The following is a 116,047-nucleotide window of genomic DNA, read 5'->3' on the forward strand; positions in this document are numbered from 1 at the left end:
ACTCGGTTGATATGACGTCATGATACTGATAGTGCTACTACAAGTCCTGTTTTGGGTATCAGCTGCACAGATGATTCCAACTTGGTTAGCTGAAATGGTGCACATCTTGTACAACATTCTGGCCAGACCTCCACCAAATACTCAGAGACTGTTTGCAATTTTAAAAGACATTGACTTTGAAATCTAACCATCATTTTAGTTTCACAGGATCCTCCAGAAAGAACCATACCCCCATGACAGCTGGAAGTAATTATAGAGTACGATGTCCCCTCTCTCAGCAAAGTTTGTCCTCAGGTTTAGGAACAATATTTAGGGATTGATTATAATTAGTATATGGTTGAGAGTTGGGAAAGGAATTTTATAAGCTCAGGGATCTTTTGGGGAAAAAAAAGGGGGGATAATTGGATAGATAATAATGATATTTGTGAGTTATTGTTTATAGATAATTACATCAGCATATATTGAATGTTGTATGTATGCTTGCTTCTACCTGTTTAAAACATTTTTTATGTATTGATATATATTGTATTGATATATGTATACCATACTGCAGTGTACATTTCTACCTCTGATTAAGATACTCATATATTGTTTATGTATTGATATTTATTGTTTACATTTTGAGGTCATTGTCCTCATTTATTGCACAGTTGTTTATTCTCTTAGTCTTTAAGTTAGATACATGTTAAGAATTGTATATCAATAGTCATCTATGTCTGTCATATTTATGGTTAGACTAATCAGGTTCTTTAGATACATAGGGATTATATATATAAATAGTCTTCAACCTCTTCGAAGAGCTGTAGAAAATGACATTTAATTTAATCTTAGAGTTCTGTGTAGTGAGACACAATCACTCCTGGCAACATCGACCTATTCCCAAGAGATTGTTGAGCACCAAAGACACTCCACTTGGAGCTTGTCTTCTTGACAAAACTGGCCTCTGGGTAAGGAACTGCCCATACCTCAACTACTGACAAATACATGGTATCCGGAAATGGATAAACAGAACTGTCAAATCTTGCCAAGACAGGGTAAGACGGTTTTGAAAAATCTCTTGCCTGTTAAAATCTGGAAATGGATAAACAGAACTGTTAAATCTTGCCAAGACAGGGTAAGATGGTTTTGAAAAATCTCTTGCCTGTTAAAAATAATCTGTCAGTTATTCTAGGCCTTAGTCAAAGTTGGTTGCTTCAACACTGCAAACAGATCTTTGGTGATTGCCCAGGTAGCCAGTTGTCTCTGTGATTTGTTGCATGTTTTGGAAGTTCTTTGATTGCACTTCCTAATTACTCAGGTAACATTATTTCCCTTCTCGGATCTTCTATGGGGTTGAAGACTAGATAAATGTAGCTACTTTCCTCTCATGACTTGGCCAAGTTATTTATTATACAAGACTTTAGCTAGTTAGAATAGGATATTTGTACTTATTGTATATAGTTGTGTAGGCTTGTACTTACTGTATATAATTTCGTAGTAGGCTTAGAACTCTCTTACTTAAACAAAAGGGGGAGGTGCTGCGGGAGTATCTTCCGCCGCTTCAGCCAATAGTCGCTGAAGCACGAGCCCATGGTGCTGCGGGAGGGCCTTCCACTCCATCAGCCAATAGCCGCTGAAATACCAGCCCACTGGGGCGTGGTATATTTCTCTTTTAAAAAGAGCCACAGATCTCAGCTCGGGCCTCTTCGTTCCGGCGCTTGGTCCCAGCTCCTGCTCCAGCGACTAGGCTCCCTTCCTGACGGTTTATGGTGTATGTAAGTTTTACCCCCAAAATAAATAACCCCTTAAAACATAACTGGTGTGGGATTGATTCACCGTTACAGGGGGACCTTGGGGAAGGGCTTAAAGGGAAGGGGAGAGATAGGAAGGGGAGCATAAAAAAAATGTCGAGCTCAATCAATATCAATAAAAAAACTGGATAAAAAAGAAAATCCAAAAAATAATTAATTAATTAATTAAAAAATAAATTTTAAAAAAGATGTAAGGGATAGCTAGGAATACACCTAAGCTATTGGACAAACAATGTTATAATTAATATAGTTTCTATGTGATTATTTGGGTCTGAGCAGCCAAGAAATGAACAAATAGTCTCCTTCTACAGACTCAGGCAGAAAAAGATCAATAAATGACCTTGCAGGTATAATTTATAAGAAGATAAATTGGGGAGGTCCTTGTTAGAATGGGCTAAGATGCAGTGGTATATTTTGATTGGGCATGTTCATTAGGTGAACCAAAGGGGGCTTTTGATTGCTGGACTTCAATACTTTGATAGTTGGACCTTGGTAGTCAGCCTCAGGAGGAGGAAGCGGCCAAATAAGGGAACAGACCTTGATGGCTAGCTTTAGGAATGTAATCTAATGGGTTTTAGTAAGACAGAGGGAATGGGGAGAAAGTCAAGGCTTTCATGAGCCATGTTTGCCACGTTCAAGTTGGCCAGAGTCCCTTCACAAATACTCAAAAAACTATGAACCTATGGGGGTCATTCTCATTCAAATCACCACACCCATATTCCTATAAGTAACCCTAATAAAACTAATTGGGCTTTGGAATCTATACTTTGGTCTATCATAGGCTCCCTATCTGGGGCGAGTAGTCATATGTATTGGGTCTTCCCAGGAAAAGTTTGGTCACACAACATGCTGCTAGGATGTGCATGGATGTAGGACCATCTACTTAATCATGGGCAGCCTCCTGGGGTAGGATTCTTGACAGAAGCTGACTGTCCTCTCCTAGCCATCAGTTGCTCATCAGCTAGTGGTGGAGCTTTGTGACCACTTCCCACCTCCATGATGGAATTCTGTCTAGTTTGAACTGCCCAGGTCTTACAACTTGCTGTCCCAACTGCTATGAATTCATATGTGCACCTGTCCTGTTGTGTCTTAAAAAACAGTTTCACTATAGTCACTGCCACCTCTGGCTCTTAGTCTTTCAACCTTCTCTTCTGAGATGATGCCCAACCTTTGCAAGGGGTTATGTGCACTCCAGATGTCCCATTTACAACTGAGCACTCCTCGGTCTCTTATTCCATGCGTGTTGACCAGTTGTGGTCTCCGTGTCAACCACCATCTATTGCAAAGAGAAGCTTCTCTGACTAGGTTCGAGAGGTGCACATATCTGTAGGTGTTAGAAAGCAGCTTGGCATAGCTTGACCTACTCCACCAGGTCATTATGCAAAGCCTTTCCCTTTGTTTCTCAGGGTCCCACTAATACATAGTCCATCCATTCAGGAAGATCCTGTAACTGAATTTGCAAAGCACAACTTGAGCCTGTTAGTTTTGAACTTGGATTCCTCCCAGAAGGCACTCTTAGAGGGCTACATTCACAATAATGGTGTTTTTGTCTTCTTTCTGCATGTTGCATGCAGATAGTTAACTTCAGTTAACTATGAAGATAGTTAACTACAAATATGAATGAGACTGTAACAGCAGGTCAACCAGGATCTCAATATGAGAACTAATACCCTGAGCCTGTTAGAGAATAAAGAAATGAGCATCAACTTAAAGGCACAGGGAAGGACTCCCTGAGAAGAAACGCCGGAGAACAGACATTAAGATGAACAACTCAACAATAGGACCTCATGAAACTAAAAGGCTCTGTGCAGCCAAGGACGCCATGGTTTGAGTGAAGAAACCACTTACAGAATGGGAGAAATCTTGACCATCTACATCGAAAAGAGCGTTAGTCTCTGGAACATGTGAAGAACTCAAAAGCTAAATATCAATAAAATGACCCAATTAAAAATGGGAGTATGGAATAAAACATAAATTCACAAAAGAAGACATACAAATGGCTCTCAACATCCTTAGCCATCAGAGAACTGCAAATTAAAACTAATTCAGGATTTCATCTCACCCTAGTCAGAATGGCTAAGATTAAAAATAAGATGAAATAAAATCAAATAAAAAGACAGCTGGCCTAGATGTGGGGAAAGGGGGCCACTACTCACTGTTGGTGGGAGTGCAGGACTATGGGAATTGGTGTGGAGATCCATCAAAAAGTTGAAAATAGAGTTACTACACACCCTAGTTACAAAACCCCAATACAAAGATTCCTACTTGACGATGCTCATTGCTGCCCTATTTACAATAGCCAGGAAATGGAAACAGCCTAGATGTCCATCAACTTATGAACGAATAACAAATATGCAGTGCATTTACACAATGGAATATTATCTAACTGTAAAGAAAAATTGAATTATGGCATCTGAGGAAAATGGATGAAACTGGAAAATGTTATCCTAAATGAGCAACCTAGACCCAGAAAGACAAACATCACATGCTCTTTCTCATCTATGACATAGCTTTGAATCTTTATATCTGATGTTTAAATTGGAGTGCCCCCAGAAATCAGGAGAGTAACAAGGACCTAAGGGAGAATTTCGGGGCAAGGGGAGGTAGGACAGGAGGTATGAAAGGGGGTAGGAAATAATGGAGCAAGAAAGATTAAGGGGATGGTGTATGAGCATGCAGGGGAGAGAAGTCAGCATGGAAAGAAATAAAGACCTCTGTATGCTGGGCAGTGGTGGCGCATACATTTAATTCCAGCACTTGAGAGAGAAAGGTAGGCAGATCCCTGTGAGTTCCGGGACAGCCAGGGCTACACAGAGAAACCCTGTCTCAAAGAAAATAAACAAAAACAGCAGAAGACCTCTGCAAACCCATATGGAGAGCTACTACTGCAGAAGCATCTTAAAATATATTACACAGTTTAAGTGGAATTAACCTGTAATAGGGATGGGGGAACAATACCGCGGGCTATCAAATAAGAGGCCTAATGCTAGGTATGGGTTACCTCTTTTGGATTTGTTGGTTAGTGGGGTCTCAGAGACCCCTAAACATTACAGGCTTTTCTTAGTAACCCTCTAGAACTAGAAGGTAAGGCCCTATTGCTGAAGACACTGCACACTTGAGTCATGGAATATTGAGGAATCAAGCTGGTACCAACCGGGAATGTTGTCCCCTCCTGGCTAGGTTCTTTCATAGTGCTGGGAAGATCTATGTACACTGCCAGGGGAGAAAAGGAATCTTACCTAGGTGTGAGCCCTGCAGGTTACAATAACAACTGGTCCAGAGAGATCTACCCATCATGCAGTGACCACATGAATGTTATGGGAACAATTAACCCCTTTCTGATTGAATGTAAGGCCCTCTCCAGAGAATATGGCTTATGCCTGGCACAAGCCAAGAATCCACGGCTTGGTAGACATGGGCCCTATGGGAGAGCCTATATTGTTATTCTACTAAATGGACATAGTACAACTATTCACAGATTCACTTACCCCTTGCTGTGTTTACTGAGAATTTAGTAAGTGTTGGATGGTGGTTCTCATGAGACATCAGAGTTCTCAGCCTGGTGCAGGTCATGTGAGTGTTCAGTGTTTGTGTTTTGACAACAGCTGCAGAGGGTCGGATGGCCCCTCCAAAGAAGTATTAGAAGTCAGTGGAAGAGGGGAGCCAAGTCACTTTGACTAGGCTCTGAGGTACATTCAAACCATCCCCGAAGACAGTGATTGAGGCCCGTCCAGGGGCTAAACTCATTTGTCCTCTGGCTTCTCCATGCATTCCTGGCCCCACAAAAGCAGTGTGCTAGGCATGTACCAGCAATAGAGACATGAAGTCACCATGGTCTGCCCATCAAGGAGCACACAGCTTAGCAGCAAGCCAACCCCACATTTCAGTTAGTGACTGGATTCCCACGTCAAACATTTAGGAGAAAATCAAGTATAACCAAAGTCACCCTTGAGGGGCAAGGGAATCCCTTGGGGAGGTGGGGAGTCAAGCGGAAAAGCAGCGTGCCTGTAAATATCACACAGCCAGTTCCCTCCGTGTGCGAACAGATGGCAGTGTGTGGCAGAGCACCCACAGAAACACTCGACTTGGCTTGTGTTTGGAGGTCAGGTCCTCCCAGAAAGACATATTGTGGCTTTAAACACTAGTGTGCGGGATGCTCACAGTATGGCGGCTCGGGAGAGACTGCTGCAAGACTCTGTTGCCAGCAGATGCTCACTGTGGGGCAGTGCCTGGCACTTGCTGTGTTTACATTGTTCTTAATCTTGACTTTCTTTGAATACTTAACAACTGAATTCATTGAAGTTGCTGAGTCTCTATATAAGATTTGACTGAAAAAAAAAAAAAAGGACAATGACACCAGTTGAAACCGTGATGCTCCTCGGAGGACGGAGCTGCCGTGGGAACGCCTCAAGGCACCCAACATTCCAAAGAATTCGGGAGAAGGGTTCAGGTTTAGTCTGTGCCAATGAGGTGGCAAAGGGTGAGTCCCAATTTGTTTCTCTCTGGACCTCATCAAAAGACCCTGCAAAAGACAGACCTCCTTACCGGCCTTGCAAAGAAGAGAGAATCCTAACCATCGCAGGCCACTGCATCTTTCCTCTTCCCTCCTCCCATAAGGTCCTCTGGGAAGACTAAGCCTCAGATTCCTCCTCAAGCCAGGCCAGGAGCACTGAGCACAAGGTTTGGTACAAGGGCTGCCCATTACCCCAGTTTCATTGTAAACCCTGAGAAGGGTTGGGTCAGCCTCTGCTGTTTGGTGCCCCTCCCCAAACCTGTATGTGCTGGGTGATTCCAATTTTGACCCCCACTGATCTGCCTCCCCTCCTCCTGGGCCCTCTCTGGCAAGTCCACACACACACACACACACACACACACACACACACACACACACACTCCAGCCCCATCCGTTTACCTGCTATTAGTTCAGGTGCCATGCTTTGCCGATGGGGGCACCGAACATGTCACTTTTCACTCCCATTTTCAACAGACATAGCTTGGCAGCCAGTCTCAGCTTTAACAAAGAAGACACTTTGAGATTTCGGGGACGAATCAGCTCTCACTCTGATGAGTTCACCCACGGAGGTGACTGGGTAACCATTCTGTTGGGGACCAGGGATCTGGAGACACTCTGTAGCTGTTTGCTGATCAACAGGAGACATCAGTACATGCAAGAGAGCTGGGGTGGCCTGCATGGGAGGCGAGCTACAGGACAAACCGGTGTGCCCACTGTTCCAAGGAGTTTGCTGCCTAGTGGGGACACCGGTATGCACTTCCAGGATGGTTCTGCTACCACCCACCCCAGAGAGGAATGGCTTGCGTTTTTATACTGTTTCCTGCCCAGGCAGATTTCCTGTCCTTCCTCATAGGAGAAGCCAGTAGAGCATGCCTCGGCCCTCCCCCATGAACAACCTGCCCAAGGCCCACTGGCTACAGGAGGCTAAGACCATTTCTCTTGCTTATTTGTGTGCAACTTTGATTTATCAATGTCTCATGAGAGGACGTGGTTATCATTTAAGGGGCACATCAACACCAGTCTGGTAATGTTTTCTGAGCTGAATTCTCCAATCAGTTTCTTTCTGGAAACCCCAATATTCAAAACAAAAACAAAACTCAGAACAATAACACATGTGTACGCAAGACACAGGCATGTTCACGTGCACGCACACACATACAGCCACAGATACATCCAAAGACACAGAGAGGAGAGAAAGAGACCTACACATATACAGACATACACATATAAAGACAGACACACGTACACGGACACACATAGTCATACACAGAAAACAAACATGAATGGAGGAGATTTAATGGTGCATCAGGGTATTCAAAGCTCTTGGAAAAGTTCTGGAGGCTCCCTGCCCCTCAATCTACCCATCTGACCAGAAGAGACTCAACCTTTTCTTAAGAAACAAGAGAGATCCAGGGCTTGTACTCTCAAGTTAAATTCCCAGCCTCCTCTCCTGCTTCACTGAACCCACACCTTCAGCCTTTGTTAAGCTTCCTTTGTGGTTTCTATGACCACCAGCAGCTTGCTATTGTCTGCTGAACAGGTAGGCATTGTGTCACCACAGCAGATGACCCTGGAAGCAGATGGTACTTCAGAGACGCACAGTCCACGAATGCATCACTGTGCTACTTGTCCTGGGAGCAGAGTGTGGATGTGAGTGTCTGCCAGGGGCCTTCCTGGTAAACACTTGGTCTCCAGGGGCGTGTAAGGAGGTGCTGGGCACTTTAAGCAGTGAGTGTGCCCTAAAATGGGATAATGCAGCCTCAGTCCATCTGTTTTGTCTTTGGCATTGTGGCCATGAGACGAGGGGTTTTCCCTCACAGGAGGGAGCATGGGCTGGAGGAGGCAGTATCAAGAGGCCAGGTGACATTAAATGACTAAATCCTTTCTCTCCTGGAGCTACATAAGAAAGACCTCAATATATAGGGACATGGGGATCTAGAAACCTTAGCAGATGCCCCCAGGACTCCAAAGCATTGGAGCCAAAATGATCACAGCTGAGAACTCCCAAACAAACTGTGATCCCAAACACTCCTTCTCTCTCTGGAAGTCAGTTATCTCCGGCACTTGCAACAGCGCCAGAAAGCTGATTGTATTGTATTAGTTATTTTTCTCATTGCTACGACAAAATACCAGAAAGGAAGATTTATTTCGACTCATAGTTTGGGGGCATAAAATCCATCACAGCAGGGAAGGCATGGTGGCGACAGTGGCTCTAACTGAAGCAGAAGGAGAGAAACATTTTGCTCATAATCTATACAAAGAATGCTGGTTCTCTGTTGGCTTTTCCTTTCCATTCAGTCCTGAGCCCCAGTTCATGGGATGGAGCCATCCACATTCAGGGTGAGTCTTCCCGCATCAGTTAAATGTCCCCACAGCACTCTTCATGGCTCGTCTGAAAATTAATTCTGCGTCCTCTCAAGCTGACAATCACGATGAACACACTGTGCACTCCACTTGAGAGGAATACAAGCGCAGGTGCTTCAGGCAGAGTGAGTGGAGACTGTGGCCAAGTTAACTCTGAAGGGTAGAAGATGCTTTCTTCAGGCGGATAGATGCAGCCCAAGATGACTTTCCTTCCAGCACCTCTCTCCAGCTTGCACCGTCTCCGCAGTTCCTTCCCCGCAAATACATCCAACCCATCGTGCCCATCACATACAAGCCAGAGCTAGAAAATAAAGCAGGCCTTCCCCATAGGTAAGAAGTAAATGGGACAGCAATGAGAGTGGGAGGGAGGAGGGAGGGAGGGAGGAAAGGAGGGAAGGAAGAAGGGAAAGACAGAGGGAGAAAGAGAGAGAGAGGGACAGAGAGAAATTAAGAATGAAATTTAAAACCTGTATGTTAGCTAGGCAGTGATGGGACACGCCTTTAATCCCAGTACAAGGCAGGCAGAGGCAGGTGGATCTCTGTGAGTTTGAGGCCAGACAGGGTGGTCAACAGAGCTAGTTCCAGGACAGCTAGGACTGTTACACAGAGAAACCCTGTCTCAAAAAAAAACAAAATAAATAAATAAATAAAAAATTAAAAAACTGATATGTTGGAATGAAAGTGAATTAAGATGGGGAAATTTTTAAAATGGATAATAAGAGGGCATAAGCTTTGAGAAACTGAAGCAATTTGTAGGTCCTACTAAAAGGAATGAAAAAAAGGAAAGGATGACAGTGAAGATAAAAAACTTCCAAGAGAGCCAGGGAGGTGGTAAATGCTTGCTGCACATGCCTGATGATCTGAGCCCGGTCCCTGGAACACACTTTAGAAGCGGGATGCATCGGTCTCCATCTATGATCCCAGTACTCCTGCAGGAGGATGGGAGACAGAGGAGTGGGCCAAAAGCTCAAAGGCCAGCTAGCCTGGAATATGATGCCAAATAGCAGAGACAACAAAGATCCTGCTGCAACATGCAGGATGGACGGCAAGACTTGGTTCCTGACTACCACACGTGCACACACAGACTCACATGTTCACAGAAACACACACACAGATAGACACATTCTCATACACATACACACACACACACACACACACACACATACATACACACAGCGATTAAGTATAAATCTTTTTAAAGTGTGTGTGTGTGTTCATATTCATGGGCATGTCCCCACGAGTACAGTGGCCAAGAGGCCAGAGAGGGTGTGGGATCTCATGGAGCTGAATTACAGGGAGTTAGGAGCTGCCTGACCAGGGCTCTGGGAACTGAACTGGGGTCCTCTGGAAGAGAAGTACACTCTTAACTGCTGAGCCACCTCTCTACCCTCCACATAATTTTTTAATTTAATTTTTTTTAAATAGAAGAGAATTTGCATTTTTGAACAACAGCAGGAGGGAAGTTTAAGCGGTTCAAATGAATGCAGTTATGAAACAATGACCAGAAGCTTTGCAGAACTAGGAAACTTTAAATTATTTAAAGATGACAGGCAAAATAAGCAACAATTTCTATATAAACTGATGAGCTAGTTCAAACAGTACAGTAAAAATGAAGCTTCTCAGGTTTAAGTGATGGACTATAAAGTGGTCAGTCAATTAAAAGCCAGAGGGTGGGAGTTCCTGCAGAGGGTAACTGAGGTCATCCTGCGCTGAAGGGTCCCTGGCAAGCATTAATGGGACCTTGCCTTGGGTGGCTTGCCCAGCTCTTTCCATTCCTTTGAGGTGCTGGTGTTGGTGGGATCTGCGGGAGGGGAAAGTCAGTTGTCATCAAGTGTCGGCTTCCCTCATTTTGGTTCAAGCCACAGAGCTGGAGAGAGCCCGTACCGGGAGCAAGAGTCTCCTTGTAATGCTTGTGGCCCCAAATGTAGTTGGGAGATCCTTCTTTGCTCAAGGAAGGAGAAAAAAGGCAAGCGCTGCGATAATGGACTCATCTGTCTTACGTGCTGTCCACGCGGGCTGGTTCCCACAGACACGCCACAGTGGCCCTGCTAGGTGCGGAGTTAGAGTGTGTCCCTGTACACATGGAAACCGGAGGCCTGTAAGCTGTTTCTAACTCCTTTTAGGTTCCACCACACAGATGCATCTTGCCGACCTCGAAGTGGCCACCTCTGATGCTCAGCGCTCCTGTTTCCATGGAAACCACATTGGGTTTCTTCTGATTTCTGCCCTATCCTCAATTCTGCACGGCACTCAGCTTTCCTCGGCGCATCATATGCACCCTGTATCTCAAATAAGGAAAAGATGAAATCACGGGCATAGGGTTTTAAATGAGGCACCTGTACCACCTCCTGAGAGAGAACCCTCTGCTGTATCTGTGCAGGTAAAGATTTCTGTGTGGAGCAAACACAATGACTACCCCACTCACTAATGTTTTTTAGAAGATGCGCAACCCAGCTAAGAGGAGAGAAGATGCCAAATCAACCATGGAGGGAGTTTCAGGCTTGCTAGAAATTGCCTCTGCCTGGGGGAGTCTGCCAGTGAGTTGGGGAAATGTACAAAGCAGCCAACTAGGGGAGATGTACTTATAATGTAGAGAGATGACACTGTGGGTTAAGGGTGGCTCAGGACCACCTTGCCAAGGGTTTCTGAAGTCCATGTTCCTTGTTCATATATCGGAGTCCACTATGACTAACCAGCAGTTTCCTGTGCCTTCTTCTATGGTGCAGTAATGACACACGAAGTCACTCAGGAAGGGCAGCTGTGGGAGTCTGAAGGAGAATGGCCCATAGGCTCGTATATTTCAATACTTGGTCCCCAGTTGGTAGAATTGTTTGAGAAGGATTGGGAGGTGTGGTCTTGTTGGAGGAGGTGTATCACTGGAGATGGGCTTTGGGGATTCAAAAGCCCCCACCGTTCCCAGTTAGCTCTCTCTCTTGTGTTTGTGGCTCAGATGTAAGCTCCTAGCTACTGCCCCAGCACCATGTCCACCTGTCTGCTACCATGCTCTCCACCATCACAGTCATGGGCTCACTGTAAGTACCCGTAAACGTTTACTTCTATAAGTCGCCTTGATCATGGTGTTTGTCATGGCAATAGAAAAGTAAGACAGCAGCTTTTGAACCACGTGATTTGAAGGGGGACTGGACAGTGTAGACCAGTGGGAAGGACTAGAGGGAAAGTGTTGGGCCCAGGAGAAAGGGGTGGGACTAGGATCGTGGCTCTCCTGGAGGACAGCCCAGTGACTGGTTTCATCAGCTCAGGAGTCCTCAGTCAGGGAGGAGGGAGATGTTGTCCCCCATTGGATATCTGATACTGTCTGGAGACATTTTTGTTGCTGTGACAGGGGGAAAGAGTACATTACTGGCATTTAACGGGGCCCTCAAGAAAAGGGATGAAGCACAACTAATAAAAACTCAGAGGCAGAAATTGGGGTTCAACCTAAAGACCAGAAAAGCAAAGCAGTCAGCCACTGGCTATTACCTCGTCCTCAGTCCAAAATGGCAATCCTGCCTCCAGGAATCTCAGAATGAGACTGTGTCTGAGAGCTGTCTCCTCCCATTTTATAATCCTCTCTAGGACTGGGATTAAGGTGTATGTTACCACTGCCTGGTCTATAAGATTGACCAGTGTGGCTGTTTTACTCTCTGATCTTCTGTCAAGCTTTATTTATTAAAATACAAATGAAATGCCACCCCATTTCCCCTTTTTTATCTAAAATAAAAAAGGCAGCTATAACTAATATAAGAAAAACTATATACAATAAGTACAATGACTATATACACTATATACAGGCAATAAATACATCAACAATATCTATTCCACTTGCATTTGGCAAGTTCAGAGAAAATACTCCATAGGAGGTGGAGGCAGGAGGATCATGAGTTTGAGGATATAAATATGATAAGATAAAAAGCTAGATTATTGAAGGAAAGTCTCTTAACATTCCATAATGCACAGGGAAGCCCCCCCCCCTTTTTTTGAGAGTTCTAGTTTAATCTTTAATCGCCGAATCTGTGTTTACAAACAACTGTGGGAGGATTCAGGTGACGAAGGGTTTGTTGGGACAGCTCTTGCACATGAAAGACAATTACATGCTCCATTTTTTCCCCTGTAACTATTAAGAGACATTGCCACAGAAACGAAAACTGAAACTTAAAAGCAATAGCTCGCTGCACTTATATTTACAAAAAGTCACAAGCAGACAGACATGCATTTCTCCTTCAGCCAGAGGGCTTAATAAATGCTTGAACATTAAGGCAGTGATGAGTCCAAAACACAATAGAAAATCTAAGTTAAGGCTTCAATGTCTTTTCTGAACTCACATTCACAGGCAACTGTGACCCAAACCACTGTTTAGCTACTAGGGTGCACTCATCTGCCAGGACTGTTATTAGCCCATTATAGAGGCCTTCCATCAGGTGGGCGGGACACAACAGCACCAATGTCACCTATTTACTTAAGGAATCATCAGTCCCTTTAGGTTTTAACGGTTCTGCTTTTGGCAGCACAAGTATATGCTGCAGAAAGAACAGGGCTTCCCAGGGTGGACTGGACGGTTCCCCAGGATGTGTGCACTCGGATTTGCCTAAGAATCCATGACCTACTCAGCACAGAGAGCCCGCAAGGCATGTTTGACTGCGTTCACCCCTCAAAATGCAGAAATTACTCTTGGTTATTGAAGCAAATGGTCTCCAACCTTTCCTCTTTAAAGAATGTCTCAGCAGAATCTAGACTAGCATACCTTCGATGGATCTATTCTACAATTGCTAGGGAAGCCCCTTTTTAAGGGAACTCAAATATCAGCAGTGCTGAGATTGAAGACCCTGCACTACATGAAGCACATGACTTAGCTGGTGTTTATTTTACTAGGCATGTTTTCCAGGATGAAAACATTGGAATTCAATACTGAAAATGATTTCCCTAGGACCTTGAACCCACAAAGAAAATGACCTGTTCTTATATGAATGGATAATAAGCATGCCAATAAACATCACAGGTGCTATTTCTAACATGGTTTTTTTAATTAGAACCAAATAGTAAAGATTGAGGTTTACATAAACAGTCCTCCTGAGCTCAAAGCTTTCACAGAAGCACTTTAGACGATTGCCCTCTGGTGGACAGTGGGAGAAATGCAAACAATATCAGGGAACTGGATGATGGAAGGCAGAAAGCCTAATAAGCATTCCTCACTCAGAAAACAAGAAAGCCACTAGTATGAATGGATTTGCCTTCTTCTAAAGTGCACATGTTGAAGCCCTAGCACCTGTATTCAATTATATAGCCTTAGATAAGGGATCAAGTTAAACAGGGCCCTAATACGATCTGACTGTGCTCTCTCTAAAGCTATCTGGACACTAAGAAGTATGCTAAGGGCGTGCCTACAGAGGATGCGGCAAGAAAGAGACCACCTGTAATGGGTGAGGCCCACCACAGAACGTTTCATTAAAAATATGCATTTCAATCCAGCTCCCGTGAATCAGTGTTACTTGCTCAAATTATAAAGTACTCCTTCAATAGATGAGTGGAGACAGAACATGAAAGATACACACATATAATGGAGTATTATTCAGTCCCAATGATGAAGAGAATTCTCACACATGCCGTGCTTACATGGAAGTCCAAGGGAATCATCCTAACTGGAAAAAAGCAAGATGAACAGTAGCAAAAGTGTATGACTTCACTTACAGGCTGGTTCACAGTAGCAGAACGAAGGATGGTGGTGGCTGTATACTGGGTACGGGGTTTTTCATGCCTTTAAATCCAGCACTGGGGAGGCAGAGGTGGGTGATCTCTGTGAGTTCGAAGCCACCCTGGTCTACAGAGCGAGTTCCAGGACAGCCAGGGCTACACAAAGAGACCTTGTCTTGAAACACCAAGAAGAAGAAGAAAGCAGAAAGAAGACGAAGTGAAAGTGTTGAATGATGGCTGGGGAGATGGTTGTAGAATGGAACTGATACCATTGGATCGTCACTGGATTTCACAGTGAATTGTATTCTCTGCTGGATTTATACATTGCACTGTAGCAAATACAACACAGAGTCTCTCAGCAGACCCTGACAATCTCCACCCCTGAAGTGAGTGAGGCTGATGCAGGTAGTCCCTAAGTCCAGAACCATCGCCCCCCAACCCTGAGACATCTGGCTCCACCGTCCAGCCACAGCCGTGCACTGTGTTAGCAGCTCCCTGAAGACAAGCCTCTCAGCTAGTTCTGTTGGGACAACAAAGGCCTCTGCAGCCCCTCTGTGTTTGAGGAATGACCTCTCTTCTTTAAAGGCCCTGTCATTAGCCCCGCCTCCATCACCTCTTTACTGGGTATTTCTCTAAAGCAGCCTGAGGAATACTCCCTGGGTGCAGGTTAATGTCTGAGCTTTTCATAGACAGGAAGTTTAAACAACTCAATATACAATAAGAAACACTTTATCAGGAAAATGACCCAGAGTAAGTACAAAAAATCAGTTAATAAAATAAGAAATATAGGGGCTGGAGAGATGGCCTGACAGTTAGGAGCACTGGCTGCTCTTGGAGAGGACGAGGGTTTGATTCCCAGAAGTCACACAATGGCTCACAATCACCTGTTACTCCAGTTCCTGGGGATTTGATGCCTTCTTTTGAACTCCTCAGGTACCAGGCATACATGTGGTACACAGACACACATACAGGCAAAACACCCACCCATATAAAAATAAATAAATCTTTTTTAAAAAACCATCCATTTAGAAAATTTAAAAAGACACCGCCCAAGTTAGTGTTGATTTGAGTATAAGGAGAATGCCCCCCTTTTTTTCTCAGGTTAGACAGATTATAGATTAATAGCTTTTTTGAGGACATAGGCAATGTGTATCAGAAGTCGTACAGATACATACCATCTGTGTAATTCTCTCCAGCAGGTGATTCTCAGGAAACACCGAGTAAGTTTACCAGGTTGCTGCTACAACCCTAACAAGCAAGGATGCCCCACACATCCTAAGGAACGCCTACACAGATTATGTGCTTGGGCTCTGGGGGACCACGGTGCAGAACACTGTAGATCAGAACTCTTCGTACTTATTCAGATAGATGTTTGGCATGAAGGAACCACAAAAGCAGTGTAATAGGAATCACCTGTTTCAAATGCCAGATACACGAGGGGACATCTAGTGCATTGCTTTTGTGGTTATACCTGGGTAGAACTATTTGGGGTTTTTCTTAAGTATAGTCATTGCTAATTGCTTATCTGTATTACTTTCTTTCTACGGTGATTCCCAGAGGATTTGTTGTTAGATTTCTGTGTTGGTTTCTGAAGAAGAGTGCTTTAAAGGAACCACAGTGATAACAATTGCTGTGTCTGCCAGCCTGACCACGGGCACAGTATGAGATTGCTGGTGGGGCTGGGGTGGGAAGGAAGCTCCAAAGGCAGAAAATGGGTTCAATGTCAAGGCATAAACCCTTCAGAGAAGCAGAGATCCTCGGAGAAGAAATGGGGGATTCATGTGTACCAAGTTTTCAGACACCAAATTCAAATGAATTCACAAGTGGCAAGATGCTATCGCAGAAACAGCTTCCCTTATGTTTCTTGTTGTCTGCCATTTACTGGGCAGCAGTGGTGTGTTAGGCCCCACCCTTGGCTGTATGTATCTGCTCATCAAGGAGAACTCTATGAGATGGGGTCATGTGACGACAAGACGATGATCAGAAGGTGCAGAATTTCTTGGGTTTTTAAATTGTATTTTCATAACAGCATTTTCATAATTGCAAAGATATATATAATGTATAAAACAAACACATATAACTGCATTTTCAGAATTGTGCAAAGATATACATAATATCTAATATAAGCACATTGTATAATATATATACCATAAACACATTGTTTTGAAATACATATTTGTATGAACTGGCTAAATTGACCTAATTACCTTACGTCTATCACATTTTTTGTGATTGAAAGTCTTTATAAACGTGTTCCTATTAATTTCAGGCAAACACTAGATTGTTCTTAATTCCAGCCACTGTATTCCATGACAAGTCCTTGAATTTCTTGATCCTGGCTGAGATATCACATCGTTACTGATATTTGCCTCTTTCTTCCTTCCTCCCCAGGCCCTGGCAACCATCCTCCTCCTCTCCGCTTCAGAGTGTAAACGTTCTGGTTTCCATGTGTTGATGTGGTCATGCAGCATCTGCCTTCCAGGTGTGGCTCTTGTTTGCGCTGGTGTATTGCCCCCAGTGCTATCTCAAATGACAGAATGCCCTTGGTTTCAACGACAAAGGCAGGGATGGTCACAAACAATCTAGCAACAGCAAAGGTTCTGAACACCCAGTTGTCAAAACTGCATTCAAGGGGCTGAAGAAATGTTCCAGGGGTTAAGAGCGCTGGCTGCTCTTGCTGAGAACCCAGATTTCATTGCCAACACCTAAATGTTAGCTTACAGCCCTATAAAACTCCAGTTCCCGGGGATCCAACACGCTGTGGCTTCTTCAGGTACCAGGCACACATATGGTACACAAAGATACATGTAGGCAAAACACTCAGACATGTAAAAACAAAATCCAAAAGAAAAAGAATTTAAAATCAGAACAAATAGTACATCTGAGGTGTTTCTCACCACGTTATTCCTGTTGCACCACGGGACTTGGTCCTGAACATGCAGCACTGAGCGGCCCTGGCTCCACGACTCACCAACAGACACTGGCCTGGAGCCCTTGGCTTTGGCTTGAGACTACTGCACGGCCTGAATTGTAGTGCTTCCTGCTCTTATAGACACAGGATGACTTAATGACAGAAGCAAAGACTTCTAGCATTTTCTTATCATCATTCCAGAGCAGGTATCAAATTGGTATATCTTTATATCAATTTTATCTTTATACATATATATAATATATAGTTTATATATATATATATATTTATCTTTATACATTCTGTATGTATCACACTAGAATATTTGATTTTTAAATTGCTGACATCAAGAAACTTGGGAGGTGGCTCAGTACTTAAAAGTTGAGCCTGAGTTTGGATCCTTGGAACCCACCAAAGGCTGAGTGGCTGTGGTCATTCGCCTGAAATTCTAGCACTCAGAGGTGGAAATGGGATTCTCTGAGTAATCTGGCCAACTAGAACATCCATTGGACAAGGTCTAGGTTCAACTGAGAGACCCTGTCTCAGTGAATCATCAGAGGTTGGCAAGATGGCTCAGTGGTTAAGAGCTCACGTTGCTCTTCCAGAGGATCCAAGTTCACCTCCCAGCACCCATACCAGGTGGTTCACCTGTAACTCCAGCTCCAGAGTAGCTGGACGCCCTCCTTCAAGCTCTACAGGTAAATGCACTTATGCACACATACCCATCACATACTCCGTATCACTCATACCCAGAGGGCTTTGATCTGCTGTTAGATATAAACTAGGGTAAGGTGAGTAAGCATTTCTCTGTGGCAATTTTCGGCCTGGTCAGACAGATGTAGTCTCTTTGGTTCAGGAGTATTACAAACACGCTGTCTGTGTTCATTGGGGCTTGGCCAGTGTCCCCAATTTTGCCTGTACATCAGCTTGCCTCATTGAAGATTTCAGGGTCCACCTCTGACAATCCAGAGTCGAAGATAGGACTCTGAGCTCTTAGGAAGTTGGCAAACTTGTTTGGTGTGGCTGTCCAGAATCGGGGCCCTGAGGAGTACTGGGTTAAATGGTTTTGTCTCCCAAGGGAAAACCATCCATGATTTTCATAATAATGGATTTTCTGATAGACCATGGAGCTTTCTCAAAGTGTTGTTGAGTTTATAGGGCCAAACTTCAGAATTCCTCATTCTTCAGTTCAAAGCCAAGACTGCACTGTTCCTTTGATTTGAGGATGCTTGGCTCTGGGGATTACCTCCTGTTCCCGAAGCAGCTGGAAGGTCAAAAGCACCAGCCAGGCTTCCCAAAGGCTGCATTCTTGGCATGTTTGAGGATGAACTCCCTGGGACAGGAACACGACTTTGCCTCATGAGCATAACCTTGGTCCAGCCCGTCTCTGCAGATGCCTGGAAACAGCTGTGAACATCTGCTTGCCTCTACGGCCTGGGGAAACCTAAGATGAGTCCATTGTGTCAGGCCAGAAGCCAGCACATGACTCAAGAGCTATTGTGCCTGTGCGTGCAAGGGATCTCCTTGGGGAGGTCAGACTGTCCTTCCTTGTCTGTTTTAATGTCTGACCTCGGTTTCCGTCTTAAAGAAAACAATTTGAACTCTTATGGCTGAGTTATCAAGGTAAGCACTGCTCTACATTTCCACATGTAATACACAAGCATAGTCCATATATAAAATTATACATAATATATATGTCTATCTGTTTCCTGTGTCTCTCATGTGTAGTCCCTGGCATTTATCCATAATTCCTAGTTTCCATCGGAATCATGGCCCTCTTTTTCAGTATACCACCTTGACATAAGTGAACTACTTCCCACATTCAGTTAGACAGAGGTCTGTGGCAATCAGCATTAGAAGTCACAGTAAGATTATTTCACTTAGTGGAAATTTTGTCTCATGACACATTCATGAGATATGGAGAAATATATTTGATTGACCAGAATGCATCCTATTAACATGGAGTTCAAAAGGATAGCCTTTTACAGGCTGAGCCCAGGACAGTTGAAGCAATGTTTGTGACAACCTAGATGGAGCAGAAAGAAGGCAGGGGATGAGCTTAAATGTCCTTGGAGCTCTTCGTGGGAACTAACATGTAGTCAGAATTCAGAAATCCCTCAACAGCTGCCTGGGACTCCCACTGCCCCAGAAGTCCACTCCCTCGTAAAGCTGAGCCCTTGCTGAGTTTCATGCATGAATCTAGAAGCAAAGGCAAGGATTTCCTGGGGTAAGTGCAGCACACAGATGAACCCAGAGACTCTCTGCTGTTTTATAAGGACAAAACACATGCAAGGGCCTGTGAGAATGTGGACCCCAAGGAACACAGCTCTGCTGGGCCTTGAAGGGGCCTTGCTAATGTTGACATGACCCTAGCTTCAGAAAAAATGTGGCAGAGTCAAGAGGGACAGAACATTATGACATCCCATCAAAGGTGTCTCGAACATCATTGTCCCAGCTTACCTCAGGCCCCTGATGTGGAGGACAGTCTCTCCCTTAGTCAGAGCACTCCTCAGCCTGGGAAGCATGTCACCCTTTGGGAGAACCACGCACATAGTTGGTATCAATTTCATCAGTCCTATCTATGAGTCATGCTGTGTATCAGACAGTTATTGGTAGCTGCAAATTAAGTGTGGAATGTTGGTGTGTGTTTGTGTGTGTGTGTGTGTGTAAGATATTCTGTGCCATCTGTGACCACATGGTGGTTTCTCGTTCCAGGGGATCCAGTGCTCACTTTTAGCCTCTGGATATCAGGCACATATGTGATGCACATATATATACACAGGCAAAAGATTCATACACATAAAATTAAAGTAAATCTTCAAGAAAAAAAGGCATAAGAAAGACCTACATATATCTGTTGGAATTCACAAGTTCCCCATGCTTTCTATGAAAACTGTGTTTGTTTGAGAATCTGATTAGGGGTGTGTGTGTGTGTGTGTGTGTGTGTGCCCAGAATGGGCCAATCATACAGTGGCTTAGGCCACCCACATCAAATGTTTCCTTCTTAAATAATTCTCAATGAGACACAATGGTACCTGAGTTCCCTCTACTATGGTTGTGGTTTTGTTTTTTCCAGCTAATTTATTCCATACTGCTCACCTGCAAGAACCAGAGGACGAGCACAAGAAAGCTGGCAGTTTGGAAGCCCCGGTGACTATGTTAGATTTATTAGCTGTCTCTAGTGCCAGACCTGCAGCATGGCTTGCAGGGAGGCTGATGAAAAATGAACGTCCTGCACAGTTTGCTTTTCAGAGCAGGTGCTGGTGTGGTTTCCCTACCATGTCAAGCTATTGAAACAAAGTGAATGCAGATGCAATTGGTCTAAAAAGCAGCTCAAACCTGTCCTGGGACACAATTTGTTTTTGCCACCACAAATCATTTGTGGATTTTCTGTTTAAGATCTAGACAAAAGAAGGATATACATTCAATCTCTGCTCACCCCAAAACTTGTCAAGAGATGCAGAAGTAGGACACAGAGAACAGGAAAAAGCACAGAAATACAAATCAGTGAGATATTTATAGTTCAGGAGGGGACCAACAATGGCCTATTAGTCCGTCACTCACTGCAACTGACAATACCCCAATTGTCAGCTGTGTGGGAGTTTCAAAGGGCCTCAAAATGAGAAATGAGTTCCTTACTCCCAGGGAGACCTCTGCCCCACCTAGAGGGAGTTAAGGCATAATCAGACAGATTGTCATCAGAATCAGCTTCATGGGCCACTCTGAGATGCTATTCTCTCTTCTGTGTTAAGGAGTGACTTCATTCACTGCTCAGAAAAACACCTAAGACTAATTAAGTCCCTAGATTACCATGAGGCAAAGGAGACAATGGTGTGTCATGGGAAAATGTTCTGAGTTTGTAGTTCATAAAAGAATCTGTGGGAGAGATGAGCTCCTTAGCTTTGGAGATGGGCTGATTGAAACAGGCAGAAAGGAGGAGACAAGGCAACTCAAGCCAAGTAACAAGGACACATTAATGGTAGAAGGGATAGGTGAAGCTGGAAATGGTAAGAATCAAGTCATTGAGAGCCCTAAGCTAGACAAAAGGTAAACTTCAGTTGTAACCAAAGGTGAGATGTGGCAAGCTATCATCCATACATAGGAACCTTCTTGCTTGGTTTCTGATCAACTGGAGAACTTTCTAAGCAATTCTGGAGACCAGAAAGCATGACAATGGCTAATGATACTCTAAACTATGGGAAGGTAGTGACAATTGAATAAAAGGAAGCCAGGAGTTGCAGTCAAGTAGAATGTGTGGATCCTGAGCTCAGAGGAAGCCATGTCCATATTACTGGTGGCGGCTCCTGCAATAATACAGGAAAGAAAAAGGCAAATGAGAGTAGATGACAGTGGCGCTGGTGAGGTCTCTTCTGTGTCTTGTGTTGACATGAAAGAACACCAAAGACAAATAACTCATAACAAACAGAGATGTACTTGGCTCCCAGTTCCAGTAAGTCCAAGGTTGCAGGACATATGTGGTGCACACACAAGATACAGGCCCAATACCTGATCACATGGAACTGTAAGCTAGGAAGGGTGGCACACGTCTTTAATCACAGCACTCAAGAGGCAGAGGCAGGCAGATCTCTGTGTATTCAGGGCCAGCCTGGCCTATGTAACAAATTATGGACTAGCTGGTGCTACACAGTGAGATCTTCCCTCAAAAGAAAACAAAATCTTAAAAATAAGATTAGGCTTTCCATCTGTCTTAGGGCTTCTATTGCTGTGGAGAGACATTGTGAGATATTGTAACCACAGTAATTCTTATAAAAGAAAATATTTAATTGGTGTGACTTACAGTTCAGAGGTTTAGTCCATTACCATCTTGGTGGGACATAGTGGAATGCAGACAAACATGGTGCTGCAGAAGGAGTTGAGAGTGGAGAAGGAGCTACACATTGATCTGCAGACAACAGGAAGTGAACTGTCTTACTGGGTATATAGCTTGAGCATAGGAGACCTCAAAGTTCACCACCCCAGTGAAACACTTCCTCCAACAAGGTCACACCTCCTAATAGAGCCACTTCCTTTGGGGGGCATTTTCTTTCAAACCACCACACCATCCTAGGATTTTTTTTTCAGTCTTCGGCCAGTTCTATCTAGTCTGGTGATAACTGCCTTTCTGGGTAAACATCCACATACAATTTTACCACTGACTTTTCTCTGCAGAACCCAGCCAATGCAGATGACGCATTTCTTCCTGTAAAGTTGGACTGCTTTGTCCATTGACATCAAGTGACCTCCGACAACCTGAACCTCATCACGCTTTCAGCTGAGCATTGACCTAACACTGTATCTGTCTCATCTCTTTAGACAAGAGAAGACAAAGACCTTCCTCCAGGTTTGAGGTGGCTGAAACACCTGTAATGCTTCCTGCTTCCTGGTGACCGGGGGCATGGAGTACTTTATCATATATCAGTTGGTACCTTCTTTATAGAATGGCCTCTCTGGTCCTTTGCTAGATCTGGATATTTGTTTTGCAGTTTTAATCCCTGGTGCATTCTGTGCGGTCACCCCTCATCAGCTATTGGCAGAAAGTATTCCCACCGTCCCAAAAGTTGCCTTCTAATTTTGTTAGGTTCTTTATCTTACCGTGCAGAAGTTTTTCAGCTTGGATATAACCTCATCTGTCTGTGGCCCCAAATACAACATGATATCTTTTCTTACATAGGAGAAAATTAATTATCCAGTGAGACATGGTCACAATCATTAGATATGAAATTTGGTTCAAGGGAAAGCATGACCCTAAAACATTTGGCTTTTCTTTTCTTAAAGATGTTCAAGATGCGCTCTTTCCTAATTCCTGACACAGTCCCTGCCTTTCAAGATGATGACTTCATATTAGAAGCCTTCACAATAAAACCGCAAGAACAATAAAACATCATTACCATGTTATGAATGTGTCCTGTGTAGGTTCACAGACACACAAGAAAGTACAAAAGTTGACAAAAGAAGAGGGGCAGGCACATCGACAGAAGACTAGGAAAAAAGGATGTTCAACCAATTCCAGGCCCAAGAGTTTGATTGCAGAACATTCCATAATGACCTTCTCACATCTCTGAGGGGCCATGGGCTGTTGAAAGCAAGGAATTTCATAGCATTTAGGAATGATGAGGAGAGAGCCACCAGCTAACTGGTCCTAGACATCAGACCCAAATCCTTTGCAAATGTCATGAATGTAAAAATCTATTGCCAGTTAGATATCCCAGCAAAGATATTCAAAGGGCAGCTGGTGATGCTTGGTCCAGCCTCTGGGCATCAACAGAGTTGACTAACATACTTGGACCTTTTTTGCTGAGATTCAGGGTGGAGAATTCTCATGTGCAAAACCCACATTAAAAACCTGTTTTCCTTTCTTTTGAGCATAGTGTTGTCAGTGGTTATAATGGTCCCCAACGGCAGACAAAAACCAGTTATCTTGACCTCAAAGGTCAGGGAAAGGTTACTCTGACTAAACATTTGCATGAGGACCATTTTCACTGCCATAGATCAGTGTAAGTTAGAAACTTTGATAGACTTTGATGATATTTCAAATAAGTCACATGAGAATCTAAAAACTGTGATGGGAATAATGACAATTTCTCAGTATGTGCCTCGTTCCCAGGGAGAAGGTAGAGGTCATACAGTATCTGGTGGTACTGGCTATCTTGTTGGGAACTATTAACTTGGTGTTCCTATTTCTAAGGCTCTGTGATGTGAAGAGATGTAGGTTGTGAGAGAGCCTGTCTCTGAATCTCTTGGGAGAAAAACAGCAACAAATGTCATGGTTAATATATGCTGAAGTGGGTTGGGTGGTGGTGGCGCACCCCTTTAATCCCAGCACTCTGGAGGCAGAGGCAGGCAGATCTCTGTGAGTTCAAGGCCTGGTCTACAAAGTAAGTTCCAGGACAGCCAGGACTGTTATATAGAGAAACCTTGTCTCAGGGGGAAAGAGGAGGAGGAGGAGGAGGAGGAGGAGGAGGAGAGAGAGAGAGAGAGAGAGAGAGAGAGAGAGAGAGAGAGAGAGAGAGAGAGAGGACATGTGCCAGGCATTGCACAAAGAACCTTGGAGACCCACTCTCATTATTCACTGAAAAGAACTTTTATTTGAACAATTATCTCTACCATCTCCATTTTACAGATTTGAAGCTTACAGAAGTAGCCTGGGTTGGTGAGATGGCAGAGTGGGTAAAAGTATTCGTTGCCAGGCCTGATGATCTTGAGTTTAATACCCAGGACCAACCCACATGGAGGAAAGTGGACCCTGAAAGTTGTCCCTTGTCTCTTCAAGGTCCCTGTTAGCGACTACTAAAGTGATTGCAAATGTCCACTTGTAAAATCTTCAGGGCCCTGTGAAAGCAGGTGGTGGCTGGGCGTGGCCCCAGGAGAGCAGCTCACAATCCCTTGAGCCAGGTGCTCAGTCAGGAACTGTCGAGTAAGTGAGCTGAAATCCAAGCGCAGCCTTCTTTAACACACTTGATCCTCTTGGATTCTTGGTGAAACTTCGGCTTCTCAGAAATCAGATTTAGATAGAAACGGACCTGTGATTGAGTAAAAGATCACCAGGTTCTGCAGAACCTTTGCCTCCCCCTGTCTCTGACGGGCCACGAGAAGAAGAGGTGGAGTGGAGAGATTCTGGAACCGCTGGCTATGGCTTCCACTTTCTTCACACAGCCTCCGTCACTGCGCCAGAGGGTGCTCACCTCAACACCAGTCACAGCACTAAAAGCAGGGCTGTGCTAAGGAGAGCACCCAACCCACGGGGAGGCGAAACAGCAGTACGTTCTCAACAAGCTTAGGCTTCCGTGGGCTCGTGCCCATCTTGCATTTTCTACAGTGCTACATCTAGAACTCTCACAGTTGAAGGGCACACTGTCATACACCAGGGCTTGTGTACCCTGAACAAAAGGTAGGAGATGTGGCTGCACTTACCGCCCCTACTTTGAGAAGATCCCTCCCGCCAGCTTGACAGTCAGGCTGAGCAGGCCCTCTCAGAGGCACCGTTCTTTTGTTTTTAATCACTCAATACATTAAAAAGTGAAGGTCTTCCAAAAGCCAATTAAGAAAAACAGTGGTATACTTAAACATACAATTTTCAAGCTGACATACCATGCCTTCCCAGACACCATGCAGAATAATTATGCCCCTCACAAAATATCACTGCATTTGGGAAAACAGCTGCATGTCTAGAGGATGGTTGGTGTGTGGCCTGAGTCTGGCACACAGTGGCTTTAGGTGAATTGGCCTTCCTGAAGAATGCCCACTCCTAAAGTGACTGACAGGCCCAGTTGGGTTAACTCCTTTAAAAAAAAATTACTTTTAATTATGTATATGGGGGGGTACCTGGGGGAGTGACCAGAAGACAATATCAGATTCCTTGGATCTTGAGTTACAGGTGATTGTGAGCTACCTGATGTGAGTGCTAGGAACTGAACCTGGGTCCTCTGCAGGAGCAAGCCCTCTTAACCACTAAAACATCTCTGCAGCCCCTGGGTTCACTCTTAAGAGAGGCAATGAGCTGTCATGACTCCACCCAGGGCCAGAAGCAGATTCTGGTTAGACTTCAAGGAGGAAATGGCTTACTCTTCAAGGCCTTTAAGAGAAGAGCCCTGATATCCCCCAAGGCTACTTTAATATTCCTTCAAGAGTGGAGACTAGGGGCAAGGCCCGTCCCCTTAGATACAAATCTCTCAGTGGGTCCTGGATTGCCTTTCCAGTTTCAGCTGGCTCTGGGGTGGGGGGTGTCAATGTCCCCTTAGTCCAGATAGCTTCCCATCCCTGCTGACCAGGAAGGCAGCTCAGCATTCCATCAGGGCTGTCTCCCTTCTTGGTAGAGACTCAGGCTTTCTTTAAAACACCTGCTGTTTTCACCTATGTATTGGCTGTTCTTGACCCACAACAAACCAAAGCCATTCAGGACGGAAAGCAATCTTCTGTGGACTCCAGAGGCCTGGTCTCTGCCTCTGAGCTCTGAGAGCCAGGGAAGTAGATGCTGGCGTTTGCAAGACTGCCTCCTCTTTAGATCCCGCACACCCTGAGCATTGCAATCCCCATTTCCCAGGAAAGCTGAGCAGGGAAAAGGTTGGCTCAACACCAAATCTTTTGAGCATTTAAAACCATTTTGCTCTCAAGCCGTGCTCAATGAAGGTCACCTGGCTGTGTAATTAGCCTTCGGATTCCTGCTTCCTCCTATCCCTGGGGCTGGTGACTCCATCAAGTGCTTCCAGGTGGATGGAGACAGTGGTTTCTGTTTAAGAATAAGAGTGTCATTGAGACTTCGGCCAGGACTGAAACAAGACATTTCTAAGTGGGTCAGTGCCAAGTGAACACGGTAGGCTCTTTTCCCAACAGAGGGACAAGGCTGGGATTGTGCAGCTCCTAAATAAATAAATGAGCTGAGAAATGAGTGCCGAGAGGGCTCAGAACTGGAGAGCAAGTCTGCAACGCATCGCCAGGAAACAAATGTCACCTTTGTTTCCATGCTGAGTGAGACTTTCATAAACTCTCAGAGGCAAAGAATAAACGCAGAAGCACAAAGAGGAAGCAAAGCCCATGAAAATTAAAGCAACAAGATACATTTTTAAGACTCAGAAAGTCCATTTAGGGGCATGGCTTAATTTTCAACTGGTATATAATACTCACCAACTAAACCTGAATTAAAGGAGGAACAAAGCACATTTGTAGGGAGTGAGCCAAAGAGGTACCCATAGTAAAACCCTGTCTGCCCCGGTGTGCCTGCTGCTTTCTGTTGAAAATGGCAGAAGTCAGTTAAAACAGCTCAGAAGGTAGAACATTTACTTGCTTATGTAACTTGAAAATCCAGTTACTAGGATATGGGTCCATATCGAGGCCCCTGGGATTTTAGGGTCTGTCTGCTCAGCTCTCCAGCCTACATTATTAGCTTTATTTATCCCAGGATAAGCAGGGGAGACAGTGAGAGGAAGACAACAGCCTCCAGCATTGCTCAAAGTTTGTAAGATTTTCATTATAAAACATCAATATGGCCTTCAGCTTAATTTGCTTTCAAACCAAGCACCATGGATGTATAGGAGGGTACTGTATCTACAGATGTGGCACACAGCTATGGGAAGGGACAGGAACAGGAGAAGTCATTTTCCTACCTATTTCTCTTTGGGTGCCGTTAAGGCAGACAGCTCGGTGTGCTTACTAGAAATGCTCAATGTTTTGAATTGAGGTCAGAATCGAAACAGCCACAAGATTTCCTCTAGGGAGAGAAAAAAAAGAACTATGAAAATATATTTAAAACCATCACAAGGTTCTAATATTCTTCCTGCCTCTCATTTTTCCTCTTCAGTTCAGTTCACTCTTTGGGGGAACACCTCTTTAAAACCGCTAGCTTTACACATCATCTTCCTCAATCAATTTATTTCACTGGCTTTATTTAATGATCAAGCTACCCCTTTCCTTCCTGTGGGCCATGCCTGGTGCCACTGGAGATGTGTGTAAAGCTGAGGCAAGTCCCAGAGTGGCGGGGGATGCTATGGGTGTCACCCCAGGCCCTCTTAAAAGCTCTGTTCACCCATGCAGATAAACCCAGGGCTCTGTAGAGACACAAACTCCCCCTGTGCAAATGCAGCTCAGCCCCTGCACCTTGCAGTCCACACCCACCTGCTTCAGCAAGGCAAAAATCTGGGAACAGAGCTAAACTGCAGAAACTGCAGCGGGTGAGAAAAATACAAGTTTGCTCCCCAGGGCTTTTTCTTCCTGCTCAAAGAGCTATAAGCCCAGGGGCCATCTTAATCAAACTGCATTCTAATATTCTCGGAAAGGCTGCAAATATCTTTTCAAAGCTTTCCAAGCTGATTGGCAGCCCAAGGAGAGAGGATGCTGTAAACATCTTGGTTCCAGAAGCATCTGCCTCTGGAAACAGAAAGCAAGCACGCAAAAGAGTCTCAAGGATGTTTCCTTTATGAGATGCATCTTTTAAAACTCCTTGGCTCAACACGCAGTAAATGTCCTTGCCTATGAAGGATGAATGCCTGATGTGGGAGGGCAGGTCAGAGGAGTCCATGACGTTCTGGTTCGTGTCAGTGCTGGACCATCTGTCCTTGGAGGCCCCACTGGAGAGGAAAGCTGGGGTGTTCTTCGGTGATGGGAATGCGATGGAGGAAATCCTCTTAAGCCAGGGTATGCATGAAGCTGCAGGCCCTCGCTGCTGCATGAGCCAAGAGTCCCATGTTCCTCGTAACCAGCGGGGTCAGCAGCCCAGAAAAGCAGCTGGTTTTCTGTCAAATAAAAATTTCATGGGCTGGAGAGACGGCTCAGTCAGTGCTGAAGAACACACACTGCTCTTGTAGAGGAACTGAGTTTGGTTCCCAGGACACACATGGGGAAGGAGGCTTCCCCACCACCTGTAACTCTCCCTGTAGAGGATCGGATACCCTCCGCTGGTTTCCAGACACACACATTACAACAAATTATTTAAAAAATATAAAAGCAGAAAATAAAGTCCTCTAAATTAAAGAAGAGACTGGGAGTTTTTACTACATGGAAAGGACCTTGCGACCCATCTGAGCAATGAATGCGCCAACTCCTTGACCCGGTTATACTCTCGTGGGGCCCTGGAGGTTTTCTGGCATCGCTTCCGAGTTTACCACATTACTTCCACTCTACTCCTTAGGGGTAGAACAAAGACATCTGTGGACCATGGGAAGTGATTCAGGCTGAGTGCGATCTGATATTAACTGAGGACTCCTCCTTTGAGCCACTGAGGAACTGAAGACTTGAAGTGGCAAATGGTTCCTATCTGAAAGGCTGCGGTCCGCACAGATCCTGTGTGGTCCCACCACACCCTCTCTGCTGACTTTAAATACCAAGTACAATGTAAATATTATGTAAATGGTTATCTTTCTCAGAAAATAATGACAAGAAAAGCCTGTACACATTTAGTCCTGACACAATAAATACACAGCCAGTACAGCAAGACACCTATTCAATCCCCAGGACCCACATAAAGGGTGAAAGAGAAAGCTGACTCCCACAAATTGTCCTCTGAAGACCTCTCCCGATGAAGGAAAATGAAAAGATTTTCATTTGCAATTTTTTCTTTTTTCCTTTGTTCCATTAATCTGATGCAATAACATTGATTGGTTTGGAATCCACAGCCATACTAACTCAGACTACACAGACTTTAAATGCAAAGCGTTATAAACAGTATTTTAACAAAAGGTTCAATGTAACAAGAGGATCTAAGTTATTAACGTGTACACTGAGTAACAGACCCTGAAGTAGTATGTGCCTTGCCTATTCACCCTTTCAAATCCATCGAAGTGGTTCAGTTTAAGAAATCAATCAATGGTATTGCAAAACAGTGGATACTCAAGTTCTTTATCTGCAAATCAACATAAACCTTTTCTGTGCAAGGTGCCTACTGCCAGGTGGCCTGTTACAGCCAGAGAAAATGAACAAAGCGAGTCTAGGTTACTAGAAACCAGAGAAAATAGCTGCTTGTCTACTTTTAGCACATTTTGTGCCAATGAAGAAACTGGATTGGGAGAATTATTGGACATTAATCAAACTGATTTTAGAGCCTATTCAGCTAGCACATTTTTGTTTGTTTGTTTGTTTTTGTTTTTCAAGACAGGGTTTCTCTGTATAACAGCCCTGGATGCTCTGGAACTCACTCGGTAGACCAGTCTGGCCTCAAACTCACAGAGATCCGCTTCCCAACTGCTGGGATTAAAGGCGTGCAGCTAGCACATCTTTAAATCCATAGAGTTAAATGGTATTTTGGACAGGTGTATATAGCAACCAGCAAAATACAAATGCATTTTGTACTCCGACAATAACAGGTCAACATTCCTAACAAACTTTGTAAATAAGACAATCCTCATTGGCCCCCACGCTCACCAATTTTTTAGCTACAGCAATTAGTGCCTAGGTTACATGTTGCCCTCTACTGAGTGGTCACTTGCTTGAGTATGACCACCCAGGCTTATGACTTCCTCTGGAGCTGGGCAGCTGGATCAGGGCTCAAATTGGAGCTAAATTCATATTTATGCATACACAACTTCTCTGAAGACCATATTCCTCATCTACAAAAAACGCTTTCATCATAACAGTTATGAGAGAATTGTGTGGGCACTGCTCAGCACAGCGCCTAGTTAGCAATTAGAGTTAGTTTATGAAACTGTGTCCAGTGACCCCATTCCATGAGTTCTCAGGATTCTGTGCAGCTCAGCCAGGGCCTCATTTACAGTCACTGGCATGGCCAGTGCTGCTGGTACTGCTGAACTCAAGGCCCACGTCAATTTTAACCTGTCCCAGGAAACACTCTGGACATGCTTATGAGGGAGCACCCCTATCGAGGAGGTGACAGCACAAAACTAGGTGAAGAGAAAGTCAGATCAGGGCACGGGAACTCCAGGAAGGCCGCACAAATGAGCGCCAGGAAACAGGAATGTGCTAGATCAACATTTTCTAGGAGTCTGAAGTGCTTGGACTGGAAGAAGGAAACAAACTGGGCTGTTCTAGAAAGCATTAGGTAATGCTGACCTTATTTCCATTGTGATGAAAGACCACTGAATGATTAAAAACATAAAGTGAGCATTCTTAGAGACTTTGTGTCTGTTAGAGTCGGGGCCTTGCTACAGTCCTGGCTAGCCTGGATGGAACCGTCTCTGCAGAACAGACTAACTTGCTGTGCTGCCTGTCTCAAACACTGGGATCACAGATGTGCATCAGCAGCTCCTTTCATTTACTCTCTCAGGAACATCACTGGGAGGTGAAACGGCGAGGGGAGGAGTCAGAAAGCTACATGATACAGAGATGTCAGTGGCTAGGGAAGACAGATTTTTGTTGTTTTGTTTTTGTGACAGGGTTTCTTTACGTGTGTTCTGGAATTTGCGTTTTAGACCATGCTAGTCTTGAACTTACAGAAATCTGCCTGCCTCTGCCTCCCAAGTACTGGGATTAAAGGCGTGCGCCATCATGCCTGGCTTGGGAAGGCAGATTTTAAAAAGTTACTTTACTTGGGAAGTTTGGAGACAGCTAATGACGAGTTTCACAGCTGAAGATATTCATCCTCTGGCTTCGACCATCTTGTGACCTACATCTGAGTCAGATGTCCTGTGTCACTGGTGTGGCCACCTCCCCAACCTGCCAGCATATATTCTTAATGATGCCTTTCCCCCCAAAATGTAGGATAATTTCCTATTTTTTTCCTATGGTAAGTGAAATTGTTTTATATTCCTTTTCTTTAAAGGCACCTCCACCACACTACACAGACTTAGTCCTTTTAGAAAACTAAAAACAAGAGGGTGGTCTGTGTGCATCAATTTTAAAGGAGTATCTAAGTTTTGTAAACAACCTCACTTTGCTGTTGCAAAGTCCATACATTCAATACTTCAGTCCCTAAATGCACAACAACCTTTATGCTTCCCATGGTTAGTAAGAATGAGGGATTTCATTCTGAAGTAATAAATCTGGCTAAACACCATGATTTCCAAGAACTCAACTTGTGGAGTTCAAAGAGGCAGGGACACTGAATTTAGACCTTACAGTTGAACAGTTTAAGCTGAATTAAAAGGGAGGAAAAAAACAGTTCAGAGACATAAAAGTGGTACCAGTGATGAGTGTCTCAGGAAATGGGGACATGACTTACTTATGTATTTGAGAAAGTATTCTATCCCCATTCCATTCCATGAAAACAAACTAAAATGTCCATGGTTAATAAAGTTATTTTGAATAGCTTCAGTTGTTAGTTGACTGTTTAAAGGTGCATTCTATCAGTGGGAAGGCATGATGGTAGGAGAAGCTCCTGGCTGTGTTCTTGGAAGTGTGAGGCGGCCCATTATATTCTGTCGGCAGCTGAGAGCTCAGGCCTGAAACAGAGCCAACTACTCTCAGCGCTTGTCTCCCAGTGACCCATGCCCTCCACGTAGGCCCCACATCCTCAAGGTTCCGACCACCACCAAGGCAGTACCACCTAGAAATCAAGTGGGACTCCAACTCTCAGGACGTTTCACTGATACTCTGGCATCTTCTTTTAATGTAAGGCATTAAGAGCATCCTCCGAAATTTCTCTCTGTTGCAGAGGAGAAAGAACTATAGGGTGTGCCTATTATTGCGATAAAGAGCAGGCACAGGGAAGAGGATGCTGGTGTGTAGAGGCAGGACACCAGTGTCCATGTGATCAAAACAGAAAGGAATACTTTTACTGAGGGCAGTAGAGAAGATGCAACAAGGCAATGCCTGGCAGCCCTAAGAACTGCAAGGTGCAGTGGGGCTGGAGGATCAGAAGACAGATTACACAAGAAGGCACCAGGATTATATAGGTACTTGTAGGGGACAGCAAGGTCTTTGCTTTTACCAACATGTTTTGGAGGGATATGAGCAGAGGACAGACATGACCTCAGCATTAAAATGCTCGTGTGGTCCATTGTGTTGAGAAGCCTGTGGGAGATGAGGAAAGTAACATGTAGGTTAATGAAGTAATTGTCAAGTAGCTGCATGGTCACAAGAGACACGAAAACCTTCAGTGTGGTCCTCGCTAAGCTAGACTGGTCAGTAACTACAGTGTACTGAATGTAATTTCCATGTGTGTACTACTCAGGATAGCTTTATCAGCATGAATTCAATCTGAGGTCTAGAGGAATCTTTGTTCACACTTCTACGTTTACCACTTTTACTGGGCCAAGCTACAATCACTGTGTTTCTAGATTATTCCCACTGTGCTGCCCAGTGCCCCAAGAGAGGGCTGTACTGTGAATGGCCAGCCTTGGAGAAGCTTGAAATTCAGAGCTTTATTGAATGCTATCATAAAGTTAAACTACAGACCATATTTACACTTTAAAGAGAGCCAACAAGACACATCTCTGAAAAAGACATATGGCCATGTGAGAAAGGATAACACTGGATTTTGCCTGGCCCTCTGACAGGGTAGGCAGCTACCCTGGGACACGGTTGGGTCTGAAGGAAGCAGAGAGTACACTGGTCTGAGATAGCTGCACTCAATATCACCAATAGCAACAGGTCAGTCAGGACAGGTGGGTCTGGACTGGAAATGTAGGGATCACCAGCCTAACAGAATCACATGTCTGCATGACATTATCCAGGAGCAACATGGATACAGATGGGACAGGTCCTGCTCTCAGGAAGCTTCCATTCTATGGGAAACAGATTTGGCCAGTCGTGTGATAAGTGCTACATAGCAAAACAGAGATGAGGTATGGGATAGAGACAGCTGGCAGGGTGATAATATGGATGTCGTCCGTAAGAGACGCAATTACATGAAGGGAATGGAAGTTCCGGAAGTAAGCAGGCGAGGTACGTCAATCTGTTAGACACCACGTTTCACACAAGATTGGACAGGCTCACTGAGGGAGTAGGTGATGGCAGTGAAATTCAGGAAATGTGAGAACACAGCTCCTAGGCATTTCTGACAGCAGCGTGGAGCTTGTTATAATGGGTTTTGGTTCTGGAACTCCAAGGAGGAAAAGGAGATGGGCTGTCAGTACAGCAAGGCCCTCCCTCAAGTCACTTAAGCGCTGCTGTGGCTCAATCTCTTGCTCACTGTCAACCTGAGTGGCTTTGGAATAGTCATTTTTGTTTTATTTTGTTATTTTTTTAAGACAGCGTTTCTCTATAGCTTTGGAGCCTGTCCTGGAACTAGCTCTTGTAGACCAGGCTGGCCTCCAACTCACAGAGATCCGCCTGCCTCTGCCTCCCGAGTGCTGGGATTAAAGACGTGCGCCACCACCACCAGGTGGAACAGTCTTTTTTTAAGGTTTTCTTTCCTCAGTGCTTTGCCTCAGTGTACTATCACATATGTGCAGTACCCATAGAGGCCAGAAGGAGGCATCTGGGACCACGGTTACAAATGGCTGTGATCTGACATATGGGTGCTTGGCACTAAACCTGGGTCCTCTAGAAGAACAGCCAGTACTCTGAACTGCTGAGTCATCTCTTCAGGCCCTGAGAATGGTCTTTCTTAAAACACTTCTCAGACTGATGTTTCAGAAGTAGAGGAGTTTGTTAAAAGGGAGCCACATTTCTGATCTACCCAAGTTCTACTGAATCAATCTCTGGAACTAGATCCTGAGGGGGAATGTAAAGAGAGCCCTCACAGTCACTGAGCTTCTAGGCCGCTTAGCAAAGGAGAGAAACACTAGAAGACCAAGCGGAAGGGACATAAGAAGCACGGTGAGAGGTAAGGTTGACAGAGCCAAACCACAACCTCAGGAGGCTTTAACTCCACTGTGCACTCACGGTGGCAAGGAGGATTAGGGAGGGGAGCTAAGCGATCAAAGGCGTGCAGTATAGGAGTGACCTGGGGTAAGAAAACTCAAATGTCACTCCTAAAAAATCACCCTACTGTTAGGGTCAGACCTATCAAAGTAGTGATTCCTCAGTTCTGAAATGTTCTAGAATGTTTTTACAGGAATGGTCAGAAACAAAGAGTAACTGACTAGAGCAGGGTCTCCCCGCACTACAGGCCTGAGCAGCCGCCCAGAATCCATACCTTTGCCTAAGTCTCACTAGTTCACAGCACAGCTGGAAGACAGACATCACCAGTAAATGACAGGGAAGAGCTATACAGAGGCACATTTTTAAATCACGAAAGGCCCTTTGTGAGTGTGAAAAATATAGCTGACTCCATACATTGATTTATGAAAAATAAATTTATTACATAACACCTTGTTTTTAACAATGTTCAATTTTTTATTCAGAATACTTGTGTCATTCATGTAAAATAGTTTGATACAGTACGTTGTATGTTATAGCTTTTTATTTTCCCCTCAAAAATTCTAAGGCTCTCCTACTCCTTCTCCTTTGCTGAAGTAAGGGCACCCTAAAAAAATGTGCGAACAACTTCTTAAAAAGAAAGTCAACTGAATAAAATTTTAATAGCACTACACTAACCAGCTTTAAAATCAGGACAAAAGAATGTGAATTGGATGCCGTGCCTTTTTAAGGAGGTTATCACTCATGCTTTTTTCATCTGAAAGCATGCTCACAAATCAGCAACACCAACGAGAAAAATAAAACACTGTCTGTGACAATCATTTTAGTTTGTTTGCTGAACCAAACAGGTTTATATCATGACAACATATTTAATTACTATCAAATAGCAGCTTTAAGACCAGTCAAGTCATAGGTTGAAAATAAAAACAAACCTCTAAGTTGGAAATTAATCTTTGGGAGTTCTGAAACCTGTCAGTAGAAACTATGTCGTTCTTTTGTACTTTCAAAATAATCCAAGCAATATTCTTGGTCATAAAACACTGATTTCTGTAGAAGATGAATCAACCCACTGATAAGACACTAAAAAGAAAGGTGTACCAAAATAATCTTTTAAGTCTCAGTTATTCTGTTAACATAATCTGTGTTTCAAGTACCAGTTAAACCTTACGTCTGTGTCCTATTGGTCAGATAACGCTGTTACACTCAAAGTCACCACACACGAGGACATTTCACAGCTTCAACTGCTACAGACTGTCACTGAAAACTATGCTTGGTCAGTCTGAACCCTGTCAAGTAAACTATGGAAGTAGCAAACCCACAACACAACTGTGCTAGCACTTTTCTTTTCAAGTCTAACTCCAAACTTAGGTACAACCTGGAAGCTACCACCCCAATCTGTGACAACTGGTGGAACTTGGCTACTGGACATTGTGAAGATGTGGTTGTACAGTACATTCTCATGGCCCACACCAGGTTCCCGCAGAGGGCTGCAGCATGAGCAACAGTGCACTGACAGACTCCAGCACGGCTCAGTACCGATGTGTCTGATGTGAGTACTGTGGAGGCTGCTGGGAGGTAGCTGAGTATCCCATGCTGCTCTGGGGCTGTGATGTGCTTGGTCCAGGGTTGGGATAAGCAGCATGTGGATTGGAACGCTGGAAAGAAGACGAGGAAAAAACGTGATTCAGAAACTTCTCAAAGTAGCTTGGCCCCATGCCAGCATGGAGAACAAGGGATTGAAGTGTTGTTCCAAGGAAGCAAAGATGTAAAGTTTCTGCAAGGTACTAGCTTTAGAATTAAAATAATAAAAACAAATAAACAACAACAAAAACCTTACAACTGATCCATACAGAACAAAAGCAAATAAAGCTGAAAGGTTTCCATTATTAGCTTCTCTTTAGGAATGTCAAATATAGGATATAAAAGACACCAATTTACATGCTGGGAAGACTTTACACCATATTTTGATACATGGGCATTTAGGACCTTAGTCTGGATATCCAGAACCCATGTTAGTCACGGCAGCTATCTGTAATTCCAGCACTTCAGAAGCAGAAACAGATCTCCAGGGGAAGCAGCTAGCTAGACTAGCCAACATGTGTAAGCTCCTAGTTCAGTGTGAGACACTGCCTCAGTAAATAAAAGAAGAAAAAAAAATCAAGGAAGACACCTGATGTCAATTTAGGGCCTCCACACGTCCATATACATGCATACCCATGCCCTCACATCCACACATGTGTGTCCAAGTATATAAACACATAAAGTACAAAAGCCAAAACACAGTTAAGTATTTAATGAGCTGTACCTAACCATGTAAGGCCACTTACTATTCTGTGAATGACACTAAGATTGTCGATGATAATAACAAAATAAAAATAACCGGCACTGTCTATACCATGCTTCTTTCTATACATAGGCAGGCCATCACGTTCAGCACACACAGCCAGTTCAATCTTTCCAAACTTCACATTCTAAGCACTGTACCTACTATGCAAATGAGGATGCTGTCTAGAGGGAACATTTACCTTACTTTTCTTCTCACATTTATCTAGATCCCTTCTTATTCAAGGCTAAAAGAAGTAAGTGATAAGGTAAGGCTGGGGGTGAAAAGCAGCCACTCAAGTTCAGATGACTTGCTAAACTTAGACACACCATGTCTAAGAAGATTTTCCAATTTCATTTTACAGGCCAAAAAAAAAAAACAAAACAAAAAACTAAACAAACAAACAAAAAACCCACAATAAAACCAAAAAAAAAAAAAAAAAACCACTGAAGCCAAGTATTTTCAGAGTGTGTGTGTGTAGGCCAGAGGTTGATGCTGATTGCTTTGCACTTTATACTGAAGCAAGGTCTCTCATTTGAACCCAGAGCTCACTGACTTGACTAGAATCCTGACTTTGCCTTTGAAATGATGGAACAAAAGGGTACAGAAGGGCCACCAAGCTACCCAGCACTTACATGGGTGCTGGGGTGGGAATGTTTTACTGGCTGCTTGTCTCCCAGCCACCGCAGATGTTCTGTAATGTGCACAGAGGTCTCAAGTTACTAGATTGCCAACCTTGGACTTTCTACTCAAAGTCTATTCAGAAGTCTGATCCCTTCCTACTTTCCATGCCTGTGATCTTCCATACCTGGAACATTCCATGCTGACACATCTTTCCAGGTACACCAAGGCTACTTTAGACCACACTTTGCAACAGAAACCCCAGAAGAGCAGATCAGTATGAAACACTTGTAGTACCTGATAGTCGGAGGTCATGATGAGTCCACCTGAGGTAGTGGTAGGAGGGACAACTCTCACTTTTTTCAAGGGTGGCCCCTGTGTGTGGCCGCTGTCCTGGTTCCCTGGATGGCCAGTTCCGTTAGTGTGGTTATTGCCCTGCTGCTGCTGCTGGTTCTTCTCAATTGGTTAAACAGAAAACATAGTTCAACTCAGAAGGAGAACCAAAGATGGCAACATCCCAGGGTTACAGAAGCAGTCATAAGAAAGGCACTACCAACTGTAATTTAATACTTACTTTGTCTCCTTTGTCATCGGGTTCTTCTTCTGTTAAAAATTCTCGTTTGGGGTAAGGGATCTGACAACCGGCAAAAACACTATTCACAAGAGAAAAGAAAGAGCTGACTCACAGGCTGCCTGGTAATTCACTGTCACATACTAAGGAGAAGACTTTGTCTCCACAGTTACAGATATAAGCATCTTTCATGCAAACCTGATACAAATAAACATTTAACCAATGACACTGCAGCTGGTGGTCAGAAGGTCCTTCCCTGTGTAACCATAATTAATAATCATCCAATAGGACAGCTCTCATTGGTGCAAACAAAGTATCTACCTCTGCTCAGTGTTTTACCTGCCCTTCCTTCAGTTGAAACAAAGACGGTAAAGAGAACGTAAGTTTATTTAGGAACACCAGAGCCCCTGAGTGTAGCCAGTCCTACACAATGCCAGTGAGCAGAAGGAGCCACAGAAGAATGAATCCATCACTAGTAAATGGATGACTATCGAAAGGAATTCATTTCAGTATTGCCTCTGAACCACAGAGACCCAAAATGACATATTACAGGAACAAAGCTCCATTTCTTCAGGGCCCTCAGAGGCATGGCAACTTTGTGTGACAACTAAGGGGAAGAGTGCTCAGGGATGCCAACCAACATGCAGGGGGTCAGCAAATCCACCACTTACTCTGATGTGGGAAGTGGGTCTTCTAGGAAGTAGGGGTCCTGCATGGCCTGCTCTGAGGTAATTCGCTTTATTGGGTCCATAGTGAGCAACTTCTGAAGCTGAAATCACAAGTCACAGGACTATCAGCGCAAGCTCCCACATTAGTATACTGTCCCTAAAGTTTTATGTCAGTACCTATGGGGGTAAAGTGCTTCTGAAAACCAATACAATATCATTTATTCTCCCAAATTATCAGTAAAAAAACACAATTATCAATGTAGCAGCATACACAATCATCTCATGTTGACTACATTCACACTGCCTGACCCTCCCCAGTGCTTTTCCCTTCATTATCCACACAATTAAGAATGCCTAAACTTGCATTTTCTACTCCTTTTAAGAGGAGAAAATGTTGTAATGTAAACAACACACAAGCCACATGCAATTAGATTTGTACCTAATTCAGCATAGCTGCATTATAATTTAAAAATAACTCCCGCAGCCATACCAGGTAATCAAGTGCTCAAGAGGCGGCTGGAGCTAGTGGCTGCCCTACTCCACTGCTCAGTCCAAACCCTGACTCAGAATTTATTGGCTGAAGGCACCGGGAAGGTCAGTTCACCTCTCTGTAACCATATCTGTCCAGATGGAGAATAAAAATAGTACCATGGTAATTGGTTTCATTAATTAGTTCTCAGTATTCCTAGACCCAAGAGGTAAGAGAGCTAAGCCCTGTTCCTAGAGCCTGAGAGATAAGAGAGCTGAGCCCTGTGCCCAGAGCCCATCACACATCCAGGAAGTGTTGCTTTTTAACCAATTGGGGGCTTTTGGTTTTTCCTTTTTGGCAGTGTCTCCTGTAAGCTGATCTTAAACTTTCTAGTCTGGCTGTGAGCTCCTCCTGTTCTTCCTGCCTCTGAGAGACAGATGTGAACAGGAACCTAATGACTTGCATTTCGAACAAGTTCCCAGCTGTTCCCACCTGGATTGGTTTGAAAAGTAATGAACTGCTGGGCAGTGGTAGCACACACTTTTAATCCCAGCACTCGGGAGGCAGAGGCAGGCAGAACTCTGTGAGTTTGAGGCCAGCCTGGTCTATAGCATGAGTTCCAGGAGAGCCAGGCTACACAGAGAAACCCTGTCTTGAAAGACAAAAACAAACAAACAAACAAAAAACCAACACTTTCGGTGGGATTAAAGCTTTCTGGATGAAACTGAGATTATCTATAATTACGACAGCTCACCCCAATAAAATCAGACAGAGCTGGGGTACAGCCTGGAAGTAAAGCACATGCAGACACAAATGAAGTGCTGGGGTTAAAATTGAGAATTATAAAAAACAAATTTTTTTTAAAAAAATTAAACACATTAACTAAAAGGACAGTCTCTCAGACTCCACAAGTCTTAGACTGCAAGGAAGGCATGGGACTTGGGGATGGGTCTGGCATGCCTTTACACCTGCCAATATTTTGTTAGGATCAACAAGTTAGGATCAGATCTTGAAGGATCTGACCTAATTTCCTAATTTGGGTTCTGTTGCAAATATATTTGAATAAATCATTACCATACATCTTGGATGTAGTAATATGGTAAGTTAAGCACTACCTTGCAAAATACGGTAAAACAGCCAGGATAACAAAGAAGCAGAGACAGTTGAGGGAAAAGGAAACACATAGGCAGATCAGAAAGAGCTGCTTGCCCAGTGGTTTAGCTGCTGTGAAGCAAAGTCAAGGGATTCCCATCTAAGACTACATTGGAACACATTGTAAAAGAATCTTAGGTCAAGTAAAATGCATGCTTCCCTAAACCTTTTATATATTATAAACCTTTTGTGGAAGCCCAAAACTGAAAATCATTTTCAGTTATAGCATCATAATGGACATTCTATTACAAACAAAGTGAACAACAGCTGAATCCAACCAGCCTGCAGGTGCACTGGCTCTGTTAGAGTCTAGCCTATGTCCGTTTACACAGCATGCATGCCATCTCTCCAGAAGATGGAGCACGACTATCAGCAAAGGGATTTCAAGACATAATCTGATGAGGTTAACTTAGAAGTTAAAATTTTGTAAACCATCTTTAAGTAGCTGTCAGTACAAAACTATAAGTGTTGCTCAAGGTGAGTATCTAAGGACAAGGTCGTGGCTTTCATTTCCAAAAATGAAATGACAAGAAGAACTCAAGTGCAGAAAATGAGTCGATGTGGTCTCTGAGTAGCAGGAGGGCTTCTCTTGATACTTTTTGGAAATCACTCTGAGAGTGCTAAGTGACCACATGAATTCATTTGTGCTGCTGTCCCAGGCTTACCAAGTGGAATGCTTTACTATCAGGTTTAACTTTATGCTTTTCCATATACTTGATAAGGCTGCAGTTGGTGTACCTGAAAGAGAAACACCATGAAACATTCACATTAGATCAGAGGTGAATACTACATTGGCCGATAGCTTCCCGCACACAACTATTTTGATCATAACCAACAGGGAACACACATCAAAGATGCTTTGAGCAGCATAAAATAGCAGCATTAAGCCAATTTTATATTTTATTCCTTTAAAGTCCACACTAGTCTTTGGGTGTTTTTGTTTCTTGAGATAGGGTTTCACGTAGCTCAAAAGCTGGCATCCAGCACTACGTAGTATGACCTTGAACTTTTGACCCTCTTGCCTCCACTTCAAGTGCTGAAACTATAGGCATGTATGCACCACCACACCCAGCCTTAATAATGACTCTTTTCTTTTTTTTCCTCTTGAGACAGGGTGTATTGTATCCCAGGCTGGTTTCAAACTCACTACAATGCTGAGCATTACCTTGAACATCTGATGCTTCTGTTGGGATTGCAGGCATGCGCCACCAAGCCCAGTGCTGGGGATCAATGCATGCTAGGCAAACACTATAATACCAATTGAGCCACACTAGTCACTTCATAGTGGGTACTGATGGTGGAATTCAAGACAATTTCATGAATACATCCTGGATAGTGTTTTCCCCACATGAATTATATCTTAATAATTATTTTAAATAACATTTGTGCTAAAGGTTAACTCAGGCTTACCAGTATTAAAATTCACTTGTTATATGTGTAAGTACTGGATTTTGCCTACCCCTGGTCTTTAAATACTTGTTTTTCCCTAATTAATACTTGCTTTCGATTCTATACGCTTTAAATGGGTAGGCAGGTGGCCACAGGCAAGGCTTGCATAATTGTACTGTTTTAGCTACAGTACTTCCCTCTATTGTCTGGCTTCCAGAAAGTAGTAAATAAAAAAAAAAATGAGTTGATTTTTCCTCATCTCCAAATCAGCTGCTGATGAGAGCCACCTCTGTTAAATTTATTATCTCACAAAATGAGAACTAAGATCATAACAGTATTTATGAGTAAGTAAAATTCTTTGGTAAACTTAGGTGAGTGCTGTGGCATGCTGAACATTTAATTTTATCATGACTATTCTGGAAAAGTTAAAAATCAACAAAGGGTCCATTTTCTTTCCAACTTACGTATTTCTTCTGAAATCTTTCATTAATGTTGAATGTTCGGGCATCTTTTTTATATCTTCCCAATCTTTATCTGTGAAATACATTGATAAATGTTTATGTTGCCTAGGCTCCTAGTCTCAAGAATGCTAACAAAGGTTACCTTACTTTGAAAGCTTTCTAAGAGCTTGGCTCTCACAGAAGTGCTCACTGCAGCTACATCCTGAGCTGTAAGGAAAACCCATGGCTCCAGCTCTACCTCTACTCAAATGTCAGTCTACACTTGCTCTGTTCCACTACAGCCTGCCAGTACCACTCTATCACTAAAAGGAAATTAATCACAAAATATTTGTTACTATACAGTCCAATTTCTCTATTAGTAATCCTACTTATTTTTCCTCGTGCATCAAATTTCTTGGTTCCATCTGCAAGTAGTATCTTTAACTGAGAAATCTAAGATCTTTTCTCTGACTGGCTCACCACACTTTTCTAAACCACAGCCCTCCTTTCACACCTTTAAAGCTGCTCCTCACATCAAGTCAAACGGTGAGATACCGGTACCTTGGCTACTCTTACTATTATTGTTCAATACAGTGTGAGCTCTGGAGACAAGAACAATGTTCCAGTTAGTCTGGGGCAGCAGAAGTGCTGTGGATATATGCTAGCTACGCTGCCCTTTCTGAAGCTGTCGGTGGCTGTTGTCAAGGATCTGGTAGGTACACAGTTTGTGCACCAGGCAGCTGGGAACACTGGCTCTGCATCTTCCACAGTCATCACCCAGTGTAAACTAAATATATACTTGAACTTTAAAATGGAAGTTTCTCCTCAACTACTTATTTGTTCCAATTTCTCTACCTTGCCAACTTCTCAAGCTAAAAATTTTAGGGCAACCATTTAGTTTTCCCTCAATTATATATTTCTTTTAAAAAGTTATCTATTTGTCCTTACTATATGTCTTTACAGCTGTGGTACATGTCGCTGGTTTCCTGACCTCACTTACCCCACTATCACTGAAAATTTTAGTGTTCCACAGTCACACTAACCTTTCTGAAACTCCGTCTACGATTCTAGTGTCTATTATGGATCCTAGCTCGCTGCTGCTTGTTTTTCCTGGCTTCTCATTAACTGAGCCATCCTAACTATTAAACCCATAGCAAGAGTCATCTCTGACTATGGTCCTCATTATTCCCAATCAGTCCCATATCTCCTTCCCATGGGCCTCAGAAATAGTGAACTAACCTGGATACAAGAAGGAAGAAGCAATTCCTCTCCAGTCACTCAAGTCATGTCTATTTTTACAACATTCTAAAAATGTTAATGCTTAAGACGGTATGTATCTATCTGCCTGTCTATCTATCTGTTTGTCTAATTTGGGTTTTTTGTTTGTTTTTTGAGACAGGGTTCCTCCATTATGCTGTTCTGTCCTACAACTGGCTATGTATACCAGGCTGGCTTGAACTCCTTGGGAGCCACGTGCTACTGCCTCTGAAGTACTGGGTTTAAAGGTGTGTACCACCATGTTAATACATTTTATTTAAGATAGTAACTGGATCACACTAGCACCCCAACGTGCAATGAGTAAATGAAATTCTTATCCCAATGAGGTCTTCACGAAACTACTGGGTGGTGCTGAAGAAGTGAAGTCTGTGTAGCTGCTGTTCTGCATTTGCTGATACTTAACAATCCTACAAGGAACCACGGATGCAAGCTCCCAGCTATCTTTATCAGTCTTAAGCTGTAGTGACCTAAGGAGCAGTTCCCATAAAACATGATTTCAGTCACATGCCTGACCAGTCAACATTATTTAGGTGTTCTCCACACATTTTTATTATTCTGGACCCATGGATAGTTTTCAATGGCTGGTGAATTACTGTTCTGTGGTATAACTAGGATCTGGGATACACCCAGAGAGATGTTAACTCTAAAGAGGGGAACACCCATATATTTTCTCTCTGCTGTAAAATCCACGCCTGTGACTTTCACTCACATCCTGGCTGTTTTGCAAAACATTAAAAAAAATAATATTAAATAATGACAAGAGTGCTGGAGCAGAAGTGCTATTACTCCACAGGATCTGCTCTGCACAACTCTCCGTAAGCACAGCCTTCAATCTGTGTACTCAAGCAGCAGCTAGGAAATGCGCTGCCAGGAGAAAAAAAACTTTCTATTGCTTATTTTAGTTTACACCGGCAGGAATAAACGGTATCAAGTTAACTGTTAACCCAGCTAATATCTCATTATTTCAAATACCAAACAACAAAACAAAACAACAAACCAAAATGAAACAAACAAAAACCTCATCAAATTCAGAAAACCCCTAAGTATTTTAACGCTGATATTTGAATTCTATAAATTTGGCTATTTCTGTGATTCTTTGAAAAATGAAAGTCATAAAAACTAAGAATCATGTAATTCAAGCTTTCATAAGCCAAAAATACAACCTTTCCAAAGAAGATACCAAATAACAATGATTGAGAACAAACAACAAAAGCAAGTGTGTACCTGCAGGGAATCCCATTACATTGAATATTCTGTCCAGCTGGTCATGGTGATAAGGATTACTAGTTTTGATGTCCTCTTGTCGACAGTGAAATATTGGTTCTGACGTTAGTAGTTCTGCAAATATACACCCTATAGCCCAAATATCTTTAAAAGAAAAAGAAAAGAAAAACAAAAACAAAAAACAGGAAAGAGAAAATAAAAAGGAAAAAGGAAAGGAAAAAAGAAAAAGGAGGAAAATAAAGTGCTTCTTTCCAAAAGAAAATGCATTTTTAATTTAATGGGGCGTGTTCTTTATCTGTTTCTTGCACATTAATAGTAATCCCTGGGCAAAAATAACCACTAAATAACACAGGACCCTGTAAATACACCCCCACCCACCAAGCTTTCATTCCTGTGTTATCTCATCCACCCAGTGACTTCATAGAAGCCTCTGTTTATTTGTTCAATCTGGGTGAGTTCTAAATGCTTCAAACATTATCATAGCTACACAGTCTGCAAATGGAACATGGGAACCACAAACAAATGAAACTAAAACAAAACAAACAGAAAATCTACATAACCCTTGAAATTGGGCACTTGCCAGAATACAGGAACATTTGTCATGATAAAATAATTTCATCTTGTTTATTTTCAAAGCCTATTCAGTATCATCTGTGCTAACACTAACAAGAAAGACATGTATTCTATTTCACCTCTTCCTACTACAGCAGCAACATCACCTTTGCAAAGTTAATTAGAACACAGGAAAAAAAAAACCACAAACCTATCTTTAAAATGGGCATGCAGGCTAAAAATTAGTAATAGTTATTTACAGTAGACAAATTGCAAAGTAATTCATGAGACATAAAATCACTTTCATCCATACCAAGTTTGTACCCAAAATAACTATTAACAGAGACAAAAACTATCTACCTTCTTAGAGCACAAAGCTGAAAACATCCTGCTGTTTGACACATAGCTCGTCTGAAGGTGCTGTCTAACGTATATTTAACAGTTTGTGTGCAGTGCAGATGCTCAACAAGTGGTTTCTGAATGACCTACAGAAAACCTCGGGCAAATGTGAATAATCACAGGGACAAATTACAAAACTCATGCTTATATTAAAGCTGATTACTCAGGTACCTGAGAAACTATTATTTAAGCAGAAAATGAGAAAAATGCTAATTATGAGGATTTCTAAACTTTACTGGAATGTATTTACTACAATTGTGATGTTTTTATTTTCATACATAAAATTATCATTTTATAAGTTATCACATTTACATTTTGGGGTGACAAATTAATCTACTTGCATAAGGATTCATAATTTGACAATGTTTTTTAATCACATAATTTTTTCATATCAGAAAACAAAGCTGGTCAATACTATCACATTGAGAAAAAGTTTTATCAAGAATCAGATGGAGCTAATTTGTTTTAATATCAGAGGGAACACAGTAAAGGTATTCTGAGATTAATATGGATATATATCTACCTAATACAAACCTAACCTCTGACCATCTGAACTGTTGCATGGATAGGTAAGCTAAGGAGGATTAAAAAATGGGAAATGAATCATTGTGCACACTTAAAACTCAATTCATAATATACCCAAAAGACACTGTAATAATTCATCTGGCTAGTTACTAAGATTCTGAAGACGAATGGAGTAGTTTTTCCAGGATATTCTGTTTTGAAGGAAAAGCACGGTGGATGGGACAACAGCTACTCAACCTTGATTGACTGAATCCTAGTCATTCTAAGTTTACTATTTTCATCTGTCTCTTGTCTGTACCAATTTTCTGCCTTTCACTTCCACAATTTTGATTTAATCACCAATCAAACTCTGGTCAGATGACTGTGTATTTATTCCCTAAAACTCCCTAATTCTTTCCAAGAAGGTCTCTCTTTTCCTTGCTCATGTTTTAAAATAAGCCGAATCTACAGGAAGGCTCTTTTTTCCGTTTACCCACCTGCGTAACTCCTTCCCTGGGAAAAGTGCACCAACTTCTCAAAACCTACAGCAGCTACAATGTAACTGTCACCCATAAACAAATGGGGTAGAAGGACCTGTTGAACACTGCAGTCAATAGTGCTGATTCTGACAGGAGAACGAGCTTCTTTCCTTTCCCCATTTTCTCCCCTCTCCACTCACAGAGTAACGCAATCAGCTCACACTCAGCAGCACCTGGAGGAGCAGGCCTCACGCTCAAGTCTACACTTCAGAAAAACTTTCATAACAACTCTAGCGATAGTTCACTGGTGACTGATCATACCTCTCCTTCAGTTTCCTTCCTAACACCAAACAAGCAAGACTAAAAACCAAACACTCAAGTCTTTGTCTTCTAGATAACATGCTCACTGGCCCATTATTTCATCTCTGGTTTAATGATTCCGCTTCCAGTGCTGTGCAAATGGATAAATGTCCACACTGAAATCTGTGTGTAGTGGAGCGTGTGGAAGTGGCAGTTTATCATCATCCAAGGCAGATGTGCTTTCTGTGCACTCTCTTCAGTCTACAGAACTGGGATCCCAGCAGCAGACTCCTTCTGAATAACACTATGAAGATGGACACGAGCATAAGCGCTCAGTGCTGTGATGTGTAACTCCAAGGACAGTGTAGCTGCTTACACTTCAGCTACCAGAGAGCAAAGTCCAAATGCTACTAGAGTTCTTGCAGGAATCTTTAAATGGTGTGGGGAATTGGAGTACTTCACTGAACAAGCATTGAAGGCTACCAATGGAGGTAAGGGGTAGGAAACGAAAACTATGAAGTAAAAACTAGAACTGAAAGTTTCCTCTTATACCACTTCACTCTTATTTTAAAATGTTGAAAATGGCAAATATATAATCTCTCAGATTCAAACAACATCTAAAAAAGACACTTATGTTATAGCTCTTTGAAGCAATGTATTTATAGATATGAAGGAGTCTCCAAAAGGCACTGTGGTCAAATCAGGTACACATGGCCAGTGATCACCACTGCTGAAGAAATGGCAATGGCCTTGATTCCAGCCATTTGTAACCAAGTCAGTTCCCTTTCTGACTCCTACTGCATAAGGCAAATGTTTCTATATAAAGTCATAGACCTTGCAGCTCATGGTACTTCTTGTAAGTTCATGCAGTCCATGTAAGCATTTGACCCTAGCTGGATTCTCATTCTCAGAAATAACACTGAAGGATTAGATGGCATGTCTGATTGAACATACTCTCCAGGGGTCAGTAATAAAATCACAATTCCTCTAGATAGTCACTGCTACTCCCTTTACTCAAAAACTGACAATTCACTCTGTGTATATATTCCTACTTTTCTTTCACGAAGACTGAAAACATGTCTTTGGGAAAAGGTTAAGAATTTTCATTCATATTCAAGTTTATACACTAGCTACCTATTTTTGTGTAGAGGAGGAGAGAAAAAGCGAAAAATAAATATAATTAAAGCTGTAGTCTCCCACTCAATTGCTATAGTCCAGCAATTGAAACTGCTGAACTATAGTAGGGGAGAAACAGATGAAGTCTCAGGTGCTCAGTGCATGAGGGCTAAACTTTGGTAATCACATCACTATTTGTACAGTGTAAGAGCCTACCAGAAGTAACAATGGTCTGAAATATCAAATTCTTTGATAAGAAAAAATAACTGTCATATTAACTGAGAAAATCATCTTCAATCTGTTCTAAGAGTATTTTCACAAGATTTAAATGTGTTTAGTTAACAGTACATATTCAAAAACAATAGTTTAAATTTTTTTCTAATTTTTAAAAAGTAAATATTTTGGAACAATTTTAGATTTATAAAGCTGCAGGTAGAGAGATATTTTTCATATCTGACTTATCTTTATACTTGTTTTTCTACAAAATAAAATGTGACCTCAAAGAAGATTAAGAGCATTAGTGAACTTAATAAAGTTTTTGCCAAGAAAAGAGACACGATAGATTCAAGATTAACTCAGAGGAGGATGATAAGCGGTCCCCTTTTCCATCTAGAGACTACATAGGAATATGAACAAAAGCTTAATAGATATAAAACCATAGTTTTAGACAAGATAGGTTCACCAGTCAACAGAGACAAGGCACTAGCAAGTGAGCTCAGTTTGGTGGATTCTAGACACTGTTTGGAGCAAGGCTGACAAGAAGGTGAGACTATGGCCTGGTGGTGGTGGCACACTCTTTTTAAACCCTGCACTCAGAAGGCTGAGGCAGGTGGATCTCTTTGAGTTGGAGACCAGCCTGATCTACAGAGTGAGGGCCAGCTCAGTCAGAGCTGCAAAGGGTAACTGTTTTTAAAAACAACAACAAAACAAACAAACAAAATCAAACAAAGAAAGAAAGTTGTGAATGTGATAGGGATGAGGGAGCAAGGTTATCCCAGACATCATGATCTCAGAAGCTCTTTGTGATAAGACAGAATTTTGACCAAAGTAAACAGATGCAGCAGACATTTCTGAACCATGGAAAGCAGATGAAAGAGTACAAAAAAGACCTCAAGTCTACAGCATGGTACCTGAGCAGCACTGTCCTTCAAAACTATACAGACATGTCAACGTGGGAAAAATTGTTGTTTCAACACAGATAGCCCTTCTCCCCACTGACTACCAATGTCCTCAGCCATTTGATAATCAGCAATTGTGCCAAAAGCCAGGAGATTCTGAAGTCTGACTGGCCTCAGAACACAGACTCTTCCATTCTGGCATCTGGGTCTCCCTGGGGATGATAGCTGGCTGTTGTAGAACTTGCAAAGCATAATCACAGCCTATGAGCCCCATGATCTAACAGAGTACACAAGTAGTTTTTGTAACTTAGGTACGAATAAGAGAAACTAGGGATCATCTAAGTATTTAAGGGACACTTAGAACCAGAAGAGAAATGAAGACACAAATGGAAAACACAGAGCCCAGAAAGAAAACACAGGTTCTTTCCTCAGGTTGCTGGGGAAACAGCTGACATTCAGATGAGTGTGTTTACTAATAGCAGTCCAAACTTTCAAGGCAAGAGGGGCCTGCTGGAAGAAACTGGCAAGAAGAACTTTCCTCGCTACTACAGGAACATGGGTCTAGGCTTTAAGACATTCAAAGAAGCCATGGAGGGCACCTACACAGACAAGATGTCTTTCACTGGTGTGGTGACCAAGAAGAAGATGCCGGACTTCCTACTACATCCGCAAGAAAATTGCTTCAAGAAGCACCACAATAACGTGTCTGTATACCTGTAGTCTATCCCTCAGTCTACCCTTGCTCCATCCCCCAAAATGGACATGCAGACAGGAAAGACAAAAGCATGGCTTTGAGCAAACAGTGAGCTTCGGTGTGCTAAAGGCTTCAGCGTTACAGGCACTAAAGCAGTTTCAGAAGCTCTGAAAGGACCATAGCCAACTCCCCAGAACACAGAACAATTATCTTCCAACTCAATAAATTAAAATAAAGACCAGGCAGGTAATAACTTAGGGTGCAGTACAAACCACAAACAAGTGCTGTGATCCCTTCAAAAGAACTAACAAAACTTTTCTTCTCATAAACCAATACAAGATGCCACGAAGAGTCACTGTCAGAAAAGGAGCACCCAAGAAAGGCAGAAAGGCATCAGGAGAAAAAGCACAGTGGAAACCACCAAGAGGCAGCATCTCCTAAGTGTACATTCAGGAAGAGAGAAACAGAAATCTCCGAGGGGAAATCAATGGACCATATACCTTAAGAATTGTCCGGAGACACCAGATATGAGCTGAATGACTGTGTCCAGAAAATCGCTGTTAAATGTGGAAATGAGAAATGGCATTTATCTTCAGAAAGGGACAAGCCTAGGTGATCCACAGTAATCTGAGAAGACTGGCCTGAGACTGGATTAGCCACACTGCTACCTAAAGGCAAAAGAAATATCAGAGCACAACTTGATACCTATGACTCTAAACCACCAATAAAGGTTTTTTCCAGAAATGCTATGAATTAGACAATTTACCTAAAATATTCTCCCAAGGAAAGTCACAGGAGAAGAAAATAAAAGACACAATCATGGGACGCAGAAAGCACAACAGCCTAGAGGAATAAAAATAAAAATGTCTTGGGGAGGTGGCAGAGTAGGCCCAGGTTATAAGTCACAGGAGAAGCGGCTGCAAGCCACCCTGTACAACAGAACAAGCCAAAGGCCATCAACATAAGCGGAAAGGGCAGAGCATACTAAGGGAAACAGCACTTTACCGTAACACTCACCCTGGGAAAACAAAGAGAAAAAGACATCAGTCATGGGGAAGCAGCGGGTCTTCCACTCACTGGACCGTGTAAGCTATCAACAATTTGCAATGGTAGCTAGCAGAGGAACTGAGGAAGAGCTGCTGGTGTCATCACACCACTAACACGCCTGATAAATGGGGACATGAGAAAGCAAGACTACCAGGCTCCTAACTTTGAAAAGATCCTAACTTAAGTTTGTCTACTTTGTTTAATTTTGGAGGATCTTTTGGAAGTTAACATTTCTTTTGGTGGCAGAAAGAACATTTGGATGAAGTTCTAGAAGTTAAACTTTTTAGTTTGCTCTTTTCATATAAAATTAAAATTTTTACTCAAAACATTCTGAACCTTTTTTGAAGAGACGTGTGAAATTCTATGCTCCTGGATGCTAATGCATATATATATATGGGTGGTAGAATTCTGGGGTTTTGTTTTTATAATTTAGTCTGTTACTTAATTTAAACATGTACAAAAATATGTCTTTCACAGAAAAAAGTTAAAGTTCTATAATTTTAATTAGCCCTACTCACCAATTGCTTTGGTATAATGTCGTGCTCCAAGGAGTAATTCTGGAGCTCGGTACCAGAATGTTACAACCACTGGATCCAAATCTGCTAAAGGCTTCAAAGGTGAATTAAATAATCGGGCAAAGCCCATGTCAGCTGCAACAAGAAAACCACATAAGTAAACAGACAGGTCTACTTTACTTACACAGCCCCACTTGCCAGTGTTGTTTATTAAGAGTGTGCTCAGACCTGGGGCAGCAAATGAAGCACCTTACTGCTTTTACTGACTGAAATGTAAAAAAGTTTGAGACCACAGTCTTTTTGAGTAAACTGTCACTCAGGTTATGAACTAGGTTATGACAAGCTCTGTTGCCAGACCCCCAGGATAAGGCTGCTACTCTGGCAGATTTCTTTCAGAGGGCCATAGTTTGGGGAGGGGCGGAGAGGGGGGACACACAGGTTGGGATATTAAGCTGTACTTCAGTTCTCAAAGCACAGGCACAGCAGAGTGGGGTTTTCCGCTGTTGGCATCAACAAGTCTACTCGCAGCTGCCCTCAGGGCTGACCACATTGTATTTTAATACTATTTTCCTTATCGATTTGGCCAGAGTTTCACTAATTTAATTTTAAAACTCATGGCACTTAAGTTGGAAAAGGCTTTTCCTCAGTCTTACGCTTCTTCACATGAGACAGAAGTTTAAAAGATCACAAATCCAAGCCCCCAAGTTGGCCCTGAAGAGAGTTCATGGCAAGTACCATGCCATCAAACTACTAGGTATGGATTTACCCTGCTAATCCATGATCTGAGGCTTTGCCTTTGTATAACACCACATACAGGGTCACTAAAGACAAAGACAGGATGACCCCTATTTACCACCCACTCGGAGACGTCAAGATTCACAATAATCTGGACAGGTTTAGGTCTGTTCTAACATAATTTTAATGAAGTGGATTCTCCTTTAACTAACAATTACAGATGAGGAAAGCCAAATTTTTGGCAAAGAGTAAAAACCCTGAATCAGATTATCAAATGTTTTCTTTGAAATGTGAATGCTCGAAGACACAGTATCACCCAAAACTCCCAACACTATGCACAATTACATAAAAGTGTAATTCTAAAGGAGGTCTTAGAGGTGCCATACAAAATCTTTCTAAACCAGACAGTAAAAGACAAATTTAAGGGGCTAGAGAGATGGCTCAGAGATTAAGAGCACTGACTGCTCTTCCAGAGTCCTGAGTTCAATTTCCAGCAACCACATGATAGCTCACAACCATCCATAATGAGATCTGGTACCCTCTTCTGGCCTGCAGAATACATGCAGGCAGAACACTGCATACATAATAAATAAATAAATAAATCTTAAAGAAAGAAAAAGAGACACATTTAAAATTGTTCTTTGGCTGGGCCTAGTGTATTCTGCATACCCTGAACTGGTATTTGAATCTGACATTGCGACATCGGACTGAAGAGATTCCCTCAGAAGCTTATCTAAGGCCAAAAGCATTTGGTAGCCCCAAGATAAGCACTGACAGGGTCTGACATCAATGACAGCCAATGGCTCAGAGTACACCAAGTACATCACTTATTCTCACAGCTAAAAAGTTGCCAAGTCTGAATCATAAGAGAGCATTTAAAAAGTTTATTGAAAAGTGGAAAGTGAATTTGGGGGACTAATAAAGTAGGATGGGGGAGGTGAAGAGCTGAATTTTACTGGGCTGGTGAGGAGGAGACACAGCTACAGGTGCCTCTACTTCAGCTGTTCTCAACCTTGGGTTCTGACCCCTTTGTGGGTTGAACCCTTTTCCACAGGGGTCACCTAAGACAACTGGAAAACACAGATATTCACATCACAATTCATAACAGTTGCAAAATTACAGTTACAAAATAGCAACGAAAATAATTTCATGGTTGGGGTCACCACAACAAGAGGAACTGTATTAAAAGGGTCCTAGCATTAGGACCACTGAGAACCACTGCTCTGCTTTATATCAAACGATAACACTGCTAATTGTGTTCTTACAATTCTGTATCGGAATTACACTAATTTATAACTTAGTTGCATGTCTTCCACCCCTAAACCAAACAAACCAAATGCAAGTGACAAACACTGCTTGGCAAAATGACAATGGAAGAAGCAACCACGTTAGGATAGATTTGATTGTCCTTACAGAGTGTCACCCTGGAGAGATCTGATACAGAGGATGCTGAGTGCCAAGAATGACTTTGCCCTTACACAAGGCCGGGCACAGTCCTGCAGGTCAAGAGCTGTGGCTGGGGACAGAAGCTGCCCACTCTACAGGCTGTCTAACTAAGGCAGAGGGATGGAGAAAGCCTGTGTGGCTTACTTTACAGCTATAGAAGTTGGTTCTCTAAGATCGTCTGACACCTGGGAAAGGTTTTCCCTTTTATGTACTCTTTTGAAATGTTTTTGACAGTTGGAACTATGAATATGTATGTGCATCTCGATACAGAAAACAGTGATACAGCTACCTACAATTTTAAAAGTGTACTGAACTGTGACTTATCAAAGATATAACATACCAATTTTTACTCTTCCTCGCTCAGGACCTTCACCCATAACTAAAATATTAGCAGGTTTCTGTGGAAACAAAAAAAAAATTCTTTTCAATAGACAGTAGTTTTCCTTTAATTAGACAAATATGTCAATATAACATAAATCTACTTAAATAAAAATTTTTACTAAAAAATTAAAGTTAAATGCAGGAAGTCATGGCAGAAACTGAATGTGCATACAGTAAAGCCATACACAAGTCCCAGTGCAGCAGCAGCAGCAGATAGCTGAGGCCCTTAATCATCAATAGGTCTTCACGGTGGAGCACTGGAAATCAATCTCTCCCTCTCCCCCCACCCTCATCCCTCTCTCTCTGTTTTGTTTTCCAGACAGGGTTTCTGTATAGCTTTGGAGCCTGTCCTAGAACTCACTTTGTAGACCAGGCTGGCCTCAAACTCACAGAGATCTGCCTGCCTCTGCCTCCCAAGTGCTGGGATTAAAGATGTGCGCCACCACTGCCCATCTTCTTTTTCTTTCTTATTTCAGAGTCTCATGATGTAGCCCTGACTAACCTGAGTCTAACAATGTAGACCACAGTGGCAGCCTTCAACTCCCAGAGATCTACTGCTCTCCGTCTCCTACTTTTGGTTTTATTTTTGAGAATCTTATTCTGAAGTCTTGGCTGGCCTAGAATTTGAGATGTACACAGGATGGCTTTGAATTTATGGTGATTAACACCCTGTCTTCCTGAGTGCTGGAATTCTGGCAACAGTCACCGGGTCTGATGCATGCTTTCAATTATATAAAATGCTCTAAGAGTTTAAGAAAAAAATTAATCTCCACAGATCATTTAATACAAAGTAGCAAATTAATTTCAGGCAAGAATTCCACCTGATATTCCCTTTTGGAAGCCACAAAATACAAGCCTATGTTTAATATAAAAAAAACTAATATAGTCTTTTTCTAAACAAGTTGGCACAGTAATAGTAATTTTACATTTACAACAGTTTTGAGGGTTTTTGTTTTTAAATAAAGGGGAAGATAATGTTTAACCGTGAGATTTTGCCAAAGTGGAATTTTAGTTTTAAATCCTAAAAGCCACACCAGACTGTCACCTACAACCTGTTAAAAGTGGCACATGAGCCTCTGGAATTTGAGGACTGCCTTCTCCAGGAAGATGAAGGAAGTGGCATTTGGCTTCTCCCTCAAACCTTATCCTGCTACCCTTCCTATTACTGGCACAACTTTAGTTTTACCAATCCAATAAAGAGAAGTGACACTAGATTAGGCTGTCTCTCAAATATTAGTCTAAACAACTTAAAAATCAAATTAGAGAAGCTGGAGAGATGGCTCAGTGGTTAAAAGCACTGGCTGCTCTTCCAAAGGATCTGGGTTCAAATCCCAGCACCAACATGGCAGCTCACAACTGTTTATAACTCCAATTCCAAGGGATCCAACACCCTCATACAGGCAAAACTCCAATGCAAATGAAATATAAATAAACAAGTATTAGAAAAATCAAATTAGAAGTCAAAAGAAAACAAATGCTGCTGTCGAAATGGCAGGCTATGGCATCAGAGGTTACAAATTCCTAGTTTCTAAGAGGAGGCAACTCAGCACCAGAAAGCAAGTGCCTGGAAGACAGATGCAGTGCAGAGACTACTGTCAACACTACGATCCCTCCTAACAGCACTGTTTTCTGAACAGTCTAAAGCAGAGAGCTCTTTGGATCAGTGTGTCTTGCTATCATCATCACCACAATCTTCAACTGGGGCATCTAGCAAAGTGCCAAAAATCACATTACTTTTAAAGTGGCTTAGACTTATTTGGACACGCTATATCTATGCCTGTTCTCCCTCCTTCCCTTCCTCCCTCCCTCCGTGTGTGTGTGTGTGTGTGTGTGTGTGTGTGTGTGTGTGTGTGGAGGGAGGAAGTGAGGAAGAGCGAGAGTGTGCTTATATGACTAGCCTTGTCAAACACTTGATGTTATTGTTTAGTCAGAACTGAGGAAGCCTCCGAAAGACTGGATAGGTAATTTTACTTCATTGCTCAATGCCATATTAAGATAATAACCTAGTTTCCTATAAAACTAGTTTTTTCCCTTCCTGTTGTCAGTAGAAGAATCTGGAAGGAGTAGGACCTGCCTCCAAGCAGTCCTAGATGGAACCAAAATCTGTGATAAATATTTTTCATGGTGTGCCCTGGTTACCTTGAAAGAAGATGCAGAACATTGCTGGGTGACACTGCGAGGGGTGCACACTCCATGGAAACCAAATGTCCAATGAGGCTTAAGATATTCTCACATCATGGCAATAGAACAGAATGAGCATCACTGCCCAGTGGGTACTGACAAAGACTCAAGATGCGATACTGTTTGAAGTTACAGTACCTTTCCCTTAAAAGCACTAACAATTCTCTTTTACAACTGGATGGTTTTTCTGTTTTCTACCTTGTACCTAACCTCCCAAACCCTAACCAGCATCTCCCACAGCAGATACCTGCACTGCAGACATCACCATTCTTGTACATACACCTCCAGGGCAATGTGATAATGGAAGTGAAACACACATCCTGAACATCATGAGCCATTCCTAATGCTTTCTATGAATCTTTACTACAGTGTCTACATATATGTGTGTGTACACATGCCTAGCTCATTTTACAGATGAGAAGAATCCAGCTCATTTGGGTGGGGAGTGGAGTTCAATGGTGGGACATGTGCCTACCAATTGTGAAGTTATAGGTTTAACTCTTAGCACCACAGCACATGAAAGACAACAACAATGCCATCAGTGGCTAATCCTTCCCATGGCTACAAAGGTGGAACCAAGATCCAAACAAACCTTAAGCTCAACACAACCAGGACTTAATTTGGGGGCTTATTTTTTTTTCCTCTGATGACAGAAAAATCAATTATTTTCTAATATATCCTTCTATTTTCCTTAATTTCTTTTCTACATCCTTTGTCTCTCCCCAGTTTTTACCTATTTCTTTAGTCTCAGGTTTTCCTCTTTAGCATCTGATTTGACAAAGATCAAAGTTCAAAGTGCTGTAAACTGCAATTCTACCCTAACAGGTGACAGTCCTGTAACCATGTCTATGTTGAGGAGAGAAAACCAAGCACACTGGGGCTATGTAAGGAGGTAACATGGTCATCCCTCAAAAGGTTTTACCAAGAATTAACCAAGCAGGCAAGAGATTTGGGTACTTATATAGATGGTACCTTTCAACAGGAAGCTGGGGAGTATAATAAACAGACAAACAAATAAACGGGTTTTATTTCAAATTATCTGCTCCTATGAAGAGATATTTAGGCAGAGTCAAGACAAACTAGTCTGTCCTCCATATCCCTTATTTTTGTTAAATATGGATGCTAAATGGTATTGATTGAAATTACAAGCTTATCTATAATTTAGAAAGACTGAAAATTTAAAACTATGAGCTTAGAACTTAAAATAGGCAGAGCACACACAAGCATGTCCTGTCATCCCTCCCCCTGCACGCACACACACACACACTGACGCATTAAAGCCCATTCAGTTACACGAGTTAAAACCAGAGCTGATGCAGGGTCAGCACGATCACTGTACAAAGGGAAAACAAAGCCCAGTACATGCACTGAGGAGAGGCCAGACAGCAATATGCATCCTTTCAGTACTTTCAGTAGTCCACTAAGTGCCGCTGATTTTGCATCTAATTGTACCCAACATACTTTCAGTTATTAACTCAAAAATAACCTTGTGTGTTGACTCAAACAACATTTACAAAAATTTAGACGAGTTCAGGGGAAATCTGCAATTTTGCAATGTGGCTAGCTTCGCAAGCTTGCTTCTATGGGAACACTCACTCACCTTTGCCCTCTATTTGATTATTTCCCATGGACAAACTGGAAAAGACATTATCAAAGATTTCTGTGGCTCTGAGCTTTAAAATAGATTCAGAAATAGTAACAGGTTCGGGTGCTGTCCTCCTTGTTTTTAAAGACAGGATCTCTCATTGGCCCAGAACTCACTAAGTAGGCTAGAGACCTAGTGACCCATCCATCTCCACTTCCCTAGGGCTGAGATTACAGGCATGCACCACAGTCCTGGCTTCTGTATTTGAGTGCTGGGGGATGAGCTCTGATCCTCATGCCCTAAGACAGGCACTTTACCCTGGCCTGAGAAAACTTTAAAAAACTAAAACGTTTCTTTGGAAATAAGGGATATATATGTATGTATGTATATGTCTTTAGAAATCTGGACTATAACAAAACTCTAAGGTTTTTGCTAAAAAGTTAGACTGGGTGGTCTACTTTTTAGGCTTTTTTAGTAGCACAATTAAGACCATTTTTATAAGCTTTTCAACAGGATAGTTCATAAAAAATTTAAATCCTATTCAGAAAAACTATTTTATGGTGTTTTGTCTATTTCTCTTTTGTAATGTGAGAAGTCTAAAAGTCATAAGAAAAAAGCCTGGGAGACCACCATTGTATCACAGCAGGTAACACACAGTTTATATCAGGTAAGTTGAGTCCTGGAAAATTATCCTGTCTAGTAACAAGAAGCCTAAGAAACCCACACGCACTGGTCCTGTTTTTGGAAACATTACTGATATCTACTTTGTTCAAAAAATAGGAGCAGTCACCTAACTTAAAATACAACAATGTATTCCCATAGGTCATATGGAAAATGGAGAAAACATGTCTGACTCAAACAATCCTCTGTATTTCATCAGTTTCAAGAGTCATTCAACATCATCTTCAAGTCTACTTAAAGAAATGATGTCTTTAAGACATCATTTAAAATAACCATTTTCATCTCTCCTGGAATAGGTCCGTGTACACATACACACCCACAGTTTGCAGCTCTAACTCTGAGGAAAACATTACAAAGGACAGAATGCAGCTCACTATGCATTTTCAATATCAATGTTAAGTACATGGAAAACACTGATCTAGATATCAAAGTGTTCTTCACAATCGGTCACAGATACTTAGAGAAGGAAACTATCTACACCTAGCTAGTCATTTAAGTAAAATCCTGTTGGTATAAGCCCAATATTCATAAACTACAACCAATGCAAACCTCATATTAAGTTTGCCTTCACTGTTAGCATGTCTATTTTACCCTTTTCTAAATTGTATAGAAGAACTCATGTTTTACTTGCTACCCAATTAAACAAACTAGAAATCCATAAAATAAATCTATGGAGTACCAAATAAATTCCCAAAAATGACTATAACTAACAATTACAAAGTCTCTTTCTTCCAAAAAGCTGTTTAAAGAAAAATGTTTAATACACTTCTGATAATCTCAACTGTAATAAAGGTCCTCAAGCCTCATCAGTATTATATCAGAATTCCCTTCTCCTTTAAGGCTGAGTAATATTCCACTATGTGTACATAGTAATTTTTTTATGTGCTCATCTATCAATGGATATTCATGTTGCTTCAACCTTTTTGGTATTGTGGATAAATGGTTCTAAGAAAAAGAATTCACAGGGCTGAGGAAATATCTGTCAGAACCCACATGAAAAGCTTAGTGTGGTGATATGTGTTATTAATTCCAGCTCTGACAAGGTAGAGACAGACCCTGGGCTAGCCAACCAACCCAGGCTAATGAAACCCTGTTTCAAGTAACAAAGTAGAGGCTGGCCCGAGGAAGAGCTGAGGTTGAGTTCTGGCCTCCATGAGCACCTATACACATAAATACACACACAGAGAGGCTGAACCCTGTCCTCCATGAGCGCCTGGACACATAAACAGATATACACACAGGCTGAACTCTAGTCAACATGAGCGCCTACTCAGACAGACAGACAGACAGACAGATGCGTATACACACATGGTTTTAAAAAGGTATTCACAGACAACTTTCTGAGACTTCTTGAGTTCTTCTGGGCACATATCCAGACGCTGAGGAACTGCTGTGTTTTGGTGACTCCGCATTTAACTGTGGGAGGAACTGCCACTCTTTTCCATAGCAGTTACATCATTTTACATTTCCACCAGAAGTACCAATAGGCTAAACATCCTCACTGATAACTGCATGGAAAGTTCCCATGAACTCCTCTTCACAGTCAAAAGTCATGTGGAACATTTTCTATGGATTACCAGATAATAGGAGAGAAACATGGAATTAACTTATCCCAACTACTTGAGCTAGAACCTCTGGGGATTTGTTTGTATAGAAAGTTTAACATTTCAGCTTGGCTGGGCCACAGTGCCCAGGTGTTTGAGTCAAACATTATTCTAGATATCTCTGTGAACTACAGACCTGAAACCAATTCTGGGAGGTGGCAGACCTTTCGGAAGGGTAGGCCCGGTGGGGAACCCTTGTCATGGCTTACTAGAAACTCACTCTTCATGGGCTTGGGAGCTGAGCCTCACCACTTCCTCTTCTACTTCCTGGCAAAGGTTTTATTCCATCTCTCATTCCCCATCATTGTCACCTAACCAACCAAAGGCCCAAGACCTGTCTACTATGAACTGAGAGATCCAAAACCATGAACCAAAATACATCTTCTCTTTTCGTAAGTTAATCATGTCAAGTATTTTATTACAGTGCTGCAAAGCCAATGCCCTCCTTCCTGTGAGAAAGTATCTAATTAAACGATGGCTCTCATAGAATGACTGCGAGCAACAAAGGATGCACAAGCAGGGACTTAAATGTCCAACTTAATTCTACATCTTCCTGGATCTCCACCTTGCAGTCTATCTTGCAGATTCAGAATAACTAGGCCTCTAAATTACACAAACCAATTTCCCAAAATAAACTGCTTTCTATATGTCTCTATGCCCACACCTTGTGTGTAATGCTGCTCTGGAAAAGCCTAACACGAACAGGAGCAGCAGAGACAGAATTGTAACTGCTACAAACATTCTCACTGCCTAGAAGTGGGGAGAGGATGAGAGGGAGCCACCAACACAGGGAGAGGCAAGATATAAGACATGTACCTTTGCTTTAATTTCTCTCTGCTTCATAGTGACTGGGGAACTTAATGTTCTAATATGAAAAAGTTTCATTTAGATCCATAAATTACTTCAGAAAATAAATACTATCTGTGCTTCCTTCCTATCAGATCATTTTCCTTCAATTCCCAGCACTATGACAAGAAACTAACAAAACACATCCATGCAAATGTCCTTTTCTTGCCCTGAGCCCACACAGGGCTCTTCATGAATGACTCTACATTCCCTACCAAAAACAAGACTAACTATTAGCCTCTGCTGTGTGATCATTAATGATGACAATATAAATTTCCACTTATCAAACAGGAGTATTAGTGGTAAAAGCTCAATATTTGTCTCTATCATCTCAACAAAAGAATGTTTCCACATTTATGTTTGAGAGCAAATGTAGCCAGAATGGACTCAAAACTGTGATCCTCCTGCCTCTCTCTGCCTCTTGCATGCTGGGATCACAGGTATGCTCAAACCAGTATTTGTATTAATAATAAACCTGATTTAATTACACAGAAAGTTCAGTAAATCCTTGGTTATTATCAAAAGGGCATTTTCAGGGTATGTGTATCAGCATCCACCTTACCACGTAGTTTCTTGTGACAAGGCAGAACATTCCACCAACTAACTGATCAAAGTCCTAACATCAGAAATCTACATACACGTGTTTCTACATCACTGTCATCATTTATCAACCTTACTTCAAAGCAACAGAAACTATAATGGACTATTACAGTATTTGTTTTGATAAGTGTTTCATCTGCATTAATACTTAAGAATATAAAGCTAAAAGCTACATGGCTTCTGAACAGAGTCTGAGAGTAAATATTTTAAATATCTTATTACCACATATATCAGCATCATATGTAGCTACTTTGAAAAATTATAGATCCCAAATTAAATCTAAAATTTAAGTTTTAGCTAACGGCAAGTGCTTACACTTTTAAAAATGTAATCTTTCACTCCAAAGGCAAGGTTTAAGAAGTTGGCACCTGAATAGTGGCCAACTTTAAGGGAGCCAGCTGTGCTAAGTGTCCAGACAACAGCTCTAAGACCTGTGTGCCTGGGAGACACAGGACTGCTAGATGCTTAAGGATACCACAAGAAAACCCAGAGAATCAACTAACCTGGGTCCATAGAAGCTCAAAGACACTGTATCAACAACCAGGGAGCCTGCATGGGACAGACCTAGGTCCTCTGCACACAAGGCGTATCTTGACCTTCTTGTGTGACACTGAACAGTGGGAGCAGGAACTGTCTCTGACTCTTGCTGTTTTTTAGGACCCTAACCCATACTGGGTTGCCTTGTTCAGCCTGAATACAAGGGGAGGTGCTTAGTCTTACTGCAACTTGATATGCCATGTTTTGTTGACATCCATGAGAGGCCTGTTCTTTTCTGAACAGAAATGGAGGAGGAGTGGATTGGGGGAAGAAAGCAGAAGAGAAGCGGTAGGGAGGGACTAGGAGGAGAGGAGGGGGGAAACAGCAGTTGGGATGCAAAATAAATAAAATTTATTTTTTTAAAAAAGAGCACTGATACACCCAGCAGAGAACATCAGGGACATCTCATTTTAAGGAAGGAAGTCACAAGAGGAGGTGCTGCTATATGAAGAACATTCTGGATACTAGCCAGGTAGTGCTGTGTATAGAAGGATAATGGAGTGGAGCACAGTGCCTCATTGTAGAAGGCTACATTAAGACTGCTCAGCATTGCTAGCACGCAATGACAACATCATTAACTTTTGGTATTCGTCATTATTATTTGGACAGCATCTACAGGCAATAGATTTTTTCTGTTGCCTTCTGTTAAGGTGCTCTGGTCTCCCAAACGCTTTATGCTTGAGAAGGTTTTACCAGAGCCTTCTAAAAGAACCTATTCTTCACTAGTCCACGTCACAAAGAGTATTTCTACACTGTATAAGAGCTTCACCAAAAAAGAGAGGGGAAACTGGACCTCTAGCTACTTTGTTACTGTTTTTAGTATATTCTACAGTCAAGTGACAAATTTAAACACTGATTAGGAAAGTCAAAATTTCCTGAATAAACATCTATTTTTAAGTGAATTACTAAAAAGAACAAACAAAACTAAACAAAATGTAGAGCTATTCTAGCTTAATTGGTTTTATGAGAAAAATGTCCTTCCACTGGAATTTTCATTCTTTTACAAGTCACGAAGAAAGCTGGCAGGACAAAACAGACAGAAAAAACAGAAATGTTTCTGTTATTGAGATTTATCTTCAACTTCATAAAAAACTGATTTATCTATTTTTGTCCTATAAACCCACTGTGTCTAAGTACAATATCAGTTCCATTAGGAAGGGAGTTTGCATAAAGAAAAGGACTCAAGCAAACTTCTTTGTTACTGGTCCTGAAAGCACTGAGGTGAAGGTCAGGACAAAATGACTCATGCTCAATGCTCTTGACAGGACTACCTCAGGCTACAGGAAAGCAGCTCACTGGAATCACTCATGCAGACTAGAGACTGAAAGAACCACAGCACAGTGGTCCTGCGGCTCCGTTTCAGTCTGTGAATTTGTTCTTATGTACACATGTGGTGAGAGACAAAATTCCTGCACTGTGCATTAAAACAAGAGTGCTGTTCTAAAGCTGACTTAAGTTAACACCTTTACAAAGAAAAGAACTAAAAGACAAAACCCCACATTTACTTATATAACAAGAAAGCATTACGAGTAATTTAAACCTATGGAGACTTAATGAATTAATGAATAATAATACTTTAGATTTTTTTTTTTAAGCAAACAGGGGCTGGGGAAACAGCTCAATGGGTAAAGTCCATGCTGCACATGCGTGAGGCCCTGGACTCCTGGCACTCATTCAACAGCCAAGTGTGGCTGTAACTCTACAAATGGAGGAGACAGTGGGTGTCTGGGATTCTCAGGGCTAGGATTCACTAACCAGCTAGTCTAGTGGAAACAGCCAGAACTAAGTCCAGTAAGCAGCACTGTCTAAGCTAACAGTGAAGATAGCAATAGAGGACATATTTATTGTCCACCTCCTGTAACTGTGTCCTATCAACAGCACAAGGACAAGACTACTGCATGCTCACACACCACCACACCACCACGCCCCAAGAGTTGCCCGCCTACTTACCTATGGCAAGATTTTCTACAGACAATGGGGAAAGTCCCCACTATAAACATATTTCCTGGTTGAACCCAACTGTGACTCACCAAATCCCTGTGTAACACCCAGTTGGCATGAAGATAATGAATCCCATCTAGGATCTGGTACAACAGTGACTTCACCATTCCCCGAGGTAACTGAACTGGCTTCTTGTTGGCTTTTGAAGCTCTGTGAAACTTAATTATATGCTGAAAGAAAGAAAATACCACAAGAAGCTTTACGAGTAAGAAAAGGCAATACCGAGATCACCCAAGACACTGACAACAAAAATGGTCAGCTCCACTTTTAAAGTTAGTAATGGGATCTCAGGAAACGAAGACACCAGGAACTAGGGTGCTCTACACTTTAAAATATAACTAAAGTTGATTATATTGGGGGCACTATGGACCTGTTTATCTGGCAGGAATTTTCATGAACAAACCACTTTTATTCTGTAAAGATTCAATAAAAAAGGGGAAAAGACAAAATTCTGACAGATGGAACAGCACGGGTGTGGTGCCAATTTCTGACACTCACACGTTTGAAATGGGGATTTCAGTAAAACAGACCCAACATATAGAAACTAAAGAAATGGTAACAAGTACAAAGTTAGTTAAAGCTAAATATACTTAGAAGTATATTTAGAAGTATAAAAGATCCAGATGAGGAAAAAGCCTGCCACCCTGCAAAGCTTTCTCTGTACACGTGACTAGACAACTAGAGAGAACATAAAGTACAACTTTTCATCAATTAAACACTTCACAAATAAATGTACATGAAAAGGTTTCTTCCTCTTCAATGTTTCAAGCTCACGATGAGTTTCTTTATTTTCTATAGAACACCTGTAAATTTCAGGACATTTCAAGTCAGCTCTGCATGCTAACCATTGCACACTCATGTCTAGCACATACTGCACAGGGGTTCTTCATCAATAAGCTGATTCTTGTGGTTAAAAAAGAGAGTAGAAGGGGGCTGGAGAGATGGCTCAGAGGTTAAGAGCATTGCCTGCTCTTCCCAAGGTCCTGAGTTCAATTCCCAGCAACCACTTGGTGGCTCACAACCATCTGTAAGGGGATCTGGTGCCCTCTTCTGGCCTGCGGGCATACACACAGAAAGAACATTGTATACTTAATAAATAAATAAATATTTAAAAAAAAAAGAAAGTAGAAGTGTGATGCTTAACACTGCAGGCTAACATCTGATCTTCTACCTGATGTTATACAGCATAACAGACAGAAGGAATAACTAGTAAGCTGTGAGCCAAAGAGCTGTATTTCCAAGGGGGAAATGTAGCAGAGCATTTGCAGTGAGACCAGAAAAGCACTCGTTGGTACATGCCTGTCTATATTTGAATAACAGAACCAGGTTACCTTAAGTTTCTTCTCAGTTTTTTACCTCAGGCATTACTTAATAATTTAGAATATGTATCACCTATCTTAAAATATGCTATCGAGTTTGTGCCAGTAAGAAGAAAATCCGCTGACTCTCCAAATGTAATAAAAATAGGTTTAAGTAGAGTACATTAAAGAACTTAAAAGCTTCAAGTTTGCCAGAATAAAAACCAAGTAGCGGAGGTAAGAGAATTGAAAGTGTATTTCTTCAGGTCACATGCCAAATACTACAGTGATTTAAAAATAAATAATAAAAATAAATAATAAAAAAATAAAAAACAACTAGCATTTTAAAAATAATAAATAAATAAAATCCTATAGCATGGGAATTTCTTGCTTCATATTCTTCATATTCCAAGGCTAAAAAATCAAATACACCGTAAACAGGCTATAAATCTTACCAATGCCTAAATGATTTTCAAAACAACTCTTAATTATAGCTTTTGCTACCTTATGTCAGTCAATCCACATATAATTCCAATTAAAGTAGGGGGAAAAAGTAAAGTTTTAGGGAATGAACTATCCTGTTTTTATTATAGTAATGTTAAAATATTCATTTGCCTTCATAAGTATTAGTAAAATGAAAAAGGCAATTATGAATTACTTATGTATATCAAATTATATGCAATATAACATATATAAATTACCTGTTACATCACACTATAATATATATCTTTAGACATCCCCTCTGCTTTTATGTCCTATATTGTGTGTGTGACTCACTAACTTTAATTAAGGTTGGTTGCATGAACATGAGTGACAGTAAGGCAAATATTTTTATTTTGTCTAGGTAAGATGCATTTACATTCTTATCAATATAGTATGAGTCTTTTATGAATTGGACTAAACCAGTAAACTGTAATCACTCATTTGAGAAATCTGAAATGCACAATTTGTGTCTAAATCTGTAAAAATGCCATAGGCCACACAAACCTAAGAAACAAACCCACAAGAGATGCTGCAACCTACTTCTGCACAAATTTTGTTTTGTAGTGTGACTCTCATCAGCAATGATTTTTTTCCCTAAACAAAAACATGCCCATTTAAACAGTAAAGCATATTATTGCCAATGAAAATGAAATACATTATATTAAACATTTGCTGTGAATAACTAAAAAATGATTAGTTAAGTTTTCCACACTTAGCTTATACAGCATGTAACAGCTTCAGGACTATTAGGAGACTTTCCTAGTGTCACAGGACAGGGGCAGGGACAGTAACTAGACCCGTTTATCCTTTTATAGTATGCTTACCTAACAAGTACTGCTTCATTTTAAAGTCCTTCACATTACAGAATAAAAGAAAATAAGTTCTTTCAAAACCTTATAGCAAACAAGCTCACCTTTTAAAGTCAACTCTGTAATTAGAAAATAATATTCGGAATTGTTCACACTCCTCTTACTTTACTGTCTGTTACAAAGACCAACATGCCACGAACAAAAAGAACAGTCTCCCTAGTCTGAAGACTCAAAATGCTTCAACATCCAGAACTTTGTGAGAGCTAACATGATTCCACACCATGAAACACTGTTTCACACTCAAATTATAAACAGTGTATGAAATTTCCTTCAAGCTATATGTATAAGGTAAATATAAAACTGAAACACAAGTGAATTTCAAGTTTAGACATGGATTCAGCCTCTAAGATGTCTCATTAAACATATGCAAATACCCACCCCACATCTGAAACCCTTCTGTTTCCTAGCATCTTAGTAAGGCAACTCGATCCACTGAACAAAGCAAAAGCTTCCAGTGAAGAGATTTCTAGTGCAGTGGAAGCTGTTTAATCACTTCCAAGCTGACTGAACACAACAGTCCTGGCTACCAGCAGTCCACCTTACCCAGAGGTCATGTTCAGCATAGTCAAAGAGAAGCCATACTTTCCGATCAGCATGAGACAGAAACACCTTCTGAAGAGAGATGACATTTGGGTGCTTAAGCTCTCGAAGTAACTACAAAAGAAAGGAGATTCATTCAAAATTTAACACAAACATCAAATTAAATCACGCGAAATTAAACTAGGTGTGGTAGCACATACAGATATCTACTCAAGGATTATGAGCATTCTCTGCTACCGCCATGGCAGGCATTTCTACCTGGCCGCTAGGAACTGAACAAAGATCTCCAAAGATAAATGCTGAAGCAGAAAAACCACCTGAAGCCCAGGAGTTCACAGCCAGCCTGAGCAACAAAGCAGAGCTCCACCTCAGACCTTACCCATCCTGCCCCCATCCCAGTTGCAATTTAAAGGCAACACAAAGCCAATGCTTACTGATATTAAGCATTCAGTAAACACCCACATACTGTGATGTGACACAAAAACCTGAAGAGAAAAAGATATTGAAAAAGGGTAACCATAATCTGTCATTTGTTGCTTGACTGGTAATTTTAACTTTTTATCAAAAGTACAATTTTAGCCATTTTTAAGTCCACAGATTGGTGGCATTAAATATATTCAATGCTGTTGAACCATCACTACTATAGAATTTTTTCAACATTCCAAGCAGAAATGCTGTATCTGTCAACGACCCAGTTCTAGGTAAACTCTAGAACCTATTCCTAAGGGTTTCTATGGTAAACACCTAGTGTTAGTAGGTTCTCCTAACACCTTGTCTTTCTTATTTGTGTTGACAGGTGTACCTGTACTATCGGTACTGAGACGCCGGCAGGAGGAAGGACAACTATGGGTATCACTTTTGAAGTGCCATCCATGTGATTGACTGATTTTTATGTGCATCTGTGTGTCTGCTACATGTGCAGGGCCCATGCAGATCAAAATCGGGAGCCAGATCCCCAAGAGTTGAAGATATAATAAACGGTTGTGAGCCACCTGATGTGGGTGCTGGTGACCAAATTCATATCCTCCAGAAGAGCAAGTGCAATAAGCCATCTCCCCAATCCATTTATTTAGTAATCCATGTATCCATGCATCCACGTATTTATTTTTAAGAAAGGATCTCTCACTGGCCTGGGTTTGGCACATAGGCCAGGGATCCATTCATCCCCACCTCCTCTGCACTGGGATTACAAGCACTGGCATGTACCACAACACCTACTTTTTTTGGGGGGGGGGGGGTTGATCCTAGGGATTAAACTCAGTACCTTGAAAGCACTTTATCTACCCAGCTTCACACTTATCCTTATTGTCTGGCTCATTCACTCAGTATTATCTTCAAGGTTTATCCTTGTTGTAGCGTGTAGCAGCTGTCCCCCCACTCTTTTATAGGTGAAAACATTCCATTATATATAGAGACATTCCTCAGCTTACAATAGATTTACATTCTGATAAAGCCAACCTAAGTTAAAAACATCATCATCAATAATGCATTTATTAAGTCAGACATGACATAGTAAGGACATGCCTGTATTCCCAGAGCTGATTAGTGAAGACAGGTGGATCCCAGGGACTAAAAATTTTTAACTTTTCTGAATATTTGCCTACTTTGAATATATCATTCACTATAAACCTGATTTACTGAAGTTATATTTAACTTAAACTTGTAAAGTATAAAAAATAGTAAAATTTAGAAACATACAATGCCAATCTATGTCTATCAAAGTGAAGAGGAAGAAACTGGGTAAGAAAACGTCTAATATTTTCAAAATGACAGTGTTTTCTTTTTTCTTAAAAAATTATGAATTTGGGGCTGGAGAGATGGCTCAGTGGTTAAGAGCACTGGCTGCTCTTCCAGAGGTCCTGAGTTCAATTCCCAGCAACCACATGGTGGCTCACAACCATCTGTAATGAGATCTGGTGCACTCTTCTGGCCTGCAGGCACACATGGAAGGAATGTTGTATATATAATAAATAAATAAATCTTTAAAAAAAATTATGGATTTGTACGTGTGTGTGTGTGTGTGTGTGTGTGTGTGTGGGCATGGATGCGTGTATACAGGCCAGAGGACAACCTCTGGTGTCTTCCTCAGACATGCTGCCCACCTCCTTTGAGTCTTCCACTGCTTGGAGCTCTCCAACTACAGTACACTGGACAATCAACAAGCCCAGGGAGCCTCCTGCCTTTACTTCCTGGGCACTGGGATTACAAGCATACCTTGCTGTGACTATAGCAGGCATTTCTACTTGGATGCTAAAAAGTAAATAAAGGTCTTTGTGATTGAAAGGTAAGTACTTTGCCAACTAAACCATCTCCACAACCTTGACACTGTATTCTAACAGCTTCTAAAAGCAAAACCAGGTTTTAAAAATGTATACCTTAATCATGTTAATAGTTAAACTGAGCCTTAATTATGTCAAATTATTTTTTTTTAAAAAAATTGAAAATCTTTCTTCAACCAAACTCTTAAAAACTGATTTAAAAAAAAAAAAAAAAACAGAAACACCGAGGTTGACGTGCAAGTGCATTGTGAAAGCCGTCTAAATATGGACCCACCCCATCTATCAAATACTATCCCATATACCGGTGGTAAGCAACTGATACCTGCTGTACAGTTAGCCAGTACACTAAGTTAAAGGGATTCCAGCCCACAGAAATTCTGGAAATGAATGTGGCAAACAGCTCACAAAAAAATGAGAGCTTTGAAAGAATCTCTCAAAATTCTCTCCTAGGCTACGCTGATGATATGTGTCACAGGCTAGCCCAGGAAGGGGTGGCAATAGTTTAAAGTGAGCAACAGAAATCCTAAGGTTTTATTTGTAATAAATATTACTAAAGAACCAAACTGAGCCGGGAGATGACGGTGCATGTCTTTCTAGCTCTTAGGAGGCAGAGGCAGGCAGACCTCTGTGAGTTCGAGGCCAGCCTGGTCTACAGAGTGAGTTTCAGGACAACCAGTACTACACAGAGAAACTGTTTTGAAAAAGCAAAGGAAAACAACAATAACAATGACAAAAACAAACCACAGAAAACCCCAAACAAACAAAACATAACAACGACAACAAAAGAACCAGACTGAATGTGAGCAAGTTACTAAAAGGGAGAGTCAGAGAGGAACTGAAGGGTTTGCTAGAAGGCAGAAGGCAGTAAAACAAAGATGGAATTCTTTTCCTTCCTTACCTTTTGTTAAGCCTGCCACTCAGAGTCATTTTTATCTACATTCAAGCTCATTCTTCTCTCCACCTCTTGAGTTATTCTGAATTAAATTCCAGATATTATACTATTTCACCAGCAAGTATTCCAGTATGTACCTCTAAAACAGTCTTTCTCTCTCAACACACACAAAAAGAGCAATCAACAATGACAACATATCCAGAAAAGCTTCACATTAAATTATACACTTACTGTGTTGTTTTGCCTGTCTAAGACACCTGCCTGGTCTAGCTAAAAAGCTAAACAGCCAAAGGCTAGGCAGTAGAGGGTTGGGGGGGGGGGGGGAGACAGCGAGAGAAAAAAGAGAGAACAAGGGAGAAAGGGGCCAGCCAACCAGACATGGAGTGGGACATACAGAATGAAAGAAAGATAAAAAGCCCCAAGGCAAAACGCAGATGAAGAGAAACATGTCAAAATAAACTGTAAGAGCTAATGGGTGTGGAGGCCCAAATTGTGAGCCTATTCCACCTTGTCTGAACGTCAGAGTTTTGACTTGCTCAAAGTTGTTGACACAACTATGACTACACACCCTGATCTAGGGTGTGGCTACGTGGTATTTTGGACATTATTAAGATGGCCCATAGAGGTGTATCCTCTCCACCCTGATCAAAGAATACTTCTGCCCCTTCTTCTGATATAGAAAATAAGACCTAGGACTGGCTGCCTTCAGGATACTTGATCTACGGTGGGTTCACTGCTTAAACAACAGAATATTTTTCTCAAGAATTAATAACTTGATGTCAAGCATTGGGGCAAGTAACTGATCTGGTTGTTCTCTGTATTATGTTAAAGCAGTCTTTTGCCTTCTTCCCCCTTTTGTATTGGGGTATAAAAAATGTATAGAAAAATAAACGTGGGTGTACTCAGAACTCAGAAAAAAGAATTCAGCATTCAGTATTCGCAGAGTTGTCCTCCCAATACTATCCTAAGTGTCTGTGTTTCCTTCTTATCTCTGTTCCTCCTACCTAACTTTTCTAAGCTCCACGCCCCTACCCTGGACCTTATGAACCGAACCCACACAGCTAGGAGCCTGGCAAGAGTCATGCCAAAAAGGTGGCACCTGACATATCACAGTCCAACGTGGTGTAGCTTGCAACAAGTGGGACAAGCCTAAATTAAGGCTGAGCATTCATAACTCATAAGTTTCCATGTCTTTATTTGGGAACTGGTTGGCAGTCCCAAAAGAAAGCCTGCTACATCTGCCATTGCTCTGGGTTGCTCAAGAGAAATGGTTAGGTCCTATGGCTGAAGGCACCATGGAGATAGATCCCTTGCCAACTCTCTACTCAACAAGCATTCTTTCCTTTCCCCATATATTTCTATCATAACACCAGGCTCATTTATTTGTACTGTTAAGATTTATGAGTCTCTTTTCCCAGCAGTGTAAAAATACTCAGAAATAGAGACCCAAATTTGTGTATCTTAATTTTTTCTACTTTAATGTCCTGTCAACAAATGGCCGACTTTGAAGATACAGTAACATGAATCTGTGAAATGAGTGTGATTATTTAAACAAGTATTCCTAGATTACAGAAGACACATTTATGTACAGACAAGAAAATTAAAGCAATAACACAGGCAGACACTGTGACTCATGGTATGAAGGTCTGATTACAGAGTCAGGAAACATGCATTTGGAATCACAATTTTTTTAAAATTTATTGTTATTGTGTGTGTGTTTGCATCACTGTGCACGTGTGTTTGAAGGTGAGAGGGAAATTAGTGGGAGCTGGTCCTCTAATTCTACCACTCAGGTTTGGGAACTGAACTTATAGCTTGGGAGTAAGAACCTTTACCTACAGAGCCATCTCAATAGCTCAGAGCCAGAGTTTAATAAAAGAAAAACCTCAAGTCAATCTCAAGGATGCAATATTTAGTTTAAATATATGCACAATTATTAACCGTATTTATATGAGAACACTTCCTTTGAAGTAAGAAGATTCTAATTACCACATGGAAAGCTTGTGTTTCCAAAAGAAAAATGGACATGGTGATAATAAAACAACAGAATCTCAATTTTAACAGGTGCTCATGAAGACATCAATCCCACCCTAGCCATAGAAAACTGTTAGCTTGATGTAACAACTGTCACTGACCAGAATTAAGTAACAACAGTAAGTTTAAGAATTAGTGATATTTATTGGAGGAGGTGTTCACATAAACAACCGAAATTAATTTTACCCCAAATAAATGTATACATTGCAAGAACTACCTGCCACCTTCACTTCTCCTTAATTTTTTTTCTGAAAATACTTGTCTAGAAAAATATTTAGCAGCTTTCAATTTATATGATGGCAAATACAACAGAGATCTGCACAACTGACATTCCTAAGTCAACTGATATGGTAATAACAAAAACTTCACTTACTGCTATCTCTCTGCATGCTGACATAGAGATTCCAGTTCCTTCTATTTGTTTTAAAGCGTAGTCTTTATCGTCCTTCCTGTAAAAACAAAGTTATTTTAATATACAGGCAGTTCTATGTTTGCATGCATTTTAAAGTACTACACAGAAACAAACCATGTGTTTAACACCAACATCAGACAGGAAAATCATCTTAGATATGTAGGTCAAGGTAATTACCTGTGGAGGTGTTAACACCAGAATGCAAAGCCTTGTCTGGGACTCCAGTTATGTGTACGAGATAAAGTCAGATATTGTGCTCTGGATTTACAGACAAGTTTCCTTCTAATTATGATATAAACCCAGTTTACGTGACAAAGTATCAGAAAAGTCAAAATACATCACTAATGCAAAAAACGGTTGTAACTCTAAAAACAAAGCACATTATAATCATACTCTCATATAACTTAGGTCACATCCAAGTACCTTCAAGAGATACTCTCTTAGTATCTATTTCTAAGTATCATATATCAAGAACTGTTCTAAAAACTGGGGATACATCAGAGTTCCACCTATCACAGAGTTTCAAGTATCTACTATATTGTATAACTACTCTGCTATAACACAATTTGAGTGTTACAACAGGCCAAGTGTAAATTGACTGTCAAAGACACAAACAAAAACTTCTCGGAAGTATCATCTAAATGGGGAATAGCTCAGGCATGGGGACTCTGATACCCATTACTTTCCTGGATATTACTGAGGACTCTGAAGATCAAGAATGAAAAAAGTTAAACATGATTCCACTTTGATGACTTTTATTTAAGTATCAAGACACCTTAACAGGAAATGCAAGGAGAGTACAGTGAGGGACTGATTGCATCAACCGTTTTAAAACCAGTTAAGGTCACTTAATGCTTTATTCTTTAAGTTATTAAAACTTACAGCTGGGTGGTTGTGGTGCACACCTTTAATCCCAGCACTCAGGAGGCAGAGTCAGGCGGATCTCTGTGAGTTCAAGGCCAGCCTGGTCTACAATGAGTTCCAGTACAGGCTCCAAAGCAACACAGAGAAATCCTGTCTTCAAATAAATAAATAAATAAATAAATAAATAACATTATTTTTTTCTTTACAACATTTCTAACAAATCTCAATTATTCAATTATGACGATATTCACCATGGGGAAACTGTTTTATAATAATGGATTTTACACCATACTTCATAGTAAAAGCTCCAAAGGCTTCATAATATAGGAAAGATATTAAGGATAACTGTAATTTAATATTCACAAGTCTAAATGATTTTTCAAAGTCCAAAATAAGTAAAGACATAAACACACTAGAACCAGGATGAGTCTACTAGACACATTTATATGCGGGGTATTAACTGATTAAGTATTGTACAATATATTTTGCAATGTCCAAGGTAGAAGATTATCATCCTAACGTTTAATGCTCTGGGGACAAATAGTGTGACAGGCATGGAAATACTAAACTCAACCAAAGATTCACTCATTCACCTTAACATCCTGTTATAGCTTCACCTTGGTGGCTGTGAAAAATTTCATGACCAAGAACAACTAAAAAGGAGGAAAAGGTTTATTATTCCAGCTTCAGGATACAGTCCATCATTAGAAACGCAAGCAGGGATTCAAAGAGAGTCCCTCTTTGAATTCATGGAGAGTCCCTGTTTGCTGGCTTACTCACAGGTTCATGCTTAGCTCATGCCTTTTCTTTCTTTCTGTGAAGATTTTCATGTCTGTGTCTGTGAGTATGAAAACATGCACACCAGGTGCCCACAGAGGCCAGAGTGGGAATTATAAGAGTTCTGTGAGTGCTGGGAACTGAACTTGGGTACTCTGTAGGAGCAGCAGTGCTCTTATCTGCTGAGCCACCTCTCCAGAACCTTATTTAGCTTTCTCATACATCAAAAGACCACCTACTCGGGGAATGGCATCACCATCCCCAGTAGGCTGGGTCTCTATATTACTAATTAAAACAGCCTGCTGAAAACATGTCCACATTATCAATCTGATCTGGCACTCCCTCAACAGGGATTCCTTTTCTTTTCTTTGACTTACTTTTTTTTTTTTTTGAAACAGAATTTCATTTGGTAGTCCTGGCTGATCTGAACTCAATTCATAGACTAAGCTGGCCTCAAACTCACAAACTCACCTGTCTCTGCCACCTGAGTGCTGAGATTAAAAAGTGTGTGCCATCCTGCCTCACTATCTATACATTTTTAAAGTAAAAAAATAGACAGGAGATTAAAAAGATTTACTCACTGGTTTCAATAATGACCCAAAGCAAGCAGTAAAATTATAAATATATAGTGCTTTAAGTATAGCCTGGTCTACAGAGTGAGTTCCAGAACAGCCAAGGCTACATGGAAAACTGTCTCCAAAAACCAAAACAACAACAAAAAACCTGAGGGCTCTCCTCAGATGTGGTATGGAACTGAAGTTCTGTGTACAAATAAAGAACCATCAACTATAATGACAGACAACAGAATATTCCTTACATACACACCTGCACAACTCCACACACAGCTTTTTTAGTTCTCTTAATCCCAATTTCCTTATCTGTTCCCTTCCAAAGGAATTAAAAAGTGTTAGAAATATATAATCAGGGGCTGAAGAGATGGCTCAGCAGTTAAGAACACTGACTACTCTTCCAGAGTTCAATTCCCAGCAACCACATGGTGGCTCACAACCACCTATAATGAGATCTGGTGCCCTCTTCTGGCCTACAGGCAGGATACTACATAAATAAATAAATAAACAAACAAATAAATAAATAAATCTGAAAAATAAAAAAGAAATATATAATCTTTATGTGCCCCATCTATAGTAATTAGTTCATATACAGAAAATTCAAATAAAAAAATCAATTAAAAAATAGGAAAAGTCCACAGGTTACCTGAAAAATGATGATTTTTCTAGGAAATCAAAGAGGTTTAGAAAAGCTATAGATGCTGGGCAGTGGTGGTGCACACCTTTAATCCCAGCACTCGGGAGGCAAAGGCAGGTGGATCTCTGTGAGTTCGAGGCCAGCCTGGTCTACAAGAGCTAGTTCCAGAACAGGCTCCAAAGTTACAGAGAAAAAGATGGCATTCCATATGCAAGGAAAATCCAGACAGGAAGCTGGCTTTCCTACAGACTGCCAACAGAGCCTCCTCACTGGAAAGAATCAGAGCAAGCCACTTAAGGCCTTATTAGCCTAACAGTGAGACACGCATGCCACACTGATGGCATTACTAGTCTAACAGTGAAATACTCACACCACACTGACAGCCTTACTAGTCTAACAGTGAGATACCCATACATACTGGGACTAACAGTACTTAAGCATTAGCTGAAATGGTATAGGGGAAAATGTGGGTGATAGAGAAAGGTTACCCAATGACCTGAATGTCCCTTTAATTCTATTATCACAAAAGAAATGTCTAAAAAAATGAAACACTAAGGAACAACCTCGTTAAAAACTGGATGATAACACTAGGAAATCACCACTGACTATCAACAAACTACTTAGTGGCCTGCTAATAACCCATACCATTGTCTACCCACAATTCCTCACCTCAAAGATTGAACAGAGTAATAGTCTCTCAAACTTTGTGATGTTTAAATTGGGTAATTTAATTTTGGAAGGGGGGATCTACACTGCAAAATAAATCACCCCCTTAAATCTTCTAGTTTTCCTCTTCTTAAAATTTCCAAGGTCACCCTTATTCAATAAGTAGGCCATACCTAATTTGGACATTGTTTATGGATTCTATATTTAAACAAAATCTGACTTTTTGTAAACAAAAGGGGCATGGAGGTAAAAACACAACTCTAACCTCAAAGAGGGCAAGAGACAGTTTATTCTGGAACCAAACATGAGTGACTGTATCCTAGGAACACAGGCTCATGTTACACTGAGTGTCAATCCAACTCCAAACTAGTTCCATGAAGTTTAATATTACAGAACAAATTAAACCATAAATCAAGGCACTTTTAAAATACATTGATGGAAACATCAGGGAGGTAGTTACCGCAAAGATGGGAAATCTATAAACACCTGAATCTGTCTGAAGACATTCTTAGGTTTGGAGAAGCCAGGGGTCAGTGAGGCCACATACAGATGTGGGCAATAGATGGCTGGGGGCAGAGGACTAAAGGTAGCCTAAGGTAACTTTGGCTTTGAACTTGCAATATTCCAACCTCTTCACATCACTGAAGTTCTAATCAAGTCAGTATCTGTAGCTGCAGCTTCTTTTCTGCAACTTTGTCTTAAGGGGAAAAGATCTTCTGATAATTGCACATTTGTGAAGACTGAATCCAAGCATCTGCCCAGCTTCAGACTGTACCTTCTGGAAGTAGAAGCTAACAGGAAGGCTGCACAGACAACAGAAAGGGGACAGACGCAGATCTCAGGGTTGTAAACAGATTATATTTCTGTCTCTGCACCCCGGCTATCCTATAAACCCCAATCCCAACATTTCTGTTTATTATTTGTGGAGACAGGCCTTATGGTTGTTCATACTGTCCTAAACTCACTATGGAGCTCACACTAGCCTCCATCTCTGAAGCAATCCCTCTGTCCCAGTCTCTTAAGTATGGAGATTACAGTTATACACCACTGCACCTGACCTGCACACATTCTATCTTTAGCACGCTGAAGGCTGCGTGTATTTTCCCAATTATCTTCTTTGATGGGATAGATCTCCAGTGGGGAGAGTGAGCAGTTCCTCAGGACACCTCTGCTCTGAGATTTTCCACAAGTACCTTTAATGTTTTCAGCAAGTCCTAGAGCGGGACCATATTCTGGCATCTACTCCAGTGGACCATCAGATGATGCTGTCTGAATATAGGAATAGGCGGACCCTCACACTTACTTTCCTATCTAGGCTCAAAGACACAAGGCAAGCTGAGAAGGTATACACCCAGTATACATAACTAAAAGATAATCACAAAGATTCACTGACCATCAGGCAGAAGGTTGCCATCATCCCATATCAGGTTGGTATTAAAAGGCTCCTTAATACCCAAATCTATTTCCTGGGAACAGATCTTTTCCAATTTAAAATGAAAATTTAGCAGCTTCCTCCTCTGAACATTATTAACCACCATAAGAATTTCCAGCTACTCATACATGAGATCTGAAAGTTTTGGTATTGCTTCCAGGGAATCAAGAGATCAAAAGCCTCATGACACACTCTGAGAAAGTCAGAGTCCACCCAACTAATGAAGCTTTACTGACTTGGTTTCAAGGTCTTTTTTTAAAGTTCTAGCTTATTTTTAGTTACATGTATGTGTGCATATATGTCACTTGAGGACAGACGCCAGCAGCCCAGAAAAAGGCATCAGATCCCCTGGAAGTGGGGTTACAGGCAGATGTAAGTTGCCTGATGTAGGTTCTGGAAACTGAATTCGGGTCCTCTAAAAGAACAGTAAACACTCTTAACCAGTGAGGATTCTCTGCAGTCTAGTTTAAATTTCAAAGCCAAATTTTGTACAATCATTTTGTACAATCTTTGGGGCTCACTGAAAACACTCAGCAAGAAAGCTTCCCTCATATAATATCCTATGACTTTATCTCTCCTATATCTCCATTCATGTTATAATGTGGAATGGGTAATTTTAAAATCAACTTGTCACAAATCAGCATCCTCTGGGTTGGAGCCTCAATTGAAGAACTGTCTTGATTGCCTTAAATGATGTGGAAAGACCCACCCCAGTGTGGGCAGCACCTTCTTATAGCAGCCCGCATAAAGAAGGACCATGGCAGAGGGAAGATCATTTGACTTGCCTTTTCCAAGCTTGGCCCTCCCTGTCACAGCATTGGTTTACCCTGTGGCTGCTGCTGCTCTCACTGATTTCAGAACCAATATTTCCACTGTTGAATAAAGACCTAGGGCTCTCTCCAGGAACATTCTGAGGCCAGAGTGGGGCTTCTGGGGCACCTCGGCTTGTGGATTAAGCCAACTACTGGGTTGTTGGCCTTCCCAGTGAGACAGCCACCAAGACACCAAGCCTCAAGGACCAAAAAACTACTGGGTTCTCAGACTCAGGTATGAGACCCTAGTTGCTAATATTTTAAGCTGACTTAATAAAGTCTGTATTTTTTTTATCCTATCACTTTTATTCCTGTAGAGAATGCTAGTACAGCAAGCTAGTATTCAAGAATTAAGTTCAGTTTACGGCCCATTAATATACTTACTGTCTACAAGCTATGCAGGTTTTTTATATTTTTAAACAATGGCTTAAAATATACCCACCTATTCACCCCCACATCCCACAAAAAAGGAGACTACATGTGACCCATCAAATCTAAACGTTTATTCTCTGGCTTTCTTCAGGGAAAGTCTGCTGATCCATGCTACTCTTCTACTTCCTAAAAAGGGAGAAACTAGTAGTGATAAACTATGCCCTAAATAGACACCAGAAACACTAGAAAATTCACCCTGGGTTGGTTGTTGATGGGTCATAATTTAAAAACCAAGTAAGAGGGCTACGTCTATAGCTCAGTGGCAAAAGCACTTGTTTAGGACAGCCCAGAGTCTGGTCCCTAGTACTACAAAAAGCAGCTTCTGGTGAGCTTAGGGTAGGCCCTTTTATGGTGCCAGTAGTTTAGAAGTTGAATCTGAAAAAAAGTGTTAAAGTTATATACTCTGGTATGAAGAGAATAGATGACTTCATCTATTCATATTACAAGAAAAGCTTTTTATTAAAACTGCAGAGCACATAAAGGTCCAGGTCTCATCTCTCATAAGCATAATCCATGATTAAGATAATAAAGATCTCCAGGCAGTGGTAGGGCACATCTTAATCCCAGCACTAAGGAGGCAGAGGCAGGGCGATCTTGGTGAGTTCAAGGCCAGCCTGGTCTATGGAGTGAGTTCCAGAACAGCCAGAGTAACAAAAAAACCCTGTCTTGAAGACCAAAACCACAAAAAGATAATAAAGTCACTCTAACAAGAGTCCAAATGTCAGGGTTTTCCCAAGACAACTTAATGACCATGTGTTTTTATTGTGTCCTGGCTACTATTTTCTTTATTCTTCTATTAGACTTGAAATCTACAGCTCACCAGGAAACTGTTAAAAACAGACAAACAAACCTACTGACCTACTAGCTGGGGATGTGGAGTGAAAGTCCAGAACTAAAGAGTTTGGGCATGAAAATTCAGAGTTTGAGACTGGTCTATGTGGCACATGAGACTTTGCCTAAAAACAAAAAGGGGAGAAGGGGAGGGGAAAGGGAGGAGCCCTTACCCAATTTTGTGTTTCCAGCCTAAAAGGTGATACTACCCACTCATTTTGCAAAGCGACTGCAATATTCAAGAAAAGTGGAAAGAACAAAGGGAATTCTGAATTCTGAGACTACTATTTGCCGAGTATGTAGAGAGTCTTATAAGTATACAGAGGGCCTTAAACCCCTATAGTCTAAAGATCAAGACTTTCTGGGGCTCAGTCACAACCCAATTAAGAGTTAGTACAGGGTAGTCACATTAGAAATGCTATCTTCAATTATGGACTCTAAGCAAAGAAGGAAGCCTGGCCAAATACTGTCTACCAAAAATGCATGCTGTTAGTCTAATGTCTGTATCACCAGTATTACTCGGTTCTGTGTTACACAGTAGGATACTGGAGCCTGGGAAACTTGATGAAGACCGAAGTTTAGCTTAGGACAAAGTTCCAGAGGATTGTGGTTTAGTTCGCACTTCTGAGCTTCCAGGGTTTACATCTGGTCATGGCTTCTGGCTAGCAGTCTTTCAGACATCACAAAGCTTTATAGGAAAGAAGCAGAAGTTGTCTTTGTGTTCTAGTCTCCTTCTCTTGTTTTATAAAAGCCACTTGTATTCTGTGATGGTGATTATCTCCAATCTTAAACATACTCAAGTGAATTTCTACCTTTTTACAGCCTCACAATAAAATTCACTAACAAAACCTTGGGAATGATTGCAAAGCACATACCAGACATAGTACACACATTTTCCCTTTTGGGAGCTACACAGTTGCTTTTGTAATGAACCTGTTTTCCAGGGAGCCAAACTCAACTATAAAGTGGTTTTTATAAATGGCAAATCTCTGTTGGTCATACAAAAGATGATTCCCATCTTCATCAAGGCAATAGTAATGGATCCTTCATGGAAGTAAGCTCTGTAACATAACATACAACAGCAGACCTTAGCTGAGGTATTATCTAGGTGGTTTCTTACTCTTATTGATACTGAAGACACTATCAGTAGCTCCTGCTACTCTACTTCCCTGCCATGATGATCTGTAACCTCAAACTAAACAAACACTTCTTCCTTTCTCTCTTAAGATGCTTTTGGCAGTCTATTAAAGCAACAGGAAAGTAACTAATATACAACGTTTATGTGTTACCCACATGTACTTATCTTTTTATAATATGTACATGATACCAAAGTGGATTATGAATGCTCATATAAATTAAAATTGTTATAGTCCAAATCCCTTTTAAATCACAGTGGAACTGGGTTTTAAGGAGGTAAGCCCCAGCTCCAGCAGCCCTACAGGCTCAGGTTGGTCACCTGTCCCAACATACTAATTAAATGACAAGTAATGGAGAGAAACAATGAGAAGAGATTGAATGAATGCAGCCATGCTGAGGGAGCAGGTAGAAAGATCAAATAACCCTGAGTCCTTCTTTAGAATAAAGAGACAGGCTTTGGACTTAATTTAAAACTGGGACAAAGGGCAAGAGACATCACTACTAAGTGGCTAAGCCAAAGTGTGGTCTCTTTTTATCTTTTTCTCAGTTTGGTTCCACAACATGGTCCAAATAAGTCCCCCAAGAGGACAGACTAGCTCCCAGGAGATGACTATTCCTGCAATAGGCAATCTCTGCCCTCATAGAGAAACTCAAGTAGACATATAAACAAATAAAGTAATAAATGTAAAATAGCATACATCACAGGCCTGGGCTCATCAGTGTTCAAAGGCAAATCATCTACCTACAGGTTTGGCAGAACTTCTTGTACTTATTCTGTATTTATAGCTCATTAAGGTCAAATTGGCTCTAGATATAAAGAAGGTTCCTGATATTTTATTATAAAACTGAGTAGGTAGGACCACACATGTTACTCCCATACACACAACTCACAAAAGAAAATGTAATTTTAAAAAAAATTGAATCCGTACTTCAAGATTTGAAGGATTGTTGGAAGTACTTCCTGCATCCTCCCAACTACGAAAGTATTTATCTTGCAAACAGTTACTGAGATGATTGAGCAGTAGTTGGTTGAAGAGAAGTCGGATGAATATGGTAGAGAGGCTTTTCTTCATAGCTCAATTCCTTTGCCTTCTGAAGTGTTGGCTGTGCAAGGTGCAGCCTCCTGGGCATTGTCATAGAGAAGACTCAGCCCTTTCTGTGGACAATGCAGGTTGCATGGTGCCATTCTCAGTACATCTCACTGATACACTGATGAATATTCTTGTCCAATAATGCTGGGTGGGATCAGAAATCTGGATCAGATCAACAGCAGACCACCAAACCATTACTCAGAGTTGTCAATTTAGCTCTGGGACATGTTTTGCTGTTTCTTCACAGTCCAGTCACTAAGCGGTCACTGGTGGTTGTATATAATCCACTTTTTGTCACACATCACAACACAAGAGAACAGGTTCATTGTTGTGTAGAGTAAGAAAGGACAACAGTTCAAAATTACAAGGGTTTTGATTTTCACTCCGCTCATGGGCACCCACTTACTAAACTTTTCCACTTCCCAATTTGCTTCAAACAGAACCGACTGTGGAATGGCACATGCTGAATTCTTTGGCTTTACCACTCTTACCACTTTTGTAGTGGTAAGAGGATCCAGCGCTGGTGGCCGCTCTCAGTTGGTCACTGTAGGCTTCTGACGGCTGCAGCGGTGCTCTTATCTTCAGGACACTCTGACCCCTGTGAAGCCGCTTCACCCAGCACTGCACTGTGCACTCCTTAGCAGTTCCTGGGCCAGATGAGCTGCTCATGTTGTCAGGGGTCTTGCTGCTTTCTGACTCATTTTAAATTCAGATGGAAAATCAGTTGAACTGGGCAGTAAAGGTGCACACCTTTGATAGCAGAGGCAGGAGGCAGAGTTTGAGACCAGTCTGGTCTACAGATCAAGTTCCAGGACAGTCAAGGCTACAAGAGAGACTCTGTCTAGAAAAACCAAAATGAAAGGAAAAAGAAAATCAGTTGAATTTATATTTTGTCTAATATCAAGTTCATAGTATAAAAGAAATATAAACACTGAATAAAGTCATTAGCAAAAAAACAAAGTGAGAAACGTATATTCAAGTGACACATGAGATAATCACACTTATTAAGAATGTATTCCAGAATCAAATAACAAATTTAATATGCAAAATCTGCAATTAGTTTCGCACAAGGCAAATAGGTAAGCATCCTTTTTTGGACTGATGTCAGGAACTCAGGCACTGGTATACCAAAGTCCACCACAGCAGCAGCATCCACAAAAGCAAAAGAGGAGAAACAAATGAAAGAATGAACAAAATGTAGCGCATGCTACCCTACAGAAGGGCCTCGAAAGCATTACACAGAACAAGAAATCGTCAGCCAAGTCACTACATCAGGTACTGTTTATATGAAGTGGTCCAGAAGAAGCAATTCCAAAACCAAAAAAGTAGACTGAAAGTCACCTAAGTTCTAGGAAGGTAGAAAATAGGAGTAACTCAGCCCAGGCTTTCCTCTTTGGATCAGAGGGGAGCAGAGGGACAACACTCTAAAATCAGATCACAGTGCAGTTTCACGACTACATGAAAAGGCATCAAACTGTATATTCTAGGAATATTATTGACTTAAATCTCAATAAAGCTCTAAAGAAGCTTCATAAACAATGTATCTGTAACAGCTTCTTTGCAGCATTTCTACAGGTGACATTTTCTCCATGAAAATAACTAAGATTTAGATTTAGTACAATGTGACAAAAGCAAAACTATGTTTTAAATACTTTAAAGTAAACTAGCAGTCAATGTTATGTTACTGTCCAAAAGGTGTCACCCATAACTGTAGTACACCTTTCATTAAAGAACTACAAGTAGTTGTACATTCTACTGTAAGACTGGCAAGCATACTAGTATAACACAAGCAGACGGCACGTGCTTATTTAGGATGTGGTAGCAATGAAACATCAAATTCTTAAGAGCACCAAACTGAGTGTTTACCACTGAAAGACCCATTCAAAGGGAAGTATCAAGAGATGAGGTGAGCCAGACGATGGTGGCACACACCTTTAATCCCAGCACTTGGGAGGCACAGGCAGGCAGATCTCGGATCTCTGTGAGTTCAAGGCCAGCCTGGTCTACAGAGAAAGTTCTAGGGTAGGTTCCAAAGCTACACTGAGAAACCCTACCTCAAAAAACCAGAGAGACAGAAAAGGGGGAAGAAGGGAGAGAGATACCAATATGGTTCTTTATCCTATATAGACACCTAAAATATACAGATCCATCCACAGTAGTGTGGGAAAATAAAGCTCAGTACAAAATCTCCACAAGAACCATCTCAACAGTACAACTTCACGACCCAAACAGTATTTTATGCACATCCATTTCTGAGGTGCTTATTCTTGGGGTTCTAGTATGACTGAAACTGTGCCAAGTTTTCAGAAAACACAGACTGTAGTTCCATTGGTTTGAGTGTTACCCAGCATGCACTAAATACTTGTTTTATCTCCAGTGACACAGAGCTTGTCATGGTGGTTTAATGTTGCAATTCTGACAGGGATCAGGATGAGTAGGCAACCAGAAGTTCAAGGTCACCAGACTCTCTGGAAGTGTGGACAAAAGGTAAAAGAAGTCTTTTAACTTTGTAAATACAACTGAGGGAGGTTTTTTCCTTAATGGATGAAATCTCTGCAGCCTGCCAAAAATATCACCCACACCAAAAACCATCTGAGGTGCTTTGAACACCTGTGGAGCTCCACCTCTACATCAAAGTGTGCTATATGCAGGCAGGTGGGGCGATACATTCAGTACAGTTTTAGTAGCTAGAGAATAAAAACCCAAATGCATTTTGATCAGACCAGTACATTAGCATTTTATTCATGAAACAGTTGGCTCACATAGACGGACGGCTAAGCCTACCAATGGGACAAGCCTAGACATGCAGTTCATTAACAACCGCATGCATTATCTGTTTAAAAAAAATACTAACTTTTCCAGTCTACTATTGCACATATATGCTTCTACACACAAACACACAAGGAGCCATGGGCAATGGTTAGAGGGGAATTAAACCCAAGATAGAAGTGGGTGGGGAGATTTTCCTGAGTATCTTTCTGTCCAATTTGAGTATTTTATTAAAAGAATACATTAACTTTAAAAATCCAATTGCATTCAATAATAAAAATATACTGTTTAAAGTATATAGCAACTAACAAAAATATATTGTTTACAGTATATAGCCTTTGATCTGAAATCTCACCTCGACAATATGACACCACACTGGAGAACTACATGGGTGTTTATTGACATCAACTGCCAATTGAAAGCAAAATTCTGAGGACCACTTAAATGTCTATCACCAGAGAAATAGTTAAGTACATATTTATGTGCATGCATAGAAATATTCTGCAATAATAATAATAATGACTGGGAACTATATGCTTATGGAAATGGATAATTTTTTTTAAAGATTTACCCTTTTATATGTTTTGTTTACATTATGTATGAATTTGTGTTGTGTGTTATAAGTGCACATGCATGCCCTAAAATGTGCATGGAGGTCAGAGGACAATTAGGAGTCAATCCTCTTTACCACCTGAGTCATCTTCCCAGCCAAAGGAAATAATTTTAATGAAAGACATAAGGCTATTGATAGATTTTACTAATATACATTCATGGGGGGGGGTAGAGAGAAGAAAGAGTGAGTGATAATCTGGAAAGACAACCAAAATTAACTGTCCAATAGCAGAAATTAAAGGTTATTCTATTTGAAAAACTAGGATGGTTTTAAAAAGTATGTAATGAATATACATAAAAAAGAGGAATCTACAAGTTAAGCTTCCTTCAGTAACAACCAAAACTGTTCTTTCTTTCCATTGTTTGTCTCTGAATTCAGAGCTAACTATGCACTGTACAACTTTTCCTGGGAAGTTTCTATTCAGTAAAGACCATGGACAAAAGAAATAATTCCACCCAAGTTCAGCTAGGCAAACCAATGAGTTTAACTGGGGTTACTTACAGAAGCATGAGCAACTTACATGCAACTACAACACCAACACAAGTACCTCCCACAGCAATTGTTCTGTCTAGGTTTGGTTAATTTGCTTTTTTGAGACAGGGTCTCTCTATGTAGCCATGGTTGTCCTGAACTCACTATGTAAACTAGGTATTCTGCCTGTTGAATGGATGGGATTAAAGGCATGCACCACTGTAGTGGCACCCACAGCAATTGTAAGTAATTTATAGTTACTCAGGGAGAAGAGAGTCTCATGAGTTCCCTGACCCCTTCCACAAGGGAAAGGTCTTGTGCAGGCTCTGATTTCAAGACTACAACAGCAGATTTCATGCCTGGAATGAGATACTAGTTCTGTACTAGTGGGTTTTTTTTTTCTGTTCTCCTGAACAATGTCTCCTGGACCTTGGTGAGATGACATTATCGTATCCTACACATTGGGCCACTATGCCACACCAACAGTCCCTTATTCTTGGCACTCTGACCTCTCTCCACACTGAATAGGCTCCTAAGGCTGACTGAGTTCCTACATGGCCTGACCTAGAATCTAGGAGGAAATGGAGACATGTTCTCTTCTACTGTACCTGCCACTAGAGTCAGCTCCCCGAGTCTGACTCCCTGTAGTATGAAGTCACAAACTGGCATAATACCCAATACCCTAACACCTCTCTATGACCACCTGGCTGGTGATCTGGGAAAACAATTTCCACTCCTCATATACTTCTTGCAGGCAGGAAATGTGCTGCGGGAGCTCCTTCCACTCCTTCAGCCAATAGCCGCTGAGATACCAGCCCACTGGGGTGTGGTTTCTCTCTCTTTAAAAAGCAGCAGCAGCCCTCCGCTAGCTCTCTTGCTCCAGTGACTAGACTCCTTTCCTGGCTGTCATGTAGGACGATGTTCTGTAAGTTTTTTCCCCTCAAATAAATAACCCTTTGAATCCAAACTGGTGTGGGATTGTTTCCCACATTATCTGGCGCCCAACGTTTGGTTTTAGAAACACCCCACACACACCCCCATCCCCAGCTCGGCTGCCTGCCTCTGGCTCAGCTTGGCCGGCTCGGCTCCATGCCTTCCAGGATCCAGGGGCTCAGTCAGTCTGAGCAGGTTAACGCAGCACTTAGGCAGCAGGAGTCAAAGCACAAGTCGTTGCCACATCCAGCGGAAGCTCTATTTGAAATACCCACCACAACGCTTGTGTTTGCACCTTGAACTTTGTCCCGGCAGAACAATATAGGGATGCTGGGCGGGCTGTCAGCTGATCTTGCAGCCGCTGTCTCATGATCCCCTATATCGGATCAGAGCAGGACGGGGGCCGGGGTGATCTGTGCTGTTTATCAGTCTCTGGATTTTTGCACATCTAACTTCTCGAGTACTGCAGGATCTATCCTTAACCTGTTCCATTGATTCAGGTCATGACCCAGAAACAGCGCCATCTACTGGTTAACAGGTAAAAGGGCAGGTTTCATTTTTAATGGGACTCTAGCGGCTTTTGCTGCCCCTTTGGAAGAAATCACAAGAGGCCTATATGCCTATGGAGGTACCTTAATTTACTGGTTATTAGATTTCAGTTTCCTTCTTCATAATATATCATTATGAAAGTATATGGTATTAACTGATAGGATTAATTCCATGATAGGCAAAATGGACTCCTTATCTAAGGGTACTAGGAACTTACCTGAACGGGTCCAGGAAGTTGAATTTGACTTTCAGAAGTTATCACAGAGTTTTGATAAGGTAACAGACAGAATATACCTCCAGGATGGCAACTTACACAATATCTGGGGGCAGTTCAATGAGGAGATATTATCTTTGAAAGGCAACATTAAGACATTGGAATCACAGGTGCAAAATGGGGACCAGAAAATTAATACCATAGGGAAATCACTAGAAACCTTTGGAGATCAGAAGATTCAGGCCTTACGTGAGACAATGATTAAGAGATTTGAAATGACTGAAGAAATTATTGGAGCTGATGAACCAGGTGAGAAGATACAAGGGCAGGATACAATGCCACCACTAGCTGTCAGAACTGGTTTACCCAGGGTTTTAGTGACATACCCCGTAATTTATTCTGACAAAGAGTCAACTTCTAAAGGCTCAAAAGGAACCAAAGAAGCTAGATGGATGCCAGTAGGAATGAATGACCTAAAGGAAATTAAGCAAGCTATTATTAATAATGGCTTACACTCTACATTTGTTAAGGAAATGATAAGAACTTGGGCTTCTAATGTCAGGGCTATACCCCATGATTTCTCCCAGTTAGCATCAGCGGTGTTAGAAGATGGACCTTCCTTGAGTTTGGAGTTTATTTCAGAGAAGAATCCAAACATATGGAACAGCAAGGAAGAGCAAAAGGTATGGAGATTTTGCAGGATCAAATTCTTAGCATAGGAGTGTACAATGATCCACAGGACCAAGCTCTTTATGATGATGAAGTATTGTCCCTATGCTACAAAGCAGCCTCGAATGCCTGGGATAGGATACCAGAACCAGGGAGAAAGGTAGAGACATATAGCAGGGTTAGGCAGGGACAGGGAGAACCCTATACTGACTTTTTGGAAAGATTAATTAAGGCTCTGAACACAGGAGTAACAGACCCAGAAGCTAGACGACTAATTCTTGAATTGCTGGCTTTTGAAAATGCAAACTTAGACTGCAAAAAGATAATTGGGCCTTTGGATGAATGGATCCAGCATACCATGAATTTTCAGACCTTTACTTACGATGACGAATCTTGGGTAGGAGAAGCAATTTCCAAAGCGATGAGGGGACATCAACCTGCCAAATGTTTTAATTGTGGGAAATTAGGACACCTAAAAAGGAATTGCAGGCAAGGAATTTCTAGGAATAGCACTTCATCAGGGAATGGCAGGAATAGGAAACCTCGGCCTTCAGGTATATGTAGGAGGTGTGGTAAAGGACAACATTGGACCAATGAATGCAGACAAACAACAGACAGACAAGGCAACCCGATACCATCGGGAAACTCCCTGAGGGGTCTCTCACAGGCCCAAGCCAAAAGTGGCCCAGTCATTCCCAGTAACCGTGGAGGACATGTCACACCAGGAGAATTAAAAACTCTAGAAGCTTCTGTGCAAACCTTTAGAGGTACCAACAGCCCTACCTTTAGAATGGCTAACTGAGAATCCAATATGGGTTAAGCAATGGCCTCTAGCTGAACATAAATTGCAGGCTTTAGAACAATTGGTACAGGAGCAATTAGATGATCAACATATTGAGGAGTCAACTAGCCCTTGGAATTCTCCTGTGTTTGTTGGCAAATGGAGAAGGGCTGTCAACAAGGTAATTCACACTATGGGCTCTCTACAGTCTGGAATTCCTTTGCCTTCTCTGTTAACCAAAGGATGGCCTCTTATAGTTATTGATTTGAAGGATTGCTTCTTCACTATACCTTTACAAGAAAAGGACAGAGAAAAATTTGCCTTCACAGTGCCTACTTATACTACTTCTCACCCTACTAGGTGATACCAGTGGACTATCCTACCACAGTGATGCTCAATAGCCCCAGCCTGTGTCAATACTTTGTAAGTCAGCCATTGGAAATAATACGGAAGCAATTCCCTAAGTCTATAATTAACCATTACATGGATGACATTTTGCTATCCGATTCAAACATAGATACTTTGGAAAGAATGTTTGAGGAAATAAAGATAGTTTTGCCTAAATGGGGATTACAGAATGCTCCTGAAAAGATTCAAAGAGGAAATTCTGTTAATTACCTAGGTTACAGAATAAGTTTACAGAAAATTAGGACACAAAAGGCACAAATTAAGAGTGACCAGTTACATACTCTTAATGACTTTCAAAGATTGTTAGGAGACATTTCCAGTCTACGACCGGCTGTTGGGATAGCACCTGATCTAACAGTTCATTTAAACAAAACTTTAGATGGTGACAAAGATTTGGATAGTTCCATAGAACTAACAGCTGAAGCAGAAAAGGAATTGATGATGGTTGAGGAAAAAATTAAAGGAGGTACATGTGGATAGGGTGAATCCAAATCTTAGTTGTATTCTAGTCATATTACCTTCCAGAATTTCTCCTACAGGAATTTTAATGCAGAGGGAAAATATTATTTTAGAATGGATCTTTTACCACACAAATCAAGTAAAAAATTAAAAACTTATATAGAAAAGGTCTCTGAATTAATTATAAAAGGTAAACTGAGACTTCGTCAAGTAGCAGGTATAGACCCAGCAGAAATTATAGTGCTTTTCACTACTGATGAAATAAAAAAGTTATGGGAAGATAATGAACCATGGCAAAGGGCTTGTGATAATTTTTTTGGGAGAAATTAATAGCAACTATCCCAAAAGCGGTAGACTTAACCTTATAAAGAGAACTTCTTGGATTCTTCCTCAAATTGTACGTGATGCTCCAATAATTGGTGCCCGTACATTTTATACTGATGATAATAAATCAGGGAAGGCGCGTTACAAATCAGACGAATTGAGTAAGGTGGAACAAAGCCCTTATACTTCTGTCCAGAAGGCAGAATTATATGCCATTCTTATGGTGCTAAGGGATTTTAAAGAACCTCTTAATATAGTTACAGATTCACAATATGCAGAAAGAGTTATCTTGCATATTGAAATCGCTGAATTTATACCAGATGATACAGAGTTGACTTCATTGTTTATCCAGGTACAAGGCATAATCAGGAATAGGCTTTGTCCGATGTACATAACACACATCCGGTCCCATACGGGTCTGCCAGGTCCTCTAGCACAAGGTAATGCAAAAATTGATCAATTATTGATTGGAGACGTATTGCAGGCCTCAGAATTTCATTAAAAAAAATCACGTCAATAGCAAAGGCTTAAAGATAGAGTTTTCCATTACATGCCAACAAGCTAAGGAGATTATAAAGAGATGCCCTACTTGCTCTTTATATAACCAAACACCGCTACCTGCAGGGACTAACCCAAAGGGTATTCAAAGGAATGAAATCTGACAGATGGATGTGTTCCACTTTGCAGAATTTGGAAAATTAAAATATGTACATCACACCATTGACACTTATTCAGGCTTTCAATGGGCAACTGCTTTAAGCTCAGAAAAAGCTGACTCAGTAATCACACATTTATTAGAAGTTATGGCCATCAAGGGTATACCTGCACAAATAAAAACAGATAATGGTCCAGCTTATGTATCTAGGAAAGTGAAATGGTTTTTTGCTTATTATAATATTAAGCATCTTACAGGTATACCATACAATCCTACAGGTCAAATAGTCATAGAAAGATCAAATCGAACTATAAAGGATATGTTAAATAAACAGAAAGGGGTGGAAAATGCCCCCAGAAATAGATTACATAATGCCTTATTAACCTTGAATTTTCTTAATGCTAATGAGAAAGGAACAGCAGCAGCAGAAAGACATTGGGTAAGTCTGCTGAACTAAATCAACCGGTTTATTTCAAGGATGTGTTGACCTCTCAATGGAAGCTAGGAGATGTGCTACACTGGGGAAGGGGTTTTGCTCTTGTTTCCACAGGAGAAGAAAAATTGTGGATACCATCAAAATTAATAAAGATTGGTTTGAAGAGGAGAAACCTCTTGAAAAGGAGAAATGACAGCTCATCCACAATGATGATAATCATACAGGTGGTAAGAAAAACATATAGAATGGGGGCAGGGTTTTGTTCTTATCCCTGCAGGACAACACTCATCTTCAAAAAATTCAAGTGACCCTGGATATTTGAATACTGACGGAAAAATTTACTACCCAATATGGATCACCAAGAAAATTGAATAGGTTCCGTAAGTAATAATGTTTACAAATACTTTTTGTTTATTTATATTCGTAAGTAAATAGGAGTTATTTTGTTTCCACAAATAGCCAGAGTTAGACTCTGGCTCAGTCCCTCTCTAATTCCAAGCCTGTTGTTAAGAGAAAAACCCAAAGTTTCTGTCTCATGCCAAGAGCCATGATATGGGACAGAAGGAAAAAAGGAATTTAGAAAACACCTTTGCTTTCCTTCATATCTATCATACTTTTCATTGAATATATCTATCATACCTTTCATTGAATATATGTATATCAAATTTTTGTTTATATAACTAATGTTTAAGTTTTCCACAATGAACAATGAATTTTCCTGCAGCAATCTTTGAAATTTCCAGGAAGAAGATAGGGCCCCGTAACAACAACTCTACCTGGCTGATAAGACGTCATGATTCTGATAGCCCTACTACAAGGCCTGTTTGGGGTGCCAGCTGCACAAGACGGTCCCAACTTGGCTAGCTGAAATGGTGCACATCTTTTACAACATTCTGGCCAGACTCCACAAAATACTCAGAGACTATTTGCACTCTTACCAGACATTAATCTTGAAATTTAACCCTCATTTAACTTTCACAGGATCCCCCAGAAAGAAGGTCACCCCCATGAAACTGGAAGTAATTCTAGAGGACTATGTCCCCTCTCCCAGTAAAGTTTGTCCTCGGGTTTAGGGACATCATTTACGGGTTGATTATAATTAGTATAAGGTTGAGGGTTGGGGGAGGAATTTTATAAGCTCAGGGATCTTTTTGGAAAAAAAAAGGGAAAAGTGGATGATGGGATAATAGATTGGTATTTGTGAGTTATTGTTTATAGATAATTACATTGGCATAGATTTTTATATATGGATACAAATTAATTATATTTAATATTGTATGCATGCATGCTTCTACTTCTGTTTAAAACATTTTTATGTATTGATATATATAATATTGATATATATTTACCATACTGCAGTGTAGATTTCTACCTCTAATTAAGATACTTATATATTGTCTATGTATTGATATATATATTTACCATATTGCAATGTATACTATACCTGTACATTGTTTTCATTTGGAGGTCATTGTTCTCATTTATTGCAGTTTTTTATTCTCTTAGTCTTTAATTTAGATAGGTATTAAGAATTGTAGATCAATAGTCATCTATGTTTGTCATATTTATAGTTAGACTAATCAGGTTCTTTAGATACATAGAGATTATATTCTGTATAAATAATCTTCAATCTCTTCAAAGAGCTGTAGAAAATGGCATTTAATTTAATCTTAGCATTCTGTGGTAGTGAGACACAACTGCTCCTGGAAATACCTATCTATTCCCAAGATATTGTTGAGCACCAAAGACACTCCACTTGGTGCTTGTCTTCTTGGCAAAACTGGCCTCTGGGCAAGGAACTGCCCATACCTCAACTACTGACAAAATACATAGTATCTGGAAATGGAGAAACAGAACTGTCAAATATTGCCAAGACAGGGTAAGACGGTTTTGAAAAATTTCTTGCCTGTTAAAAATAATCTGTCAGTTATTCTAGGCCTTAGTCAAAGTTGGTTGCTTCAACGCTGCAAACGTGACTTTGGGTGATTGCCCAGGTAGCCAGTTGTCTCTGTGATTTGTTGCACGTTTTAGAAGTTGTTTGATTGCACTTCCTAATTACTCAGGTAACATTATTTCCCGTCTCAGACCTTCGATGGGGTTGAAGACTAGATAAATGTAGTTACTTTCCTCTCAGCCAAGTTATTTATTACACAAGACTTAAGTTAGTTAGAACAGGATATTTGTTCTTATTGTATATAATTTCGTAGTAGGTTTTAAACAAAAGGGGGAGGTGCTGTGGGAGTTCCTTCCGCTCCTTCAGCCAATAGCCACTCAGATACCAGCCCACTGGGGTGTGGTCTCTCTTTAAAAAGCAGTGGTGGCCCTCTGCTTGCTCTCTTGCTCCAGCGACTAGACTCCTTTCCTGGCTGTTGTGTAGGACGGTGTTCTGTAAGTTTTTTCCCCTCAAATAAATAACCCTTTGCATCCAAACTGGTGTGGGTTGCTATGCCATGCCGGAAGTAAAGACCTGTATTTTGAGATCTGCATTTTGTTTACAGCCATTTTTACCTAGTTTTCTCTTCACTGCTTAAATATTCCCACTGAGGCAAGAAAGAAACATAGAGAAATTAACAGGACCATTAAGAGGAAAAGACCATGTCATCCCAGAGTCTGATTAAAATTCCCTCCCTCCTCTCCTTCCAATCCTCCCTCATCTCTCCCCTAAATCCAACTCCTCCTCCTTTCCCTTCAGAAAAGAACAAGCCTCCCAGGATATCAACCAAACATAGCATATCAAGTTATAATAAATATAGGCACATCCCCTCAAATTGAGGTTGAATGAGGCAACACAGTAGGAAAAGGACCCTAAAAGTAGACAAAGGAATACAAAACAGTTCTGGCTCCCACTGTTAGGAGTTTCACAAGAACATCAAGCTATACAACCATAACATATATGCAGAGAGCCTAGAACAGACCCACACGCTCCCTGATTGTCGGTTCAGTCTCTGTGAGTCTCTATGAACCCAGGTTAGTTGAATCTATGGACCATATTCTTGTGGTGCCCTTGACCTCTGGCTCTTATAATCCCTCCTCCCCTCCTCAGCAGGATTCCTTGAGCTTTACCTAATGTTTGGCTATGGGTCTCTGTATATGCTGTCAGTTGTTGGATAAAGCCTCTCTGATGACAATTATGCTAGGCTCTGGTCTACGAATACAGCAAAGAATGAATAGAAATTTCACTGACTTTTTTTGGGGGGGGGGAGAAGGGGGTCTGGTCCTGTTTGGTTCTATCCTAGATCTCTGGGCTATCCAGATTCTCACAGAACATAATTTTCAAAAACACACTTATGTCTCCAACAACAATAGAGGAAAAAAACAATTCATTTATTTTAATTTTATGTGCACTGATGTTAGGCCTGCACATATGTCTGTGTGGGGGAGCCAGATCACTGGAACTTGCTGAATTACAGACAGTTGTGAGTTGCCATGTTGAGTGCTGGAAATTGAAACAGTGTCTATTCTCTGGAAGAAGTGCCATCTCTCCAGCATCTCCAATTTTTTTATTTTACTTCCCACCCCTCACTCCTCTGTAAGACTGGCACTGGGATTCCATCCATTGTTTCACTTCACCAAGGCTTTCCTTCATACCTCTGCACAAGTTATTTAGTGGCTCCAAAGTTAGGAGCTTTAGCCTTCTCCCTCATAATTCACGAGATCCCAAAATTACCTCAAAAAAAAAAAAAAAAGCAGTAACAACTACTTGACTATTACACTGGTACATATTACTGTGCTCCCTTAAGAAGCAGACTGCAGTTCCCCCATGTGAAGAAATTCTGAGTAGAGCATCGTTATAGGTACATTCCTATAATCCCAGTACTTGGGACACTGAGGCTGATGGCTGGGATACTTTGGAGGACTGAGAGACTAAGGTCAGCCTGGGCTATGTGGCAAGACCTTGTCAGAAAGCAAAGAGGAGGTGGGCTTTAATTCCAGAACTCAGGAGGCAGAGCCAGCAGGTATCTATGAGTTTGAGGTCAGCCTGGTCTACAGAACAAGTTCTGTTACACAGAGAAACACTATCTCTAACTCTCCATCCCCCAAAGAAGCATAGAGAAAATAAGAGAGAAAAGAGTTAGCTAGAAAGAGAGAAACCAGAAGAAGAGGGAATGAGGGGAAGATGTAATTCTGGGGTTACAACTGATGCCATCTGTCTAGCTACACTGTAACTTTTCCGATCCCTATTCCCAAACAGTCACTGCCCATCCACAGCTGATGCCACCTGTCTACTCCAGTAGCCACTGCACACCCATTAGCATAACTTCTAATTACCTTTCCAGGAAGTTACACCTGAAATGTCACCCTGAGTCCCTCAAGAGTAGATTAGGTACCTCTATGGTAACCTGTAAGTTTATTATTTTGCAGTCTTACCCTAGTGTAATTGCCTGCCATCCTCAGAAGTCTCTAAGTTCCCTAAAGAGTTAAACCACTAGCTGTTCAACAATGAATCACCTGTATCTGACACATGAATAGAACTCGGGACATAATTGATTTCCTTTAACTAGCTACCAAATACATTATAAGAATCAAATTTACAGAAAGAACTATTGCCAAAGAAAAGCCAAAATGAGATGCAAAATAATTAACTGATGTAATTTTACACTTAAAATAACTTTCAGTGAGCAAAGTGTATCTGGCTCTGTGTTTGACGTCTTCCTTGGAAGCAGGTAGAAATTTAATTTTTGGAAACAGAGTCATATTTAAACTACTAGGTGAAGCCACCCCAGAGAAAACAAGCATTAGCAAGTGTATCCGTCCTGTGACCTAAAACCTCCATGATTCACCTACTTCCTTGTTGCATGGAGGTCGCTTGTTGGTTCCCGGCTGCACAGCCTCTCTGACTCTGCCTCCTTTCTCCCAGCATTCAGTTTAGTTTTCCCCGCCTAAGTTCTATCATGCTATAGCTCCAAAGCAATCCTTTATTAACCAATGGTATTCCCAGCATACAGAGGGGAATCCCACATCACCTCCCCTTTTCTGTTTAAATAAAAATGAAGGTTTTAACTTTAACATAGTAAAATTACATATAACGGAGCTGGCAAGATGGCTCAGAGGTTAATAGCACTGGCTGTTCTTCTAGATAGTCCTGAGCTCAATTCCCAACAACCACATGGTGACTCACAGCCATCTACAATGAGATCTGGTGCCAACACTGTTTACACAATAAATAAGTAAATCTTTTTTTAAAAAAAGCAAAATTACATATAACAAAACAGGTATCAAGCAAGAATTATAGTTACAATATTTATATCTTCTTTATCTTTTATTATAACTAAAGAAAACTATACCTATAACTATAAATTCTTCAACTCCATCAAAGACTCTAGAAGAATATAATATTACCTAAGTAAACAGGAGGTGCACTGTAAGCAATGTAAAAAGCTCTAGAATTGACAGAGACATCTCACTGCCTGGACAGTCATCCAAAGTTCTTCTGTATTGTTGGGGCATCCAATCTTCAGCCCACAGGCCCATAGTATCCAGCAGACTTTTCCATGAAGCAGGAAATTTCAAAGACAGTTCCACCTATATTGGCAATTTGTCAGTCACATTTTTCTTTGTCCTACAGAATGTCTAGCAGACTCTTTCATGAAGCAGGAACTCTGAAGAATGGTCTCACCTTTAGGCAAGTTCAGCAGCATTTCTCTATGGGTCCTGCATATCCAGTTCATCAAGCAGTCCAGGCAAGAGCAGTTTCTTACACAAAAGGCTAAAAAACTCCATAAGAAGCCTCTTTGATACCCATCTTCCTCTTGAAGTTATTGGTGCTGCCAGGAGTAGATGTGTCTCATTGTCATGAAAAATCCTAAGCCGGGCAGGTAGTGGCGCATGCCTTTAATTCCAGCACTTGGGAGGCAGATGCAAGTGGATCTCTGGAAACTCAAGGCCAGCCTGGTCTACAAGAGCTAGTTTCAGGACAGGATCCAAAAGCTACAGAGAAACCCTGTCTCGAAAGAAAAAGAAGAAGCAGCAGCAGCAGCAGCAGCAGCAGCAGCAGCAGCAGCAGCAACAGCAACAGCAACAGCAACAGCAACAACATGTCTGCAGGCCAGAAGAGGGCACCAGACCTCATTACAGATGGTTGTGAGCCACCATGTGGTTGAACCAGGAATTGAACTCAGGACCTTTGGAAGAACAGGCAATGCTCTTAACCTCTGAGCCATCTCTCCAGTTCCCTAGCTCTAGCTTCTTATTGGCTTACTCTTACATATAAATTTAATCCATTTCTATTAATCTCTGAAGCACCACGTGGCTGTGATGTACTAGCTAAAATTCTGGAGTCTGTCTCCAGTGGGGTTACATGGCTTCTCTCTGACTCTGCCTCCTTTCTCCCAGCATTCAATTTAGTTTCCCTGCCTATCTAAGTTCTGCTCTGCTATAGGTTCAAAGCAGTCCTTTATTAACCAATGGTATTCCTAGCATACAGAGGGGAATCCCACATCACTTCCTTTAGAACAGAAGCCTTCAAATCATAAATGCTTCACTACCTACTCCCTAGCTTCCTCGACTCGATGTATTTATGGAGACCACAGCACTAACAAGTTTTTTTTTCTATTAAACTCCTTTAGTGCTCTAGAAGCCTATGAATTCAGGTATACACAACAAGGGGTGGAGGCCCCACAGAGTTCCTCTTTATAAGAATATTTGTTAATTTCAAGGCTATAACGATGTTACGGATTTTAGAGAAATGGGAAACTGAGTAGTAGTTAACCTAAATAATCATTTACATCAAGAAAGTAAACCACAAATTCCATGCCAACGTTGGTTCAGAGATCAGTTACATCTCTCTTAATTTCAGAAGTATGGGTTCAATCCTCATTTACATAGACTCTTTTGTAAAGTGTATTTCAAAAGCACTAAAGTTTTCAGTGGCTGGGTTTCAAAGAACTTGAACAATGCACTTGGATTCCAAAGTCTATCTTTGCTTTTGTTTCTTAGAGCTCTACTCAGGGTATTGATCCAGCAACCTTTGCTTCTCATGCTATTTTTAGAAGGCACTGCATTTCTACTCTCCTATAATATGCCTCAAGTTCTTAATTGCAGCAACATTTAACAATTTGCAAGCATAAATTTCAGGTGCACACACGCGCACCTGTCACTATTTGGCAATGTGCCAGGCAGCTGAGAGCAACTGCTGCCCTAGAAGAAATCTATAACTTCTCACCCACAAATATTCACTGGAAAAACCCAAAGGACATACAAACAGTAAGTACAGATACACTGAAGTAGCTACATAATAAACCAACCCAGGGCAAACTATATTTTGTGAGGTGATGAATGATGAGATGTTGGACTTTCACTTGAATGGATTTAGTATTTCTGAGTCACTGTGACAGACCATGGTGTGTACACTGCCCTAGACTAAGCCAATCTAATACAGCCTTGCACACAAAAACATAAACACTGGTCCGAAACAAGTTACTACAGATACTTTAAAACCAGTGTTCAGCTGCTTTGGAGGACTCAGAAATTCTATTCCCAGGTTTATACCTAAGAGAATTGAAAACACATCCACAGTAACTCATACCTGAAAGTTTGTAATAACATCATCTGTAACAGCCCCAAAGAGGAAACAATTCAAATGTCCAACTGACAAATGTGGTATACTCACTCAATGCACTATAACTTAACCCCAAGAAAGGCAATAAAAGCTGCAAGAGAAGATACGGAGTAACTGGTAATGGGCACTTAGCTTCTTTATGGATGAAATGCTCTGGAAGGGGACAGTGTCAATGGCTACAGCCTGTAAATACGATGAGGAGGCTGAATTTTATAGCTTACATCAAGGCAACTTACAACAGTAGGAACTCATTTGGAGACCGAGAGAGAGAGAGAGAGAGAGAGAGAGAGAGAGAGAGAGAGAGAGAGAGAATGTATGTATACATACATGCATTCATGCCTCAGGTGAATGTGAAGGGACAACTTTAAAGAGTCAAGTTATTTCCTTCCACTATGGCTCTATGGGTTCTGGAGATAGAACTTAGGTCAGGCTTGCACAGCCAAGTACTCTTATCTGCTCAACCATCTCTCTGGCCCAGTTTGGAACTTCTGATAACTGCTTTGAAGAATACTGAAAAATCATCGACACCAAAAAGTCTTCAAGTATTAAGGTTAAAATAGCAGGTGAGTGGGGCTAGAAAGATGAGAAGGCTCAGCAGCTAAGAGCGAGTACTGCTCCTGCAGAAGACTCAGGTTCATTCCCAGCACCATATGGTAGCTCACAACCACCTGTAATCCAGATGCCCTCCTCTGATCTCTGAGGGCACCAGCATTCACCTTTACATACTCAACCACACAGATACATATACTTTAAAAAATAATAAAAATAAATTACAGCAATAAGTGAATGCCATCAACTCGACATACCAGACACTTCTTGAGGTGACAAAGAAAGTATTGTAGTAACTTCTAAGTAATAAGAAGATAGCCAACATCTGTCTCAGCTAGTATAAAGAAAAGGGTAATAGTATATTTAATTTCTAGCAGGAGCTAAGGACAGAAAAAAGTAAAGCAATCAGAACTGGATTCAATAATAAAAAGACACTGCAAAGAAAAGGTCAGCACCAAACACAGGGAAAAAAATGTCACAAATCTGGCATATAGCATTCCCAATAACAAATATATCACATTTCAAATGTTTGTAAATCGAATTCATAACTAAAAATAATTTATGAATGGTCTATAATAGTTTATTTTTTATTATTTTTATTTTCCTAGCTGAAATCCAATATAGGAGAAATCCCACCCCTATCTTTTGTCTCACCACACATCAGAGTGTCAACCAGAGAAATTCCACTATTCCTAAACCTTTGACTAGAGAAAGACTCTCACCCACCTCAATCTATAATCACTGCTACTCCCACAGAACCCTAGCTCCAGCTCTCTGTGAGGTCAAGCCAAAGTGGAACTGTCTGCTAGCCAGAGCTACAGGCAAAGCTGAGTTCTACATGGTAGCTCCACACACAGACCCCTGCATCTGAGAGGCCACCTGGACTGCATGGTCAACAGTGCTGATAGAAAGCTGCTATAAACACACAAATAAGCTGTTTGGTACATGTAGATAAATACAGCCCAACAGACAAAACAGAGACCTTATTACAGTCAGTGGGAGAAGAGAACATTTATGAGGCTTAAACTACTACACACACAGCAAGGCACAAAAAAAAAAACTGGAAAAGAAAATAAGTCAAAAAAGCATAGCAAAGAAAAACCTCCACCCACGGATGAGGCTTTGCAGGAACAATAAAAAGCATATTTTTCCTATTCCTCAGAATGACCTGGCGAGCTCTTCTCATTTTCCAACAATCAAATACTGTCATCTTGAAGAGTTTTTCCAAAACATCCCAAAGTAATTCAGAGCTTCCTTCCCTGCATTACAATAACATTATTATAGTGCTTATTAAAATTGCTATAATGTTTGACAAGTTTATTTTTCCAGGAGAAACTTCCTCAAATAATGCAATGTTTCATCCACCTTTGCCTTTCCAATGCTTCAGACTGAGGCACACAGAAAGGCCTAATAGACAGCTCAGTGAATTGAGCTTTTCTAATCTTGGAAGACTCAATCGAACTAACAGCTTACACAAACAAGTTCCAACTGAATTAATTTGCCAACCCTACAACTAGAAGCAAACAGAAAATAAAAGAAAAACATGGATTCTAAGCATCAAACCTGAAAATGACCTAAAACAGGAATTAAAAATGTACTACTCAATGCCACATACATAAGACATGCACTGTAAATATTATGCTTGTCCCTTCCCATCACTCTCCCCTGCTCCAGCGAGAAAGGGTTTCTCTGTGTAGCTTTGGAGACGATCCTGAAACTTACTTTGTAGACCAGGCTAGCCTCGAAATCACAGAGATCTGCCTGTCTCTGCTACCACTGCCTGGCTTCCATTACGTTTTTAAAAGATTGTAAGAAACACTTATCAATGTATATCCAAGGAATCAAGACTACAATAAACACTGAATCAAGAGTCCCTTGTGTACAGGCAGTGGTGGCGCACACCTTTAATCCCAGCACTTGAGAGCCAGAGGCAAGCTGATCTCTGAGAGTTCAAAGACAGCATGGTCTAAAAGAAATAGTTCTGGGACAGGCTCCAAAGTTACAGAGAAACCCTGTTGCGGGGGAGGGAGGGAGTCCCTCGTGCTGGCTCCCCAACAACAAGACAACCATGGGAGCAGGTATTAACCCAAATGAATGTTGGGTAGCTGTTGCATCTTTGGAAGTTGCCCAATTTTTTATCTTTAATTTTGACAACTGATGCTAAACTTGAGTAGAATGGAGAGACAGCTCAGTAATTAAGTTGTTGGTCTTGCAAGAGGACCTGGATATCCCCCCACTACCTCCCCAAGACAGGGTTTCCTAGTAGCTATGGAGCCAGTCCTGGAACTCACTCTGTATATCAGACTGGTCTCGAACTCACAGAGATCACCTGTCTCTGCCTCCCAAGTACTGGGATTAAAGATATGTGCCACCACCACAAGGCAGGATCTGGGTTTGATTCCCAGCACCCACATTATGGCTCACAACCATCCATAACTTGAAGCATTTATGTATGTGGTACACATTCATACATACAAAATAAAATTTAAAAGCACAAGAAGCTGAAGTAAGATTGTTTAAGTTCAAGACCAGCCTGAGTCACAGAGTGGCTGTAAGTCATCTTGGACTATATGAACCAGCAGATCCATGGTATCTGAGGTGTCAATGGAGGTAGGGATGTTGTCTGGAGTCTTCATTTTAACCATATGAAGCAAAGTGGTTAAGAGCATGGGTTCCATTGCAGCCAGGTGTGGTAGCACACTCCTTTAATCCCAGCACTCAGAAGGCAAAGGCAGGCAGACCTCTGTGAGCTCCAAGCCAGCATGGTTCACAAAGCAAGGGGGGAGCGGGGACACATGGGTTCCAGAATACACATATTGCAAAGGCATTCTCAAGTCCTAACTGACTTGGCTACTCACAGGCCAAATCTGCCTATCTTTTAATGGCTTAGTTTCCTCATATGTGAACTGACCATAATAGGATTGATAGTTCTTATGAAATTAAATAAATAAATGTAGGGTGCTTCAGCCAGAACCTAGGACTTAATTATCCAACAATTTAGCTGGTACCATTACCTCTATCAACTAATTTCTTGAGTTTTTCACAAATATGGTCCAAAGTTTCCTGCTTCTCTCTCCTTCCCCTACCTCCCCTATATTCTTTGGCCTACTGAACATAACTATAACAAATTAAGAATACTTTGGTGGGACCAAGTCCCAAAAAACAGGGGCGAGAAGATCTTTGAGTTCAAGGCTAGCTTGTTCTGTGGTCTACAGTCAAAGCTCCTAGTGAGACTTTTATCTCAAAACAAACAAACAAAATAAACCATTTCTGTGCTTCCCCCCAGTAAACTCTTGCTCCAAGTTGATTTTTCTAATTCTCCCCCCCCACACACACACACACACAACCTACCTCAGGGTGTTGCTCAGTAGCTCAGGCTAATCTAAAACTCAATTTTCCTGCCTTAGCCTCATAAAAGCTGAGATTACAAGCACACAGCACCACTTCTGGAAAAATTCAATTTTTTAATTCTATAAATGTCCAGTGATTATACGGGGAAAAAAATCTTAAAAAAAAACCTTTATGTCTTAAATTTCTTCCATTCTGCCGGGCAGTGGTGGCACACGCCCTTTAATTTCAGCACTTGGGAAGCAGAGGCAGGTGAATCTCTATGAGTTCAAGGCCAGCCTGATCTACAAAAGCTCGTTCCAGGACAGTTAGGGCTACACAAAAAAAACCCTGTCTCAAAAAACAAAACAAAACAAAAAAAAATTCCATTCTTTCAAATGGTTGCCCCCTAAAGTACTCTTTTGGTAATAAGGATTAAAAGATGCTATCTCATTTATGGCATATTAAAGAATGAATTAATTTCAAGATGTACTTTATGAACTTATTTTTAACTCTATTAAAAATCTGAAATTAGCAAGATTATAAAAGGTCCTTTATCTCTGTATATAGTCATGCTTAAAGTACTTCCCTATTCCCGGCATTCCTTAGGATGCTGATTTTTATCTGGCATGTTGTATATAAGAAGGGTAGTGTTACTAACTCATTATGTCAAAATTATAAAGTTATTTTCTAAATTTTAATAATTTAACAAGCTAATTCCTCTACTCTAAATTATTTTACTAATTGCTCATATTCTGGTTACTGTACAGCTAAAAGAAATGTTTTCATGTATTAATTTTAATACCCAAGTATGTCCAACCAAAGGTAATCTTCGTTATTTAATTTTACTGGAGGGCTCTAGAATCTCTGCCAAGTGTTATTGCCTGTCCAGGTTCCTTGCGGACCATGACATCTCAGTAGCAGAATATACCATTAACTTGAAAGCAAATCACTACCAAAAGCAAATGACTTGACCATCTTATTATAAAAGATTAAAACAGCCACAAATTTTATTATATACCAAGTCTAAAAAAGCATAAACTTATGCTTTACCGACATAAGATCAAAAACTTCAAAAATATAATGTAGCACTTTACTAGTCTGGCCTTATGAACAAGCCAAACAGAAAAATATTCCCCATGGAAGCAAAACTGTTCTCATTCTAAAACTCTCTTGACACTTGATTCACTACAAAAAACACTAAGGTTCATCACAATAAACAGAATCTTTAAAGGCTTCTGGAAAACCAACCCAAAGGATTAGTTTTAAACAAATTTCACCAAATGCAAATATACATCTGCAATTGCCATAAATGATTAAGAAATACACACTAACACCAGTTACTTTTAAGATATGTAATTTCTTCTGAAATTATTCTTAACAGCTCGGATGAAACCTACCATCAAAATGTAAAAGGTATTTAAAGTGCCTGCCTCCATATAGATTATATACTTAAAAAGCCCACAATCAAGCACATTTGGATATTTTATTAGCATAACTTGGCAATTTATGAAACTGGCTCCTTTCATAAGAATAAAATATAAAAATCACTAGCATTCTTAAAAATACGAAAATTGGCCAAATGTACCACAATATCAAATGTCTTGGGAGTGGAGATTTTATGACCATGTCCCAACTGTGTGATACTGAGAAATGAAAGATGCTTTAACCCTTTTGAAAAATATTATGCTGCAAATTCAGATGATTTCTTGAAGTATAATTCTTTAGTAAAATGCTGACAAACAAATCTAGTTAGACAAGAATCAACAAGGGCTCTGGATGTCACTCCATTCGGCTACAAAGTACATGTAAAGCCACACGACACCCAGAACATTAAGTATTCCATCCCTGCCTCCTGCCTATATCTGCATGGTTTCACTGCTGCACAAAAGCACTGAAATACATTATAAGAAGGTTTAATAAATCTAAGAGTTTAATAAGCAGACACTTCCTTCTCCATTACCCAGACTACTGAAGTATTTATAAATAAGCTCCCTCGAAAAGAACTCTGCAGCTTTAACGGTGTCACTTCGTAGTGCTAACGCAGTTCTGACTATGCACTCCAGTGAATAGGAAAACGTCAGTCTCTAAACAGTAAACTAGCAACTAGCCAAACAAGGGATGATCAAGGAAAGCTGTTTCTAATAAATCCAAAAAAATAAGCTACGACGATATGTCCCAATAATTTCCTAGTGTCAAAGGCAACAGAGATAATACCTACTTGTCCAAGAGAAAGATGAGAAATTAATATTTTCTCCCCAACTAAGAACTGCTGTCTCTTTTGTTAATATTACAATGCAGTCATTTACTGACAAAGGAAAACTGAGTGCCTCAATTCACTGTTAAGTAAAATTAAGAGCATTACCAGTCATAGGTTTTTTTCTTGTTTCTAGGGGAGAATATCTAGAGCTAAAAGATTACTTAAAGTTCACTGACAGCTGATAAATTCTGGTTAGAGCTTGCACAACACAGCCCCTATCTGTCACTTGTTTTTTTCCCACACCATCCACTCTGCACCAAATCCCCATTGTTCTATATAAAAACTCACAGCTAATGATACCTGAAGAGCAACTGCTGAATTTACATTGCAGATGATCCTCCATGGAATTCTCCAGACCCACATTCACTCTTCTTCGCCCCCCGCCCATCAAATCCAAATTTGGTCATCAACTGTTTACAATTGATAAGGGAAAAAAAAATCTCTGCTTCTCTTCCAGACGGATGGATGTCATTCCGGAGGCGGGTGACTTAGTCCCCAAAAGATTACCGCGATCAATCGACCAAAGAAAAGTATGCACTTAAAACATGTATTTTATAACGACTAAAACAAAACTGTACTGTGCTGAAATTCACAAAAAAGGTACACTGCCCATGAGACAGACGGTCCTTCTCCCTCTTGAACGCAGGGTTTCTTGTGGGTTTAGATTCCTGGGACGAACACCACTTCCTCCCCAAAGCAGGCTGGCCGGGACAGAGGCAGAGGCAGTGGAGACCACGGCCGGCCACCTGCCTCTCAGCCTCGGGGACACCCGCGGGGACACCCGCAGCGACACCCACACTCACCCATCTTTCCTCTTCGCCTTGTAGACGTGCCCGTAAGTGCCTCGACCAACTTTGCAGCCCTCGTATTCAAACAGGTCCTCGACCCGCTCCCGTTCGCTGCTCAGCTTCACTTTAAAGTCATAGTCCATTGTCACAGCCTCCGAGGCCGGGGTGCTGGGGTGGGGGGCCGAGGGCAGCGGTGAGACCGGGCCGCGCGGCAGCCGCAGACCCCGACCTACACTCGCCGGCCGCAGCACCAGCCCGCCTCACGCGGCGACGGCAGGAGGCCCCGCGCGGGCGTCGGGGACATCCAGGGGAGAGCCGGGCGGTCCCCGCGGGCGCGCGACAGCCGAGGGACGCGCTGGGGGCGGGGAGCGGCGTCCGCCCTTGTCCCCGCGCTCCCGGGGCGCCGGCTCGCGCGCGGTTAGCCGCGCGTGCTGCTGCGGGCGCGGGGTGGCCACGGCTGGCTCTGCTCCTCGCCCACGCGCGTCCGCGCCTCACCTTCTCCCACACGCGCTCACGCACACTCAGGCTGCCATCAGCCCCGACAGACCAGCGACGCCACACAACAGCCGGTAGCTCCCTTCGAGAGAGGAGGAGGGCGGGCAGGCGGGCGCGGAACACGGCAGTCGCTGTCGTAAAAACGTCGCGAAGCCTCACGTTGACTCCGCCCCGTCTGCGAGCGGCTCTGGAGGTGGCAACCGCCCCTTCTGACGCCGGTACGCAAAAGGGCCTCGCTCAGCCACGGTGCGGAGCTGCAGACAGACTCACCACGTGGACCAACCCGGTCAACCGTGCGGCTAGAAACTACAAGACTCAGAATGCACGGTGACTGCTGTAGCCGCCTCCTCCACAACGTCGCGAATTGAGAGCGTTGCATGATGGGATTGGTAGTCCATCTCGCAACGAGTTACGGCTGCATGGAGATTATTTTTTTCCCAAAGCCATAGCACCACAATCTAAATTAGCCCATAGCAAAAGACACTCGTTAATGAAAGGGTATTTTGTATTGGAGTCACTTCTGAACTACAGGATTTAAACAACATTATTGCTGCCTCCCTGCAAGCCTCTACCTGTCTCTAAATACAATAAATTACGCAATTGTATTTATGGCTTGATTTCCTTCATCTGACTGTGTATTTCATTGAAGTTCTCGGGTGTTGTACGTGCTAGGTAAGCGTACCATTATACTTCAAGTCAACTAAAGCTATTTTCACTTCAGTGAAGATTGAACTCTAATTTGAAGTCTGTTGACACAAAAATACAGTTATCACCTCGAAGAGAATTAGAGTTTATTCTAGAGCCAAATATGAGTGATCATGGCTTAGAGACATAGATTTATTATCACAAATTCCAACTTGGAAACAGTTTATTGAAATCTTTATATATAAGAGAACAAAATTAACGGAGGGGGCTGGGATGATTGATGGCTGGATTGATAAAATAAATGCTTGGTACATGTTATAGTTTGATTTCTGTTGTGTAATAAACACCATGTCCACACACAACTTAGGGAGGAATGGATTATATCAGCTTACCGTTTAGTCTATCATCAAGAAGTCAAAGCACCTTTTTTGGGGGAGGGGTGTTTTTAGACCATACATATTTATGTGTGCCTGTAATACTAATGCTAGGGATGCATAAGAGGCAGGATCTCTGTAGCAGGATGACCAGCTAGTCTTACTGAAATGGTGTGCTCTAGGTTCCATGACAGGCACCAACCTTCAGCCTCCAGACACAAGCATACACACACATGCTTACACCTGCACACCTATGTGCATATACAAGAACACTTACACACACATTGGTGGAAACATCAAGTAGGTTGGTGAAAGAAAAGCAAGAACGTATCTGCTATGGGCCATATATGTTCTCTCCTGGCCAATTCTTAGCTTTTGGGTTGGTGGAAGTAACTGATCTGTTTATGTATCCCCTAAAGATTTAACTAATATGAAGATGTTAGATCACAAACAGAGATGAGCAATACATAGCCTTTTAGGTGGATAAAAATAGCCCAAGATAATTTGTCTTCCAACCGGTGACATCCCAGTTCTCCCTAATTGTGGAAGTTTTAATCAATCTTGCTTGTAAAATATTTTTGTTAATTTTTAATTATTTATTTATATTTCATAGATGAGTACTCCGCATATATATCTGCAAACCAGAAGATGACATCAGATCCTATTATAGATGGTTGTGAGGCACAATGTGGTTGCTGGGAATTGAACCCAGGACTCTTAACTACTGAGCCATCTCTTGCCTCCCCCTACCCCCCCAAACACACACACACACACACACACACACACACACACACACACACACGCATAAAGTATTTTGAGATGCAGATCTTTTGTGAGGGGAACTTCAGTTCAAAGCTCCCCCAGTTGGCCAAGCATCACACCTTTGTATATGTGGAGGTCTAATGTTTGCCGTCCCACACTGTGAGGAGTTTGTCTCTAGAGTCTGATAACAGATGAGGATGACTAAGCAAGAAAGCCAGGGTGCAGGAGAGAGAAGTAACTAGTAAAGCCATTAAGGACACAACAATAACAAAAAAACCACCTGGATGAAATCAAGTCACATCTATTAGTTATAATGATCCAAGTTTGATTTATACCTACAATTGAAATAATCCAGAACAAGGCTGGGTCGATGGCTCAGTGGTTCAGGACATTTACTGCTCTTACAGAGGACCTAGGTTTAGCTCCCATCACCCACATGGTGTATCACAACTGCTTGTACCAAAAAAAAAGGCAAACAAAATTTTGCCACGGGGCTGGAGAGATGGCTCAGAGGTTAAGAACACTGACTGCTCTTCCAGAGGTCCTGAGTTCAATTCCCAGCAACCACATGGTGGCTCACAGCCATCTGTAATGAGATCTGGCACCCTCTTCTGGCATGCAAGCATACATGGAAGGAATGTATAATAAATAAATAAATAAATCTTTATAAAAAAAAACTTTGCCAGGTGGTGGTGGCGGTGGCGCATGCCTTTAATCCCAGCACTCAGGAGGTAGAGGCAGGCAGATCTCTGTGAGTTCGAGGCCAGCCTGGTCTACAAGAGCTAGTTCCAGGACAGGCACCAAAGCTACAGAGAAACCGTGTCTTGAAAACAACAACAACAAAATATTATGAGGTCAGACTTCTGAGAAATCGGGATTCCACAGATTTTGCAAACATAACTAAACTCTTTTTAATATTTATTTTATTTCATGTAATTCATGTTTTGCCTGCATATATGTCTGTGTGAAGGTGTTAGATCTCCTGAAACTGGAGTTACAGACAGTTGTGAGCTGCCATGTAGTTGTTGGGAATTGAATCCAAGCCTTCTGGAAGAGTATCCACTGCTCTTAACTGCTGAGCCAATGCTCCAGCCTGCATAATTAAATACTTTTAATTTTAAAAATTTTATTTACATAATCAAATATTTCTTATTTTATAGTAGAAAATGGGAAAGTTCAATAGAAGTCACACTTTAATAATCTGCCTGCCTTTGCATCCCGAGTGCTGGGGTTAAAGGCATGCATCACCACCACCCTTCTTGTCCATTCACTTCTTATCAGCAAAATATGACTTATTTAATTTTAAAAATACCAAGTAATTTTACTATAGCTCACCTTAAATATTCACCAAGAAACACAGGTGCTTAGGGTAGAGAGATAGCTGTATGGTTAAGAGTACTAGCTGCCCTTCTAGTGGGCCGAGATTTGATTCCCAGCACCCACATGGTGACTCATAACTCTCTATAACTCCAGTTCCAGAGGAGCTGACAAATTTTTCTAGCCACTGTGTGCACTGCACAAGCATAGTGGCACATACACACACTCAGGCACACACAGACACACACGCACACACAGACACACACGCACATACATACTCAGTATTAAAAAAAAATTTTTTAAAAGGCAGGCTCATGAGTTATAAAATATAACAAACAATGGAGCTGGGGAGATGGCTCAGAGGTTAAGAGTGCTGACTGTTCTTCCAGAGGTCCTGAGTTCAATTCACAACCACCACACGATGGCTCGCAACAATCCATGAGATCTGGTGCCCTCTTCTGGCCTGCAGAATACATGTAGACAATACTATATACATAGTTAATAAATAAATCTTAATATATATATATAATATATATCAAGCAAATGTCTATTTTAAAAATAATAGATAAAAAAGAATTATATAAAGTAAGAACCTACATTTTTAAAAAGACTTAAGAAATACAAAACATGTTAGTATTAATGTTGTCACGAGGTTTTGAGTTTAGACACATGGGGTACTCTCCTGTCAATGCAGTTGAAGGTGACAACCACCTGCTTTCTATAGTCCAGAACACGTTTGCAGGAGTTGGTGTAAGTTTGAGGTGAGAAATAAGATTTGATGAGTCTCTAGGCAATTTGCAGCACAGGAGAAAGTTACAAGTTCCTGAAGGACCAGGCATTGGTGGCACACACCTTTAATCCCAGCACTCAGGAGGCAGAGGCAGGCCTCTGTGAGTTCAGGGTCAGCCTGGTTTACAAGAGCAAGTTCAAGGAGAAACCCCGCCTTGGGAAAAAAAAAAAGAACAAACAAACAAAAGTTCCTGAAGGCTAAAGGAAGTCTTTGATGTGTTATCTTCTTTTTTTTTTAAGATTTATTTATTTATTGGTGGAGGAGGGTTATCTGTCTATTGTGTTATTTTCATTGGTCAATAAAGAGACTGCCTTGGCCCCTTGATAGGACAGAAAATTAGGTAGGCGGAGTAAACAGAATAGAATGCTGGGAAGAGGGCTATGAGCCAGACGCCATGGAGCCAGCCACCAGGTCAGACATGCTGAATCTTTCCCGGTAAGCCACACCTCATGGTGTGATACAGATTAATAAAAATGGGTTAATATCAAGATATGAGAGTTAGTCAGTAACTAACTCTCTAGAGATAATGGGCCAGACAGTGCTTAAATAAATACAATTTATGTGTTATTATTTCTGGGGCTAAGCTAGCTGTGCGGGAGCCGGGCAGGATGAAAAGCAGGCCTGCCCGCAGTCCCTCACTACATATGGCGCCCAGACGTGGATAACTGAATCCATAAAAAGCCTGAAAAATCTTTAAAAAAAATAAAATAAAGCATGGCTTCTTAATGACAACAATTTCTCAGGTCTACTTTGCTTGCTAGAGGCAAGCAAGCGCTCTCATCTGAGAGAGGCTTCCTGACTCAGCTTTAGCTGCAAAACCTTGCAGCTCTTTAAGAGGTCCTACCACAAAACACTTAAACGATGTTGGTAAAAAACTAAATACATGCTTTTCGGTTTTCAGCCGTAACAGTAAAAAAGCTGCACTATTTTAAAATGCCGGCTTTCTGGACTGTCCTGCCAAGACAAACTCTGACTCTTTCAGGCAGGCAGTCCAACTGACTGTGGTCTATGAGCAAAATGCTACAACTTGTTTGTTAGCAAGGACCTTAAAACGCCATAGAGTTATGACAATAAACACAGCTCCAACTGATATCTCAGCCACAAGGCTAAAAAGCTAAAAAATAAACTGGATCTAGCCATCAAAGCCATGGCTTTAAAGGAGAGGATTGATCTTCTCCTTCAAAACTCATGTAGTCAAAAAAAAGAGAAAGATACAATAAAAAGAGATTCAAAGACAAAAAAAAAAACCTCTAAATGGTTTACAATATGTTAAAAATACATACAGACTAAAAGTTAAAATTCTTAAAATAAAGAAAGGGAGAAATAGGGTGTGGTGGTACACACCTTTAATCCCAATCTGGGATTTAATCTGGGAGGCAGAGGCATATTGACCTCTGTGACTACAAGGGACAGAGGTAGAGATTGACCTCTGTGACTTCAAGGTGTGGTAGCACACACCTTTAATCCCAATGCCTGGGAGACACAGACAGACAGATCTCTGTGAGTTCAAGGTGTGGTAGCATACACCTTTGAGCCCAACACAGGAGAGGCAGAGACAGAGGAATCTGTGAGTTCAAGGACAGCCTGGTCTACAGAGTTATTCCAGGACAAAGATATATACAGAAAACCTGTCTCAAAAAGCCAAAAGATAAAAGTAAAAATAAAGAAATAAAGGTTAAAATAAAGATAAAAAATACGAAGAGAATCTTGATACTGTATGCCATTATGCTCTCTTTAAATTATTTAAATGCTGAGGAAGGAGCAACAGCTGCTAAAGGACTGTTGTTTATAAATACTGCTAAACTAACCCGAGATAGGTATTTTAAAAATACCTTGACTTCAAAACTAAAGTCAAAAGGTTTGTTACTTTAAAAAAGAGATTTTGCTTATGTTTCCACAAAAAATAAAAAGCTCTGGATTTATTCAGAGTTAAAAAAAAATCATCTTTGGCCAAGGGAGACCACCTAAACAATCTCCGGTAAAAACAGATGGCCCAGATGTCTAAGTTCTACATACAAAATGGATTCAAGGCGCTGCCTAAGATGATCAGGTCTCACAGGATACTCCAGTCAGGACTTGATTATAACTCTAAATTTTCTTTAGGTCCCCATAAGATCATCAACACCCCCAACCAACAAAAAGTAGCCTAAAATACTACGCCCACATTCCCAACAAATGGACTATGGGTACTTTCCTTTGTTTAAAAAAAAAAAAGAGGAAAATGATGCGGGAGAATTGTCAGTATTCTGTCAATCATATTTTAATAAAACGCTGATTGGCCAGGCAGGCAATATAGATGGGAAAACCAGACAGGAAGTAGAGATGATACAATGAGAACAGGAGAATTCTGGGAAACAAAAAGCCATTCCTTCACTCCTACACAAATCACTAAAGAGACAGCATGTAAGCTGTCACAGCTAAAAAAGGTACGGAGCCATGTGCTAAAATAGATAAGGATAATGGGGTAACATAAATTATAAGAGTTAACAAAAAGCCTGACCTAATGGGCCAATCAGTTTATAACCTAATGTAGACTTTATATGTAATTTCTCTTTGGGACTTGCCGGCTTGTTGGGGTACTGGGCGGGACAGAAACCCCAACAAGCCAGTCGTCATGTTACAATTTATTACATATACAGTGTTCTGCTTTATGTATAATTGCAAGCCAGAAGAGGGCACCAGATCTCATTACAGATGGTTGTGAGCCACCATGTGGTTGCTGGAAATTGAACTCAGGACCTCAGGAAGAGCAGCCAGTGCTCTTAACCTCTGAACCATCTCTCCAGCCCTGATGTGTTATCTTCTTTGCTTTTTTTTTTTAATTGATAAAATCATTCTCCTTATTCTTTTCTTGGAACCTCAGTAAGTAATTCTGAAATTTCGGTTATGTTTAAAAGTCCCTGTAACAATATCTGGCTCACATCAATAGAGAATGATGGCACAGATTTTTATTTTATTTTTTAGAGGGTACCCAGTACTTAATTCATAAGGTGATAACAAATTTTTGCCAAAAGACAGATCTTTGATTTAGAAGAATGAACGAGAATGTCTCAGGAAAAGGAAGCTAAAAGTTTTAGCCAATTTGGACAGTGTTAATTGTCTATAATTAACTACAGATGTAAGGATCAAAGATGAGGCACAATGAGAATTTGGTGCAATCAGTCAGTTTTAATACATAGATTTAAATATTTGTCTATTGAAGTAAGTTTTATAATTATTATGTAAGTTAGCATGAATGTCCCATGCTTTTTAGAGAATTTCCCCTATTCCTAAGGCAATGGCTATTGCATACATGAAGGCTTCTGCACTTGGGGAAATATGCAAACAGCATTTGGATAATATCTAATCAGATTTCAAGTGGTTCTTTAAAGGATAAAGTAAAACATGAAAATCTTGTTCTCTAAGTCATTTTTCTGTAAATATTACTAAGAATAAATTAATAATTTAAAAAAGTATCTTGCTGTAAATAGAGAACCAGAAACCAGTTTTATACTGGAATACTAAATTTTTAAGACCAGCCTGGCCTCAAACTCACAGATATCTGCCTGCTTCTGGCTCCCCAATGCTGGGATTAAAGGCATGTGCCACCACTGCCTGGCTAGGATCAAATGTTTTTCATGAAGAAAAGCATAAATCTAAGTTGCCTTTAGATTTCCTCATTTTTCAAATACATATAAGCTAAACTAACACAATTATCAAACATGAAGCCAGCTGGAGAGTCAAATAGCAGCTTTTCTCCAAACATTTCCTCCTTCCTTGAATTAGCCACGGGAGGAGTAGCAGGAGAAGCAAATGAACAAACCAAATGTCCTGAAAGCAAACAAATCAAAAAGCAAACTGAACAGTCAGAAGCCAAACAAAAGGGATGACTTAAAACAAACAAAACGCTCTCTAAGTAAAGTAAAAAAGTAATATAATAGCTAGACAAATAGGATCCTTACAACCAGCTCAGAATAAACCAAACCAAGGGAGACCCAAAACCCAGGAAGAACTTGCCAGCATTCAGGTGTGGAATCAATTCTAGACAGTTGGCATAAACAAGTGGCCAACCTGGCACCAGTCCAGTCACCCTTCCAACGAAAGTGGATTATCCTCGGGGCTCCACATTCAGCCACCAAAACCTCCTAATGCAAAAACAGCTCTTGCTTCCAAAAGCATAAGAGATAGTTTGTCCGGGAGCCAAACATCAGTGACCATGGTTTGAAAGATGGTTACAGATTTCGGTTACTCCAAACTCCATATTCCACGGTAGTAGCCATTTCATGAAGTTCTTATAGTAACAGAACAAAGAAAACAAAATAAAGACACTTGAAAAAAATACCTTTTTGGAACTGGTCGGTGGTGATTCAGGCCTTTAATCTCAGCACCTGGAAGGCAGAGGTAAGTGCATCTCCGAGTTCGAGGCCAGTTTGGTTTACAGAGCAAGTGCCAGGACAGGCTCCAAAGCTACACAGAGAAACTCTGTCTCTAAAAACAAAAAACAAAAACCTTGGTGGATAAGGCAGGTGTGGTGGTGCACGCTTTTAACCTCAGCACAGGAGGCGGAGGCAGGCAGGCAGGCAGGCAGGCAGGCAGGCAGATCTCTGAGTTCTACAAAGCCAGTTCCAGCACAGCCAGGACTATTACACAGAGAAACCCTGTCTTGAACCAAAAGAGGAAGAAAGAGAGGAAGGAAAGGAGGAAATATGTTGGTGGAAACAGGCAGGTAGATTACAAAAAAACAAGGAAGTGTCTGCTACAGCCCACTGAGGCTATCTGTTGGTATTATTCATCTTCGAGTTGGTGGAAGCTAGGGGACTATCTGTACATTGCAAAAGCCCTAACCTACTAGTCACAGGGATGTTAGGTCACACAAAGAAATGAGCAATGAGTGGCTATTGGGGATGGGGGGAGATAGCCAGGATAATTTGGCTTCAACCTGTAACATAATTATGCAAGTTTTAATCGTCAAGCAGCTTCGCAGAGTGTTTAACATAGGTACACCCAAAATAAGAGAAAAAAATAGACTATATCCCAAATTGAGACAAGGGAAGTTTTAGAAGTTCATGAAACAAAAGGATATGCTGGAAAAGACAAAACCAAAATGGGCGACACAGACAAGTGAGCCTGCCAGCCACATAATTCTCTGATGAGGTTGGGGGAGGGGATTCCAAAGCTGCTTTCAGAAGGTAAGTCAGAGAGAATTCAGTTGGTCTGAGCCTCAGAACAACAATGTAAAAGGGACTTATAGACATTTCTGGAGCAATAGTAAAAGCGAGGAAAGGAATCACCAGGCAGGACATCCTAACGACAAATAACCAGAGAGGTCTGGTAACACTTGTCAATTAACCTTACTTTTAACTTCTGTCGTTCTGCTATATTTTAATTATTTAACTGATGGAGAAAAAGAACCCACCTGCTGGCCAGTATCACTTTCTACACTTGTACCTTCACTGGTGGTAAGGCTTGTTGCATCCTGGTAACCAAACATCCTGCAAATCATAGAGATCTAGTAGTCCCTCAAATATTAACACAATAGCACATTCTTGGTTAAGAGCAGGAAGTTCATCAGTTAAAGACCTGCCTGGACTATATGAGACCCTGTCTCAAAATAAAACAAATCTATGCAATAATGAAAGAAGGGAAGAAAGACTTACGAGTCACCGCACTATCCGTGTATTAAATGGTGACTAAGACATTTGGCTGATGAGAGTGTCAGGAAAGGGCTCTGCCAGGACCACAAGTAATGGTTAGATAAGCTTGGTATCACATAATGGGAAAAGAAAGGAAATAGAGAGAGGAGAATGAGGGATAACAGGAGAGAAGGAATGAGAATGGCTACTATTGGGAGTTTCAAAGTGCTTTCCCAATACAAGCACTTGAGTATTTAGTTTCCTCGCCCCAATGAATTAACGCAAGGGAAATGTTCAGACTTGGTAGTAAATAGTGACACCCAAACAGTAC

General features: G+C 41.2%; 1 protein-coding gene across 9 annotated transcripts; it reads right to left on the minus strand.

Moving 5' to 3' along the window:
• Window positions 1–34,865: 34,865 nt before the first annotated feature.
• Cdk8 (cyclin dependent kinase 8) lies at window positions 34,866–106,326 on the minus strand. Of its 9 annotated transcripts, none has more exons than XM_048418393.3 (13): window positions 105,737–106,325; window positions 72,672–72,747; window positions 67,136–67,207; window positions 63,933–64,073; window positions 53,828–53,885; window positions 51,310–51,441; window positions 44,583–44,726; window positions 42,105–42,174; window positions 40,917–40,989; window positions 38,634–38,731; window positions 37,966–38,044; window positions 37,689–37,847; window positions 34,866–36,102 (listed from the first exon to the last, which is right to left on the minus strand). In XM_048418393.3, exons 1-13 carry the CDS (start codon window positions 105,862–105,864, stop codon window positions 35,977–35,979), a joined length of 1,356 nt encoding a protein of 451 aa, XP_048274350.1. In that variant the 5' UTR covers window positions 105,865–106,325; the 3' UTR covers window positions 34,866–35,976. The 9 variants fall into 9 exon arrangements, with proteins under 9 accessions (XP_048274350.1, XP_048274344.1, XP_048274337.1 ...); XM_048418387.3 differs by having other exon boundaries at window positions 44,583–44,696; window positions 67,097–67,207; XM_048418380.3 differs by having other exon boundaries at window positions 44,583–44,711; window positions 67,097–67,207.
• Between the last annotated feature and the right edge of the window lie 9,721 nt (window positions 106,327–116,047).

Source organism: Myodes glareolus, chromosome 2 (genome assembly GCF_982192425.1).
Source record: "Myodes glareolus chromosome 2, mMyoGla1.1, whole genome shotgun sequence".
Taxonomy (NCBI): Eukaryota; Metazoa; Chordata; class Mammalia; order Rodentia; family Cricetidae; genus Myodes; species Myodes glareolus.

Excerpts from the sequence above, each read along its gene's own strand:
- Cdk8 (XM_048418370.3), bottom strand. The coding sequence starts at position 105,864 with ATGGACTATGACTTTAAAGTGAAGCTGAGCAGCGAACGGGAGCGGGTC. Across the intron at positions 40,990-42,104 it reads AAAGATTTCAGAAGAAATAC|GTACACCAACTGCAGCCTTA; the intron begins GTAAGTTGGAAA and ends TTTCTCTTTCAG. Across the intron at positions 36,103-37,688 it reads TCATGACCTCCGACTATCAG|CGTTCCAATCCACATGCTGC; the intron begins GTACTACAAGTG and ends TCTTCTTTCCAG.